At 42.1% G+C, this 144,179-nt stretch overlaps 5 protein-coding genes and 1 long non-coding RNA gene across 9 annotated transcripts; 3 read left to right on the plus strand and 3 right to left on the minus strand.

Moving 5' to 3' along the window:
* Positions 1–15,211: 15,211 nt before the first annotated feature.
* On the plus strand, positions 15,212–34,111 carry SAMTOR (S-adenosylmethionine sensor upstream of mTORC1). The gene is made up of 5 exons (XM_028745494.2): positions 15,212–15,474; positions 28,466–28,607; positions 29,493–29,657; positions 30,442–30,556; positions 32,219–34,111. The coding sequence occupies exons 1-5, from the start codon at positions 15,318–15,320 to the stop codon at positions 32,846–32,848; spliced, it is 1,209 nt and encodes a 402-aa protein (XP_028601327.2). The 5' UTR covers positions 15,212–15,317; the 3' UTR covers positions 32,849–34,111.
* Positions 34,112–36,179: 2,068 nt separating this feature from the next.
* On the plus strand, positions 36,180–49,048 carry TMEM168 (transmembrane protein 168). Of its 2 annotated transcripts, XM_028745493.2 has the most exons (6): positions 36,180–37,226; positions 37,815–37,931; positions 39,021–40,287; positions 41,058–41,200; positions 42,536–42,810; positions 45,429–49,048. In XM_028745493.2, the coding sequence occupies exons 3-6, from the start codon at positions 39,151–39,153 to the stop codon at positions 45,974–45,976; spliced, it is 2,103 nt and encodes a 700-aa protein (XP_028601326.1). In that variant the 5' UTR covers positions 36,180–37,226; positions 37,815–37,931; positions 39,021–39,150; the 3' UTR covers positions 45,977–49,048. The 2 variants fall into 2 exon arrangements, with proteins under 2 accessions (XP_028601326.1, XP_028601325.1); XM_028745492.2 differs by lacking the exon at positions 37,815–37,931.
* A 10,643-nt stretch (positions 49,049–59,691) lies between these two features.
* LOC114605530 (uncharacterized) lies at positions 59,692–90,487 on the minus strand. Of its 2 annotated transcripts, none has more exons than XM_028746896.2 (11): positions 82,148–82,400; positions 80,507–80,596; positions 79,768–79,875; positions 77,025–77,109; positions 74,606–74,667; positions 72,282–72,464; positions 70,781–70,863; positions 68,741–68,817; positions 65,336–65,473; positions 63,603–63,635; positions 59,692–61,108 (listed from the first exon to the last, which is right to left on the minus strand). In XM_028746896.2, exons 1-11 carry the CDS (start codon positions 82,382–82,384, stop codon positions 61,044–61,046), a joined length of 1,161 nt encoding a protein of 386 aa, XP_028602729.2. In that variant the 5' UTR covers positions 82,385–82,400; the 3' UTR covers positions 59,692–61,043. The 2 variants fall into 2 exon arrangements, with proteins under 2 accessions (XP_028602729.2, XP_077790763.1); XM_077934637.1 differs by lacking the exon at positions 82,148–82,400 and adding an exon at positions 88,405–90,487 and having other exon boundaries at positions 59,697–61,108.
* A 136-nt stretch (positions 90,488–90,623) lies between these two features.
* Positions 90,624–102,257, minus strand: LSMEM1 (leucine rich single-pass membrane protein 1). Of its 2 annotated transcripts, none has more exons than XM_028747274.2 (4): positions 102,129–102,257; positions 97,349–97,477; positions 92,338–92,475; positions 90,624–90,875 (listed from the first exon to the last, which is right to left on the minus strand). In XM_028747274.2, the coding sequence occupies exons 2-4, from the start codon at positions 97,470–97,472 to the stop codon at positions 90,697–90,699; spliced, it is 441 nt and encodes a 146-aa protein (XP_028603107.2). In that variant the 5' UTR covers positions 97,473–97,477; positions 102,129–102,257; the 3' UTR covers positions 90,624–90,696. The 2 variants fall into 2 exon arrangements, with proteins under 2 accessions (XP_028603107.2, XP_028603106.2); XM_028747273.2 differs by having other exon boundaries at positions 92,338–92,478.
* Positions 102,258–107,325: 5,068 nt separating this feature from the next.
* Positions 107,326–119,171, minus strand: IFRD1 (interferon related developmental regulator 1). Its single transcript, XM_028746443.2, has 12 exons — positions 118,984–119,171; positions 117,009–117,113; positions 116,013–116,094; positions 114,929–115,053; positions 114,668–114,825; positions 113,778–113,828; positions 113,501–113,679; positions 113,286–113,394; positions 111,508–111,642; positions 110,681–110,809; positions 110,314–110,409; positions 107,326–107,993 (listed from the first exon to the last, which is right to left on the minus strand). Exons 1-12 carry the CDS (start codon positions 119,030–119,032, stop codon positions 107,904–107,906), a joined length of 1,308 nt encoding a protein of 435 aa, XP_028602276.2. The 5' UTR covers positions 119,033–119,171; the 3' UTR covers positions 107,326–107,903.
* A 6,752-nt stretch (positions 119,172–125,923) lies between these two features.
* Positions 125,924–129,749, plus strand: LOC114605915 (uncharacterized). The gene is made up of 3 exons (XR_003708697.2): positions 125,924–126,275; positions 128,257–128,412; positions 128,668–129,749. It is a non-coding gene; the product is annotated as an uncharacterized LOC114605915 (long non-coding RNA).
* Positions 129,750–144,179: the final 14,430 nt, after the last annotated feature.

Raw genomic sequence — 144,179 nt, forward strand, 5'->3', positions numbered from 1 at the left:
TGGGAAGTTAAATTGTTCTCCCATTGTTTTATGAATATTTGCATTGACTTTTTTATTTTATTTTTTGCATAAAGAAAACCAGCTAAATTCATACTGCTGGACTCTCCAACAGTAGATACAGGGACCGTTTACAAAGGTCTCCCATCAGAAGCCGTGTAGGACACGGAACTCTAATGAGCTTTTATTTTTTGCATTCCTTTTTGTGCGAGTAACCTCAAAGATACTGGAAATAGAGCTGATATTTAAGTATGCAGAAGAACTGCTCTTTTTTCTTCAGTGCTTTAAGAAGCCCTGAGGAGAGAAGCAAATTAATCAGAAATAGAGGATGATGAGAATAGGTAACAAGGGACTGCCTCTTCATTTCTGTGTGCAGAAGCAATTAATGTGCACAGAATGCCTATTAATTGGAGCAGATTTTTATTGCTACTGGAGCACAGCTATATACACCAACCTAACTTCCCTGCCAAGTTGCTATTCTTATTGTACGGCGCAATAAAAATGGCATAATAGTATATAGGATACAAATTTAACAGCATGGGAAAAGAAGAGTGCCAGTCATCTATCGCACTAATAAATACTGCATCTTAGAAGAAAGAAATGTGACTGCAGCAACTCTGCAGTCAGATGTGGGAAAAGACACATTTTAAAAGATTTATATCCCACTTTAAAAAAACAATGGGAGAATGTGATGTTAACATTTGTCCTGACTGTCTAGTGTTCCTATTGCTGTCTTTTAAGAGGCCTATGAGGCTGCAATCTTGTGTACACTTACTTGGGAACAATTCTCCCCCCCCCCCATTGAACTCTATGGACTTACTTCTGAGTAAACATGCATAAGAACGGGTGGCATCGCTAAACTGCAGAAAAGACAAATCGTCCACATCTTTGACAATGCTGCTGTTGATATAACAAGCTGTAATCCAAATTGGATTGTGTAGTTTATGTTACACCAGTTAGAAATCCTGTTGACTTGCTAAATGTTTTTGTATATTTCTTACATTACTAACCTTCTGAACCAGTTTTAAGAGTGCATTTTAACTGGCTAACAGTGCAGTCAGACTACTCAAACTTACACCTGTCTGCTCAGAAGAAAGTCTCACTGAGTTCAATGGTACTTACTTCCAGGTAAGTGCAATAGGATTACAGCTTCAATCTACTTCTTCTTTGAAGCAATCCCAGCATTCATTGGTGTGATACGTGAAATGCACGGGGTGTGGAGTTTGAGAGCAGAATTATGACTAAACAGCAAATGATTGAAATTCATTGGTTCATTAACTTTCACAAGACTGCCAGCAATTAGTCAGACTGCGTTTTCGTGAATATGTCAATTATACAACATTGCTGCAGAATGTTACTATGATTAATAACCAGCAGAAATGTTCAAAAGGCTGTACAAATTAAAATAAATGTATACCACAGCTATGAGTATCATGTCAATTTTCAGTCCCTGCTCATTGAGGGCAGGAGGGGCGAGATGTCGTGAGAATGATCAGAGTCTATGTAAGGGTTTGTATACAAAGGGTAAACCAGGAATCCCTTGATGTGGCCGCCATATGCAAAATGACAGATATGGGCTGCAATGTTTAGTTCAACGATCACTTCGATTAAAAACATTGTGCTTGCTTAAAGGGTACCCCCTGATGAAACTGGCAGCAGATATTTCACACCAGAGAGAGTGGCTTCTTTTAAGATGAGTCACCCACATGCATCACCTAATAACAAAGGAAGAGTGCTTTGGGCTTAACAATTCTTGTTATCCATATGCAATTGTATGCAGATTATACGGTTAAATTAACCAATAAAACTCATAAATTGGCCGACGTGTTTAATTCAATGCCCAGCCGAAATGATCCAACCAAACTTTCAGCACAATCCTATGCCTGTCTAAGTGAGTAAGTCCCATGGAATTCAACAGAAGTTACTCTTGTGGAAACATGTACAGAATTGCAGCCTTAAACATGGCTAAAGGGCCTCTTAGCTGTGACACTGAGACTGCGAAACTCCCGCCCCATCAAGGTTTGATCCTTTTCATCTTTATTGGCCTTTTGGTTCCAGGCAAAGGCAGTTTTATTCTAGAGACCATTTGAGATTATTTGTATTTTCTGCCATTTAATTACCTATGCTTGCTACAACTGTTTGTCCTGTTTAATTGTCTGATGGGTGCTTTCATGTACAGTGGTGCCCCGCAAGACGAATGCCTCGCAAGACGGAAAACCCACTAGACGAAAGGGTTTTCCGTTTTTGAGTTGCTTCACAAGACGAATTTCCCTATGGGCTTGCTTCGCAAGACGAAACGTCTTGCTAGTCTTGCGATTTTTTCCCCGCTCCCCCCCTTTTTCTAAGCCGCTAAGCCGCTAAGCCTTTAATAGCCCCTAAGCCGCTAAACCGCTAATAGCGCTAATCCGCTAAGCCGCTAATAGGGTTGCTTCGCAAGACAAAAAAAACGCTAGACGAAGAGAATCGCAGAACGGATTCTTTTCGTCTTGCGAGGCACCACTGTATATTGTGGCTTGTCCATATATATATATATATACACACACACACACACACAGAGAGAGAGAGAGAGAGAGAGAGAGAGAGAGAGAGAGAGAATATATATATATGCATGCCACCTTAGGAATTTCTTTATCAAAAGACTGTAATAGAGACATTCTATTATATAAATTTGTCTGTTTCTTCCATTGAGAGAATTAACCATGTGCTTAATTTTCTCCCATTGAAATCAATGGCCACTTCCTCCTGTGTAAGTACATTTAGGAATGCATCATACATATCTGCTCAAAAGTACACACTCTCTAATTCAAGGAGACTTACTCCCAGGTAAGCATATATAAAACTGCATCTTACATCTGGCACTGAGCCCTAATTTCTAATCCGATGCACATTGTCTCATGCCTTCTTTTCCCTCAAGCGCCAAAAATGGTCCACACATTGCCAATGCTTCTTTTACTTTATCCTCTGTGCTGTAATTCATCTTCCCCCTCAGCTATTACAGTTTATTTGGGAAGGTTTTTTATACTGTACAGTACATTGCACATAAGTCAAAACAATTTTCAATTTAATTTGCAGTCCCCATAGGACACTACAAGCATTTGCTTATTGCAGTCTATATAAACGAAGAGATAAAGTATACACTGAGGCTATACAGTTAGGCTGCTCAGTTGGTTTTATAAGATTGTTTATAGAGCATTTTTCACTGTACACAGTGCAATATATAAAAAGTGGCTTGGATAATGTATTGTCTAATACAGATTGAATCACTGTTTCACAGCAATGAAGTTTTGGACATGCTGCCTCAAAAGAGATAAGCAATTCACAGGGTAGTATATAAAGGCAGATTGAAACTGCTTTGCTTCTTAAAGAAAGAAATCTTGGAATATTTCCCCCTAGTCCAGGAACCACAAGTGCATTTGGAATTTTGAGGTGGTGCTGTGGGTGCCGGCCACAAAATGGGTGCAGGGTATTTGTGACATACCACAAAATGGCTGTGACAGGGGCAGCTGCATATCACAAAATGCCGGTTGGAAAAGAGAAAGGGATGCACAATGGTGCAGACGTGCCGGCCCATCCATAGGGGGAAAACACACCTATGTCAATCACTGCTACACTTGCTCCCAGAGAGAAGCTCTTTGCACCTCTCCTCTGTTCAGAATGAAACAGTTGTTCTCCAATCCTGGTGTCCAGTGAAATGTGGGTACGGTATATTTAAGGGGATATGTTCAATGTAGGAGAAGCCAAGCCAGTGCAAACAGGAACTGAGCATGAACCAGAGACTAATTTCTTGTGCTTTATTTTTGAGGGAGTATTTCTGAGGGAATACTTTTGAGGGAATATTTACTGAGACCCACAGACTCTGCACTGGTGTTGACTGCCCTAGTCTTCCTATTTTAGTCAACCATGCGTATATTATTTCAATGAGAATATAATCCAATGGCATATTTTTCCATTGAACAAATGGGAGCTCTTCAAAGAAATGATAAGTTTGTCGGCAGCTCCACAAGTTCCTATAGGTGATGAGGCCACCATATGTTTGACCGCCATCTTCAGCTGCTGATTCCAGAACTGTTCCGCAGCAGACAACAGAACCAAATTCAGGCAGCTCTTTCCGTGTAGAAGCTGCCCTAAAATAAACTTTGCCACATAGCATCTGTCACCCCACAATAAACTCCTTATCACATGGAATGGGTTACCTTTGCCCCTGCTACTGGAACTTTTGTTTTACAATGTTTGCAGCACTGTACTAAAAAGCACGCAACTCACACAATAAACACAGACTCACCCACACTATTTACAAAGCAACACCACCTGTTACACAGAGCAATCTAAAAGAGCCTCCACGTACAGGCCCACAATAATAATAAAGAATAATAAATTTTTATTTATACACCGCCCTTCCTGGTTCAAAAACCGGGCTCAGGGCAGCTAACAACAAATTTAAAACACTTAATTGTAAAAGCAGCATAAAATACAGTATAAAAACATGAATAACAATAAAAATCAAAGTTCAGAAATCAATTTAGGGGAAATCCATCTAGTAAGCATTAGATAATCACCAGGGCTAGCTGGCTGAATTAGTCCTACTTGGGCCAGTGAGGAGACCAGGGGAGAATTAGCTCTGGGGTCTCAGAGCGGGTAACTTTCATAAAAGTTAACAAGTTGGGAACAGGTACCAGAATCAGTTATGTATAAACTATAACCAGAATAAAGAACTGCCCTTGCAGACAGAACTGACTGGAAATAAAGATCTATACAGTAATGGGCACAAGTTCAATAAAAATGTATAGATCAGGGATCAGCAATCTTTTTCAGCAGGGGGCTGGTCCACTGTCTCTCAGACCTTGTGGGGGGCCGGACTATAGGGGGGGATGAATGAATTCCTATTCCCCACAAATAACCCAGAGATGCATTTTAAATAAAAGCACACATTCTACTCATGTAAAAAGACCAGGCAAGCCCTTATAATTTTGTGGGGAGAGTCAGTACACAGGCTCCCTCCCAAACACATACTATAATTTCATCCATTCAGTCTCATCAGTCATGAAAGAGAAGTTTCTACTTCAAATCTGAAAATGTATCATGGCCCACAGTGAGGACTTTCTATTACAGATAAAACTGAGGGTGGGTTTAATTTTATAACTAAACAGAGTGGGGGGGGGGGGAGAACAAAATCCATCCTTTCCCCCATCTTACTTTCCCAGGTTCTACTGCTTCACTTACTCTGCTTTCCTGTATCACATAACCTCCTCTAGAATGCAGCATTGCACACCTAAATACTAAACGGACAAGCATCTTAAGAACATATTTGCACCTATCACAAAATGTAGACCAGCTACGGTGGTGTTTACTTTTTGAGGGAGAAGTTAAGCTGCTCAAGTCCTTCTACAATAATGCATAAAAACATTTTTCTGTGGCTAGGGGTGTGTAGCACAGAGCCACCTCGAGACATTTTGCTGCCTGAGGCAAAGGACAAGATGGTGTCCCTCACTCAATGCCAGGTAAAGAGGCCAACTGGACTGAGAATTGAATCTTACCTCAGTACTGATGACAGGGCATCCTCCACCATACCTGAGGGCAACTGGCTAGCCCAGAGGGTGTATATGAAGGTGCTCCTTCATGTGTACTTTGAGATGTGCATCTAATTTATACCCCACAGTTCCTAAACCAATACGTGATACAGATGCAGAAGACCAGTTTACACAATAGAGATCACCTGCACTAATTTGGGCTGAGCACCTTTACACCTTCTCCGTCTATCCATTTTTCTATTATATATACAAGCAGGAATTGTAATCATACACTTTCAATTGGGAAATTCAGGCTTGCAAGAGAAACTGTTCCCTGAAAGTTTCATTTGAGCGCTGCAGATGGTGCATACTTACTATATTGCATTTTGCTTATAGAGGATAATTTGGAATATTTTTTTAAAAAGTAAGAACGACAATTAACACGACCTGCAGGCATGGATAAAAAGCACAGGAATGGTTCAAGTAACATAATTTGGTACTCCCGCTTCCTCACTTAAATGACTCCTTTCTTTTCAAATGCTCTTATACCTGAAGGGAATGAGTATCAAAAAATGACATCAGCTACAAAACCAGCTGCGAGACCAACTGGATTTCCTTCCCCAGGGTAAGTATTGCGACAAAATAGCTAGGCTTAGCTCTAAAGATATATTTTTATTTCCTTATAGGCATATGCAGTTTGCATTTGCAAAAGCACTTACTCCGAAAATTGCTTTTATTTCTAACAAAGCAAAATGCAAAATGCATTGCTAAAAGTGTGGCTTGCAAATGGTAATGCCTCACAACAAGAGCCTTTTAGTCCCTTCCAATTTTAGGGGTCTTACACTGTGATGTTGTCATTTCTTTCTTTTGATACAATGCAAATAACACAACTATTGGGTGCTGTCTGTACACAGGAATGGCAGGACTTTATGACTATTTTGGCCCCAGGATCTATATCATTCAAAACCACACAAGGAATCAGTTTCATCAAGGGTGACAGAATGGAAGTCCTATCTATACTACAGATATATATCATTTTATACCAGTTTCGCTGCTTAAGAAATAACCCTCTAGTTTTACCTGTTGCCATACTTTTACATTGTGACTTTAATTTTTAATTTTTTTTGAATTGTGGACTGTTTTTTGCTGCTAGCCACCTTGATTACTTTAAAGGGTGAAATAGAAAAGGGTTTTTTAAAGTCATTTTAAAGGAACAGAGGTAAAATAGCTCCTCTGCGAGAAAACAATGATTCGGAGACCATTTCCAAGGTAAATGTTGCCAGATTTTAAAAGACAGGATTTATCTCCAGAGCCTTTCTTCTCTGATTTATCTGCAGACAATTTAAGTCTTCAATTAGCTCCAGACTTTACTGGAGCAACACCCTAGCTCTTGGAATCCTGGAGCCACTGAATTCTGTCCCGGTGCGATTTGGAGCTGTCCGTGGTCCTGAACTTCTGTTTTGCCCTCTCAGCATGGTTCCAGAAGACCTGTTTACTGAACATTCATCCTGATTTGTTTGTAGGAAGATTAGATGACACGGGCTATTTAAGGAGCATTCACTCTGGTTTGTTTGTGGAAAGGGTAGATAATACCCAGACCCACACCATATATTTACAGCTCCTATACCACCTTAAGACTTCTGGCTTCCCCCAAAGAGCCCTGGGAATGGAAGCTTGTTAAATGTGCTGATAGTTCTTAGGAGACCCCTGTTCTCCTCACTGAATTACAATTAGGTCCTTATGGCACAAAGAGCTGAACTAGCCTTATTTTCAGCACAGCCACGTGAAATGGAGCATGACATATGAATCTATAAACTGGAAGAACATTTGCAAATAGCCTTCCCTGCCCAAAATATTCCTTATATTGATTGTATTTTTGGTTTCAGAACTGTACCAGAATTAAGTCAAAAGTTGTGTGCATATAGCAATAGCACGCAATTAACTTTGTAATAGATCTTAAACTGCTGAGCTGTGAAAACTGCTCATATTTCGCATGGATCAGCAGTCACTGTCATAGATTGTGGACACTTGTGGACACTCATCTCTGGGACTTAGTACATGTATGTGGATTCAGCAACAGCAAGCCTCTTAAGAGCCAAGATTACGTACATCTTAAAACATCTGCAAATGGCCTATTGGCTTGACTCACCAGAAGAGCCAGCAAGGCTGGAGCCCTGAGCAATCTTAGAACCACACAAGTACATAAATGGCCAATAAGGTAACTTGCAAGGATTTCAGAACAGAATGCAAGATTACTACAGATTTCTAGGCACCAAACTGAAATGAATAGAGTAGTTCAATGAATGAATCAATAATGCAAGACTGCTTCCTCCAGACAGTTCCAGTGACATCACTGGAGTAAGTATAGAGTACAGTGGTACCTCGGGTTACATATGCTTCAGGTTACAGACTCCGCTTCAGGTTACAGTACCTCGGGTTAAGAACTTTGCTTCAGGATGAGAACAGAAACCGTGCAGCAGCAGCAGCGCAGCAGGCCCCATTAGCTAAAGTAGTGCTTCAGGTTAAGAACAGTTTCAGGTTAAGAACGGACCTCCGGAACGAATTAAGTACTTAACCCAAGGTACCACTGTACACAGTTTGAACCAGTGAGGTGACAACAGAATAAAGGATTGCACAGACAACCAATCTGGGGAACAAAGGGAGCACCTTCAGCTCAGCAGCCGTGAAACCGTGATGCTAGTTCAACTCTGACGATAGCTTGACCACTCTTCCAGCTTAACATAAAGAATGAATCTTACTGCAATGAAAGTAGTCTTGCAAACCAAGTGGAAAGCTGCTTGCTTTTTTAAAAAGACAGTAGCTGTGTTCACTAGTGCTACAGGGAGAAAAGTGCAAGCCCTTTGGGAGAAAACACATTAAAAATATAATGGCAGAATGATTGTAATGACTATAATCATTATCAACACCGTCATTATCCGGCAGGTTAAAGCAGGCACAATATTTTAAGAGCAGTCATGAGGTTCTTCACCCATAGCAATAACTTGTTTTTGCCTTGCATTGCAGATGGACATTCCAGCAAGTCAAGTGCTGAATCGGCCCTCAATTCTACACCTCAATGCATCTTCAGAGCTGACAGATAGCTCTCAGCAATCTCCATGTGTTTCACTCTGCCTTGCTTTTCCAAACCGCAGGTTTCTCTACACATACCTATCGTAACCTCTTCCCTTTCACTGGGATGGCCTGTGGAGGAGAAAATGAATTCTTTCGTATCACATGGCATCCCCAAAATGGCACTTGTAGGTGCTTTGATACCTTCAGACACCTGCCCCTTGGTGCCCCACAAAGCCCTTGCCCTTCCCTGTTGGTTCTGAGTAACACCAGTTTTTCCTTCTTTAAAGTGGGTATTTTGTGATGTGCACAACAGTTTTTTAGAGTTACCAATAGTGCCCCCCTGGGGTCCAAAAATGTTGGGGGTCCTGCCGTAGCCTCTGCTTACATCCCAAGGATTCCAGATATGATCTCTGTACATCTGCCAGCTATTAAAGGTAAAGGTAAAGGGACCCCTGACCATTAGGTCCAGTCGTGACCGACTCTGGGGTTGCGGTGCTCATCTTGCTTTATTGGCCGAGGGAGCTGGCAGACAGCTTCCGGGTCATGTGGCCAGCATGACTAAGCTGCTTCTGGTGAACCAGAACAGCGCACGGAAACGCCGTTTACCTTCCCGCCAGAGCAGTACCTATTGATCTACTTGCACTTTGATGTGCTTTTGAACTGCTAGGTTGCCATTAGCTCCCATTAAAAAAATACCTAATAGCTATTCTGGGCCATTGGCTAGCAACCTGCTTAACAAAAGAGACAAACAGTCCAATGGTCAGAACAATACCTAAGTGTTATGTTATGTTACTAAATTTCTCTCTCTGTCTGTCTCCTACTCCACCCTAACATTTTTTTATATATTCTCTTAACATCTGCTACTTCATACTAAGACTGCAGTCCTAATCATACTTACCTGGGAGTAAGCCCCACAAAATATAATGGGACTTAATTCTGAGTAGATATGGTTAGGGTTGTGCTGAAAAGAATGTCTTAAAGGTACACAGTTGGGAAAAATATATATACAAGCTTAATTTAGTACTAATTAGTATTACACGGGTTCTTTGGATGCTGTTTCGGTAGCCTCTGTTTTCTTGGGTTTTGCCCTGGCTTCAGTAGACACAAATATTCCAATTTTTAAATATTTATGATATCGTCAGCCTCTTTAGATTAGCCCAACTAACATCTCCTCCTCTGTCCTGTCATTTCCTGACATCAGTGTACTGTCCTCAGCACACTGCACATGAACTGACTAGTAAGCAAGATTATACATAGCAAGTGCTGACAAAATCATGAATCCGTGCAAAAGACACAGGCCATTCTGAGTGACATCAAGACAGGAGAGCCTGTTGGACTGGCTGGCTGTTTTGACAACATTTGCTAAAGAAGAAAAGAAAGAAAGAACCTCGTATGCCAACAAAAAAGGTTGACACAAAAGAAGCAGCTTGAAAATCAGTAATAGCTCATGGCAGACAGGAACTGTAAGAAGAAAGGGAAGGGGGGAAATAGTCCACAGGACACAGGGGTCATTGCTGAGGGCTGGATAAGTCCTGCTAAACACTTAGCAAATGCTTAGATTATTATCCCATGGAAGCAATTCAGAAGCCTACTACACAGGTGTATTCATACTGACTGCAATAGGGGGTGTAAACATATACAGTCAGAGAATCTAGCTATTGCTGTGAATGACTCAGCAAAAGATTTCAACAGGGAGGCTTGCTAAAATAAATGAAGACATGATATGAGCAGGGACACTGTACATAAAATCCTTCAGATCCATTTGTGAGCATGAAGTGTGGGGAATTAAATATATGAATCCATGTGTGGGTAAACAACAAAAAGAAACGGCTGGGTGCCTGAATTCAAAACATGGGGCTAGCACACAGAGATCTCCAGCTGCAGGGTATTAAATTCACAAAATAAACAGCACAGTGAAGCATCAGGAATATAGGCTGTTAAACCTTTTTAGCCAGCTTCAGCTACACACAGCAGCTAACCTCTTTCTATCCTCTCTTGCAACGAGCAGACTACACACTGTTAAGTAAGTTTAAAATGCTATACTTACAGATTCAAGGACTAAGTCTGGCATTGTACCATGCAACAGCAAGGATAAAACAAGCAAAATGCTCTTCAGTAGAAAATACAGCAAGATAGCTTCAGAGGTCTGAGGTCTGAACTAGCTTAGACACATCTGTCTTTGTTGGCTACATAATGCAGAGAGGGAGAGAGAGGAAGGAAGAGGAAAGAAACTTCACTTCCTCTCTGGAGGAGAGAGGGTGTGACTTAACTATCTAGCAATATGGGAAGCTTTTAGCATTATTTAATGATCAGCATACCAGAAAAGGTCCCACATTTCTGTACAGCAGAATGCTGTGGAAGGAACAGAATAGAGACAAGGTGCAGAGAGCATGGGATGGATGGGGGATAATCTAATAGTAATGGCGTTATTCTTTCCTTGAGCCACCTATTCTACCAACTTTTGTGATATATGAATGAATATAACAAAGATTAAAGTAAAAAGAAAAGTGCACATTTAGATTCTGCAGTATTCTTAGCAGATCATTTTCAGGTCCACCCCACCATCTAATTATCTGGCTATCAGATATCTGGCCAGCCCACCAATTGGGTAAAGGGGTTATTTGGCACAGGTGTCATGTTTGAGAGGATTGCTGTAAGTGTATAGGGTACCTAGGGGCTTGAGTACAGCGGCTGTGCTACACACACCAAGAAAGCACACTTCAAGCCCTTCTAGCCTTACCTTGTTTAACATAATGATAAGGGGAAACAATACATCAGGCGAGCGCAGCAGGAGTAAGTATGAATGCATTTTCTTTTTACTCACTTTTGGGCCTGCTTTGAGTTTTCCTGTGTGGCTTACAGTAATCAGTCACACAAATTGACAGAAATCAGGATTAAAATGTGGAACCTGAATCACAAATGAAAATTGTACTTAAAAGCCTGGGTGCATAAAATGGGTTTCGCCCCATGCTGAAAAAGCAGAACAACAGATTGTGGGTGTGTAGACAGGTGCCGGGGGGGGGGGGACCCTAGTCCTTGTCCACTTGCCTGTTGGTAGGTGAGTCACAAAGGGCCTCTGAAGAAGATGTACCTCATTGTTTAGGGAGGTTTATGTGGGTAGGGGTACTTTAAATAAGAGGAAAGGATGAGAACCAAAACACATAGGCCTTATATTTGGTTCCTTAGTGCTGAACACAGTAGTAAGGAAAAAGCTCGCTTACTGTGCGTGTCTTCTCTGTTAGAATTCCTGCTCTGTGATTGCAGTCATGGGATTGTTGTCTATCACATGATGGTGTATGTTTTGACTCCACAGAGTGGGAAGTGATGGAGACAGGATATTTGTGTTACTGTGTTCCGTGAAGTGGGACTATTGTCCTTTGTTCTTTCTCTTTGCTGTCTGATGCTAGAGAGAGAGGGAGCCATCTTGCAGTGTTCCGTGTGTGTTTATATGTAAATAAAGTAGATTAGCCAAAATGCTGAGTTGCTGAGGTCTGTTATGCAAGCTACGAAGACTCTGTGGATCCCAAAGTGTGCTGGTGTCTGTTGGCATCGGTCAATGTGATGTTCAGGCTGAGGAAAGCTTTTGAAGCTCCCGAAGGAACGACCAGGAGGGAGAGAACATTCCAGTCAGGCATGTGTCTCTACCAGGGTCTTACTCAACTAGCAGGGGTTTCTTACCTTCTTAATCTATGCATTGTGTTTCACAGGACTGTTTCTCTTGCCTTTTGTCTTGTTTGTTGTTAGCTGCTTTGGCACCATTGTGTGGAAAGGTCGCTTATTGTTCTTGATAGCACAGAGTTGTTGATAATCCTGAACAGGCATCTATCTAGGTGTGCAAGTGCCTAGATGTGATTTTGTTAGCGTCCTTCCTTATCCAGTACAATATACCCTCAAGATAGGCCTGGTTTTGAAAGAGTAACCTGAAGTTTGTCTCCTGGAAATCATCCAAGCGTCTTGTATATTATATTTTAACATGTCCCCATGTTCCTGTTGTGCTTAGTATATCATTTTAGCATGATGGAGAATATTAAGAAGTACTTACAGCTCCCTACAGCTTTAAGAACAGATGTTTGAAACATAATTTCTGTGGTGCACCCAGCCTTTGGATTGAATCAAGACAAAGGCTGCAATCCTAGGCATGTTCACCTGTAAGTAGCTCCATTTAACTGAGTTGGATTTGTCTCCGAGTAAATGTGCAGAGCTTTGCACTGTTACACAGGGCCCAATTTTAAAAAACTTGAAAAAGTTAGTGATGACTTGGGTCTCATTTATTTCACTGGGAACTAAATGCAACTTACAGTGCAATTCTTTGTCTGTTCAGGAGTAACTTGTTGAGTTTAATTGAAATTACTTCCTCATAAGCATACCTAGGATGGCAGACTTAGTCTGGCTCCCACCTGTTTGCTTAAAATTAATAATGCTAGTGTTGCGTTAGACATGCCAAAAGAACATAGGTGAAATCATAGAATTGTGCAGTTGGAAGGCACCTAATCTAGTCCAACCCCCTTGGAATAAGGAATAAAAACAAGAAGTTACCTTTGATAACTTCAAAATATGCAATTGAAAGTGGCTCTGAATGCAGATCCTTATATATGCACATATACACATACTGTACGTGTGTGTGTGTGTGTGTGTGTGTGTGTGCTTCTGTATATTGCTTATGTTAACCAAAACTATCACCAAGAAATAATGACCTTTTTAACTTTTGTCAGCTCTCTTGACAGAAAAGGGATAATAACCCTAGATAAGTAGAAGGTTGGGGTGGTTGGCACCTAGGGTTAAGTAATTTTCAAATAACCACTGCAGCTGTTCCTTTAAGAATACCCTGATGTGCAGACATTAGCAGGCTATAATGTTTATCAAAATGGCCTGGCTTCATCTGCTGATGTCTGTACATCAAGCTGCTCTTAAAGTCATAGGAGCAGGCCAGCCCGGTTATCTTTCTGATTATCTAACAACTCTTCAAGTTCAGAATAAAATATGAGACTTCTTTTATATTTGAACTGTAGTTTCAATTTTTCACTGTGACCCTATATCACAATTCTGTTTATGACATTTTAGTATTGGTTTCCCATCCTATGAACAACATGGCCTTTGTTTTGCAACTTTTCAAAAAATATATCTATCTAGTTTCTCTCATTAAAAAAAGCTACATGCTTGAAGTTAAATATGAAATAGTATGGTACCGGTTAAAGATAGACAGGTAGAAGGAATTTGGCACGAGAGGTTGATTTGATGCATGCACTGCAAGATATGAATAGGAGTTGAACACTTAGTAACGCAGGGCTCAGCAAACTTTTTCAGAAGGGTCCACTGTCCCTCAGACCTTGTGGGGAGCCGGACTATATTTTGAAGGGAAAAAATGAACAAATTCCTATGCCCAACAAATAACCGAGATGCATTTTAAATAAAAGCACACATTCTACTCATGTAAAAACACCAGGCAGGCCCCCCAAAAATCCAGAGATGCATTTTAAATAAAAGGGCACATTCTACTCATGTAAAAACATGCTGATTCCTGGACCGTCCTCGGACCGGATTGAGAAGGCGATTGGGCCAGATCTGGCCCCTGGGCCTTAGTTTGCCTACCCATGCTCTGGACGAATGTCCACATTGAGAGGTTGGCAGGGGTTGAAATGGGCATTTAGGAAATGTGGACAGGTTGAATTACACTATAAACGAGTGCGGAAAAATTCAGGCTCCTTCAAATGATAAAAAAATTGACTAATCTGTACAAAATCAAGAGCAAACGAATGACTGGCAAAGGAGAAAGAGGAAAGGATAAAGATGAAGCCAATGGATTCGCCCTGGAGGTGAATTGGGGGACACAGCAGGAAAATCCCAAACCTTTCCAATCTCCCTGGTCCCTGGATTGAGTGGTTTTGTTAGGGTTTTTTTATAAGTTTGTTTTTAATGTATTTTTAAACAAACGTATTGCATTACTAGTGTTGACCAAACCAAGCCCTACAAGCATCTCATCTTACAAAGAAGGGGGGAGGGGGCAGGGGTAGCAACGTGAATAAAATATTGGGTTGGAGGGCAAGTAAGCCCCGCTTTGCATAATTGATCACATGGTGCAGTGCAGAGACACTATTTGAATGACAATGTCCATCAACTTGGGGTTTGTGTGGTCCCCTTAAATATTTTATGAGTGGGCGGGGTATAAAGAATAAATTGTTGCTGTTCTAGGCAAAGCCCCATGGCCCCTAGGAGTTGGCTCCTATGAGTGGGGTGGGGGATTTAAAAACTGGATAATTTGTCTTCCTTGCATCATGTTACGAGCAGGAGGTGGATCTTCATGTCACTTGGACCGTATGGGTGGTTTATAATGCACGGTTCTGAGAACCGGCCTCCTCTTTACACTTAGGCGTCGCCGCTGCTGCATATGCTTGCTTCCTAGAGCTGCCCATGGCAGCAGAAGCGCTAGCAACATTCCAAAGGCCTAAGGACTACATTTCCCATCAAGCCACGGGGAGCGGGGTGGTGGTGGGAAAAACAACAACGAAGCATCCGGAAACGGGCAGCGCTTCCGGTGGCTGAGCCTCAGAGAAAAGTAAGGCACGAGACTACATTTCCCAACAAGCCACGGGAGACGAGCCGGGCCACGTGACCTTCGCCAGACTTTTAATTCTGCCTGCCTGGCTTGCCGTGAGGCGCAGAAGCGTCCGGCGACGGCCGCCGCCCCCTTTCCGCGGAGGGAGCGAGGCGGAGCGCAGGCGACCTGCTGCCGCTACCACAGCTATGGAGCCGGAGCTGGGGCCCCCCTCGGGCGCCTCCGCCTCCTTCCCGTGCCCCCCGCCGCCGCCGCCCCGGGAGCAGGAGCGGAAGCTGCAGCAGGAGAAGCTCTCCGGGGTAGTGAAGAGCGTCCACCGGCGGCTGCGCAAGAAGTACCGCGAAGGTAAGGCGGGAGAAGCCCCGCCGCGCCTCTGCCCCTCTTCCCGCGGAGCCAAGGGACCGGGCGGAGGAAGCGGGGGGTCCCATCCGCACGGGGGTCCCTCTGTCGCCCGGGGGAAGCGAGGCCGAGGCCTGGCAGGGAAGCTGAGCCCGGGCCCCACCCCCTTTCCCCGCCTGCCCTGTAGGCCTCTGGACCCGCCGGGCGAGGAGCAAGGCAGGAGGGCGGCTGTGGGCGACTGGGGTCTCGGGCCTCTGAGGGGAGAGGGCGGCCGCCTTGGGGCTTCCTTTCATTCAAGAAACGGTTGTTGTTCCATCTTCATCGTTGTGCCAAAATGGGATCCGATGGCTTCTTTCTTTCTTTCTTTCTTTCTTTCTTTCTTTCTTTCTTTCTTTCTTTCTTTCTCTTTCTCCCCCCCCCCCACGCCCCCCAAAATATCAAGAGCCAGAAAAGTGGCCACAGGAAGGATGTTAAGCGGTGGCTCGCAAAGGTTTAAGAGGGCGTGACATTAACCCCCAAAACACAATATCCTTTATAATTCAGAATATTATTGGCCATGAATCCAGAGTTTCAAGCCTCTTTATTTCAGCTACTTGCTGGGAAGCACCGTGGCAGAGATGGGTTGGGAGGCCACGAAGCGATGTGTTCTTCTGTGATCATGGTCTCAGGGCTTCGCAGTGTTTCCACAGCCCCTGTTTTGAATGCTGCCATTTTGTTCCAGAATGTTATGAAGCTGTACAGCATAATGGGTGTTGCTTTTACTTGGGGGTGTTCCAGCCTTGCTGCTCCAGATTATTTTCCTGATTTCGCCTGGCAAGTCCAGGAAGCCAATGATGTGAAAGAGTTGCTGAAGGCAGATGGGGAAAATGCTACCATATTCTTTTCCTGGCTTTGTGGGCAGTGAAAAGGATGAGGGCCTTTCCTGGACTCTCAGGGCTGTTTTCCACATTTATGTTTCTTAAAAACAAGTGTACACACCCATATTTTAAGGCCTATGAGGTATGAAGTTACTTGGATGCAATTGGAGAGGGACGAATCTGGAAAGTTGACTACTGGGAATTCTGAAGCTATCCATTTCGGTATTCCGCTTGTTAAACGGACTCTTGCATACGTCTGTATTTCTTAGGCATCTCACCTTGCAAGGCTTCTCTATCTCCAGCCTTCATCCTGTTGATACATTGCATCCTTTAGAAAGACATTCAGTTTGGAATGTATGTTGAGATTGGCAAATATGGCAACAGCTAGTTTAACTTTTTGTGGATTTGCATGAAATCATGTCAATGGAGTAATTAATCCTAGTAACCAGTCCCCCACCACTCTTCTTGGCAATATAAAAATTCCAGGCAAGAAACAAATTCAGACGTCTCCTTCCAGCTCTTGTCATCACTTTGCATGTCACATATCCAATATCTAATATATGAGTTTACTGAGAGAGAATTGAGGCCTAGTGTAAGCTGTTTGCTGAAGTGCACAGAGTGCAGTAGAAGTGACATACTCAGGCCCTAGATACTTAAGGTCTGGGCCAGGGAGGCAAGGTTTACTGGCCATGGGCCAGATCACTCCCACGGAGATTGTCCGTGGGCCGGACTGGCGCAGCACGATGCTGGAAATCGCATCTGCACATGTCCGCAGTGCTGGAAATCGCTTCTGCGCATGCCCAGACACCGGAAATCATGCCTGTGCAGAAACAATTTTGGGCGTCTGGTCATGCGCAGATGCGATTTGCGGTATCTGCGCATGCGCAGACATGATTTCTGGCGCCGCTCGGCGAGTCGATGCACTGGTTTAGCACAGCGCGGCGGGGGACTCACCGAGTGGGCAGCTTGGTTCAGGGGTGGCTCATGGACCGGTAAAATTATCTTCGTGGGCCGCATCCAGCCCATGGGCCACACGTTGCCAACCCCTGGTCTTGGGGCTCTTATCCAAGGGCAACTGAATAAATCTCATCAAGGGGTCAGCTAAAACAATCTTGCATGTTATCGAATAGGTTTAACAAACTTGCAAAACAAGCTGTCTGATAAGGATATTGGATAACATGCAAGATTGTTTTAGCTCATCCTCTTGATGAGATTTATTCAGCTGCCCTTTGAAAGTCTTTGCAACTCAAACCTTTGTGTTGTTTCTAGCATACCTTGAGTTATCTTCTTTCATTGTCTTGTATTCTAATTTGTCTGGCATGTTTTGGGTGACTAGGGATAATATGTGTGGGGGTTTTTTTGTTTGTTTTGTTTGCATTTTGGTGGAATCTGTAACATAATCTGTAAGCCATGGGTAGGCAAACTAAGACCCGGGGGCCAGATCCCGCCCAATCGCCTTTTAAATCCGGCCCGCAGACAGTCTGGGAATCAGCGTGTTTTTACATGAATAGAATGTGTCCTTTTATTTGTGGGGCATAGGAATTTGTTAAACCCCCCCCCCCCCACCACAAGGTCTGAGGGACAGTGGACTGGCCCCCTGTTGTAAGTAAACAGGAGCCCTTAATATATTTAGTGTGATTAATATGTCTTAAGCACAAGTGCAACCTAACTTGTCAGCCAAAATTCATACATCTGTTATATGCTTTGTACTATAGCTATGTTTATAGCATAGGTTTTCTTATCCTAGTAAGACACATTTTAGTAAGATGTATCTGTACCACATCTGTAGAAAAGACATGTATTTGTACTATGAGAAACCCTGCTGATAGAAAAAGGATTATAAGGCAGCCTTGGTCTTGAAATGGCCTTAACCACTCCGCTAGTATCATTGTTTGTTTGTTTGTTTAGATTTATATACCACCCTTCATCAAAAGATTTCGGATGGGTTCACAAGATCCCATTGTGTATGGGATCTAATATAATAATAAAATGGCATCCTGGTGCATTTCATTGCCTCTTTGGTAGATTTAGTCCTGGAATTTTACTGCTGACCCTTAAATAAAAGTATTGTTTGAATGTGGTACAGATATCCCAAGTCCTCTTTGCATGTCAAAGAGGTGGAAATGTAAATTTCATACTGAGTAGCTAGTTTGACTAAAATGTTCATAACCATTTTCTGTGATACAGAACAACTCTGGTAATTGAGCTTTTTGTGTCTCCTCATTTACAACTGAAGGAAGCAAATGTACGTGTAACTGCACTTTCTTGTAACCATGCACTGTGACCCTTGCCCCTCTGGGTTGTCTCTTCCTACTGCCCATCTAAAAATTTAGGCAGGGACCTATCTCAATTGCCATGTATAACACGATGGTACCATGTATATTGATGCTACACAACAATAATTTTACTTGTATATTATCATCAGCTATTTAAATAAGGTATGAGCCATTTCCTTAATGGCAATTACTTCCTCCCAGAGGTTGCAAGATTATCCTGTGGACTTGGCTTGATTACCTTAACAAATGCTGTGGATGAAGGAAATGCCATTCCTGATATGGTAGTTTCTACATATGTTGTGGCATGTTCCTGTCATCCTTGCTTCTAGATTGTCTATGACCTCTTCTAGCTGAAATCTTGGCACACAAGGAGCAAAGTGGGTGTACGGTAGCATTTCCAGTTAAACCATTTCACCTATTTTGAATGAAATAAATGTAATCTTGTGGTATTTCAGGGTTTTCTTGCAGAAGATCAAAGAAAGCAAGTACTTGAAATCAGTCCATCGCTGCTAGTATATCTCTTAAGTATATCCACTCTTGTTTAGAGCTCCAGGATCAGCAGTTGCTAATGGTCTCCCATATGCTTCATCATAGAAAACTGGTGGGAGAACCTATATCTAAGAGATTCCATGGTTGCATATGCTGACCGGGCTTGACTCTGCTAGCCTGAGGCAGAACCAAAAAATGGAAATTTTCAGCCCATAGTTGCTGAAGGTAGGACCTTCTTGTAATGGAAAAATTTAAGGAATAAAACTACAGATCTGCCTTTAATTTACTTGTTTGCGTAATAGGTGCAAAAAAGCAATAGACAAAGTACATTCACTGTTACCTCCTTGGAGTAAAAATGCACGCATCAGAAGAAAACAAGCGCTTTATATACACATAAAACCCATCAGTTGTCTCCCATTTGTTAAATGGGATGAGTATATAGTTTTCACAGAGGCTTAAGTTTCAATTTTCCATCATGTCAGCTGAGTCTTAAAGTTAATAAGCTGATGTAGGTTTTCCAAAGAATGTACTGTGAAGAAGCCATTTTAATGGATGTGCTCCTTCTGTCACTTTGAAAGACAGTAGTGAAAGGAAATGTTGGTGATCCAACTTTGAACCCTAATCCTTAGTATATGTGGCATACTTTCTGGAATTATCGCAATTACATTAGTGTTGTGGTAGTGTTACATGTTGTGGTATTTTCCAGGCATACTGTTGGAAAGTTCCCCCCACCCTCATAAAAGCATTACCACTGTTGAATCTTGAATGAACAAACTTTGATTCTTGTAGAAGACTTTGTTTTCTTGAAATGTGCAGTGCTTGTAGCCCTGATTTGTGGATAAGATATAGTTTTCAAACACAGGCACAAATGAGAGCCAATATAGTTGTGCTGGGGTATGCACATTTTAGCATGATTTCGTCACCAACTAGTTTCACTTGCCATGCCAGCACTATTCCTCCCCAAGTGCTCTGTTATGAGGGCTTAGGGGGTGAGAAGGATCTTTGTATCTTAGTTTAGCCATTGGAACTTATAAATATTCTCACAGCTTTGTCCTTTCTCCAAACGCTGAGAGGTGAAGGGCTCCTCCCAATATTTCTGCATCAGAATTTAGGGAACTAGGATCTCAGTATTAACTTGTAAGGGGAGATGTGATTACTAGACGAGGGGGTGGTTGCCCTTTGTAGTCACTCCTAATGATTGGCTTTATGGACCTTTTAGGTTGACAACTTACTTAAAATGCAAGTTACAAGTTCAACACTTAACAAAGCTGAGTTCTGCACAAGTCTTTCTCCATAGTTTTGTCTTATTTTATCAGTTCACATCTACATTGAATTGGATGTGCTTCAGCTGTGTAGTAAGGTTGTTATGGACTGTTAATATGTGACCCACACCTAAAACATATTCAACCAAATATTGAAGTAAAAATAGTTGAACAGTTTATCTAGTAGTCAAAATTAGTTGAACTGAAATATTTGTTTTGGAGGTTAAATATGTAATAAGGTGCACAGTTTAATTGGAATGTGAGATGCAAAGCTTTCTAGTTGGAATCTTTTATGTATCTTTAGATGTGACAATTCAATGACGTATGGTTCCTTAAGTTATTTATATTGTAAGGGGGGGAAATGAATGTACTGTATGCAGGTGGGGGGAGGGAAAGGAGTATGAATGTCCAGTCACTGCTTTTGAACTGTGCCACTGTTCTCTACCAAAATACAAATGTGATTCAAGTAATATACATCTGTATATTGGTAGAGAACACCTTGCTGTATTTTTATGAAATGCAATCTATACCTATTCCAATAAACAAAAATACATGAATATGGTTCCAAGCTAACTAATGTATTTGCCTGATACCCATTGAACACATGTTTGGGACACGAGATCTGAGCCTAACCTGGTCCCTAGGCTTGCTATGAGGCTTTCCTGTGGAGGTGGGGGACAGGACTTGATTGGACAATCTTTCACTTATTCACACAGTATCAGATTCCTCTCCACAGAATATCCCAACACTCAAGGGTGTCTGCATGCACAGAAGTCTTTGACCCTTTGCATCCTTTCGTTATGTTGAAGCTTTTTCCTGACATATTCATTATACTTATGAAAACATGAATAACTTTATAATTCAAAGCAATCTAAGCTACCTGTCAAATCAGCTCTCCTTTAACCATTATGTCATCCTGATACCCAGTATGTGTACAGTACATGATTTATTAACTATATTAAGGTGGGGGCGCAGATATAAAGCATGAATCGCTGCACAGATTATGAGAGATTTAATCTTACATCACAGAGGTGATGGTGCGGCCTTGCAGTTGGTTACAGCTACTGAGGCATTTGTGTATAACTAGATACATGTGTATTATTTATTTCTATTATTTACTAAATTTGTATAGCACCCCTTCATCCATAGATCTCAGGGTGATCCACAACATAAAAATATGAGATAAAAACACACAAAAGACATAATAAAAACAAGAACAAAAACAAACCAATAGCCAACCCACCCCGGTTCACAGTAATACCATGATGAGATTGCAGCTGCATGCCAATCCCTTCATGTTTACATGAAGGAAGGTATAATTTGAAGCATCCAAGTGGTGAATAACAGCTGTTTAAAATAATTATTAGGAAGTTGTATGCAACGTTGCTTCCTAGTCTTTTCTTAAGTGTTTCGTAAAATATTTTGGAATTCAAATTTTGCTTTTGAAAGAGCATAGTGAGCGAGAGGGTAAAATCTATTAGCACCCATTTTATTTTGATTTATGGCATGCTGCTAATTTTCAGTTATCTACAAACGCGCTTTTGGAGTGTGTACAAGGAAGTGCAAGAATCAAGCATGTCAATGCCTTTCATTCCAAGTTCTAACAACAACAACCACCTGATAGTAGCTTTTTGAGCATTCAGTCTAATTACCTCTTGACCACTTGGCTTACAGAGGATAACATTTTACTTGAGTACAGTGATACCTTGGGTTAAGAAATTAGTTCGTTCTGGAGGTCTGTTCTTAACCTGAAGCACCACTTTCGCTAATGGGGCCTCCCGCTGCCGCCGTGCTGCCGGAGCACGATTTCTATTCTCATCCTGAAGCAAAGTTCTTAACCCGAGGTACTATTTCTGGGTTAGCGGAGCCTCTAACCTGAAGCGTATGTAACCTGAGGTACCACTGTATTTTGGCATTGTCTGGGTCAACTTTTCAAGTAACCTACCCTGGTGTCCCTGAAGGGTGAACAAAATGATGCTGTACCTACTGTGAGGAACAGGTTAAGGGAGCACAAGCAAAAAAAAATGGGTAATAGCTGAGAGTTGGGAATATATTTAAAATGGTGACTTTAATAAAAGCTGAAAGTCTCCTAGAATCTAATGTCTTTTTGTAACATAAAGATGTTGGTTTCTGCTTTCCTTCACTGTGCAGCGAAAGGGCTTGTCACGAGACAGGTGTTTACATTCCACAGTCTGTACTGTTGGAGTTTCTCACGGGAAAGGGAGACTGGATGTGACGTACACTGGTTCCCTGTTTTTCACTGTGTGATTCTCTCCAAGCTGTCGAGGAGAGAGGATGCATTCTCTGCGTCTGCAGAGGCAAGATGTTTTTCTGTAATATACCAGCTTTGAACTGTAAATAAAGCAATATAGAGTATGTAGTACGTACCCCTCATCCCTCAGCTGGGCACGGAACTCTGCTTTTCACCAACACGTGGTTATGGGCCCAGAAGTCGAATCGGAGTGCCGGCAAAGGATCGGAATGCAGAGGGACAGATCGGATTGGAATCTGCTCTGCGCGTAAAAGTGATTGATGAGGTATGTACTACTGCTCCGGGCAGCCTGCCAGCTTCCAGTTAATGGCTTTATGGCTGGACTTTGAACTTTTAAAGCCGTTTTGCCAGGAATACGCAAAAGGCTCCCAGGCACAAGTTACTATGCTGGGGAAATCGAAAGTAACTTTTAAGTGTGCTTTTGGAACAAAGCAGCTGCAGCAGTGACGCAGCAAGATTTAAAGCAGCATATATGACGCTGAAGGCTAATGCCAGAGTCATGATGGCCCTTCAGGATGCTTGTGGGATTCCTAAGCTCAACAAGAAAAACTATGCGGACTGGGTTCTGTATGCAGAGGCAATTCTGCGGAAAGAGGGTTTGTTTGAGGTGATTACAGAAACCCCCCCAGCTCCAGTTACAGATGCATGGAAAGCTAAGGATTCCAAAGCACGGGGAACACTTACATTGATAGTATCCCCAGAAGAGCTCTGTCTATTGCGTGATAAGACCTCAGCCAGAGAAATTTGGGATTCTTTGAGAGAGGCTCACTTAAGGACAGAAGCTGGATCTACTATGTTTTACTTTAACAAGCTGCATAATATGGCTCTTGCTGAAGGTGGAGATGTGCGTTTACATCTGATGGAGATGCAAAATCTGAGACATGAGCTGCAACAGAGAGGACTCAACTTTCCAGAGGCTGTGTATTCTTTCATGATACTACAATCTTTGGGTTCAGGTTGGGAGTCTGTTGCAACCCAGATTGCTGTACAGCCAACCGCTCAGCTGACAGTGGACGTTGTTACTGCCGTGATTCAGAATGAAGCAGATCGCCGGGGTGCTAGCTGCATGGGCAAGGGGGAGTCTTCACAGACGTCATCCCATAGTGCAGTGGAACCACCAGATGGCGCCAAAGCTTTGAAGGCAGTGAAATGCTACTCGTGTGGACGTCTAGGCCATATGAAGAGGGAATGCAGATATCCCAAGGCCAAGACAGAGCAGCGCAGCGAAAGCTCATTGCGTGGAAAAGGCCGAGGCAAAGGCAAAGGTCCGGTGTCTAGGACAACGCAGCACAAGGCTATGGTTTCACGCTTCACTCCAAAGGTTGCAGAGGTCCAGAAGACGTCTAGATCTTTCTTCGTTGTTGATTCGGCGGCGACCCACCACATGTGCAACGACAAGAGACTGTTTGTGTCTTTTACACCGCAGGAAGGTGCGATTCACCAGGCGGATGACCACACTATTCCCAGTAAAGGCTACGGAACTGTTGTTCTTCACAGTTTGGACTTATCGATACAGAATGTCCTTTACGTGCCAGACGCCAAACATAATCTGCTCAGCGTTGGACAGCTGATTGAGCGGAACATTGACGTGTCCTTCAGGAACAAGAAGTGCATCATCACAAAGAAAAATGACTATGTATTGTATGCTGAATATGTTGATCGTTTGTTTGTTTTGTATTATGATGATGTTGTGCAGGATGACACTTGTTGCATTGCAGGTTCTAACAAAAGTTTGCATGCAGAATGTATTCATGATTTTCATCGAAAATTTGGACATTTGCATTTTGAGGCAGTATCTAAAATGCCTGCCTTAGTTGAAGGTATGACTATTAAACCCTGCAAGTACCACATGAAGTGCAAAGCATGCGCAGCAAACAAGGTGAAAATGGCTGCGAAAGGTAAGGTGTCTAGTAGGCAAGCTACGGAACCATACCAGGTTGTTCATGCTGATTTGGTTGGACCACTATCGCCCTCTTTGGGTGGGAATAGGTACTTCATGGTTCTCATTGACGCATTTTCTAGATATATTTTTGTGTACAATCTCAAGCAGAAATCAGAGGCTTTTCCTAGGTTCAAGGAATTCTGTGCTTGGTTGGAAAATGTGCATGGTAAGAAGATAAAGACTCTTTTCACTGATCGCGGGGGAGAATTCACTTCTCAGCAGTTTGAAGCTTTTCTGACTGAGAAAGGAATTCAACACGATTTGTCTAGTCCTCGCTCGCCATGGCAGAATGGACTTGCGGAACGGGCAAATCAGACATTGCTTCAAGGGTTAAAAACCTTGCTGCATGATGCCAATCTTCCAGAGAGTTATTGGGCCGAATCTCTCTCGTGTTTTGTTTACAGTTACAATCGCAGGTTATCTTCAGCGATTGGTTGTACCCCCTATGAGAAGATGTTTGGCAAGAAGCCATACATCAAACACATGAAAATTTTTGGTTCTGATATGTGGGTTCACTCACCACAAAACTCCAAGTTAGACAAGCGTGGATTGCATGGTATCTTTCTAGGTTATCAGAAAGGGTCTTACAGAATAATGATGACTGACTCTAAGACAATTAAGCTCACGAGAAGTGTTGAGTACAATGCAAAGTGGGGGGAGAATGTGGGAATTTTCCAATGTTATCCTGATGACGGTGATGAGACTGAGGATAGTCAAAAGCAACCACAACAACCCACTGATGAAGGTTCTGAGTCTGAATCTGAAACTGAATCGGGTGATTCAGAGGATTTCAAGAGTGCGAAAGCCTCTATGCAACCCTCTGAAAGCTCTGATCGAGAATTGGAGGAACCATTGTTCACAATAGGTCGTTTTTCTCCTAAGAAGGAAGAGGAGAGTGTTGAAGACTTAAGGCTAATTCGTAGGTCACAGAGAGCCACAAAAGGCAAACCTCCAAAGAGATTTGCTGATGAGTTTGCTACTATAGCAGTAACAACTGTTAAAAGCTCCAAGAAGGTATTTGAACCTTCAAGTTTCCAAGAAATCCAAGGTTTGGATTCAAAGGAAGCTGAGCCATGGTTAAATGCCATGAAGGCTGAGCTTGATTCCTTAGAAAGGAACAAAACATGGGAGCTAGTTCCAGTAGTTCCAGGAATGAAACTGCTTGGAAGCAAATGGGTCTTCAAAGCGAAGACAGATCAAAATGGCAAGATAGTCAGACACAAAGCCAGATTGGTAGCCAGAGGTTTTGCACAGGTACCAGGTGAAGACTATCACGAGACCTACTCACCAACAGTGAGGTATGAAAGCATTAGGCTTATGCTCAAGCTAGCTGCAGAGGAAAATCTACACATTAGTCACCATGATATTAATACAGCTTTTCTGTACGGATCTCTAGATGAATCACTTTATATGCTTCCACCTGATGGCGTACAGGTAAAACAGGGATTTGTTTGTGCTCTGAAGAAATCCCTTTATGGTCTCAAACAAAGTGCACGGTGTTGGCACACAAAACTCACTGAAGTATTGTTTTCTCTAGGTTTTCAGCAAGGGAAAGCTGATCCATGTGTGTTTGTCAAAGAGGAGGGGCAAAAGAAACTGTACTGTTTGTTTTATGTTGATGATTTATTATTCTTTTGGAAAGATGTCGCAATGTACAATAACGCCCTAGCTCAACTGAAAGAGCACTTTGACATGAAAGATCTTGGTGAGGTAAACAACTACCTATCTCTGGAAATAGAGAGAGATCAAGATGGTAACATTCTAGTACACCAGTCACGGAAAATTGCTGATGTGTTAAGCAAACTAAATCTGATGGATGCTAACCCTGTAGACACACCGATGACAACAGGTTATCAGGTAGATGACACTGAAGAAGCATTTTCTGACACTACACTATACAGAAGTGTGCTAGGCAAGCTAAACTTCATTGCCAGATGTTCAAGACCAGACATTGCTGTTAGCTGTAATTTGCTAAGCAGACAAGTCAACAATCCTAGTATCAAGGATTGGAAAGCTCTGAAACGCATAGCGAGGTATTTGAAAGGCACTATGCATTACAGACTGAGATTTAACAATCAGAAGTCTGGTGGTCTTGAAATATTTGCAGATGCAAGTTTTGGAAGTGACACTACAGACAGGAAAAGTACGTCTGGAGTTTGCTACATGTACAATCAGGGTCTGTTTGATTGGTCATGCAAGAAGCAAACAACAGTTAGCTTAAGTACTTGTGAAGCTGAACTGAATGCACTGTCTTATTCACTTAAGGATTGTGAATGGTTGTTACAATTGTGCAAAGATATGAAAATTCCTGTCAAATGTCCAATCCAGGTTTACCAGGACAACAAAGCATGTTTAGCTTTGCTGAAGTCTGAAGGTTGTAAGCAAAGCACGAAGCACTTGCAATTAAAGTTGCAGCATGCTAGGGAATGTATTCAGAAGGGACTCGTAACGGTGTCCTATATGCCAGGTAATGAAATTCCTGCTGATGTATTGTCCAAGATTGTATCAAGGGATCAACACTGTACCTATGTGCAGAAGTTGGGTTTGTACTGATATTGTACGAACACGCTGCCCAGTGATGTTCACAGAAAGGGGGAGGATGTTGGTTTCTGCTTTCCTTCACTGTGCAGCGAAAGGGCTTGTCACGAGACAGGTGTTTACATTCCACAGTCTGTACTGTTGGAGTTTCTCACGGGAAAGGGAGACTGGATGTGACGTACACTGGTTTCCTGTTTTTCACTGTGTGATTCTCTCCAAGCTGTCGAGGAGAGAGGATGCATTCTCTGCTTCTGCAGAGGCAAGATGTTTTTCTGTAATATACCAGCTTTGAACTGTAAATAAAGCAATATAGAGTATGTAGTACGTACTCCTCATCCTTCTGCTGGGCACGGAACTCTGCTTTTCACCAACAAAAAATAGGCTTTCCCTGCCAATATACTACAGAGTGGTAGCTTTCCATTTGGTGCAACACTGAATTGGTTACTAGTTGTGAACTGAACAGAGAACATCAGTCAGTTATTTAGAAGAGATTATACAGCTTTCCAGTGTCGGTTACATCAGCATAGTTTAGAAGGTTCAGGAAGTGGTGGTTAGAGTAAATTCAATCTTGGATGGTAAACAGTTTGTCTTATTAGTAATCTGATATTGTAGTTTGTCTGCTGAGCCAGAAAAACAAGCAAAATTTTCCATTAGGGTAGTGAAGGCCCTTCATGGGACCTGGAAGAGAGGGGAGGGGAAGGAGGAATGACTTTTCTCCCTAGATCTCTTCGCTGCAGCACAATCAATGTTTGTGTGGCTTCTCCAATATGAGCTTGAAAGGGAAGTAGGATAGCAAAGGATAGGTTACTGTGCAGAGTAAAAAAGGGAGAAAACCTGAAGTGTTGTAATCTAGTCATATGAGTAACTTCCTTAACGAAGTCAAACTAAATATGCCAGGTATATATTTTCAACAAAACAGCTTCAAAAACATTGTAGGCAAGGCTCTTGAGCTACTTTTGAAAATATCTTTTGCATTGGCGTGGTAATTGTAATCCAATTTTCTGTTCTGAATAATGAGTAATCCTTTCTGTGGGTAGTTGGGAGATGGGGCAATAGAATATCTCTTTTGCTCCATAGGGCTGTTTCCTTTCCAATTCAACAAACTTGATGCAATCCTCAAATGGGTTTGAGGGAAATATTTCATACCTTTTTTTGCTATATGACTGAAGAGCCAAACTGTATTTTTATACCCAAACAGAAAACGAAGTTGCTAGTTGGTTTCTGCTATTTCTGTTTATTAAGTTTGCACAATTAGGTTTCTCTCTTCCCCTCATTGCAATGCTTCCACAATAAGCCGGACTCTGGGTTTGGTGAACACTCGTCCATTATTCTCACCCGTCTCTTTTTTTGTGTGTTTTTAGTGGGGGACTTTGAAAAAATCTGGCGTGAACATTGTGAAGATGAAGAAACACTCTGTGAATACGCTGAGGCAATGAAAAATCTGGCAGATAACCATTGGACTAAAACCTGTGAAGGAGAGGGCCGCATTGAATGGTGTTGTAGGTAAGTGGTCTAATGCAAACTATTGAGAAAGTTGTTTTTGGTCATAAGCTTGCAGGATTTCTACAGGAGAACAGATTGCAAAAATACATTTCCACAGAATATATGTTTCTGTATATAATTGCTTTCAGGGTTCTGTTTTTGTTTTCTTTATATTTGTAGCAGTCTTTGTATTTAACAAATAATGAATGGAAAACGTCTTTCTATCAAATGTATACAAATGGAGACCTTATTTCCCAAACCCAAGGTTTCATGATGTTTTCTGCTGCCAAGCTTTGTTTTCAAACCACATGCCTAGTACTAAATTGATAGATTAACACTGCATCACTAGACAGGTGGAGATTAAAAGGGATTTTAGTTGTTCGTTCCAGTTTCTAGAATAGATTTACCCAGTATTACTGGAATGTGAAGACCCACCTGTAGTGTAGAAATGGCAGTTCCTTGGACTCTACCCATGTAGTCAAATGAAAGCACTTAGTTTTCAGATTAACAGTTTTAGTTGCTTGTTCTGGTTGAAATGGGGTGTGGGATACAGCTGAAGGGAAACCCTGTAGATATATAAACACCAGCTTGGTGTGGAAAACACTTCTAATAAGACAAAAGATTCAGAAGAAGAAAGAAGGAAAGAAACTTTAATTGCTTGTGATCCTGAATAAACTGCATGGTCTTGAACAGATAGTTTGGGATACTATATCACATTACTTTAATTAACATTTGGTGCAAACCCATTTGTTTAATTTTATGTGTACAATCACTTCAAATCATTCTATCTAGATAAGGAATAATTATATTCTGTTCTTTGAAATATATAGATAAGAAAGTGCCTTTAGAAAATGATAGTGAAAACTATTTTGAATTGCCTTTCCCCCTCTTTTTTTTCTCCCCAAGTGTGTCACGGGAATATTTTCAAAATGGTGGAAAACGAAAAGCACTGGAAAAAGATGAGAAAAGAGCAGTTCTTGCTACTCAAAGTATTCAAACCATGAGTATTCATCCAGCTTCCAAAATAGAGGATTCTTCTGAAAATTCAAATCACAGTTCTATAATGGATGAGTAAGTGTTATCAGAGGGCAAATGTGGTGGTGGTGGAAGTTTATTTGTGTGTGTTTTGTGAATTTAGCATGCTAGACTAAGTAGGCATTTTAGAGTCCTATTTATTTTACTGAAGGTGGTTATGTATGTGATCTAATGTTTCTGTTAAGATCAGTGGGACATAACAGAAGCTTACATTTGGCCTAATCATGCCAAACAAGAACTGTATTGCCGAAGAACACCAGAGGAAACCTGAAGTGTATTGTCTAAACAATAGAAACTTAATTTCTTTACCAAAAAAACTGTAAGAGATGTGCAATTACTAAACTTATTGTGTGTTATAAGCAAAGTTCAGCAGAAGCAGGAAACCTCTATTTCCCCAAGAGACAACAGGACCTATTTATCTTTCACTAAATAAATTTATTATTATGTTGCTTTTTGGACGCATATGAAGTCTCCTTCCCTCCCTCCAAAAGAAAAAAACCCTTCAGAAATGGGTTCAGAACAAGGACCTCCTTTCCTCTCTCAGTAGCTGAAGTACATTGAAGTACAGTTTGGAGGGGACTAGGAAGAGGGTTAGGAATTGCATATGTGGGGAGTTGTGGGCTTATGGAGACACACAAGGTTTCTTGGAAAATGCCTTGGCTTATTTCCAACCAGGTATGACCAGGACATGTCACCATTCGCCAGTTATATAACTGCAGCTGTATGTTTCCTGTTCTAAAAGATTGCAATGCGATTTCTAAAAGATTCAGATTTTATTTCTTTAAAGGTTATTTCACAATTTGAATCCCTTTCTATTTAGATTGCTACATCCTTCAGGAAAGATCAGATTACTTGATGTTGGCAGCTGTTTTAATCCATTTTTGAAGTTTGAAGAATTTTTGACGGTTGGCATTGACATTGTCCCAGCTGTTGAGGTATGAAACATTTGTCAGTACAGATAATCAAGAGAAGATTATTAAATCCTTAACATGCAAAAAATTGTTCAGTTGGATACTAGCAGCATGCACTTGGCTTGTATCCAGCTAAGCCACACTCAAAGCAGACCCATTGACTAAAGTCCATTGATTTCAGTGGCTCTAATCGTGACTTTCGTCAGATACAGTCATATATGTTTGGGTTTGTTTAAGCATTCTATCCATAAATGAATGTGTCATAAAAAGTAAAACTTTTAATGGAACAGTGCAATCCATTAAAGGTAGCAGTTTGGTCGTTGGATTTTTCACTAAGAACATGATCTATCCAAAGTTGAGCACTGCTGAACCCCTTGATTACATGCTGTAAAATTCAGGTAAAAATCAGTGGGGGAAATGTCAAAACATATTTTACTTCCTGAATTGTTTTAAAACCAATGTTTTGTATGAAAGACAGCTGCCAGGGTGTTCTTTATTTTTATGTGTATTTATTCATGCATTGAATAAACACTATGAATTTTGCAATATTCCCTTAAATTCCATAGTTCAGTGTTACATCAAAAGTATAATTCCATTCCTTTGTGCTTCAGAATCAGGACTGCAGTGGTTAGACTACTTAATTGGGGGGGGGGGGGGAGCGCCTCCGATCATCCAACAGATTTCTTGTTAAAAATAATTAGTAATATTTAGTATTGGTGCAAATGCCTAGAAAAACAGCAGATGGCAAGCGCCATCTTATGTCATTTCCACTTTCTCTCTTCCATAGAATGGAATGTCTCTTATAAAATGATACCCTCTATGGAACAAGTACATTGTCTAAGAACAAATAATGCCATTTGCTTAATTATTTTTTTAAAAAATGCTTTACACATATGCCTGTTTAATTTATCAGTTAATTGACTTCTGTAATGCCCTATACAGGGGGGTTGCCCTTGCGCGATACAGAAATTGTGATTAGGGCAGAATACTACTGCTAGAGTGCTATCACTTTTGGCATGTGGTCTCATAAGACTTCTGTCTTGGAGGATGGGCAGTGGCTGCCTATATGTTACTGGGCCCAATTTAAGGTGCTCTTGTTGACATAGAAAGCCATGAACAACTTGGTAGCTAGGTATTTGAGAGAACACTTCTGTTGATACCAACCTACCTCTGCCTTGATATCAGTGGAGGAAGTTCTGCTTGTTGTGTCTCCCCTCTGGTGAGTGTTGCTTAACTGTGGGGTATGTGAGATAGAGCCAGAGCCTTCTTGGTAATGATAAAACTATCTTTCTCTAGTAGGGCAGACAGTTACACCTTTGAAACTTCATCACCAGCTACAATACCTTTTTATTCACCCAAGATGATGGTGGAGGTGGCTAACTGCTGTGATCTGCGGGATTGTGTGTGTATATATACATGCCTTCCAACTTAGTGGGCTTTGTGATGTTTGGCTGCTACAGAATTGTTTATTATATCTATTTCAATTTCTTACGTTCTGTTTTTGTTTTGGAAAATGCTTTGCAATTCTTTTTCTTGATGGAAAATGCTGTGCAAATGTTTAGATTAAAATACTGAAGCTCAAAAGATTTATCTGTTCATGGTGTAGCCATGCTTCAAATGCATAGTTTTAATGTACCTGGTTTGCGCCATCCAAGTATATTGCTGCATCTGTGTTTCTTTCCGCAGAGCGTCTATAAATGCGACTTCTTGAACCTTCAGATTCAGCAACCTCTTCAGCTTGCACAAGATGCCATAGATGCTTTTTTGAAACAGCTAAAAAATCCTATTGATTCCCTGCCTGGAGAATTGTTCCACATTGTGGTCTTCTCCCTCCTCCTATCTTACTTCCCTTCCCCTTATCAACGATGGATATGTTGCAAAAAGGCCCACGAACTTCTTGTATTGAACGGATTGCTGCTTATTATCACTCCTGACTCTTCCCATCAGAATCGACATGCTATGATGATGAAAAGCTGGAAAATTGCTATAGAATCCTTGGGCTTTAAACGTTTCAAGTACTCAAAATTTTCTCATATGCACCTGATGGCATTTAGGAAGATCTCACTTAAAACAACAAGTGACTTGGTGAGTAGGAACTACCCAGGGATGTTGTACATCCCCCAGGATTTCAATAGTATAGAAGAAGAAGAATTTTCTAATAACTCCTGCTACATCCGATCTGATGCAGAAGATGAACAACTGGCATACAGCTTCATGGAGCTTCCAGATGCTCCTTATGACTCTGACTCTGGGGAAAGCCAGACCAGCTCTATTCCTTTTTATGAGCTAGAAGATCCTATATTGCTTCTAAGTTAATGTAACAATTAAAATATGCTATGAAGTTCAAACTCCCTTGACTTTAAAACTAATTTTGCTATACTGACATCTGCTCTGCACATGAAAGCATTTACAAAAAGGAAATTCGAAAGGTTTTTGGGAGCCATCACTTTTTTCTACTTACGAATTTTAGAATTTATTCTTGTATTGAAAAGTTGAAGTGCATGTTTTATGCAGAATGGCTCATGTCCATAGCATAAACAGGGTTTACTTTAATATTTGTATCGGTAAAATACTCCAGAAAGGTACAATTTCCCCTCCGCCCTCCAGTGCTGTGAACTGCGATTTTGCAAATATGCTAATGTTTCTTGGTGTGATATTTTTAAATCTCAAGATAGGATTTTTGAGGTTCATGCTAGCATTTCTTAAGAGGTTTGGCGCAGAACGTTTATAGTATGCACTGTTAGTGTTTGACTTGAACAAAAACCGGACCTAGAACAAAGTTTGGGTTGAGTCAATCTTGATAGGGTAAAATGAAAATCTCTGCAGATTGGTTTTACTTGTCTTTAATACTGCAATTAGAACATTTCAGCAAGAGATTAGATTCTCTTGCCTCTGATGCTGTTGGAATGATATATAACACACACATATATAATGGTAGATTTAAAATATGGGATTATTGTTTTTGGTTTTTTTTGTTAACTTCCAAGGTACAATATCCTTGCCATTTTTTAATTACACTAACATCATTGCCCACACTACAGTTTTTCATTGTATTTTGTGTTACAAAGTATTTTGCATTGAAGTAGTTCAGTACAAAGCTGCATAACAGTCCCTTCCAGAAGTCTCTGATGCATGAAATCAGCAAAGTATTGAATTGAGCCTCATTATAATCCTACATATTTTTATTAATGTAATTTGTAAGTTTTTCCCCACAGCTATGAATGAAAACAAATAAAGGCACTCTAGTGTTTTGGAGGGCTGGATAACTAATCTGCATAATAAATCTTTTTTAAAAATTCTGAAGTTTACAAGCTAAGAAACTGGTTTCTTTGGTGTCAGATAGAAAAATGAAGTCTAACTTGTTTTCACAAATCTAATCCTGGGTGGAACTGTTTCCTTTTAAACAAAATCTGTTTTATTAACTGCACCAACATTTTTTAAACTGCACCAGAATTTTTGGACTCCTATATCTAGCTTCCATATCAGATTAAAGGCATTTGTATTCACATGTCTGAATGCGGGTTCAAGCTGATACAAGTTGAAATATATAAACCAACAGCCAAAAGACCCAGTAGTTTCTGTAGTTTCATAAAATTAAAATCAATAAAATATATTTAAAAATAAATAAAATGGCAGTTTTAATAAATGTTGGCCTGGTGTTAAGCAATCAGCTGCCATTTTAGGAGTGCCACTACACAGCTTGAAAGGGATTTCTGTGTGTTTAAAAATGTGTACAAGTTTTACACTCCCACCAAAATGTCACACTAATGTTTCACAAAACTGACATCTCAACTTGCTTTTTGCATACTGTTATGTAGTTTTTATACACAACTTTCATACAGTGTGGTGTTGCTTTGTAAACATGTTTTTGTTTTTTTTACCTCTTGCATGTAAAATTTAAAAAAACCTATGAATGTTCAGATTTGACTGCAAGTAACCATAGCGAATTTATGCTTAAAAGAAAACCTGATGCCTTCTGAAAAGGGCATTGTGATCCCTCTGAAGGCTTTGTGGCACAGCCTCAGGCCCAGATTTGGCCGGCCACTCACTTAATCCCACAGGCAAAAGTAGGGTATGGATGGGCTGCATCTGTGACAACAGGGTGATTGCCTGTCATCTTGCTTGTCATAACTGCTATCTTGTAGAGTGGCAGTTGGCACTCAGAAGCATCATGCCCCAGTTAGTTTGATTATCCATTGAACCAAGAATAGTTGCTGCATAGGCAGGTAGAGGTTTCCTACATCTAATGCTAAATGTTCCTTTTCATTTATTTAAAAGCTTTCTAGGGTGTTTTTGTGTGTGTTGGGAGTAGGTAAAGCTGCCATGCTGGTGCTACCTTCTCTCTCATTCCAAATATATACTTCTCAAATGTGCAAGTTGTGCAGTTTAATATTAGCAGAAGGTCCTTAGGACTTCCTAATCATAGGTGCATTTCTTTTATATAGTGCATGTTAATGTTTTCTCATTCATTCAGATCCTGAAATTCAAGTCATGATGTATGTAAGTGAAATGGTTTAAAACTTTTAATGGTAGAAGTTGGCCAGTAATATCTGATGGCTTGGTGAACGTGTTGTGGATCCTTCAGTAGAGGAATCACTTTATTATTTTCCCAATTGCCCTAATGTGAACAAATCTTTTGGAGCAATTAACCACCCCCAAGTAATATTTGCAGGCACATTTTATTTTAAATGGACTTGTTACTGGAATCTCACTAGAAAGATTCACAGAGAAAGCTGTGTAAATCTGGGGAGTTTTAGGGTTAACAATAATAAAGGAATCCAGGTCAACGCAAGGAAGAATGTGTAGCACAAAAAAATTGCATTTGTGTTTTCATTTCATTTAAGTTTTTTTGTGAACACATTAAAAGAAGGTACGCAAACAGCTTTTGAGTATTGCTTGGTGTGTGCTATATTGCCCAGTTTGCTCTTGGCTTATGTATGAGGACACTACTGCAATGAGTAACTTGTTGCAAAGTATACAGTGTGAGTGCAGCATTTTATCACAAACCATAATAATCCGTATATTTATACCAGATTTTATACATAATCTTCAGAAATGTTTTAGAGGTATTCAGAACTGAGAAAAAGGGCCTACTTCATCAACCCAATAATGCCTTGCTCTGGTCCCACCAATTTATTTTTAATATACCTGATTTAAATAATGTTTAAACATCAACTGTAGGAAACTTTATAATTTTTAGTTTAGAATGTAAAATAACATGTATATTACCCATATCAATCATTACACACTCACTTAGAAATTAAGTCTTATCCACTTGTAATATATTTTGGTTCATATATAGCAGATAAAAATATTTAGCACTCTTTGTGCATTCATTTATTTCCAAAAAAAGTCGTAGAACATATTAATTCATCACTGACGCTTACCACTGAGTTTGCGTTCCTATTTACAATGAATTGTTTAGAATGAAATATTTTGAGAATTGTTTTAACTTGCCACTTTCACAATCTTAATCATTCCCCCTTTTTAAAGCTTGCAATTACTGGCCTGTAACTTGTGCAACTTAAATAGCAACAACAGATATCAAACAACAAAGCAACTTCCGGCACCAATTTTACTAAAGCCCTTTGTTTGGTCTTTGATGCACCAAATTAAGGCCGCTACCACTTATAGGTATAGAATTATAGGTATAGAATTAAACAGAGGTGTTCTTCAGATATCTCACCTATAAATACTGTTCGCACCCAATGTAAACAAATCATCTTTTCCAAAATTAGTTGAATTTTTAAGCATTTATACTGCCTATGCCCAGCATTGGCCATTGTTATGACAGCAACATACTTGTTAAGATCGAATGTGTGTACATGTGATAATACCGTTTTGGTTGGCTGGAACATGCCATAGATTATTTCGTTTGGCTTGTGTGAGAGGTGGCCTCTTTTCCACCAGGGTGTGCAGACCAAGTAGCCCAAGGCTCTTGGTGCTCAGTTAAGTTACATTCAAGCAATATCCACCCTTGGCTTCCAAATGTCTTGGGCCAGCCTGCCCACCTATATAGCCTCTAGATCACGGTTTCCCAGACTCGGGTCTCCAGCTGCTTCCGGACTACAATTCTCACCATCCCTATCCAGCAGGACCAGTGGTCATGGATGATGGGAACTGTATTACGAAATCAGCTGGAGATCCCAGTTTGGGAAACTTCTCCAGATGAACTGGAGAAGCCCTTCTCTTCCTTTGACGGCAACCTTCTGAGCTTTGCAGCACCTCAGCAAGTTGGAAGCCACTCTGCCCATGCCCAGAGGCCAACGACGTCTTACCGAAAGCCCCTTTTTGACCAGGCTGGGGACCGTGCTGGGGGAGCCACTCCGCCCGCTGCCAGCCCAGGACAACGACGCCTCCCTTTGCAGCGGGAGACGCCTGTGAAAAAGCAAACACGGCCAGGGCGTGTCTCCCCCCATGCAATCTTCTCGAGGGCTTGTAAGCGACGTCTGGAAAAGGGGGCCCACAGAGGCGAACTCCTCCGTTGGCTGCGGGTGGGAAAGCGACGCCGCTCAGCTCAGAAGCTACTCCGGCGCCCGGGATTCCTTCTCTGTCAGCAGCCTTGCCCGCCCGAACGCCCTCCGGACGCGTCGCCTTTTTGAGCCCTCGCGCTCCCCGTACCCGCGGCAGGCAGGGGAGGAAGCGTCAAAATGGCGGCGGGAGGAGAACTTTTCGGAGTGAGCGGCGGCGGCTGGTGAGTTAAGCTGTGAAGGGGCAGCCGGGGAGGGGTGGGGGGCACCCGGTTGTAAATGGGGCCCGAGGAGGCGAGGCGGAGTAGGGTGTCAGGGGCAAAGACTAGAGGTTTCGGCCTCCCCTCCCTCACACTTTGGTGGGGGGGGGGCGTCCCCTCAGAAGTGAGCGGCGCCTTTGCCCAGCCTCGGCTACAAGTGGCGGTTGGGCAGGTGGGGGGGCGGTTCTTCTCTCCCCCCCCCCCCCGGCCGTTTGCTGAAAGGAAGGCGCTTCTCTTGTCTGTCTGTCTGTCTGTCTGTCTATCTATCCAGTCCGGGCCTTGTGATAGGTTTCTCCCCCCAAGGTCCGCCCCCCGCCCCACAAGCGGTTCCTGAACTAGCGCAGACTTTTGGAAAGAGGCCTGCAAGACAGGGAAGGGAAAGAAAGTTGGGTGAATACAGAGGAACTCGCCTTGCTCCTCCGGGGCAGCCAGGGAGCCAATCAGACGCCGCGTAGACGCGCCCAGCTTGCCCTGCATCCCAGCGCACCTGGCGCGACGTCACTTAAAAAAAAAAAAAACCTCAGGAAGGAAGTATTCCCCTCTTCTTTTCAGGTTTGAAACGGGGGCTCTTCTCCAGGTCTTTTAGAACTCAGGAAGCAACAATAGCGAAGCTCCCTCTAGAAAATTTCCAAAAATGGAGCTGTCGAAGTCTTCGGAATTCTTTCTCAGGTTCGGTGTTCAACGAAGAAAGAGGAATGCGGGGGGGGGGGGGAGCGTGTTTGGCATGATATCACAACTCCAAGGCAGGCATAGGCAAACTTCGGCCCGCCAGATGTTTTGGACTACAGTTCCCATCATCCCTGACCACTGGTCCTGTTAGCGAGGGGTGATGGGAGTTGTAGGCGAAAACATCTTGAGAACCGAAGTTTGCCCCATGCCTGCCAAGGTGTGCACTTTTAACAGTAAAGGGGGAGTTACGCAGATTTACATTATTTACCTTAAAAAAAAAAAAAAATCTGCCGCCCAGTTGAGCTCTTGAGTGATCCATGCATTTAAAAATTCAAAGGCAAACAAAAGGAGGGGAAATCAATATAAATCTCACCACAAAGGTGAGTCTAGCATCTTCATGATACTGCTTTCACTGCATGCTGGAGATGCACCTCTTTGAAGTTAAGATATATTGTATGGTGGAACCACCTCTTTTGCTGAAAGCATATGCTTTCAGCAAAAGAGGTGATTCCACCATACTGTATATCTTAACTTCAAAGAGTGTTCATTTGGAATGGTTTTACTTATTTTTATTGTGATGGTTTTGTTCATTTTTATAATAAATGTATATTGTTGTAACTTGCCCTAGGATCTTATGGTGAAATCTGATAAATAAAACAAATATAAAACAATACATAAACCTAATAGCAGGAAGGGTTGTGTGTGTGTGTGTGTGTGTGTGTGTTGCACTCAACATTAAAATTAGGTGTAAAACATTAAAAGCCCATCGGACTGAAAGAGGCTTCAGTTTCTGGCAAAAGACATGTTGGTTCATTCAGACCAACTTGGCTGTTCAACTTTATATTCCTGTAATGTTTAAAACATGGAATTTTGTATATTCAGAATCTAAAGCAGGTGCCACTTGTGAGCACATATTTTTAAACAAGATTTACATATGATCTGCACTACTGTTAATGTATCATACCGAAATTAGAATATTAAGTATTTGAATGCTGATAATAACTATATAAACATGCCTATTTGCTTTATCTGTAAACTTGTTTAAAATGTGTAACTTGAAGTTAATGTGGTTTTTTCTTTTTCTTTCAGTATGTCAGTAATCCCTGGCAGTTATTGATGAAGCAACGCTACAGGAGGCTGCTTTTGCTTCACGTTTATTGGAGGAAATTCAAACAGTTATTTCCTGTGAACTGGATGCAATCACTACGAGTCAGCTTACATGTGTAGATCATTGCGTTACTGTGTTAGCCACTGTCTCTATGCAGCAATGACAAGACTAGATGAGGCGAACCGAGAAGTGAACATGCACTCATCTGTCCGGTATCTGGGCTATTTAGCCAGAATTAATTTATTGGTTGCAATATGTATGGGCCTTTATGTCAGGTGGGAGCAGACAGCAGATGCATTAATACTTGTAATTTTTATCCTGGGACTTTTTGTTCTTGGAATTGCCAGTATACTTTATTACTATTTTTCAATGGAAGCAGCAAGTTTAAGTCTCTCTAATCTTTGGTTTGGATTTTTACTTGGCCTTCTCTGTTTTCTTGATAATGATTCTTTTAAAAATGATGTGAAAGAAGCGGCAACCAAATATTTGCTGCTGTCTTCCATAATCATAAGAATATTGTTTGCTTTCGTGCAGAGGATATGTGGCTGTATTCATCATCGACCAACTTTGCTGACAACAGTTGAATTTCTTGAGCTGGTTGGATTTGCAATTGCCAGCACAACCATGCTGGTCAAAAAATCCATGAGTATTATCTTGTTGGTGGTGGCTTTGGCAATGCTGATTATCGACTTACGGATGAAGTCTTTCCTGGCAATTCCAAATTTGGTAATCTTTGGAGTCCTTTCCTCTTGGTTATTTTTTCCATCCCTACTCATACCAACGAACCCATTTGCCTTGGGATGCTTTTTCAGCTGTCTAATAACGGATCCTCTTCTTGACATTTACTTCAGTGGACTTTCAGTTACAGAACGTTGGAAACCCTATTTGTATCGTGGTAGAGTATGCCGGAGATTTTCAGTCATTTTTGTTGGCCTTATCGAACTTATTTATTTCATTCTTTCAGCCCTGAAACTAGGCGATTTGGATGTCTGGTATTTTGTGATACCTGGCTTTTCCATTTTTGGAATTTTCTGGATGGTCTGCCACATCATATTTCTTATAACTCTCTGGGGATTTCATACAAAATTAAATGACTGTCACAAAATATATTATACACACAGGACAGAGAACAACAGCCTTGACAGAGTTATGGCATCAAAAGGAATGCGTCATTTTTGTTTAATTTCAGAGCAACTTGTATTTTTTAGCCTTCTTTCAACAGCAGTTTTGGGTACTGTATGTTGGCAGGTATGTTATAATGGTTTTACATCCTCTTCTGTTGCTCTTAGAATGGGGGGATTTTGTATCAAAATTCATGGCATGTAGCAAGTTACTGCATCTGATGTGTAGTAGAGTCCCTGAACATACCAAACAAGCAACTCAATCAGATGGGTGGCATATAAATAACACAATTACTATTATTATTATTATTATTATTATTATTATTATTATTATTATTATTATCATCATCATCATTATTTTGTTCCACAGTGGCTTAGATGAACTGCAAAATGTGGCCAGTTTACAGCAATGGAATGAAGACACCAGATGATGTTACTTTATGCTCAACATAAAATAAATGACAATTTGTATGATAGTTTGGAAGCTAGTTTTATTTTAGAGTGCACACACAAGAGCCCTTCATTTCTCCATATAGAAATTAATTGCAGCCTTGGTGGGGGAAGTTAAATATGTTCATTCTTAACTATCCCACAATACGTTTGCAATGCTACCTTTTTTGCTACCATGAATATTTCATTTTAGAACTGGAAAGGTAGCATGTAAGCTTTCCAATAAGCAACAATAAATCAATATATTTTGCTATTTTCAAGGCTGTTTTCATGTTGCCTCATGCAATCCATTATATACTTCCACACAGTAATCTTGTTAGCACTACAGTTTATATACTGAACTATTTACAGTAGGGTTGCTAAGGAAAATTTGTGAATTACAGATTTTTCATTTATATGTGCTAATTGCTATAATATAGCTAATGATTGCATTTGTTTTTATTTTAGAAATTCAATGGAATCTTCATGAGTGTGTTTCTGATTGTCTTGCCACTAGAATCCATGGCTCATGGACTATTTCATGAACTGGGCAACTGTTTGGGAGGAACATGTGTTGGCTATGCAGTTGTGATTCCTACCAATTTCTGCAGGTATTATGCCTTACAAGTCAACAGTTAATGCAGGCATCTTATTAGGTGAAGTTATTAGACCAACTTCAGTCTCTCCCTCACCAACTAAATACAGTGGTACCTCGGGTTACATACACTTCAGGTTACATATGCTTCAGGTTACAGACTCCGCCAACCCAGAAATAGTACCTCGGGTTAAGAACTTTGCTTCAGGATAAGAACAGAAATCGCACGACGGTGGCGCAGCGGGAGGCCCCATTAGCTAAAGTGGTGCTTCAGGTTAAGAACAGTTTCAGGTTAAGAACGGACCTCCAGAACGAATTAAGTACGTAACCAGAGGTACCACTGTACTAAATACTAATTTGTTGACTTAAATTTGGATTAACTTCACACACACACACATACACACACACACACCCGTCTTTTGTCCTAATGGTACTCTGAAAAGTTAAATATATTGACTTAGCTCCTCAGGTGCCCTCTGTGAAAAGAAGGGATTTAAATCCACTGGAGGGTCCACTGGCGGAAGGAATTTTTTGCAAGTACCCCCATCATGTTCTGGAAGTTCACCCAACCCTCTGGAGCAAATTTTCAGAGTGCATAGGAGCAGATTTCCAGAGGGCATGGGGAAACATAGGGTTCCTCATGCTTGCTGGCAGGAGTATAGTTAGGAGCCAAGCCACTATATGTGTGGATGTAATGATTTGTCTGCCTTTCCTCCTTAACATTTGTTAATAAGAAAATACACTAAACTTTATGAGAACAAAGAGAGAGGGGTTTTTGTAGGGCAGGGAGAAGAATAAATGGTGTAACGCCCCCGGGCAAATGACGAGGCCATGCTCTGTCCTGGAGACCCTGCTGAGGGACTTCAGTTCTGCATTTGTAGGGGAGACAGAAGGATAAAGCTGCATCCATCTGTGTGCGCTGTGCTGTGCAACCTCATCTTTGTGGAATGGGGGTTGCTGTTGGAGTGAACATGTGGAAGAAGAGGATGGGTAAAGATCATGGTTGTGGAGCACAGGGTGGGTGATCACCTCCCAAACTCTGTTTATAAGACCAGTTAAGCTAATTAAGAATGTATCAGACAGCTAATTAAATTGATAGGTGGTAATAGAGGATTATTTACCACCTAAACGAGAACTGTTTAAGTAGTACAGATCTTCTCAGTGATTTAGAGACTTGTTTTAAGACACTTGTAACTGAACATTCTAAATTAAACTAAGTAAGTCCGCACAGTGGTGAAGTGGTTCAAAGCTCAGCTGTGGGTAGTGAACAACGTAACACAGGAGTAACTTCCATTAATGACAAAAGCTAATTTCTCCCTTTTTCTTCTTCTCTCCCCTTTGTTTTTTCTAGTCCTGATGGCCAAGCAACACTGCTTCCACCTGAGCATGTACAAGAGCTAAATTTGAGATCCACTGGCATGCTTAATGCCATCCAAAGGTTTTTTGCATATCATATGATAGAGACTTACGGCTGCGATTATTCAACAAGTGGAATTTCTTTTGACACCCTTCATTCTAAGTTAAAATCTTTTCTTGAACTTCGGACCCCTGATGGACCCAGACATGATACCTATGTGTTATATTACAGTGGCCATTCTCACAGCACTGGAGAATGGGCACTTGCAGGTATTCTACGTTTGAAGCTTTTCATAATTCTGATTTCTTTGTCTTTAAGAATATTTAAGTCTTAAGATTAGATAACCTGATATTTATGAAATTAATAATCCATTTGAATCATAAATACTATGAGTAGGTCAAAGGGAGAGGGAGTAGAAAAGGGTTTTAAAATCTCATTTGTGCATTTGATTTATAAAGTGTTAGAAATTTTCATATGCAATCTTAACTAATTATTACACCTTTTCAAAAGTTGCCGTGGAAGGTGCATATTCATTCAAAACACCACAATATTTTGAATTTTGCCCTTATTAGTTTCTTAGAAGAGTTTCCAGACTACAAAACCAGCACAAACAGCTTGGAGTGAGATGTTATTTGCTCTTCTTTCATGTTGTATTATTTCTGGGTTTTCCCCAATTTTATACTATTCCACCTTTGCAGATGCATTAATGGAAATGGGACTGCAGTAGTATAACTGAAGAATCTAAGCTAGTGTCTGTTATACAATAGTCAAAACTGGAAATTGCAAAGGAGTGCAAGATTATTGCCTCAATTTCAGTTAGTTGTAGCTGACTAAAAGCACTCCATGCTGCTGCTGTTATCTGAAGAGGCTTAACACAAAGTTGGGAGCAGTTATAAACAAAATGTCAAGAGAAAGTGGTAACGGAGGAACAGGAAGAAGTTCCTTGACAGTCATATGCGAAGCTTGTATTTAGGCACTTCACAAAATTTGCATTAAAGAAAATATGGCATAATCAGAAGGAGGAAAGGGGCACTAGTGACAGATTGATTGTGATCAGTTTACTTAGCTCTCACAGTGAAAACCATAGCATACAGCCTATCCCTGCTTTTTGAATACAACCAGAATTCAGAACTGAAGTGTGGCTGATATTGTGTGCCACTTTTATCAGTCCTTGATATCCTGTGCTAGGTAGAACATGCAGTCATTAATGGCATGTATCCTGCAGGAGAGGGGAGGTAAGAGAATTTCAGCTCATGCCCAGTTCTTTGGATTCAAGACAGTGTATCGAGTCTCCTACCTCTGGAGAAGATTAAAAAAAATTGGTGAGAATGAAAATCTAAACATCCAGTTAGTATTCAAATATGAACAGGATCCTCTGAGGAATAACTCTGTGTAGCAGAGCAGCATAGACTTAGGACTCTAATGACATCTTTAAGGAAGGTTTACTGTATGGGACTTGTCTAATGATGTTATTTCATTGTTGGAGACTTGGTAGTTTAACAGTGGTGTGTAAAATAAACTACTAAGTAGTCATAAATAAACCATGAGCAGCAAAACAGCTTGGAAAGTTGAGTTCACTGACTGAACGCAGTGTCAAGGCTTGGGCAGTAAAGCTTTGTCTGTATTACTGGAACTGCCTGCTTAACTGCCACCTCTTCAAATGTGCATGTATTCTGCTTAGAATTATAGCATTTGTATGGAGCAAATAGAGAAAGCAGGAAGTAGCTATATTGTGTTAAGAGAAGTATGTGGACAGTTTATTTAAAGATTCTGATCACAGCACGTGATTTTATGGGGGGGGGGGACATGTGTGCTTTTCAAGTAGTGTTTCCTTACTTAGGCCCAGAAACTCTACTGAATATAATCAGCAGTGTTCTTTCTGGATTTTGAAACTATTATTGGAGAGACCCCAGAACATCTCTATTTTAGCAATATTACTCGATAGCATTCAGTCAGTTCCCGAAATGCACAAACAAAGGGAGATTTGCCATTTATTTTGTTCATTACAAATGAATTACTGGAATCCTTTTAAAAAAATAATAATTTTTATTACATATTTTCTTGGTTTACAAAAGTACATGCATTGTTTCTTAAACAATGTGGTAGCACTTTGTGAATTAATGAAATAAGAAAATTATACTGGAAGCTGACCATTTTTCTAGACTAGTGCAACCGAGGAGTTCAGAGTTTTGTTTTGTTTTGTTTTTCTTCTTTTATCACCGTTCCTAAAAGAACTGATGAAAGCCCTAGGGCAACATCTCTCCTAATTAAAAGTCAGCTGCTCCCACAAGTGGCACTTCTGCTACTTAAGAGTTAGGGTGGCTGCTCCAGTTACTTCTGGTTATATATCATGCTGCTGCTTTGCGGATCAAAATGAAAATTCCTAGCAAGAGCATGGAAACCTGGTCATGCCGAAGGCATCTTGCTCATTTTAGATGCATGGACTTTTAGTGAAGGGTCACAGTTTTTAGACATTTGCAAGGGATTAAAAAGCTAAGCAGAAGTGAGTTTTTAAGTGGTTCCTGAATGCATTTATGAAGTTAGTGCCAAAAGCATGAATTTCTCAGCTATGATCAGAATTAACCATAGGTGCAAGGATTGGAGGGATATTTTCAGTTTCTGGGCCCAAACAGGTAATTATTCTTTTAATTATTATTTTTGTCACAGTTGATAGCTTGGGTCCTCTATTCACTAGCATTCACAGCTTCAATCCAGTGTGCACAGCACCCTTTTCATATGCAATCAGTCTAGAAATTGATCTGAATAGGAGAACATTGTGGAAATGTGTTCCGCAAGTATTTTACATCCTAACCTGCTGTGTTAGAAGCTAAGCTCCCATGTGAATGTTTCATTTTCAGTAACAATTATATTTCTGGTTTCCCCGCAGGTGGTGATGCATTACGGCTCGACACACTCATAGAATGGTGGCGAGAAAAGAATGGCTCTTTTTGTTCACGGCTTATTATACTGTTGGACTGTGAGAACTCTCAGCCGTGGGTTAAAGAAGTAAGAAAAGTCAGCGACCAGTATGTTGCAGTTCAAGGAGCAGAACTGGCCAAAGTGGTAGACACAGAAGAGTCAGACCTCCCGCACCTTGGTGATTTTACTAGAGAATGGGTTGAATACAACTGTAATCCTGACAACGACATCAGCTGGTTTGAAAAAGGGCGTACTGTGAAAGCCATGTATGGCGTGTCAAAGCGGTGGAGTGACTACACATTGCACTTGCCAAGTGAAAGTGATGTTGCCAAACACTGGATGATATATTTCCCACGCATCACTTACCCACTGATTCATCTGGCAAACTGGTTCTGTGGTCTTAATATCTTTTGGGTTTGCAAAGCTTGCTTTAGGTGTTTGAAAAGATTTAAGATGAATTGGTTTCTTCCCACAGTTTTGGACACAGGACAAGGCTTCAAACTCGTCAGATCTTAATTTAAGAACCAAAGATGATAAGAACTGGGAACTCATAGAAAATATGACTGATTTTTATTTTTAACAGTTTACTGTTTGAAGAAACTTTGCTACTTTTGTAGCTGTATTCCCTTTGCTCATTGTCCCGAGCAACTAAAGTATTTGCAAAGGGTTTAGAAACCTCATTAGAAAACAAAAAGCAGCAAAAGTGTTAATTGTTACTGAGCTGAATCTGAATTCCATGAAAGTTATGAAACATGACCATGTCCTTGAGAGACTGGTTTGTCTGCACACTTGCACAAATTGATTTAAATTGGCACAGTTTCCATGCTTTTTACTGTTAAATTCCTGATGTGTTCTCAGCACACCACTTGGCACTCATATATAAAAGGAAGTAATTAGGATCATACGTTGCTTTGATAAATTTCAGGCTTCCAGAAATAACAATGAACTGAAATTAAAACAAAGCAAAGAACTATGTCAGGAAGCTAGTAGCAGTCCAGGAATGCTTAAGTGAATGTAAGTTTGATAGCCTTTTTTATTGGAATTCCATGTACTTAGAACAGCAACCTTACAAGATGCATATATGGAAACAACTTTCATTGATGTCAGCAGTATTCTTCGATGGCAAGGCATGAGGTTGAACCCAAATCTTAGCCATCCATAAGCAGAAAGACTCCTTCCATCAGTGGAAGGCTTTTGATCCAGTTCAGAAGCTGTTCTCTCCAATAGATCATGGTATTACAGATTTAGAATTCCTTCCAATGCTCTGGCACAGGTTTTTTGAGGATGCAAAGGGCTACAGGAAAAGGAAGCTCAGCAAAAATATTCCCCACTTTCTACCAGTGGAACACCCCCTGTAGAACTCCACTTCTGCAGTAACAAAATCTGGATCCAAGCCATCATGTTTCATCTTGGATATCATAGTTAATATCTTCATCAGAGTTTGTAATGGCCTCACTTAAAAAGGATACAAAGATAGGCAGGGCCTTGAATTCACTATTGTTGAATTCAACAAAGTTCGCTTGGTATCAGACCAGCTTTGTTGTCTTCACTTATATTAATCAGGTGGTAACGATCTCCTGAAATCTATTTCTCTCCTCAGACTGAAGCACATTTTCTTTCTTTATGTAAGGGAACACAAAAGGCTGTTTGTGGAAAAGAATATATGTTCTTGCCTCTTTGAGGCTTCAAAATCTGGCCTTAATCATTTTAAATTGCAAAACTGGAAGGGGTTGAAAAAGGTGCTCATAGGAGAGAGATGATATGAGTACTGTAACTGCCTTTTGAATATTTCCAGCTGTTGGATTTTGGCTCATTCTATTCATTTAAATAAAAGCTATCATCCACAAATAATTTTATCACTTCGCTAGAACTGCCAGATCTTAAAACTAAAATCCCTGTAAACTAGTATCACACCCCCACACGTTTACTTTCCATGTGGAAGTTCAAGTGTCAAGTTTCTCTGTCATCTATCAAATTATATCAAAACTCTGCTTCATGAAAGAACACATACTGAGACACACAGTGCCTTGAAAGCACATTTGAAACACATGTTCCACTTCAAAGAATTATAGGCTGCCATAGTTTAGTCCTCACAGTTACAATTTCAAGCAACCATTAACAAACTACAGTGCCTAGAATCTTTGAGGGGGGAAATGTGCTTCAAATGTGCTTTAAAGGTATAGCATATATGCAGCCCAAGGCAAGGATGGTAGTGGGTATGTATAAACGTGACTACACATCCAAATTCTTACATTAACTTTTTTAAGGGAAAGTTATATTATTTTTAGCTACCTGTCAAGCACTGCAAAACAAGTATGCACTATTTAATGCATTAAGAGCAATTCACATATCCAGGCAATTTGCCATAGAACATTTGCTGAAAACAGCCATTTAATAATATTTCTGCACTAAACAAACCTTTCTCTCACATAGATCATGGTATTACAGATTCCTGAACTTATTGGTAGCAATTTCTTCTCTTGCATAGCCTATCCCAATGGCAGTAATAACCTGCAGATACCTATGTTCCTAAACTAGATGTTTGCACAGAGAGATAATGAAGAGATGCTGGTGAGATCAACTGTAGGTTTGTCCGGCACAAATAGTAACAAATATCAGGGGCCCCTTCTCCCACGACTATTATTCTGGGATGGAAGTATGATCAAAAGTGAGGGAGTGCTGTTTATTCCAAAATGAAATGAAACGTGTGCACAGTTAACTGAGGGATGTCAGAATTTGAGGCAAAGGAAGACATTGAACAAGTTGAATGACTTGTGACCAATATATGACATTTATTAGACATGTAAGCAGGCCCAGATGAATTCAAGGAGAATATTCCTACCCTGACAAAGTGTTACTGGGTTTCTATTTTCAAGTGCAGCTTCAGCTGAAATGTCCTATTTGATTCCAGATTAATAGTTTCCAACAACCTACATCACATTATGCTGAATGGAGTGAACAAACTAGAAAGTAAATGATTTACTGACACCCAACATTTTGTGTGATTCTTTTGATATTGTTTGAGAATGACATGGTTCTGTGCAGAGACTAGCTTGGCTCTTTACATTTCATTTTATACTTCACATTTCCTAGAACATGTAAATGTTCATGTCTCCAAATAGTTTTCATCTAATTGAAAAGCAGATAAATGATCTCGGCAAAAGGAGGAAGCCATTTCCTTTCTCATACAATTGCACTTTCATCTTTTCTAATTTCTTTAGCAGTGCTTTGAAACTTTCTCAACATTGAAAATGAAACATTTCTGTTGGATACATTGTGCTTCCTTTGGATTAATCTCACTAACATTGAGCTAAACCAGAGTGTTAAAGGAGTTTATTGGCAGCAAATGGATAACATTACTCTTATTTTTTTTCCCATTGGTACCACTCAGGTTTTTTTAAATTGAATTTGTTCTACAAAGGGATCGTTTAAATATATGTGGCTTTTTTGTATGCTTCTTTTTAAATTTTGATTTCTCAAGTTCTACATTCAGTTACCTTTTCAGGTATTCAGTTTCATGGTCTTTTTGTTTGTTTTATTATTTGTTATATTCAAAATAAAAACCACAATAAGATTGACTGAAAGTAACATTCATGAATGACCTGACCTTTATTTTCTACCTGGGAATGAGACAGCTAGAGAAAAGGCTGGTTTGCACTTACTGCTAAAACCGTGGTTTTGCATTATGTGCACGACTGATCTGCTAGCTAGGGATGATGGGATTTGTAGTCCAAAAACAGCTGGAGACCCAAGTTTAGGAAACCCTGCCTAGCTCATGGACTTTGCTAGCATTTAGTTTCACTTTCAATGAATCCTTGTTTGTAGACTGGTTTAAAATAAGCACCGGCTAATTAAACAAGCTAGCTTTGTTTGAAGTTGGTTTGCTTAGAAACTGACCAGAGTTAAGTTTTAAATCACACAATCCCTGGTTTGTATATGACAAACCAGGATCCTTTGAAAATGAAACTAAATCCTAGTACACAGGAGGGGGACCTCATGTGAATCTCATTTCAGCGGGTGCAGGTGAAAATGTTGATATACCACCCTTCATGATTAAATTCCACGGCAGCTTACAAAAATGTCAAAATACTATATTCAAATCATAAATGTGGAAATCCACAATAGAAAAAGTATCAAATCAGTGTATCACTAAAACCAAGGTATTAAGATCAGCAGAAACATACTTAAATCATTAACAGATGCCAAAACGGGTTGCTGCCTCTCATACCTGATCTTTAGTGCATTAGGCGCTCAGCTCTTCAGATGTCACACCTTAAGATCTACTGTTCTTTCATATTATTAGCATGTTTTCATAAAAAAGGAAACCCATGTGACCAGTTAGGAGTGCTTAAAAGATTGCTTCCTTTTATTTCAAGCAGCATCTTTCAGCCGAGATAAAGCTATGCATTCAGTCCATAATGTAGCTTTGCATCATACACTGCAATTCTGTGGCAGCCATGCATGCAACACTCTTGCACCAAACCTTAAAGGAGTAGCTGCCGTTCTGTGTGGTTCTGCAACACGGTGTTATACTAGCTGCACCTTGCAGCAAGGACATTTTGTAAGCTGGGGGCAATTGACCATCGTCTATGAAAATAATACTCTGCTTAAGATCATGGGTAGGCAAACTAAGTCCCGGGGGTCAAATCTGGCCCAATCACCTTCTAAATCCAGCCTGCGGATGGTCCGGAAATCAGTGTTTTTACATGAGTAGAATGTGTCCTTTTATTTAAAATGCATCTCTGGGTTATTTGTGGGGCCTGCCTGGTCTTTTTACATGAGTAGAATGTGTGCTTTTATTTAAAATCCATCTCTGGGTTATTTGTGGGCCATAGGAATTTGTTCATTTTCTTTTCCAAAATATAGTCTGGCCCCCCACAAGGTCTGAGGGACAGTGGACCAGCCCCCTGCTGAAAAAGTTTGCTGACCCCTGCTTAAGATCCATCAGCTTAGTTTACTCAAGTTTAGTGAAATAAGCTGCATTTGCTTCCAGTACCATTGTCTTTCCTCTGCAAATGTTTGATAGCCTAATAATAAATACGGATTCTGTATGATTTGTCTTAAGTGGATATTAAGACAGAGCAGCATTTAAGAAATGCTGCACTACTTGGACTACTCAAGTTTTTTTTGTTCTGTGTGGGAATAGCAACCTGCTTGCATTATAGCCACCAGATGCAAAGGCTGCTTGAAAGCTTCTGTACAGTATTCCGGTCAAGCTACTGTATATTGACTGCACAGGGTAAAGGGATCTTTGCCTAGAAGTCTGTGACTATCATTTGATAGTTAATACTAGTTTTCCAAGACATCTAAAACCTCTGCACCATCAGTATTCATTTATTAGGGGACCAAAGCACATGTTACGTTAAAGGTACTGTATATTTACATATTTTAAGGGGCAGGGGCTTGCCAGAATTAGGGCAGCACCATGTTTGCAGGGGTATTTAACCTTTTTCTCCACTTGGCAGTCCTGATAAAAATTGCCCCATACCCACACTATTGACTTTAGTATGTATGTATGTATGTATGTATGTATGTATGTATGTATGTATTCATAGATAGATAGATAGATAGATAGATAGATAGATAGATAGATACATACATACATACATACATACATACATACATACTCTGCCCATCTGGCTGGGTTTCCCTAGCCACTCTGGGTGGTTCCCAATAAAATATTAAAAACACAATAAAAGATCAAACATTAAAAACTTCCCTAAACAGGGCTGCTTTCAGGTGTCTTCTAAAAATCAGATCGTCGTTTTTCCTTGACATCTGATGGAAGGGCATTCCACAAGAAGGCCCTCTGCCTGGTTCCCTGTAACCTCACTTCTCGCAGGGAGGGAACCGCCAGAAGGCCCATGGAGCTGGACCACAGTGTCCAGGGCGAACGATGTGGGTGCAGACGCTCCTTCAGGTATACTGGGCCAGGGGCCCAGTAATGCCCCTAAGGCAAGGGTGGGGGAACCTTTTCTTTTTTCCCTTTGTTAAGACCCTTTTCCCCTTGGGGGTTGCATGCCAGGAGTGGGCAGGCCAGAGCAGAAAGTGGACAATGCATCCTTTTCTTTCAGCCACCCCTCGCCCTCCCACATTATATTAGGCCAAGGGCTACATCAGACATAGGCAAACCTGGCCCTCCAGATGTTTTGGGACTACCACTCCCATCATCCCTGACCACTGGTCCTGTTAGCTAGGGATGATGGGAGTTGTAGTACCAAAACATCTGGAGGACCGAGTTTGCCTATGCCTGGGCTACATGTTGCCCTCCCCTGCCTTAGTGAAGGGAAGCCTGCTTGCGGCATGTGATTAACTTGTTCTAGTGTTCAACACTGTGCATTTTATGGTGCTCCTCTTAGCAGGCCTTCATCAGATTGCATTGTTAGCCACTTTTCTTAAATGGGATGCCTCATTCATATTTAAGGTGTTGGGAGACTCTGATCTAAACAGGAAAAAGCAGGTCTGTGCTGTTGCAGGTGCCTCCTTCCATTTGGATATTATGTGGACATAAATATTGCTCTGTGTTAATACATATATGCAGTTAGCACATTTCTATTTAAACATTTGAGGTGAAGAAGAATGGGTTTATGGTAGGAAATAGTTAATGTAAGCCATTTCTTGTGGCATAGTCCTAAAGCAGCCTGTCATCTCTCAGTGTTTCATATGCACATCTTTTGCATAATGCCTTGTGAAAAGTACCACAGCATAAACAGCATGCTAATGTGCCAAGAAATGTCTTCTGAAAGAATTTAATTGGAAAAATGTTTCTACTAGAAGCAATAAGCCAGCTGTTGATTAGGAACCAAATTCTCTTGGCAACATTAGTGGGATTTTGCAACACAAACTTTATTCAGCCATGATCATATTCACTAAGTGCACAATGAACAGAATTAAACCTGCATATTTGGCATATTATGTTCCCATGAATAGTCCAACATAAACAACTTGGGAAGTTAAATAATTTCAATGAACACATCTTTGTTCAACACATTCAATCATCTTCGACAACCCCCCTCCCCAAAACTGAAAATAAAACACTAGAATGCAGTGTGTTGAACAGTAACAACAAAAAAAACAACAGTGTGAAGGCTCAAGAGAGCGCCAACTGAAAATGCAATAAATTATTTGTAATGTGGAGAGTTTCTGAATTTCTGATGCAAATATTCAGACAAGTGAAACTTGTGGCTACTACGGTTTGCACTCTTAGGACCTATTGTGGGCCACTCCTTTATTTAAAAATTCTAAAGAGATTTAGGCGGGGTTGACTGCCAAATCTTCTTAGGTCTGAACAGGGAATATTGGTAGTAAAAGAAGAAAAAACACTGAGTTTTCTTTTGAGTATACAAGAACAGGAATTTAGGTACTGCAGCGTGTGGCAGCTGTGGAGGAGGGGACAAAGAAACCCACTGTGGTGCACAAAAACATGCATTTCCCAGGTTTTTAAGACAAGGATAGAGAAAATGTTTCCCTGAATTTACTTGCAGATTGGCTAAAAATGAATATGATGAAATGGCTGGGAATGATGAGTAAAAGGCCATTGTTAAAATTCTACTAAGTTACTAGTGTTGACTCATTCAAATCTCCCCTTAGTGTGTGTTTTTTATTCAGCAAACTTTTATTCAGTCGCGCCGGGCTCCCAAGGCTTGCGGATAGCTTCCTGAAGCCTGCATTCGCCCCATAGGACGCACACACATTTCCCCTTCATTTTTGGAGGGGGGAAAGTGCATCCTATAGGGCGAAAAATACGGTAACTCCCTTTCAGTGATGAGCCTAACCCTGATCAGTGTCCCCAAATACTGTCACTAGGTGATCATTTATCAGACACAAAATAGAGCATTCCTAGATTGTGCCTACCATGGTTATACAGTTTTTAAAAAATAAAGTTGCATAGTGTCATGAAGTGTCTTTTCTTTTAGAAGAATACCCTTATGCTGGAATTGCTATGTGGATAATAAATGGCAGCTCTTTTGATCAGAATAGCTTCTGCAGAGGCTTCTGTTTTCTGCACCCCTTAAATTTGATGCTGGTAATTTCAAGTGACTGGCTCTCACCCCTTGCACCATCTACCGCCTATGCATTTAAACTGCACACATTACTGTTTTGTGTCTGACAACTCATAGAGCATCTTGGCTGTGCACTGAAATGAGAGGAAACGTCTTTTAGATCAAGGATTCTGGGGCAGCCATGTGGCTTGTCATTTGATACTCAAAATATAATATAATATATAAATATAATGTGGCTGAGTGAAGCCCCATAGTTTTATTGGGGTGCTTAACTCTTTTGCTGCAATCAGTGGAACTGCCAACTTTAGTTTTGGCTACCTCATGCCCAATAACTTTACTTTAAAATATCGCCATGGGGCTAAGCAGGCGATAAATGAATGGATAAGCTACAGGTTGGTTTGGCTGACCTAGAGTGATTTGGGGCTTTCAAGCCATCCAGCAGGAAGAAAAGGCAGGCATCACGAAAGGAAAACCCATGAATAGGCCAAGACCTACTGGAATGCTGGCTGCAGCTTCCCAGGAGATGACTGGTGATCCAGACACCATCTGACTCTTCTTTGTGCCTGAAGCCTCACACCCAGCATTGCTGCCTCCACTCCACAGCTGTTGCATGAAGTAATTGACACTGCAGATGCTGCTTCGTTAGTGGCTTTCCTGTAGTTACAATATAAGTATTTTCAAAATGCAGAGGTTTCATTTAGAAAGTCTGGTAAGTACGTATGCACCGGATGAATCTGTAATGCGGGATTAAACCAGTGCATAGGGGGTTATTTAACTACATTTTTACATCTACCTGCACATTATGATTACCTGGAACCTGGATTACCTGAAGGAGCATATCCACGCCCATCGTTCTACCCAGACACTGAGGTCCAGTGCCGAGGGCCTTCTGGCGGTTCCCTCGCTGTGAGAAGCCAAGTTACAGGGAAACAGGCAGAGGGCCTTCTTGGTAGTGGCGCCCTCCCTGTGGAACGCCCTCCCACCAGATGTCAAAGAGAACAACAACTACCAGACTTTTAGAAGACATCTGAAGGCAGCCCTGTTTAGGGAAGCTTTTAAAGTTTGATGCATTACTGTATTTTAATATTTTATTGGAAGCCGCCCAGAGTGGCTGGGGAAGCCCAGACAGATGGGCGGGGTATAAATAATAAATTATTATTATATTATTACTGGAACCTGGTGTCACCAGCACTTCTTTATTCGCCCCAGAATGCCTCTGGCTCCCGTGTGAAGCAGAGAGGCATTTTTACGAAATGAACACAGTGGCTGGCTGGAGCATCACCTGGTAAATTGGAGGGTTGATGGAGGACATCAGGGAGTAATGGGGTGCTGGGGGGGTGGGAGAGTGGGTGGAGAAGGGCAGGAGGAGGGCAGGGAAGTGAAAGGGGATGTATGCGTGATGGTCTTTTGAGAGAAAAGGCATGCATAGGTGTGTGGCTGGTGACTCACTGCTGAATTACTTCCGCTCTTTAGAATTTCAGGACTTCAACAATTTCAGGAACATCTGCCTTCGAAGAAATCAAGGCAAGGGACGTGGCACAGATACACTGATGGAAGCACCCCCTTCCCGGAAATATTCATGCCAACAATCTTAAAAATGGGTCACAGATTCCCTTGACATGATGCAAAGTAAATGCAGCTAACCGTAATAAAATGTTGCATCAGCAAGGCTGCTTAATTTTAAGGGAATGGAAGCGTCCCAGCTTCTGCATCCATAATTTAATGTAGCTTCTTCCTATTCTGCTACTAGAAGCATGCATGACTCCATGGCACCTCTAAATCGGTACGACTGGTCTTTTTCAGAATGCCAACCCCAAAGCCCCCTCTTTCCCCGCTGCTATTAAAATGCAGCACAACATACGGTACCTTTACAGGGCAGTCCTACATACAATCACCTTGAATTCCACAAGGCTTGCTTCTGGTAAATAGGTAAAAATAGGACTGTGCTGCTGGTGGGACTGCCTTGTTGGTGCTATACTGTGACAGGACCTTTTCAGTGGTTGTCCCCCATCTGTCGAATGCCTTCCCTAATGAGGTGCATGTGTCTCCATCCTTCTTAACTTTCAGGAGGAATTCAAGAATGCACCTGTTTGCCCAGGCATTTGGTGGATGAAGAATAAATTTCCTGGCAACTCTGACATCACGGGCTGAAATATATTGGTCCCATAGTAATTGCTTTCAGAATGTTTTTAACTGTAACTTTTTAATGTGGCTATGTTTGTGCGTGCGCACACACCCACACGCCCTGGGGCTATGCAGGATGGAGATTCAACCAATCAACGACATTCCTTAAGTTGTTGCACGTATTTTGCTAAGACCAACTGTGAAGGCCTAATGTCATGAACTGCTGCATTTGGCTTGCATTGAAATACCTATCTTTCTAGGCTTTGTTTAGATGGGCTGTTTGCATGGACTTGTGCATGTTATATGGGATCATAGCTGTAAACGTTTTCCTTTTTTTAAGAGAAATTCCCTTATTCCGAATAGGATTCCTCGCAAGAAAAGCGAAAAGTTGACAGTTATGTATGGGATGCATAGTTTCACCTGTTTATCCATCGGGGGTTATGGGTTTAACCCACTATACCCTGAGGCTCAGATATCATGATAGTAAAATTCCTTTGCATAGGTGTAGAATGACACATTCCTTATCTGAGGGCGGAGAAGTTAAAAGTTCCCAGTTACCTTGAACCTGTAACATGAGGAGAGGAGCCTATGATTAACAGCGGAGACCACATCAAGAAGTAGCCATTCTCCCAAGATTCTTTGGGGAAAGTCACACTGTTTAAGGTGCCATGCCACTGCTTCGAACGTATAGTGCAGATGGAGCCTGAGATTGTAAGACCACTAGCCCAACCTTTCTATTATATAAATTAGCCCCAGGAAATAGCTTCAGGGGTGGCGCTGTGGGTAAAAGCCTCAGCGCCTAGGGCTTGCCGATCGAAAGGTCGGCGGTTCGAATCCCCGCGGCGGGGTGCGCTCCCGCTGCTCGGTCCCAGCACCTGCCAACCTAGCAGTTCGAAAGCACCCCCGGGTGCAAGTAGATAAATAGGGACCGCTTACCAGCGGGAAGGTAAACGGTGTTCCGTGTGCTGCGCTGGCTCGCCAGATGCAGCTTTGTCACGCTGGCCACGTGACCCGGAAGTGTCTCCGGACAGCGCTGGCCCCCGGCCTCTTGAGTGAGATGGGCGCACAACCCCAGAGTCTGTCAAGACTGGCCCGTACGGGCAGGGGTACCTTTACCTTACACCTGAACTAGGGATGCGGGTGGCACTGTGGGTTAAACCACAGAGCCTAGGGCTTGCTGATCAGAAGGTCGGTGGTTTGAATCCCCATGACAGGGTGAGCTCCCGTTGCTCGGTCCCAGCTCCTGCCAACCTAGCAATTCGAAAGCACATCAAAGTGCAAGTAGATAAGTAGGACCACTCTGGAGGGAAGGTAAACGGCGTTTCTGTGTGCTGCTCTGTTTTCGCCAGAAGCGGCTTAGTCATGCTGGCCACATGACCTGGAAGCTGTACGCCAGCTCCCTCAGCCAATAAAGCGAGATGAGCACTGCAACCCCCGAGTCGGCCACGACTGGACCTAATGGTCAGGGGTCCCTTTACCTTTACCTTTTACACCTGAATTAGCCCTTATCAGTGCATGGAAAGGGGATTCATGTATTTAAGCAGCACTGGAAATATTACCTTTACACATCAGCTCAGTGACAGCTACAAAACAAAACGTGTTACAATGTATTCATATTCTTAAAATACACATTGGTGGCTTGGCTTTGACTCTAACCTCCTTATGAAAGTAGTATTTGTCAGTGCCACACAAAAAGACAAAGGAACACTGTATTTTAAGGACATGAAGCAGTACATTTCTGCCAGCAGATGGCAAGGAACATACAGTACACACCATATAGTAGCATTTCAGATTCTCAGCTGAAACGTATAAGGGCAGATAAAATTCACATTTCAATCCTTTTAATAAATCCAAGTATTCATACTTCTGCTTTGCTTCACACCTGACTTCTTGAAACATGTTTTTCCCCATTTTATTTGAATTAATCTTCCAAAATGTTTTCTAAAATTCACATTATGATACATCTGTTCTGCCTCCTAAAAGATAATTTAGTTTTTCCTGAGTGCGGTAGGGAAAGGAAAATAATGAAATATCGGTCATTATTAACTTTGCCTTTTGCTTATGAGTCCTTCAGATCACTGATCAAGATGAACTTGCTATATTAAGATTGGAGCATGACTACATAAGAGTTCAGCACCAGGAAACAAACTGAATCATAAAGGCACACACTGGCATATATTAGCAGTAAAGCTGAAAGCTACTTATCTTGCACATCACTTTCTTTTTCTTTGATAAAATGTTTCAAAAATGTTTTCAGTAAACTCTGAGCTGATACTCAAAAGCAACTGCAGAAGGAAGGGGCAAATTGAGGGATCAATTACAAATTAAACTTGAAACTATTGTTTATTAATGTTCTAGCTCAAAATGAGCATGTACAAATGGAAGTTGCACACAGACCCACATAAATTATGAGCCAGACAGCAGTATTTGGGCTAAAGATGAGCAACAATTATTTTAAATAACAATTAGGATCTGGGAAGGGTAAAAGCATTCATTAATTAATGTGCAGAGTCCTATGAATCTGAAACATATGATAATCAAACCCCACCCATAGGTGCTAACTCCCTGGGTGCCTGAGCACCCACAAATTTCAGTGCCAGGGCCATGCACTCTGCGTGGCACCCATGGCCCCAGCCACCCACAGTCGCAGGGCCAAGTTGGCAGTCCTGACCACATCTCTATTTTTTGAGTCAGCTCACAGCCCCAGAGTAGTTAACTTTTCATTCCTAGTCCTTCTGGCTTGCACAATAAGTGTGCTAAATGTGTAGTGCTGACAGGGTCCTATATTCTTTGCTCTGCATTACTGGTATATTTTCCTTTTACTAGGAGGATCCTAAGCTTGGTCTCATATTTGTTCCTGTGTAAGTGTATATAAGGGATGCAGGTGGTGCTGTGGGTTAAACCACAGAGCCTAGGACTTGCTGATCAGAAGGTCGGTGGTTGGAATCCCCGCGATGGGGTGAGCTCCCGTTGCTCGGTCCCTGCTCCTGCCAACCTAGCAGTTTGAAAACACGTCAAAGTGCAAGTAAATAAATAGGTACCGCTCCGGTGGGAAGGTAAACGGCCTTTCTGTGTGCTACTCTGGTTTGCCAGAAGCGGCTTAGTCATGCTGGCCACATGACCCGGAGGCTGTACACCGGCTCCTTCAGCCAATAAAGCGAGATGAGCGCCACAACCCCAGAGTTGGTCACGACTGGACCTAATGGTCAGGAGTCCCTTTACCTTTACGTGTATATAAATATTGGTGTGTGTCCAAATATTCAGGAACGAACCCTATATTGTCTGAGTGACAGCTTAGAAATCATTAAGTGTCATGCAAACTGCACAGCACAGGTCTCTCTAGATATAGGGGCATGTTTTAGGGGCACGTTTCACAAAGAAGACACTAGTGGACGGATTTAATCCCTTTCACAGTCAGTGAAGCTTTGTAATACACACAGGCATGCCCAATGCCTGAAAAAGCACTGCTGCACTTGCACTGGGACACCTGAGTAGTTTACATGGGCATTAACTACTAAATTATCCCCATTCACGTTCAAATGACCTTTTACAGCCCAATCTTATGTACGTTCACATATAAGTAAGTCCTATTGTTGAGGGTTACTCCCAAACCAAATGTCTGTATGACTGCAGCCTTGTTCATGTCTGAACAGGTCACAGTGGGGCACAATAGTTAGAGAAAAAACATGAACATGGTGAGCTGCCTTAGACTGAGTCAGACCACTGGTTCATGAACAGTTTTGTACTGTCCACACGGACAGGCAGGGCTCTCTCCTGGTCCTACCTGAAGACGCCAAGGATTGAACCTGGGACCTTCTGCAAGCAAATCAGAAGCTCTTCTACTGAGCAGGCCTGTTATTGCTTTGGAAGCCTCACGGATTGTCGCCAATCCAAACGGCTATTGCTTAAAGCAGCTCGTTGGCTGAGCGGATCTGCCAGGAGCATGTCTTCCCTGAGATGTCATCGTGAGATGTCAAAAGCATTGGTGCTGATCTGCGCTAACGAGGAGACCGTATGAAAGGGATGTCATCCATTCAAGGAACAAGATGTAGTTAAACAGCAAAACAACAATAATTGCCCCTAATTTCCCAAGCAAGAAAGAAACAAGCCTGCAAATATCAGAAGAGTCTCAGCCCTGCGTTTCCATGCGATGCTTTATTTCAGTTCATGAATAATGGATACCATTCTTTCTGTGTCTCGTTGCTTCGCACAACGTAAAAAGGTGTGCATTATGCAAATATAATGTCTTAAAATGGTCTCCTGTCAAATACATATTGTTTTCTGTTTCTGTTTTTAATGTAATTGACAAAACACTTGATAGTACTGATTATGCCTCCCCCTGTAAACAAGTTGTTTTATGGGTATCAGCAGCTGTGTTTATGCCTCTATGAATTTCTGACTTCAATATGAAGTTGTCATTGCACTGTGAAAGAGCACTGCACAAAATCCTAAGCGTGCTACACACCAGCTGGCAAATAAATAAACAAATAAATCCTTTCAGTAATAAAGAGAGGTAAAACAGTATTGGTATACTCCAAAGCAGCATCAAAAAGTTTTATTGGATTTGCTCTTTTAGATTTTATGTACATGTTTGTACTTTAACTAGGAATACCAAGGAATGTAGGAAAAAAACCTAGATGTTCATGCGAAATTTATGGCATGATTCAATCACCTTGGCTAAAGCAGAGCAAGGCATACTCACATTAGCAAAATCCCAGAGGTGTATTCAAGACTAGAACTACACTACTATTCTTGGTAATAAACAGAAAGACCGAGAAACAGTTATTATGCTCATAGGCATAATAACCCAGCCCAGAAAGTTTCCAAGCCTGAGAAAACTTTGCTCCACTTGCTTTCATGTTATGCTATTTAGACAGAATATTGTTTTGAAACTTTTGTTAGATGCCTTTTGGGCACGGCAAGGGGACAAAAAGTGAGGTGTGCGTGGTAACACTAAGAGTACAGGTATTTCCCTTCCTGTTCAGAAACAATTTTATGCACGGTGCTCTGAATTGATATAAATGAGTAATGTTCTAGCACTGCATAATGTGGTCAATGGGCAAGTTCAAGTCACTCACGTTTATTTTGAAAAATCTTATGGGCCCTCTCCAGTTATAAATACCAAGCTGTGTTTTATCTTTATGACTTGAAGATGAATCATACCTCATTCCTCATAACAGTGTAAATGCACAATGCAAATAGATTTGGGGCCGGTGTAGGTTTTGGCAGGCCACCCACAAACAACTGAGGATCCTGAGAGCGTCACCAAGGAGGTACAATACAAACACACTCAATATATGCATATATTAATAAAGCCCTTTACTAAGGAACGGAATACATTTTAAAGAATGCCAGTTTTAAAATATAGCATATTTTAAGCTCCAGTGTCAAAAACATCACTCAACACCTTGCCATGTACCAGGCTACCATGATCCTGCTGAAAGCTGATTTCTTCTTCATGCATTCCAGCCTGTAAATGAACTTGATCTTTTTGCCACAGTTTTCTTTACATTTTCACTGCCTACGGAAAAGGGATTGGAGGGGTTACTGTAGTCAGCATTCTCTCGTCTGTATTTTTGCATTCGTCTAACCATCACCAATTTTCAAGTGGACTCCAGCCTAATTCATATAATATCTCTTACAAACAAAAAGCCATCGTTTAGGGAAAGTTAGACTACAGCAGCGTCATTAACTAAGAAACTGCCACAGTAAATTGTGCAGCGGAAACATGCAAACCACTCTCAATGATCTGGTTGTTCCCCTATTGTGTGTGTGAGCTAGTCTGATTCACTCCTTGCTTACTAGAAGAGTACTTCACAGTAACCATGGTGAATCTGTCAAGTTTATCTGTTTCTCATTTTTCAATCTCAAGTTCAGTTCTCCACAACAATTTTGGGTTGTTGTTGTTGTTGTTTTTACAAATCCTCATGAAAATTCATCAACAGTGTGAATTTCTCTTTATACAAACTTCTGTATGCAATTTTGCCTAATACACATGCTTTTTCTAAAACAATTTCCTTACTATAATGTGTTTTTGTAGGTTATTTGCACTTACAGATGTGTTTCAATGCAAACTTGACCCTAGTATATGCATTTTCATACACAGTATCAAATTTTATTTCTGTCACAAACCAGCATAAGATAAAACATACAGATAAACTGAATGCATAAGACTTAAAACAGATAGGGGATACACCTTATTTGGCCCTGCAAAATTCAGAAAGGGTTTTTAAGGAAATGTTTCAGTTTGCATATTGCTTGGGAAAGTGCAAACTATGCAGGTTCACCTTTAAATGCAAACTAAATTGAATTTCTCCCCCATACCTAAATCATGGTAAGTCCGACTTTAAGTTGTCAGTCAATAGGGTTGCAGAATAGAGAACAAAGGCATTGAAAGGAGTATCTCTAGAACATGGTGGGAGGAAAAAGCTTTGTAATACTCATTGCATGATCCATTGCAGGATTCTTAAGAAGCAAACTTAATGATCTTTGAATGTCACATGAAGGTGGAGGGTGGACCTCCTGACTATCCTATGGAAGGTTACTGGTGAAGGTTACTGGCCCAAGGAAGCTGCTCAATGCAGAGAAAGGGCTCCTATTCCATTGCTGGGGAGCCAGTGAGCCTGGGCATAATAATCTAGGCAAGACACTCCGTAGCCGCTCTACTGTTCATGCTTCTAGGAAGTCATACTTGTGCACTATGAGAAATACTCCCAGGCAGATTAGGATTCTGGGGCCAAGAGTGCATCTAATCTTGACCCAAGGGTGCTCAGCAAACATCAGCCTTGTGTCATTCCTTATCGCTAGGTGAAGGTGGAGTTTATCTAGTTCTGTAGGATTTATTTTTCTGCGCTACCAATGCAGGGTGCGACTGCAGCCTCTGTATGGTGGTGGACTTGAGAGTTACCTGTCTCTAGGTATTCCTTCTGAGGAAAAATCCAAGCCCAGTAAACCATAGAAAACTAAGCTGCCTTATTCATTGAAATGGCCAGGGCCTAGAGAAGCTCAGAAGACAGGAGGGGGTTTCAAGTTTCCAAGAATTGCTGACCATATGGCACTGCATCTCACAGGTAGTATTCTGGCTAATGGCAGGCATGCCGCATTGGGGAGTGGGAAGAGATGGTTCAGTTGCTTGGCAAAAGGATTCCTGCCACGTGCTGAGGTTGCACTGCGTTCCCCGCAATGTACAAAGTGCATCATATTCTCAGGTTTCCTTTCTGCAGCTTCTGTTGAACATTTTAAGGCCTTCAAATGCAACCTTTTTGAGATGGAAAACAATAATCGCGGTAAGAAAAACTAATTGCCAGATTCCTGTGTAGCTGGCAAATGTGAGTCTTTCTTCACTGAGAACACCAATTCAGTAGTCAGGCACAGTTTAAAAAAAAAGGGGGGGGAATGATAAAATTTATTAGGAGAGCAATAGTAAATATAACAAGAAGTATTTTCCCCCTGAAAAGGCATTGTATAAATCCAGTGTAGTCTTCGGGACTCTGCAGACATCCTTTTTATTGTGCATTCCTGATGATTTGTGCTTGTGCTGCTATCGGGGAAGTCACATGCGATTCTACTTTAAATACTGTTTGCACCTGCAAAGGCTGTGGGCTTTTACACAGCTTCATTTCTAATCAACTTCCTGCCTGATATCCTGCAATATTTTATACCACCAGTCTGCAGAAGCCGGTTGATTTATTTTGTGGCAGGTTGATTATATAACTACAGACTGATCTAAGAGAAAGGTAGAGTATGGCAGCAGGGGAAACCACACAACTCACAAGCCAATATGGCTTTAAATGTATGTGGCTCCAGCTGCTTGGAACATAGATTCCTGCCAGGGGATAAGATGGATTACATTGCCTGTATTATAATATACAAAGTAGATCATGTTTTCAAGTTTTCTTTCTGAAGCTTCTGTTGAAGCTTCCAGGGCTTGGTGAGCACTTTAATATTTCGAAAGTGTTTATATAAAAACAATTCTGGTACAAATTCTAACAATATGAAAAAAATAAAATGATTACCAGATGCTGATGATAAACTGGAGCGATTCTTCCCTGAGAGCACCAATCCAGTATTCAAGCATAATAATAATATAGAAAAACAAATGTTAGGATGTATTTAAAAAGCAACTGCACACACCTAACAGCAAATATAATATTATCAATGTGTTTTATAAATCTGCAGTGTAGTATTTGGTTGATTTTGTGACTATTTAAGGAAATTACTGCGGACTTCTCTTTTCACAGGTTTTAATATACGGAGCCTAGGGCTTGACAATCAGAAGGTCGGCAGTTCGAATCCCTGCGACAGGGTGAGCTCCCGTTGCTCGGTCCCTGCTCCTGCCAAGCTAGCAGTTCGAAAGCACGTCAAAGTGCAAGTAGATAAATAGGTACCGCTCTGGCGGGAAGGTTAACGGCGTTTCCGTGCACTGCTCTGGTTCGCCAGAAGCGGCTTAGTCATGCTGGCCACATGACCTAGAAGCTGTACGCCGGCTCCCTTGGCCTGTAAAGCGAGATGAGCGCCGCAACCCCAGAGTCATCTGTGACTGGACCTTATGGTCAGGGGGTACCTTTACCTTTACCTATATTGTTTTAAGGACTTTATTCCTATTCTTCAACTTCCTCGAATCACCCTCACATAGCAGAAGGGCTGTTTATAAGGGTGGAAGGGGGAATATGAACACTGTTTCTTGAGCACAGAATCATATGAGTTGGAAGGGAGTATGCAGCTGCCCTTACAGGGATCGAACCTGCAGCCTTGGCGTTATGAATGCCACACTCTAAACCAGGCTTCCTCAACCTTGGCCCTCCAGATGTTTTAAGACTACAATTCCCATCATCCTTGACCACTGGTCCTGCTAGCTAGGGATCATGAGAGTTGTAGGCCAAAAACATCTGGAGGGGCGAGGTTGAGGAAGCCTGCTCTAAACCAACTGAGCTATTCTGTTCTGCCCCAGTTTATCCTCCACCCAAAACACTGTCTTGCTGCCTGCTGTGATAAAATTATATAATTTACACCGTTTACAAAATCAATAATGTGAATTATGTGGCCATTGCCTTATTCCACCCCATTCATTTTGATGCAAATGAGGGGGGGGGGACCTAATCAATTACATATCAATCCTGGACTCAAAGCAATAACAGTGAATAGCAATTATATTCACTGGATTGATAAGCAAACACCAGCAATTTCTACTCCTGTTTTCATCAAAATACTCAGACATCCCTAGGTCCATGCATATGTTTGTGTGTGCAAGATTCAGTCTGTGCAAATGCAAGCACCTTAACAATCATAACTACATTTCCAAGCTTGAAGCAAGAAAGCGTCCTATTATTTTTTATGTTTAAGTATCTTTTAAGTAAGGGACGCGGGTGGCGCTGTGGGTAAAAGCCTCAGCGCCTAGGACTTGCCGATCGAAAGGTCAGCGGTTCGAATCCCCGCGGCGGGGTGCGCTCCTGTTGTTCGGTCCCAGCGCCTGCCAACCTAGCAGTTCGAAAGCACCCCCGGGTGCAAGTAGATAAATAGGGACCGCTTACTGGCGGGAAGGTAAACGGCGTTTCCATGTGCGGCTTTGGCTCGCCAGAGCAGCGATGTCACACTGGCCACGTGACCCGGAAGTGTCTCCGGACAGCGCTGGCCCCCGGCCTCTTGAGTGAGATGGGCGCACAACCCCAGAGTCTGTCAAGACTGGCCCGTACGGGCAGGGGTACCTTTACCTTTACCTTTATCTTTTAAGTATCTATTTAATTATTACCATTAATTCCTGTGACTGATGCCATGCTTTGCCGTGAGTACATCTTTCGCCTTAATAAGGAAATGTTGTCGGAATACGTTGTCAGAGAGCCACATTTAAATGGTCTCTGCAGGTTTTGTTCTTTGTTTTTGCTAATGGCTAATTCAAAAACATGAGAAATTATGTTATGCAACATATATATATATTTATAAGAAAAAGTTTTTCTGAATTAAAGGATTAAAACAAACTCTAAAACAAAAACAGCCATGAAATATTTAGCCAAGGCAGAACAGAAATCAGAATGTAAGTAAACAAGTATCATATGTACAGCCTTCACTGCTAGAATAGCAGTCGCTTTAAGAATTCTGCTGACTTGAGGAGGCATATTTTTCTACGTAATAAAACCCAATTTAAGGCACACGTAGCAAAGTCGTGTGTTGTATCCAACACTTCTGTTCCACTTGTCCAACAGATTTCTTCTTATGCAGTGGAACTTCTCCTTCCTTTTGCCTGCAGTCCCACACCCTCCAAATCTGCTGATGAAGGCTGGAGGACCCTCGAGAGCAATTTCAGGGGCATGAAGGAAGAAGAAGTCCTGTTGCTCAAGTGGAATGCTGCTTGCACAGCACCGAAAACAACCTTTCCAGTAAAACATGGGGAGCACTCAGGAACAACAAAATGAAAAACTGGCATTAGGGTTCATCTTTCCCATAAAACCTGCTTTAAAATTTTCTTCCCCTAGGATCTGCTTGAGATGGGTTGAAAATTACTGAGGCTCACTGGTCACAAAATGGTGGTGCAGTGGCAGAGCCTGCCACAAAATGGTGGCAGATAAAGGCAGCAGACATCATGTTCTGTTGCTATCACTGCATTCTTTGCCATGGTGTTTTCCTTGTGGCGGGGACTTGCACTGCTCAGCTTTCCGGAAGCTAAAATTTACTGATCTAGAGACTCTAGATATGCTTTTAAATATTTTCCTTCCAACCCAAGCATGACTCTCAAAGTATTTTTACTCATCTCCTGTAATTTCTTCTCCAATCCTATTTTCACAATCAGCTTGTATTTATTTATATTTATCACATTTTTATCTATCTATCTATCTATCTATCTATCTATCTATCTATCTATCTATCACATTTATATGCCAACTTTATCTTCCAGGGAGCTCAAGGTGGTGTACATGGTTCTCCTCCTCCCCATTTCATCCTCACAACATCCCTGTGAGGTGAAGAAATGTCGACTGGCCCAAGGTCACCCAGTGAGCTTCACAGCTGTGTGGGGATTTGAACCCTGCTCTCCCAAGTCCTAGTCCAACACTCTAACCATTACGCCACACTGGCTTGTACCTTTTTCTCCCCTCCAAACTCCCAGTTTCTTTCATCCCTGTTTCCTGGTCATTCTACATTCACTTTTCCTGCAACCTCTTTTCCCTCTCACCCCCTTCTTTTCTACTCCCAGTTTAATTATTATTAATAATAAAATTTCAACCCTTCATTTTGCTTTCCAATTCCCTTCAACATCTCTTTTGGCCCTTTCCCCTCAGAAGAGGGTGACCTTCCTTCCTCCCTCCCTCCCTCCACCCACCAAACATCTGTCTCCCAGCCACTCCTGCTCAGAATGCAAGGACCTTCTGCTGACAGCACAATCGAAAGGCTACAGCAAGGCCAGATGACAGTGCAGGCAAATGATGAGAGACAGGACAGGTTGTGGCACTGAGGCCCACCTCCACTGTTCGAGAATCAGTGCCATGAAAACACTGTGTTGAATAACAGACACACTACGCAAGACTCTTAACTGAGTAGCTTGGCCCTTGAGTGCATTTTCTTGAACGGGACCTTTGTGCAAGATTTTCTGAAAGCTTGGTAGGCAAAGGAGGCAGGTATTTGACAGGCTTCTTAAATACCACACAGAGAAATACAAAAATAGACCCACAACTCTTTGCAGGTGAAAGCCAGATGTGAGAGGATTCTGTAGGTTTATAGCCCAAGGGCAGGAAGTGTTCTGGGGAGGGGGAGCATGGGGGAAAGTGCCGTTTTACTTGGAATTTTCTGCAGAATGACAACTGGAGAGGAAAGAAGCATTCCTTAGAACAATGCAAAGCAGACAGGCTCTCCAGCCATGCTAATAAGCACCGAATGGATTCTCCACTCGTCTCTGCTCAAGGAATAAGTTAACAATGAAATTCCCATAAAGTATTGTTTAGTTAATGTATCTTAGTCTACAGTTGTTGTTGGTGCTGCTGCTGCTGCTGCTGCTGAATTTATGGTCACATAGAATCATAGAATTGTAGAGTGTAAGGGGTGACAATGATCACCGTCCTAGTCCAATTCCCTACAATGCAGAAATCTTTCACCCAACGTAGAGCTTGAACCCACAACATGGAGATTAAGAATCTCATGCTCTACCGACTGATCTAAGGGTGAAGACACTTTACAAATCAGCAGCCTGTCACCATCTGCCTTTTTTTTTGGGGGGGGAGAACCAAAACTTTAAAAAGTTTAAGTTACTGTAATCTAGAGTTCTGATGTATGGGGTAAACAAAAAAAGATTAAGTATCCTGAGCAATCTACTTGCAACGATTCCAGACAACCAGATTCCTGCCACGCAGCAGGACAGAGCAGCTTTCAGGCAGCACCAGAGAAGATGAAGGCAGGAACTGGGAGCCTGAATGGTGCTGCAAGGCTTTTAACCTATTGGCCCTAGCAGGGTGACATTGGGGTTCTGCTTCAGGCATCTTGCACCAGCACTTCAGAGAGCATTCCATCATGCAGGAAAAATGGTGGCAGCTGAACAAGAGGCTGTGTTTTGTGCTGGACAATATAGTGCAGGCACAGGCAAACTCCGGCCCTCCAGATGTTTGGGACTACAATTCCCATCATCCCTGACCACTGGTCCTGTTAGCTAGGGATGATGGGAATTGTAGTCCCAAACATCTGGAGGGCCGCAGTTTGCCTATGCCTGATATGGTGAAATGGGCTCGTATGCAACTAAGTCCATGGAAATTAATGAACCTAAATGAGCTGTGTCCATTAACGTCAATGGATCTGCGTCTGCGGGTTGTTAGATGAGTTTCCTAATATATCTAAGCCTACAGGCAACAACAGCCTCCCGGCAGAAGCATCACTGCTACGTACATGGAAGGGGAGGGGAAAGGTGGCAGGTGAGGTTGGGGATCCTTGACGCACCAGTGGAGCTACTCTGGCGTCTCCACCAGAGCAGCCATGCAGCCATGGCCTTGCCCTCTCCCTCTTAGTAAAGTAGCAGTGACACTGCTGCCAGGAGGACATAGCTGAGGGTCACCCCACTGAGGGAGGTGCTCCTGTAGGTTTCTATAACCAAAGGACATTTTCAAGGAATCCAACTGAAAGGCAAGGCAAAGCAGGCATTTGTAGCATAATCATTTCAAGTACATTTACTGGCTCTTACAGTTGGAGAGGAATCTAGCTCCATCAAACAGGTCTATTTCAGTCACGGTATGAAAAACATTTAGAGACCAGAGGTATCTATAAATAAAAAAATCATCAGAAGATAAGGAACTTGGTTTTATTAACATTTATGCATTGTAATATATTTATGCACTATTACCTTCATTTCATGGTTTATTCAACATCACAAAATGTAAGAACAAAGGAAACTGCTTTATACTGAGACAGGCCATTGGCTGGCCGGGATTAATACAGTCTACAATGGCTGAATGAAGCTCTCTGAGGTTTCATGCATGAGTATACTTCCCTCATGCTGTAATCCTGTGCCTGATTTACCTGGGAGTAAAGTCCCATTGAGCTCCTTCAGACTTACTTCTGAATAGACATGTCTAAGATCGCTCTGCTAATATATAATTTTAGAAGCCTTTCTGCCCAGATGCAGATTTTTTTTTAGAAAAAAATCAAGGTATGTCTAGGATGGATTGATTTAAATCATCAAGAAAGGAATCTGAAATCATTAATCAAATTATTTAAAGATCTAGTTACTTATTTAAATATTTCCTAAAATGAAGTGCACGCTAATTGCTTAAGGTAACCACATTGTTTGATAACTGGAGTACTAACTGAGCAAATTGCAGCGATCAGTTAATTTCCGGGCATCAAATAGGATTCAAATGTCAATAAGATAGATTGGAGGATAACACCTGTGGTGATGTGCCCCACAATTCTTTCTTGAAAACAGCATTTCAAAAGACGGCTATTCATTCATTTTTATGAAGGTTATATATAAAAGGTCAGATTTAATTTTCAAACATGCTTTTTTTAAAAAAGAAAAAAGAATATTATAGCAGGAATTTTAAAAATCCAAATTACATGTTAATAAATGATGATGATGATGATGTGTCTGTGTATTATTTATTCCCTAAGAACACAGGTGGCACTGTGGTCTAACCAGTGTTTCCCAACCTTGTGCCTCCAGCTGTTTTTGAACTACAACTCCCATCATCCCTGACTAGCAAGACCAGTGGCAAGGGATGATGGGAATTGTAGTCCAAAAACAGCTGGAGGCACAAGGTTGGGAAACACTGGTCTAAACCACTGAGCCTAGGGCTTGTTGATCGGAAGGTCGCGGTTTGAATCCCCGCAACGGAGTGAGCTCCCATCACTCACTCCCAGCTCCTGCCCACCTAGCAGTTCGAAAGCACGTCAAAGTGCAAGTAGATAAATAGGTACCACTCTGGCGGGAAGGTAAACGGCGTTTCCGTGCGCTGCTCTGGTTTCGCCAGAAGCAGCTTAGTCATGCTGGCCACATGACCCGGAAAATCTGTTTGCGGACAAATGTCAGCTCCCTTGGCCAGTAAAGCAAGATGCGCACTGAAACCTCAGAGCTGTTCACGACTGGACTTAATTGTCCCTTTACCTTTACCTTTAATCAATTGTATATGTTATTTAAGAGTACATTCATTCTGTGCATTTCTGGTAGTGAAGGAATGATTCTGCAGTTGATTCATTCTGACCCTATATCACTGTGGATGCACACACTTAATGCACTTCACATGAGTATGTTGTGAAATCCGGGAACTGTTCTTAATACCCAAACACACACCAATCATCCTTTGTGTATAGCAAGAAAAGCCACTTCAGGAGAGGGCAATTGGGAACCTGTTGTTATTTCCTCACTCCAAATTATCTCCCAAGTTATTTGAAAATGCCATGTCAGTGGAGATGAAAGCTGCCCGGAAAGGGATTTGGAATGGAGAATGGTTAAATATATCCCAGCAACACTTCAAGTCACCCATTCCCCAAATGGCTTTTCCTGGTGGTTGTTGTTGTTTTTAATTGCCCTGAAGGAGAAATCCAGCTTCTCTGTGAAGTATAGTGCTGCTGCAACTACAGTGGAAGATACAAACTGAAATGGAATAAGTGCAAAGAGATTACTAGTTCAAGCCCTTTTCAAAAGCACAGCGTCCCCTCCAATAGTTTGCATTTGCTATCATGCAATTTTATACTGCATGCAGCAGCTGCTTGCATTCCTACTCACTTATCATAGAATGAAGGAATTTTTGGACTATAAAAATCTTCCACATCAAAGAAATTCCTGCTTTCCCAGGAAATATCAGATGCCTATTGGGAAACAAAAACAATTAAATAATCTTCAGAGACAGGTACCGGTGTGTTCTGAAAAATCAGTACTACTAGACATTGGAATATAAGGGTTGATTAAGAGCACGTATAGGATTTCTAAAAGGTGCAGTGCTATAAATTGACTTATTTATTTGGAATCTGGATAACTCAGAATTTGACACTGGAGTAGAGGATCTTGGTTTTTGTTTTCATTGTCAGGGATGGAAATAAGTGGAAAGACTATTTTAGGCTGTGCCTATAGCAGTTGATTTGGTCCTTTCTTAGTATTGCAATGCCAGCGCTACTAGCCATTCTACAGATGGGCAGTTGGGCAAACACAATGGAGGCTTTCCTTCAAGGATGTAACATATATACGTATAGAGTCATTTAAAAGTGGGGATGTATCTATTGTAGCGCTAGATATAGAGGACAATGCTTTTGTAAAGAATATAAAATGCTGTTCAAATCATGTCATCGTGGGGAAAAGTCTGCATTCGACTTTCCTATGTCAGAGGATAACAACAGACCTAATTAAAAAGCATGCAAGTGGGTGGGTGTTGTCACACTTCCTTAAGAATTTCAGAGTTAATCAGAACAGAAACACTAGAAATGTAATCATATGTGTAGAAGTCAAGAGATGGCTTCTTTAATGATTGCGTGAACCACTGAAATCCTGAAAAGAAACATGAGTGGGTTCCAGTAATGCACAGATTTCACAGCCACTGTCTTATTAATATTACACACAGAGAGAAAAGATTTTCAATATCTGACAAGGAAACAGAACCAGGCTACATAACATTCTATCCACAATAAATACAGTTATCACATGAAAACCTGAATGTATTAAATTGCTACTGCTGGCTATAGCCTTACTAGTCACATAGGTGATTAGCCTGCCATATCACGGTCATCATACATAATCACAAACAGTGCTTGTTTCTTCACCCTCAATGCGGAGCTGTGTGGTGAAGAACATGAAATTGATAGGGATGGAAACAAGAGGTGTGCGCCGAGCATGAGATTTGGTTCCAACTCCCACTCAACATTCTGGAAAAAAAACAGCCTGAGACAGTAGAAACCAATTTTTGAGTCTCCAATTTGGCTCAGGGTCACAAAACAAATCCCAGTTCAGAAAAACAAAGCTTTGTGGCCCTCCAATTCACTAATATAAATATTATCATTATTATTTTAATATGACTATAACTTCCTCAGCTTTGACTGTAATGAGTGAGATCTATAGCTGAATAGCCCCTAGCAAGTAGCTAAAGTCTGTCAAATTACATACGAATAGGTCCAGTGGTGTGGTTTTTTTTTGTGCTAGACCTTTTTTCAGAATTGGATAAAATCTGGTAGCCCCTTCGGAGGCAATTATGAGGCAAACCAATGAAAACCATAAGTTCCAGGACAATGCCATTTACCTTTTCGTGATCTTTATTTTTCTTTGGAGGAGGCAGTTTCCCAAGGGAGTTTAAAATAGCTCCCCTTAAGATCATAGTGCAAATATGAGATGAATTCAGCTTGAAACTAAAGTTCAAATCAGTAAGGGCTCTCATTTTTTCTTTTGCTGAGCTCCATGCAAGAGCTCTGATACAGTACACATCCTAGGAAATAAAAAGTATAGCAGTCAGCAAAAACTGGAAAAAAGGTATTTTGTCTAAATCACAGCTTAAATCCACAGGAAGCTTAAACTACCAGGTTCAAATCCCCACTCAGGGATGGAGCTCACCTTAGGAAAGTCAACACAGGAAACTGTCTTATAATCAGTCAGATCATTGGTCTGTCTAGCTGTCTAGCTCAGTATTGAGTGGCAGCAGCTATCTAGGTTTTCAGGGGAATGCCCAGCTCTACCTGGGATTCAACCTGGGATCTTCAGCATATTACTACTGCCCCTCACCAGAAGTCACTACTTTTCAGCTCCTAACTTACTTCACAGGCCTCCCACAAAGATGAAATGGCTAAGAGAACTGCGTAGATCACAGACAGGCTACAAGGGCAGCATTACTCCAAACTGTACAGTTCGAAACAGCTTACAATAAAGCAATTATTTATATATAAGTTCTACAAACACAAATCACACAATGATTAAGATAAGAAATAAACAGAGAAAACAGCTGAACTGGTCTTTAAAGGAACACTTCAATGAAAGGCACAAGAGAACAGCAGCCTTCCTTCTACCAGCACCCATCACAGTAGGAAGACATACCTAGAGAAGATGTTCTCCAGGCATCCCATGGCCACAGAAATGGTCCTCTATGCTTCTCTACATTCCTCACCTCCAAATAGAGGAGGAAACAGAGAAGAGCCTCTGCCACTGATTTAAGGTGATGAGCAGGTCCAATAATTTTGATAGCTAAGACCCAGCCAACTGAAGAGTGTTAGAGGTTAAAACTAGCACTTTGGAATGTACCCAGAAACTAACTGAAAGCCAGTGTGGATGCAAACTGTGGTGAGATTATGACTGAAGCCATTGCATTTTAAACCTTTCTCAAACTGTGGTCTGTGAGCTCCAGATGATCCACGTTAAGGCTGCATAACTACCAAGAATATCGAGACTTCATCCTGGCATGGACCAATTGCAATGATAGTGGTAGAGAGTGCTTTGACAAGGGGCAAATCATCACATAGGGCAAAGACGCCCCAGTCTTTATTGATTTCTGTAATATGGTGCTGGTACAGACTGCTACTTTTTCCTTTAAAAAATCACCAGTTGAAAGGGCACTTCTCAGCAGCTTGGCCTCAGGTCTATGGCGATGCCAGCATGGATTATTCATCCATTGCACTAAAAAGGCAAGCGGTTATTAAAATATGAATTATGTATGTGCTTTGATAAGTAGAACCCCCAAAAAATTATTAAGAGGTTCACCAAGAGCCTCAGGAATTTCCAAGTGGTCTGCAGGGGGGCGAGGAGTTTGGGAACCACAGATTTAGGAAGTATTATTAATCCAGTGTAAGCCCTGCATATGGTTTTACATTGTTATACATCTTGCTGTTAGATTTCTGAGAACAGCGCAATCCGTGTGGATTAAGGCAACTCCGCGCCAGAATCCTGAAGGTAATAAAGGAGTGTTAACAGTCAAGAATGATGTATTGTAGGCCTCTGTGTGAAAAGAAACAAAAGAAGCTTCAGATTTGACTAAGACAGACAGAGAAACATACACAGAGAAAGAGGAGTTTGTAATTCCTTTATAAGCTAACAGCATCAGGAGATTCAGAGCTGCTTCTCTCTGGAGATCAGATGAAGAGTGGTAGATTTGGTTGGCTGATATGAATGTTAAAGATGTACCTCCTCCTATACCCAACCTGTATATCTGTAAATAAACTAAAACATTACAAAACACTGTAAGCATCCAGTGTCCTTCTTCCAAAGGAAACCAAATTCAGCTACGTGCTGAGCCCTGGAATTTTTCATCACTCAAGATAAACAGGGAGAGTGCAACTATATGTTTGTGCTCAAGTAACAGCAAGTTCTACTAGATTCAGCTTGTGTTTATATACTCAGTTTTATGGTGCAGCAGTCTAATTTTTATCAAATCGTGAAATGGCTTTGTGCAACTGAGCCCTTGGACATGGATGCTTGCTTCAACTCTTCATGAGTCTGCAAAGAAATTCGTGTATTTATTTGGGCTTACCTCTTAAAAATATGGCACAATTTCCCCGACCAAAAATCTTAAAATTCTACAAGAGTATAAAGTGTACATACAGTGAATCCTATAGTTACACGAACCACAGCATTACTACTTACAGGATTCATGGGGTCTAAATCCACAGCTCTTGTAGCATCACATATTGCTTTTTTGATTTTGCCTAGGAACAGAGCAGAGAGAGTTTCTTCTATGACTAGCAACCACCACAAAATATTATATCAAGCTTCCTCAACCTCTGCCCTCCAGATGTTTTTGGTCTACAACTCCCATGATCCCTAGCTAGCAGGACCAGTGGTCAGGGATGATGAGAATTGTAGTCTCAAAACATCTGGAGGGCCAAGGTTGAGGAAGCCTGTATCAACTCGCTGCTTTTCATTAGCGCACATACAGCCTGGTTTCTACATCACATTTAATTATAATTAAAAACAAGCTATAATTTAGTATGAATGAACTATGTACTTGGGCATGCTGGTGAAAAGCTCTTGCTTTTTTCTTCCTCTGCTCCTGCTAAGCTGCCACATCTGAACCTGGTTCAAGGTTTGTTTCTTTCCAAACAAACCATAAGCAATAAGCCAAGAACCAACCTGAGTTACCACTAGTAGTTTGTTTGGAAAGAAACAAACCATGAACGAGGAGCAGAGTGCAAACTTCTCGGCAGCATGCACAAGAATCCTGTACATTTGCATTAAATTATGGTTTGTTTTTAACTACTGTTTAATGTGGCGTGTGAAACGGGCCACAGCCTTACTAATATAACTCAGCATGAAGGCCAACTGATAACTTTAGCAAGCAACCAATCTCTATCATTGCAAACTACATTTTGTTACTAAACCCAAAGACAAGGCTACCTGTAGGGCCAGAAAATGTTGAGTTGCCATCCAACTGGTTGGCATGTACTGTAATGCTAAAATCAATGGTTTAGTGCTATGTAAACAAGCTGGAACAAGCCCAACAAAACCTTTGTCTCACCTACCTATCTTCCTCCTGCAAAGAGAATGACTTCATTATTATTAATTATTATTATTATTATTATTATTATTATTATTATTATTATTATTATTATATTTGTATACCACTTTTCTGAGCCATAATTCAGCATCTTTTGCAAAACACAAAAAAGGCTTCCCACTTACTTGTAAATGTACCTGCGTAAATCTATCAAAATGTTGATAATGCAGTTACTTGATCCATTTAAGAATGCGCATGTGTAAATCTGCCTCAGTTGTCTGTCTCCATGTAAACCATTTCAATGCAAATTCTATCAACGCTGCTAGATGTTTTGGTTCTTTCAGCTCATTCTGTTGTTTGAAGCAAGCAAAAAATGCAGGAAACCTGCCATCTTGCTTTGTTGCTGCTCAGGTAAACTATCAATTACATGCCTAAATGGGCACATAGTTGGATTTCCGTGCACAGTAATCTATTCAACAGGTGGTGCTGAAGGAAAGATTTTCGACTTATTTTCCTAAATAAATACAAACATGTCTTAGTTTTGGATTTGATATCCCACTTTATCACTACCCGAAGGAGTCTCAAAGCGGCTAACATTCTCCTTTCCCTTCCTCCCCCACAACAAACACTCTGTGAGGTGAGTGGGGCTGAGGGACTTCAGAGAAGTGTGACTAGCAACAAGGTCACCCAGCAGCTGCATGTGGAGGAACGGGGAATCGAACCCAGTTCACCAGATTACAAGTCCACTGCTCTTAACTGCTACACCACACTGGTCTGCAGGCATTTGTTTTTACTTAAACAGGCAAGAATGTTTTTCTCTATGACTAGGTTGAACTGGGCACAGTTTAACTTAAGCTTGGCATAAGGTTGAAAGCGAAGCCTCATTTTTAAGGGAATCCAAGATCTGTAAAATATGGCATCTTAACAGAGCTGGATTGGTTTCGGACTAATTGCAAAACAGGCTTCAACTCTGAAGTAAGTGATTGAAATAGACAGGTAGAGGGTTTTTTAGAGAGAGAGGGATCCTACCTCCTTAACGATTCTGAACTTACATTACAAAAATATCAGCTGGTTGAGGTAAGTTGGCAATTGAAAAAAAAAGGATTGATTTAAATTGATTGATTTCAGATTGATTGATTGATTGATTGATTGATTTCAGAAACAAAACCCAAAGTTTCTGCCCAGGATTCAGTGCACAGATGTCAAATCCCAGACACACTAGGAACACTGACGATTCACAACAGAACACAGGATGCATCATAGCAAGATACAGAACATGTATGCAACTCTGTGAAGACCTTTAAGATGAATGTATACAGCCTAGGGGAGGTAGGGTCACAGTTGGTGTGATCCCAATCCACACACTACCTGTTGATTTTCACTGAATTTAGAAGAACATCTGCCTTTGGCACGTAAGACAGACTCATAACACTGTAGAATCCAAACTCAGATATTATCACGCTGTTCCATAGTGATGCCAAGGCGGGTAGAATATATTTCAATTTGACTTATTACTTTTCCTACACAAGCATGTTTATTGAGCTTGGCTACAGAAGCAATATGTCTTACCACATTTTACATATGCATAAGCTCTCCTCGCAAACGCAGGTGTCTGGTAGTAAGATCCAGAAACACAGCCAACATGACAGACACTCTGGAGAAAAGAGGATACTCTTGTGAGCTGCAATATTATTATATTTAATACAGCCCTGCAATGTGATCTACACAGCTATGCCACATAAACACTGTCATTGTGAATCTAATGGAATTCTTGAGCCATTCACATTAGCTCCATTGCTCTTTTATTTATTTCAAATTACTGGTCTTATTTACCTCAGCAGGGTTCTATGAGATTACTCCCCAGACTGTTCAGACTCCTATGGGGATGATTTATGTCATCATTCCAGTGCAGTGTTTCCCATAATTGTACTGAGTTTAAAAAACATTAGAACCCAAGGGGCTAGACAAGGAACTATAACATTAGCAGCATGCTCATATAAATCAATTTATTCCCTTGCAGAGAAAAAGGAACGGAGACAGAATTTAATGAGATTGTATGGGAACTACAAAGGCACCAACAACACTTATAATAACTTATGTTTAATCTGAAGTATAAATAGATCACAGAAATAAAATTTGAAGGCAAAACAAAGCACACTCTCATTTTTCCATAACTAAGAGTGCAATGCTAGATGCAGAAGCATGTCTGAGAGTATATTAAGTTCAACAGTAGTTACCTGGGTGTTCTGCTTAATGCAATGGGACTTACCTCCAGATAAGTATGAACAGGACTACAGTGGTACCTCGGGTTACAAACACCACGGGTTACAAACACCTCAGGTTACAAACACTTCGGGTTACAAATTCCGCGAACCCGGAAGTAGTACCTTGGGTTAAGAACTTTATCTCAGGATGAGAACAGAAATCGCGTGGCAGTGGGAGGCCCCATTAGCTAAAGTGGTACCTCAGGTTAAGAACGGTTTCAGGTTAAGAACGGACCTCCGGAACAAATAAAGTTTGTAACCCGCGGTACCACTGTACAGCCTTTGGACAACAAGAGAATTAAAGGGGTGCTAAAGGAGGAAAATGAGATTCAGCAGCGAAGCTGAATTAATTATTTGCATTTGTCTTGACTAAAGAAGACGTACGGAAGATCCCTGAGCAAGTCTGAAGAACTGAAGCAAATAGTGGTGAAAAAATGAAGTTTTAGGTATCACTGACAAATTCAATATAAACAAATGATCACATTCAGCTGTTATCCATCCAAGAGTTCTTAAAGAACTCACATGTGAAACTGCTGATCTTCTAACAAAATCTGTAATTCATTCCGATTACTTCCCTTTGTACCTGAGAACTGGAGAGTGGCCAATGTAGCACAATTTTTTTTAAAAAGGATCTTGTGGGGGAACAGCTGCCATTTGTGGTGAAGCTTCCCCTATCACTGCATATCTAGAAAAAGATTACCTTGTTGAGTTTCCACCATACAGCTGTTAAAGGCACAATAAAAAAAATTCCCACAATGCCATCTCTAAACCAAAGCCTAGGCTGCCATCATGCATCCGATTATTTGGGAGCGAAGCCCCATTAAACACAAAGAGACTTACTTCTAAGTGGGCATGTATATACCATTGTACTGTGAGTTAATTATGAAATGATTTCTTAACGAAAGCCTGGTCTTTGGCACAGCAGGAAACATGCCTAAGCTCTTTGCAAAGTTTGCACATTTTCCTTTTTGAAGGAAGAGGATTTCTAAACATCCACCCACACTTTCTGTGTAATATCTGCAGAAGATAACTTCTATGGACCACCTGATCTCAGATTAAGATGCATTTTGGTTGCTAGAGGGACAGGGAAGGCAAACTATCATGGCCTGGAAAATAAGACAGAAGTAGGAGAAGGGCACTAAAGGGGAGGAGAAAACAATAAGGATTTCTATTGCCTGGTGTTCACTTATCAATCACAGCTCTCACATCACTCATTGGCTAGAAACACTGACAGGTGGGAGTAGCCAGGATGGCTCATTTCACAGAAATTGCTTAGAAGGGTATCTGCACATTTTGCTGCATAACTTTCTTTCTCGGACAGCTAGACATTTACTTTAAAAAAACCAAAAAAACTAAAGCCCCAATGCCTACATAATGTCTAATCAACATACTAAATAACATTATCAACACTACTTAAGTGACTCTACAGCAGTGGTTCTCAAACTTTTTTTCTCTGTACCATGCTTTCAAAATAAAAATGTGCTCACACAATGGTGTTATATTGTGTTTTGTTGCACTACAATTTGTATTCTAACGAATTCAAATTGAAATATGATAAAATATATACTAAATAAAAGAAGCAATAAAGATACAATTACAATTCATATAGTTTCTAGCATAGCACATTACAATTGGTACAACAAGCAGATAAAATTAAGCAATTTGCCAAGACTCTGAGCAATTTTCGATTTGTCAGTGGAGGGGGGGGAGTTTGGCATAAAATATCCAAATATTTTGAGAAATTAGTTCTTGCTAAGAGTCGCCAATGCCAAAATACTCATTTAGGTGTTAGTTCTCATGTGATGTACAGTAATTGTTAAATGTTACCACAACAGTAGCTTGTTAACCTAATTCCTCCTAATCATGAGGTGAATAGTATGCTATTTAAAAATTAAGTACGTGAACAATACATCTAAAAATGCATTCCTTTGATTCATTAAACTTCTCAAAAGGTAACAATTAAATGAAAACAATATGTTTCTCTCCCTACAATACAGAACCGCTGTACAAATTGTACACATAATCCAAATGTTACGGAAGTTCCATACCTTGGGGACATTTGCAGCTTCTATTGCATTAGTAAACGCTTCCACAGCATCGCGGTGCAAATCTAATTTTTGGAGAGCAACACCTAGATGATAATAGGTTTCAAACACCTAAAATAAAAGAACCAGGATAGCACATTATTTATAATATTTTAGTACTGGTATGATTAGAACAGTCCCAGAAGTTCAAAATAACGAGTAATACGCACTATAAGAAGATTTTGTGCTATGAAATAAGAATGCAAGCAGGACTATTGGGACTAATAATCAAGAATGACTATTCCCCCAATGTTTAAAAGACAATTTAAATAGATTACAGGCGCACACACCCATTTACACGGGGGTTACATTTCAAGGTGGTGAACGTTTCATGTTGGTGAAATCACGTATAATTGAAACCCATTGAAAAAGCCTACAAACACTGTTGTGCTTCACCCTGTTCCATACTTGTAGTGATGTTTCAGTGACATCCTTATGACGTTTCTGGGTCACTTCCAGGTTCATTGCAATGCACATATACATGGTCGCTCACATATTGAACACATGTAAGCTGGGAGCTGCCTGGATACCGTAAAAACAAAACAACCGCCAGAACAGTCATAGGAAGCTTTGGTACCATACTAATTATAAAAAATATCAGTCAATCAAAAACCAACCCATGCTTTACAGCCAAACCCACAAGTGTGTGCTTAACAGTGTGTGCTTTGGTCCTATTTTCTTTTAAATGCTAAACTGAAATTACCAGCCGTATACAGCTATGACCAGGAACATATTCTGCAGGAAACTTCATTTTGTTCAAGGAAGATAGCAGCTTTCTATAGTTTTCAATTGCCTGAAAACAAAATAAAAATAGCATAAGGGCCTCAAGATGGGGTGGAAACATCCAAGCTTCTGCAAGTAACAAAATTTCTGTTTCAAAAACAAAAAGCAGGTCAGAGCAGTTGCTCCTTTTTGTTGTTGCAATATTCATATGAATGAAATATAATTCTGTGTATATTTGTGTATATGTATACACACAACAGTGTATTTGTATCCAATATGACTCATGTATAAAGCACTCATTTAAAAACAGTACTATTAGAAAAGGAAAGGAAAATCACAATAGGCATCCCATTTCTCTCAAGCTCTGCCACACCCACTGGTGGAGGAACAGGGGTGCGGAGGGAGCCATCACAGCGGCCCCCCCAGACACGTGTCGTGCACTCCCCCCCCAGGCGCTGGGCACCACGCCCCCCAGAACTTGCGCCACGCCCATGGGTGGTGCGCCACGCCCCCATGGGCTGCATGGCCCCCCCCGGATGCATGCCACACCCCCGGGGGGGCGCCAGCTGCACCCCCGCCTGCTCTCTGCCCCCGGTAGCGGAGCATGCAGCTTCACCACTGGCCACACCATTGTGTCAAAGGAAGAAAACAAATGACTGTAATTCTAAAAGGAATGCAAAAGTTTAGTGTCTCAGAATGGTGTGATGGTTAGTGTTGAACTAGGACCTGGGAGACCAGGGTTCAAATCCCTGCTCAGCCATGAAGCTCACTGGTATTGACCTTGGGCCAGTCACAATCTCTCAGCCTAACCAACCTCATAGGGTTGTTGTTGTCCATTTTCATCAGATTTAGGAGTTGTGTGACCCCAGAGCTATCTGAAGACTGCCATCTATAGGGAATTTTTTTTAATGTTTAACATTTTATTGTGTTTTTTATATATGTTGGAAGCTGCCCAGAGTGGCCAGGCAATCCAGTCAGATGTGTGAGGTAATAATAATAATAATAATAATAATAATAATAATAATAGATTAAAAGCAGTTCACAACAGAAAAAGGTAAAAACATGCAGTAAAAACGTACTAAAAAGTTCAAAATAGGCATCAGTTAACCAGTGTGGAAAGATGTATTCTTACTTAGGCCCTCTTAAAATGTGGGGTGTGGTGTTTATTTTGGGAGGGGGAGAGGGGGTCTTCGTGTTGTTGTTTTTATTTTGGTTATGTATGTTGTGGTTTTATATTTTGATTTTATTCTGCAAGCCGCCCTGAGACCTCCGGGTATAGGGCAGTATATAAATTCCATAAATGATAAAGATTAGGACGTCACTATTTAAAATGGAGAAATGACGTATGGAACCCTACGTCACACACAAACGAACGTGCAGCCCATCCAGCATGGAAACTAGGGTGAAACTTCTTCGAGGGGTTCAAGCCAGATGATTATTTCCGGAAAATAAATCCCCTCGAAGGTTTCCACAGCCACATTCGAGCGGTGGAGCCCGAAGGCTTCACCACGCGCAGCTTTGAGATGCGCGCCATTACGCGCAGCTTTGAGAGCCACGCGCGCTCTCGCGCCCCCCGGGCAACCGCCCTAGCGAGCGGGGAGGAGGCAGAGGCGCCCGTTACCTCCCGCCAGCGCTTGGCCCGCTCGCAGCCTATGGCCGAGTGCAGATACGTGCGCGCCTCCGTCTGGACGCGCCCCACTCTGCAGACGAGCTTGGAGACGGCGGCTTCGAGGTCGGCCTCGGCCACGTCCTCCGCCCCGGCGCTCTTGGCGAAGGCGGCGGGCTTCGTGCCGGCCGAGGGAGGCGCCGGGCTCCCGCTTTGCCGCCGGCTTTGCCGAGAGAGGCGCCCTTGCTCCATTGCGGTGGGCGAGGCGCGCGAAACAGGCGAGCCCGGCGCGGCGCGGTCGCCATGGCAGCCTCCCCCCACGCGCTTCGGAGCCGCAGCCATGGAAACGGGCGGGAAAGGGGCCGGAGTAACGCACGGCACCGCAGCCCCCTTTCTGGGGTTCCTGTTTGATTGGGGGGGGGGGGGGCTCTTCGTTTTGCACCGTCAGAAATTGAAAGAACCCTATAAGTATCCTCATGACGTCTCCACCAGACGTCTGCATTCAATAAGGAGAGTTTGGGCCGCTTAGCAGGCAATGCAATTTTTTAAAAATTAAAACAATGGGAATATTTTTGCCTTTGCTGCAACGCAGATGGACGTGTTTTGCACGTGGGGGATTGTCTTGCAACTGCCTGTGTTATGTACTGAGTTGAATAGGATCCAAAAGGCAGCAGTCTGATTGGTCTTAGAACAATAGGATTCAGAATGCAGCAGTCTGATTTGTCCTAGAACAATAGGATTCAGAATGCAGCAGTATCATTTGTCCTAGAACAATAGGAACCAGAATGCAGCAGTCTGATTGGTCCTAGAACAATAGGACCCAGAATGCAGCAGTCTGATTGGTCCTAGAACAATAGGAACCAGAATGCAGCAGTCTGATTGGTCCTAGAACAATAGGACCCAGAATGCAGCAGTCTGATTGGCCCACAGGAGCCACCCAATCCAGCTCCAGGTGGAAGTGAATCCACAACCTGATTGGCCTACAGGAGAATCCCAGAATTAGCCAATCACGTGGGGCCCATTGTGTAAAGAATGTATATAAAGCAGACTTAATGGGGGAACTTCCATTCCTCACTACTATGAGCTGAATAGAGAGCATGAAATCCACTCGACTCCGAGAATGTTTCAACCTGCTTCTGACTTCCCTGTTGCCACCGTTGGGGCAGGCGACTTGGGCGCAGCTACGCCTCTATGGGAGGGGGAAACACGCAGATGTAACGCATTAATATTCTTTTAATTTCTGCCGCCCGTCTGACTGCGTGTCTCCCAACTTTTGCGTGCCTTACTTCTGAGTAAATGCGCCCAAGGCCACGCTGCTCCTCGGTGGATGATCATTCCATGTATGGCTAAGTTGTCTCTCGAGGACCGCGACCACAGAGTTACCAATGAAGAGGCCAGGGGAATTCATTTAATTCAAATTATCCTTTTCTGAAACAATGAGAAACCTTTTAAGTGACGTTTTTGCCTTTGCAGGCTTAGGAATAATTCACTCTGACGTTCTCTCTTGCAATAAAGTAACTGATTTTAATTGATACATACTAAGTTGTTATTCCAACTACTGTATATTTATTCAGACTGCCCTTTGTAATAAAAGTGATCCCCCCCCCCGCCCCATTTCTCTGCTGATGGCAGATTTCTGCCACCTAGTGGGTGAACTGTATGCTCTCCACTGGAATTCCGTGCAAACACTGGGTTTTCTGCAGACTTGTTTGTTCAGCATTCATTCTGATTTATGCAGTGGTTGACTGTTTACATATCACTCTGCAGCCATTGAGCTTTCGCCACTGGGTTTTGAAGCTGTGCATGCACAATATTAGCCACAAGCCACAGCTAGCCTGTGATTTCTGGAGAAATACTGCTGCTAGATAAGTTTCCCCAATAATCAGCCTCTTAATAAATAACTTAAGTCACATTCACTTCACAGTCAAGTTGAGGTTCATACATTTGAAACAGGTGTTGTGCATTATATGCAGAAGACAGCTTCAGGAATAGGAGGTTCAGGCGGAGGGGGTTGCACGGTTAAGAAAACCAAATCCCACCCCTTCTCTGATGTGTACAAAACATGCAGGTGTGACTTGAAACACATCAAAAGGATGAGATCTGCATTTTAAGGTGCTAATGTGTACATAGCAGTAGTCTGAACGTTGGTTCTCATTTGTTTACCACAGGCATAGGCAAACTTGGACCCTCCAGATGTTTGGGACTACAATTCCCATCATCCCTAGCTAACAGGACCAGTGGTCAGGGATGATGGGAACTGTAGTCCCAAACATCTGGAGGGCCAGAGTTTGCCTATGCCTGGTTTACCAGGTGGTATGACAATGAGCATTCATCCTGATTTACTTACAAGGAGTTTACACATCTTCTCAATTCTCATCTGTTTCAATTAATTTTTCCATCACTTTCCAAACTGCAAAGAGTCCTGTTTGTGTTTCTTTGCTTTTGTTTTTAATTTGTTGCACATAGGTCCCTCCCCCAAACCTTGACAGTTCAGGCACCCATTCAGTTTTCTGGAGACCAGCTGGTAAATGTCCTCATGTGACTCTGCTCATGCAAATTTTCCAGTATGAGAATAGGAAGAGCCACTTCCATACAGTGAGTGACTGCAAGGAAAGCCATTAACTTGAATGGCTTGTAAAGGCAACACTAAAAGTAGAAGCATTTGTGTTGAGCTCAGGTTAATATCAGAGCATTAGGAGAGAGTTGAAGGGCACCTTTTCATGCTACTTTGGTACTCAAGTGCAGAATGCAAACAATGTCTACTGGGCATAAAGGTAAAGGTAAAGGTACCCCTGCCCGTACGGGCCAGTCGTGTCCGACTCTGGGGTTGCGTGCTCATCTCGCTCTAGAGGCCGTGAGCTGGCGCCGTCCGAAGACACTTCCGGGTCACGTGGCCAGCGTGACGAAGCTGCAGCTGGCTAGCCAGCACCAGTGCCGCACACGGAAACGCCGTTTACCTTCCCGCTATAAAGTGGTCCCTATTTATCTACTTGCACTTAGGGGTGCTTTCGAACTGCTAGGTGGGCAGGAGCTGGGACCGAACGACGGGAGCTCACCTCGCCGCGGGGATTCAAACTGCCGACCATACGATCGGCAAGTCCTAGGGGCTGAGGTTTTACCCACAGCGCCACCCATGTCCCCCTACTGGGCATACATGTGCATAAATTGCTACTTTTACCCTTCAAAATATATGGCACTGGGAGGCATTTATTTCCTGTTTATTTTTTTCATAGATTCCATGCAGCGCGCCTTCCCGCTGTTCCCCGACCTGGTTTGGAGGCTGCCAGCCCCACAGGCTCAGGGGACAGATATCCGCAAGCCTGGGGAGACCGGCAGGACTTCCCGCCGGGCTCCCTAGGCTTGCGGATAGCAGCCTGTTCTGGGGGCTGGGGTCAGGGGAAGCTCGGGCACCCCCCGCCCCAGCCCCGCGCCTGGGGGGGGAATAAATTTTCCCCCTTTATTTCCCCCCCAAAAAACTAGGTGCATCCTATGGGCCGGTGCGTCCTATAGGGCGAAAAATACGGTAGTTTCAGACACTTAAGGGGCACCAGGTCTTCTTCCTGAAAAGCAACCAGCAACAAACACAACATAACAATTTGGTTTTGAAACAGGATATAGTCCAAAGCTGCTGCTTATATGGCAAAGCAGCCTGCTGTTCAATTTTTTTTTTACACAAGCAAAATAGGAAAAAAATACAGTTCCATTGGGCATTGCCAAGCTTCTTTATATGCCTGAAGTCGCTCCTTGGATTCCACCCAATGTTAACATTTATAAACTATGCATCTCAATTAAATAAAAAAAAAATCACATGTGAAAACTCCCTAAATGTTTGTGTCCTTGCTTTTAAATAACTCATGACCACCAGGGGTCCTTCTTCCCTTAAAGTGCACAATACAATATATTCAGCAATATTGCCTCACATTACAGGACAGTTTGCCACCAGGGGAAAAAAACTTTGCATAGTGGTTTTGCTTTGGTTTTGCTTTTAACAGAAACTAGATACAGGACATTAACAACCTTCAAACACCATGTTGACAGCAAAACACTTACTGTACAATGTTAGGCATTTTAAAATGGATGGCCTGTCCCATTTTGTCACTAGAGGCAAAACAAGGTACTTTCCCTTCCCCGCCTCCATCTCTTGCCGCCCCCTCAGTGAGGTCTTGCTTACGGGGTCACAGGTGTGTGGCTTCCAGGTTCCCGCAAAAGGTCTGCAAGGTCTTGCCAGAAGCCACAACAGCTTTTCCTTACTTCTTTGGTGGTGGCAGTAAAAGGGGGTGGGTGGCATCCATGGCGGCGCCAGATAAGTATGGAGAAGCGGTGGCGAGCTCTCATGAGAACTGTGATATTTCATGATATCTTACCAGAAGCCACCACCGCTTTTCACTTCTCTGGCGGTGGCAGAGGTGGACTGAGCGCTCTTGTGGCGCCACCCCTTGGAATTTTGCCACCTGAGGCAGCTGCCTCAATCTGCCTGATTGGTGGGACGGTATGTTCAGCATATTTTTCTGAGTATACTTGGAACAAAGGCCCAAATCAAAACGTCAGTGCTCAGAGTTTCCTGGGGCGAGGGAAAGCAAATGAAGTACAGTGGTACCTCAGGTTACATACGCTTCAGGTTACATATGCTTCAGGTTACAGACTCCGCTAACCCAGAAATAGTGCTTCAGGTTAAGAACTTTGCTTATGGATGAGAACAGAAATCGTGCTCTGGCAGTGGAGCGGCAGCAGCGGGAGGCCCCATAAGCTAAAGTGGTGCTTCAGGTTAAGAACAGTTTCAGGTTAAGTACGGACCTCTGGAACAAATTAAGTACTTAACCTGAGGTACCACTGTACATCATAATTCCCAACAGCACTCCATGATGCAAAATCAGCATTATTTAGGCATTTACAGGCATAATTATGCCACACACTTAAACTGCCAATAAGTAATCCTGTCTTTGTTTCGGCGGCAGGATTAACTTGTGGCATAACTTCTTTGCTTGAACTATTAAGATTGCTTTTACATAACCTATCAGTGGCCCTGTATTTGCTAAGTCCTGCACCTCAACTTGGCAAGGTATTCATTAACTTATATTTACAAATTGCTTTTCTGGATCGGATTCTGCCCATGTAAAAGCATGCTGTAGGGAGAAAAGAGAAACATCCAGCTCTCTGGTGAATGTGTTTGGTGTCCTTTGCAACAGTTATACAGTACCTGAATATACCTGAAGGAGCGTCTCCACCCCCATCGTTCTGCCCGGACACTGAGGTCCAGCGCCAAGGGCCTTCTGGCGGCTCCCTTGCTGTGAGAAGCCAAGTTACAGGGAACCAGGCAGAGGGCCTTCTTGGTGGTGGCACCCGCCCTGTAGAACACGCTCCCACCAGATGTCAAAGAGAGGAACAACTACCAGACTTTTAAAAGACATCTGAAGGCAGCCCTGTTTAGGGAAGCTTTTAATGTTTAACAGACTATTGTATTTTAATCTTTTGTTGGAAGCCGCCCAGAGTGGCTGGGGAAGCTCAGCCAGATGGGTGGGGTATAAATAATAAATTCTTATTCTTATTCTTGTTCTTGTTCTTATTCTTATATTACTATCTGAACTGACAGCCCTGGAAGCATTGACAATCTGTTCAGCAGCAGATATTCTTGCCCACACCCATCAATGCACATAAATATTTTTAGGCTGGGCTCCTGTTCTTTCTTTTATGGCACACTATACTCCAGATTGTATGTGCTGTTCTCTAGATGACTATTTTTTACAGCTGATAGTCGGCTGCTCTTTGCAGAGTTGATTGTTACGTACAGGATGTACCGGTTGGTTTTTCAACAGTGGGCACTAAAGATCAAAGAAAATCTCCTGATAGCTGGGTATTGCTCTCCAGCTTTTGAAATGACACCCCCATCGGAACTGAGGAAAGGGAGCAAAGAGGCTGGGTGGGAGGGAGAAATTTGCAGTTTCAATTGTCATAGAGAAGTGCAAGGAAAAGGGATGAGAGTTTCTAGCTCACCTTAGCCAGATCTGGGGATACAGCCTACAGGCAAGTTGCACAACATGTTTTGCTTCCTGGGGACAATCTGATTGCATATCGGTGGCGCTGCTACTTGCTGAAAGAGCACTTATTTGCTGCCAGAATGCTCTGTTCACATGAAGCAAATATTGAAAAGATACCATAAATCTCCAGAGTATTCTTTCATCCCAAGAAAATGAACTCCTGTAGTTCTGCCACAGAAACCATTTATCCCCCCTTGGACAAGGATAGAGAGCTTATAACAATATGAAAATTCTTACTGTAGGAAATTGGACAAGATGACCTTCGGATCCAATTTGGTCCTTCAGTGTGCAGTGGTTATGTGATGTAATTTGCTCTCTTTTTGGCATAATCCCAAACTTCAGCTGATTCAGTGTTTTGTGCTTTAAGCTTATTAATGGTGCCTTGTCACTTTGCGGGTAAGCTATACTGTATTCCTCAGCCTGGATAAAAGTGGAGTGAAGGGTTGCTAAGGAGAGGATACAACTGGGAAACAAAAGAAAGCATAATTATTGATAAATGTTGAATGTGCCTTTCCACTCATCTGCAACATTGTACATTCTTCGGAATTATAAATGGGCTGCATGGATGCGAGTCTCATTCCTTTGGAACAAGCTCATTGCTATTCAGGACTTTAAACCAGTGCATCGTGAAGTGCATTGCAAACAGGGGCAAACCAGTCTAGAAGACAGCAAATAGTCAGGAAATGCAGTTTTATAAATCCATTCCTGAACTGAAAGTGCTGGAGCTGGTTCTGATAAGCAAATGTAGTTGTTTACGATTCATCTCTGTATGTGAATCCTTTGTTATAAAGCTCAAACTGGCTGCAGACTGTAAACTGCTTGGATGTTTTTCCTCCCCTTTTGGCAGGAAGCACTAACTGTAATGATGCCAGAGCTGGACTCTTAGCTAAGCACCTGATTTTTACAACGTTGAGTTGTCACGATTTCAGAAATACAGTATTTGATTCTGTACCTTCTGACAATGACTTTTGCTTTCTTTGGGATTGCATTTTCCTGGTGCTTTAGTTAAATCCTAGTTATACAAGATGTGAGCATGGCAGGTAAACCTCTACTCCATGGAGATATTCCCCATATACATGTCTGGTTGTCACTCATTTTGTGTAGTGTTAGTATACCTGTGGTGCAGCCAGGGGAGTCCCTGATTGCTGGCATAAAAAGCAAACACACACAAGAACACTTCTGCGTTTCTGGAAAATTACCACAGCAAGAGCTATGCACAAAAAGAGTCAATAGTGTCAATGAGGGCCAAGCTACATGTTACAATAAACATGATTTTTATAAAATAAAAGAGTGCTTAAAGTGTCCACTTTCATTCTGAAGAAAAAGCAGGCACAGGACTTCATCTGGAACGTGTTCTGAACCCAGAATGGGGACTGTTATGTATTCTGTGGTCTGTGTTTGCCTGAGCTTGAGTCTGGATTAAGGAGTCTGAGCTCCTGTGTTCTGATTCGATACATGATGTCCAATCACAGAACATTTCAGGATTTGGGCCTCTGCCATTGGCCCTTGAACTCTGAGTCAGGATTCGCAGCTTGGGAGTTTAGACACCCAATCAAGGGGGGAGTGGGAGTGGCCCAGGCTTTCAGAAATGTATATAAGCAGTTGCTTTGCCTCTGTTTCCCAGTTATGTGGTTCAATAAAGGTTCTTGCTGTTATCACTGGGTCTTGCCTCGTGGGAACTCACCTACACTTCGTTGGGATTTGCAATTGGTTCCTGCCATTTTTTTTTACTCCCAAATGCTGTTTACTGCAAGTAGCGCATTTAGCGGGCAATAACATCTGGGAGGGGCTTTCAAAAGGATCTACCCAGTGCTATGTCTGGGATCAAGCAGCCTTCATTGAACAGATTAATCACTATAGATAGAACTTTCATATCACCAGATGTCATCTCAAACAATGCTTTTCAACAGAGATAATTCACACATTTGGCTGAGAGTCTTAAAGTGTTGAGAAAGCATGTGATGTATACACATGTGTGAAACCAGCCAAACATTTGCACTGATGCAAATCAAGGCTTGCCTTAATTGTATAATAATAAAAAAACCTAAAAGTGTGCTTTGCAAAGGAGTAAATCCCATCTACCTTCACTTGCAAATTTTATAACACAAGACAAAGCAGACACTTTATGATGTGCCACTATAAACATATGCAACTTTAGAGAAAGCAGATGCTAATTTCTATGTGTATACTGAACAAGAAATGGGAACCACAATACAGGATGTTGCGCCATCTGCAAGTGTCTGTAGGTGTGGGATCTAGATGCATCACCTCAAAATCAGACGTATTTTAAGTAAGTTCATCCATATAAATAACCAAAGGAATGAGCAGGAACCTATGCACCATAGTTCTAGAAACAAATGCTTAGCAGGCTTTTTAAAGTTCACTATTAAGAGTTATGGAGCCTACAGAATGATTGATAAAAAGCTTTGTTGCACAGATGTCAGGAATTAGGTAAGTATAATGAGAGTGGATTTTATTGCAAAAATGACACACTCTCCTGATCCTTCCAGCTGCTCATTATTCCCTTAGTCAATAGCCTGGATGTGGTTCCCTTGCTTGCTTTCTGCTGAAGTTTCCTATACTCCCCATCCATTCTGTCTGATTAAGGTATTGCAAAATCATGTCGTTTAATTCCTTAAGGTCATCAATGCTCTTCTTTTCTAGCACTATTTTTCTTGACACTTCATCCATCTTGTCTCCAGTGTGAACTATGGAAGAAAAGGCAATGTTTAAACCAGCACTCAGATTGTCAGGTTGAATATGGTTCATAATAGAGGGAATTGCATAATCAGGAAATTGCACCCTTCTCCTCAGCAGGGTGAGGCAACCTGCTTCCAGGCACAATGAGTCGAGGCATAGGTGAAGGCTGAAATTAATGTATGAATGGTGAAGCAAGGTTTTAAGAACATTTACGTTTACAAGACTGCTGCATTTATGACTTTGCCATGTCCCAAGCAAAGTTAACTGTGCTTAAGAGTGGGGGACAGCAGAAAACATACATTTTTATCATAAAATCATGACTAATAGTTTTTTTGGCATCCACACGAACCCTGATCCACTGAGCCAAAGACTGTGTTCTTCTGCATTTATTTGGTGTTCATCTCTGCCTTCCTGGAGTAACATTTCAGCAGTTCTCCGTATTAGGTAAAGGTAAAGGTAAAGGGTCGTGGCCGACTCTGGGGTTGCGGCACTCATCTCGCTTTATTGGCCGAGGGAGCCGGCGTACAGCTTCCGGGTCATGTGGCCAGCATGACTAAGCCGCTTCTGGCAAACCAGAGCAGTGCACGGAAACGCTGTTTGCCTTCCTGCTGGAGCGGTACCTATTTATCTACTTGCACTTTGATGTGCTTTTGAATTGCTAGGTTGGCAGGAGCAGGCACCGAGGAACGGGAGCTCACCATGTCGCGGGGATTCAAACCACCAACCTTCTGATCAGCAAGCCCTAGGCTCTGTGGTTTAACCCACAGCGCCACCTGCGTCCCTTATTAAATGACTTAAAACCCCCCCCATATTAAATGACTTTTTAAAAAACCCCACAATATTATACATTTTATTATATCATGTGATTTATAATTTCAAAACATTGCCTTTGTATTACCGTTTGTGACAATCATAATCCCCAAATTCCTCTGAGTTCCTCCCTTTTCATGTACAGAATTTAGCCCACCTCAAACAAACTTCCAGCCAAAATCGCACCAACTGTACAATTTACACGCCCACATACTCCCATTCTCATTCTTTCCCATGCCTATCCTAGGAAAGTACAAAGGAGAGAGAGAAGGGGGTTGGAGAGGAACAGGAGAATCACATAGCATTTCTAAAACACCATATGAAGGGAGATCAAATTGCATTACCCAAGTCTCTTTTAATATAAACCACCTGTTCCCTCCCTGCCAGTTGCAAAACAAGGCAATGTTGACTGGATGGTGGGTTTTAGATTTCCATTCACATAAGATCAGCTTCTTAGCTATTCACACAGCTTTATACTAAAATACTTTTTTCTTGCCACTGTGAGCATTGTTCGTTCATTCATTCATCTATTCATTTATCCATTGTGCCACATATCAAAGATGAGAGCATGCTACAAAACATATAGAGTCTAGGCCATTAAATTCCATCCTATCCTCCCCTTGCAATTGATATCGTAAGAACGAAGGCATGCTTACTTACCTATTAAGATTATTACAAAAGAAACTAGTGCCAAGCTGACAATTAAAGTAATGATCAATGTGACAAAGAACCAGCTTTGGCATCTCATGCTGTTTTGAATGGTCAAACACCTCCGACTGTGTAAGTTCTCTTCCCAGACTGCTGTAAAACAAAGACAAAATTCTAAGAGGAAAACATGCAATGGCCTTTGTGAATAAACATAGCAAGTTGGCTCTGGTTTTAAGAAGACAATAATGGGAAATGCTAATAATTTCTGAACTGGAGCCATGTATTCCCCCTGCTAAGTAATGCACCACCATCATGTCATTCAAGAAACTCTTAATTTCAGCGTGATAAGCAATTATTCACTTAAAAGGTGACTTAAAATGCATCACATGCTTACTCAATAGACTGTTACTTCAGATGTGTCCGTGTGTGTGATTGGCCCATGTGGGGAGCCAACCAATCCAAATAACTTTATTGCACTAGCCATTGACCATGACAAATCTGAATCAAAAATAAATACAAGCAAAAGGGGTGCCGTGCCACAAATAATAGTCTCTATTTAGGTCTCTGTGTCTCCCTTACAGTTCACTGCTAAATTGTCCAGAGCAGGCTTCCTCAAACTTGGCCCTCCAGTTGTTTTTGGCCTACAACTCCCATGATCCCTAGCTAGCAGGACCAGTGGTCAGGGGTGATGGGAATTGTAGTCTCAAAACATTTGGAGGGCCAAGTTTGAGAGAGCCTGGTGCAGAGTCTTCTTTCTGATCTTTTTGGCTGCCAAAGCAAAAAGGGTGTCTTTATGAGTCACTGAAGCGTTTACATTGCTAAGAAGCTGTAGGACCTTCTCCGCTGGGTAGAGACATCTTTCCTGTACGGACGGTCGGGTGAGAAATCGCCTCCTGGGTCCAGTGTATAGTGAGCAATATAGTAAAAAGTGCAAGATGTCTTCCACTTGTGTTTGCCCATGTGAAGAGCAATTCTGGCCCTGGATTGATTCCAGGTTGGTCACTGGACAGGAAAGGCTATAAGAGGCTGCTTGTTTGGGGTCCTTGGCTGAATGATAACATATTTCTGACTTTGCTGTGTTTTCTTCTGCCTTCCTTTGAATCTGACTTCTTGGCTCACTCTTGACTGGACGTGAGGCACAGAGAAAATTGTGACGGCATAATAAGTAGCTGACTTTTAACAACCTCCTAGGACAGGTGTGGGGAACCTTTGACCTTCCAGTTGTTATTGAACTACAATTCCCATCAGCCCCAGCAAACATGGCTAGGCATGGAAGCTAAACCGGCGGGTCAAAGTTTCCCCACAACTGTCCTGGTTCTTCTCTGCCAGGCATGAACAGAACCATTTTTAAAGTATCTGTCACAGAAAGCCCTCAGAGAATCAACAGAGTGGACTAGCATAAATCCCTACTTGAAGAGTTGGCTATACTGGACAAATTTTGAGAGCAAGTCTAATTTTTCTAACACAAATCTTCCTGCCTGAGGAGAAACCAAAGTTTTAACAGTTGTCCCCCTCTTTCCCCCATTTCCTCCATTTCATAACAAACCTATTATGTGTTAAGTTTATTGAGTTCCATCACAATGGAGGCAGCTTCCCAGTCACAGGAATGAAATGTGGAATACCCTTAGGGTGGGCTTTCAAACACAGTAAGCTATCTTTAACAAATGTCTCTTGTCCGCTCTGCTTAATGGGCAGTCCTTAAAAAGTGAGCTGGCCAAGAGAATTTAGATTAAAGTATTGAAAACCATCCGTGAGCAAGAAACCCTGCCAAGCTGCTAACAGTGTGGCGCTGCTGTGTTCTTGGCCAAAATAGACATGCAGCCTTGCGTCTCTACCCAGGCTAAACTGAAGGGACCTATTTCAGAAGCTCATTTAAAATGGTTCCAGGCTCGCTGTGTTATATATTGCCCATGTTGAGATCCAATATAAATAAATGAGCACCTGATAATGCATTTCAGCACATAAATATGGTGGGGAGCCAATGTGGTATAGTGGTTAGCATGCTGGACTAAGACCTGGGAGATCAGGGTTCAAATCCCTGCCCAGCCATGAAGCTCACTGGGTGACGTGGGGCCAGTCACAGTCTCTTAGCCTCATAGGGTTGTTGTGAGGATAAAAATGAAGAGGAAGAAAGCAGTGTATGCCACCTTGGACTTCTTGGAGGAAAAGTGGGATATAAATGTAATAAACAAAACAAAATAATGTAGAAATTTCAGTTTTCATATTTATCTTACCATACACAAAGGCATTGCATTAATTGGGGCATTTAAAAAACCTCATAAAACCAAAACAAAAAAAATTCCTTCCAGTAGCACCTTAAAGACCAACTAAGTTAGTTCTTGGTATGAGCTTTCATGTGCATGCACACTTCTTCAGATACACACTTCTTTTCGTGCATGCACACGAAAGCTCATACCAAGAACTAACTTAGTTGGTCTTTAAGGTGCTACTGGAAGGAATTTTGTTTTGTTTTGACTATGGCAGACCAACACGGCTACCTATCTGTAACTCATAAAACCATTACTTGAAAACATAATAATAAAATTCCCAAGGATGTTTCCAATTTAGAAAGCTGATCACAGATTCCTGCGTAAAAACAGCTGACAGCCATAAAGAGGGCATCTGTCTGAATGTTAGAGGGCAAGAGCACACATCTCCAAGGCTGCATTCCCAAACCGCATACTGGAGAGCAGCCCACTGAAGTCAAAAGAAGGGAAAACAAATGGCTCTGAGAAGCAGTCCTTTAAAAACTCAAAGCCTGCATTGACCTGCAAACTAGTGCTAAGATGAATTCACCATACTGGAAGCCCATAGTAACCCTTAACAGTGCTGAGGGGCACCACATAATACGGGTTATCAGGACACACACACCCCTACCCCTCTCATGTTTTATAATATTGTTATGAGTTTCTGGGTGTGATACCTGTATAATCCTAGCAAGCCTTAAAAGCTGATCAAGCCAGGCTAGCTTCCTGGTGAGATAACAGCCGGGAACAAAAGAAAGGCAATGGGCCATTAAGACAACAAAGGAAAGGGGGCTCCGTGCCAGATGAAAAATGGGTGGGGCCCCTCCAGCTCTTAGTTAGATTGAGAAGGACAAAGCCTGTGTTTGGAGGGCAGAGTTGGTTGCCATGTGACCTAGAGGAAAAAGCTGCAGGCTGGCAAAGGGCACCACGCTGAGGGACCCAGGACACTTAGGGATATCTCCTGACATGCCTGTCCATTTGATCAGAAACAAACCATTCTACAGCACACATTTTACCGAGAACTTTCAGACAAATTGTATATAGGCACGCTTTCTAAGTTAAGGACAAGCCACAGGATTCTGTATCTGTTCCAGCATCAAAATGTGGAATGCTGCCAAGAGACAATAACTTCCAAAGAACTTTCAGAACACTGCAAGGGAGTTGAGCACAGAGAGCTAAAAATAATATTTGTTACCATGTGTACAGTAGAGACAAATACACACGAGAATAAAATTAGGGTGGAGCAACTGAAAAACGATTATCGGATGTGGCTATATGGAGCGGGGAAACTTATCTGTCTTGTCAAGGGAATATCATGGTCAGCTGAACCTCTGCTGAAGAAACGATGATCCCAGAAAGGGTTGCATTTCCTCCTCTTCAAAACAAGGAGAGGGAAGCACTGGCTCTTCAGATGCAGTTGGACTTCAACTCTCATCAGTTCCACCCAGCGAGGCCAATGGTAAGAGATGATGGGAGCTGGAGTCTAACAATATCTGGAGGGCCACACAAAACCCTAAAATGTATTTTAAATAATTGACTTTTTTATTTCTATTCTTTGTATAACGCATTGTTGTTTTATTGTTACGGCCGATGGCTGATGCAAATAGAGATTCATTCATTCACTCTGAAGGGCCACAGGCTCCCCATCTCTGAAATAGTGAAGTTTAGAGTCCAATGATTCAGATCGAAATAGAACAATCAGAGAAAATGAAAATCTCATATCCTTCTGACAAGCTGGTTAAGGGCACAGTCTGAAGACAAAGGACATAGCCAACTCGATGAAGCTAAGCAGATCTGGGTCTGGTCAGTGCCTGGACGGAGGACAATCTGGGAAGAATGGTGAAATATAAGATCTATCAAATAAATAAATACGGCGTATTAAGGCAGTCCTAAATGTATTGATTTGGCAGCAAGCACAGTGGGACTGACTTCTCTAGGAACATGCGTGGGATTGTGCTGCGCATGCAGCTAATTAATTCAGCAGGGAAATATACGGCAGCTAAAAAGTTCTAGAGAAAGAAAGAGGTACACATTGAAAGCAGCTAATGGACGAAGCACATTGTTCATAGCCTGAAAAGCAGTGAACAAGTAGGCAATTAACAATTTTTTAACAGCCTCAGCATATTGTTCTATTTATAAAAAAACAACAACACCCTGTTTTATTTTCAGAGCGACTCAAAGCAGCTTAGTAGAATGCAATCACTACCAGTTCAGTGTTTATTCATAAATCAGTGATATTATCATATAACATAAAAATCAAAGGAAACAGAAGACAGAGTCTCTGTACCGTTCTTTATCTGTTGTGCAGAACGGATTTTTTTGGCCACTGCAGTTTTTATTACCCCTGGAGCACTTTAGCACGACAAATGGCAGCTGCCAAAATTCACTCTTTGGAAGAAAATATATATCACCACTAAGCCCCATCTTCAAAGAAAATCATATTTTTGCACAGTTGTGTAAATAAACCTATAGTCATATATTTTGAACTATTATCTTTAAAATGTATACAGAAGACAGATAGATTTAAGCTATGTCTCTCACACAAACCACGCTGTCCACCTATTGTGAATGCCAACTTGTTAATTTAACCTTGCAAGGTGCTGACTCAAGTTGGAGTCTACATTGACTACCCATGGTTTAGATGCACAGTTAACACCTGGTCCCTTCTTACTAAACCACCCTGAGAACACATTTATGTAGACAAATAAGCCACAAAACGAGTAGCGTTAATCTGATATCCCGAAAGGTGGTTGACAAATGGTCTGCAGCATACATACCGGCGTGCCGATATCGATCTGCACAAAGATTTTGTTCATTTAAGTTGTTCAAAGAATCAACTGCATAAAGTTTCCTTTCTTTATGAAAGTTTTGTAAGTCACTTTCCACGGAAGAACTCTCCATCACACCTATGAAGAAGAAGAAGAAGAAGAAGAAGAAGAAGAAGAAGAAGAAGAAGAAGGAGAGTTTGGACTTGATATCCCGCTTTATCACTACCCTAAAGAGTCTCAGAGCGGCTAACAATCTCTTTTCCCTTCCTCCCCCACAACAAACACTCTGTGAGGTGAGTGAGGCTGAGAGACTTCAGAGGAGTGTGACTAGCCCAAGGTCACCCAGCAGCTGCATATGGAGGAGCAGGGAAGCGAACCCGGTTCACCAGATTACGAGTCCACCGCTCTTAACCACTACACCATGCTGGCTTCTTCTTTTTTTAATGAAACTTGGCAACATGTCTCTAATCAATATATTTGCTCTTCTAGGCAGCAAACACCTATGATGGCAACCTCCAAAAAGAAAGCTGTTGTTGATGCTGATTATGTTTAAATCTAACTTTTCACCAAGGTTTTCCGTATGACCTTGATGGATGCTGGTATGGAGTTCAGTACCTCCTATGTCACCTGCTCAGTAAATATGCCCTCAAAAATCCAGAATGCACAAGGCACTGTTTGCTTTTCCTGCTCAGCTCCTGTTTGTGGTGACTCAGCTTCTCCTACTTGGAACACACATGCTTACACTTTTGCTAGGATCTTCCCCGCCACTCTGAACAAAGGAGAGGTGCCAAGAACTTCTCTCTGTGAGCGATCATGGTAATGGTGGCTGACACAGGCGCCTTCCTGCCCCCCATTCATGGGGCAGCTAATGGGGAGACATGAGAAGTCTCACAGGCCTCATCTGAAGAATGTGGAACGAAGGAGAAAACATGTAAACTAACAGGAGAAATGGAGGAAAATACTGAAGGGTGCAGAGTAGCCCTGTAATAGTGCTTCAAGTTAAGAACTTTGCTTCAGGATGAGAACAGAAATTGTGCTCCGGCGGTGTGGCAGCAGCAGGAGGCCCCATTAGCTAAAGTGGTGCTTCAGGTTAAGAACAGTTTCAGGTTAAGTACGGACCTCCGGAATGAATTAAGTACTTAACACGAGGTACCACTGTAATCACAATCAGAGTGGCTATTTTTTCTTCTTTTTCTTGTGTACCTGATGGCAAAGAATGAAACAGCCCTAGAGGAATAAAAACATGGCTGTGTACACTTTACAGTTAACTGACTGGTTGCTCAGGCCTTATTTCTGATTTTCCCCAATGTGTGAAGCTCAGTATGAGACTTTTTCTGGGTTTCTGGGCAGAAAAATGAATGCAGCAACCAGTTTTTTAAAAATCCATTTGCATTCCACAATTAGTTTCAAGTTGTTTTAGTTAGCACTTTATATAACATCCAGTTAACAGGAAGGAAAATCTGAAGGTCAGGAACAAGATTAGATTGAATTTTTGAAAAAACAAACTCCACACAAATCTTTAACTTTGCAAAGATTATTTTGTTTGTTTTATACCTTTCAGTGTCACCTTGTTCACTGTATCATTAACATCCCTTTTTCTTATAAAGCAAAAAAATATGCCAGTCATTTAATGCCTGGTGCTCAAACTAAACTTTCTGTTAACCTACATAATGGGCTATGTAAATATGAATTTTACTCTGCATGGAAGAGAAGGAGTAAGGGGAAAGATCACTACCTTTCCCTCCTCCTGGCTTTCCCACATCCTCTCCCACAAGTGAATAGAGCGGGAAATTGGCTGAGGCCAAAAAACACTGCACTCAGAAATGTGGTCATCCCACCCAATAAGGAAATCTGGCTACAGGACTGCTGCAAAGGAAGTTCTGAAACATTGTGAGAAGTTTCTTGTTTCCAACTTGTTCTGATGCAGTGCACAAATGTCTGCTCTGCTTCACCTTTTACCCTTTTGGCAGTTCACCAAGGACAAGCTGAATGGCATTAAAAATATCTGTCCAACTTTCTTCCATGTGCCTTGGTTTCTGTGCCACAAGTCTCCTGAGTCATCTTTTCTTCAGTATTGACTGTAAGGGGCCCTTATGCTTTTATATCAAACTGAAAAATTAGACTGCTTCTTAGCAACGTGGAAGTATTACAGTGGTACCTCAGGTTACAGACTCCTCTAACCCGGAAATCATGATACAAACCTCCCTCTGAATCATTAGCTTAATAAAATATGATTATACAGTGGTACCTCAGGTTACAGATGCTTCAGGTTACAGACTCTGCTAACCCAGAAAAAGTACCTCAGGTTAAGAACTTTGCTTCAGGATGAGAACAGAAATCACGCAGCAGCGGCACGGCGGCAGCGGGAGGCCCCACTAGCTAAAGTGGTACCTTATGTTAAGAACAGTTTCAGGTTAAGAACAGACCTCCAGAAGTAATTAAGTTCTTAACCCAAGGTACCACTGTATTCACTTATACTGCTGAAATCTATCACTGTACCTCAGTCTACCTAAGTGAGGTGTTGGAGCAGGAGTGAGCAGCCCCACGACTTATTTTCCTGCAGGATTGGCGACGGCATTTCCCGGGTCTCTATTTGCCCGTCTTCCATATGCCAAATAAATAGTAAGCCTTTCTCAGTGGAAACAGAGGAAGAAATAGGTTCCATTGGCAGGGCTAAGGGTAAAATTAAATTAAATTTGGAAAAGTCCAAAATCCATTAATTAAGACCAACCAAAATGTCATACACTAAGCTACTGAGTCCGCCAGAACTCTCCATCAGGCGAGATGTCCTATTTACACTGTTGGAGGCAGCAAGCCTCTGAATGCCAGTTGCTGTGAACAAGGCCGGCCCAAGACATTTGGACCTTTGAGGCAAACCACAAAATGGCAGCCTCCTCCCTGCTAGGGAAGAAGAGGAGCGTGAAGCTCTACATTGGGAACAAGGGGAGAATAAAGATCAACATTGGGATCTGCTGCCCCTGTGGATTCTGCTGCCCAAGGCCTTGTCTCATGTGTGGGCCAGCCTTGGCTGTGAATCACAACTGGGGAAAGTGCTTTTGAATTCACCTCCAGCTTGCTGCCTTCCTATAGGCATCTAGTTGGTCACTGTCAGAAGAAAATACTGGACTAGATGGGCCATTGGACTGCTTCTGCAGGTTCGTCTTATGAATTTCAAGCAAAGTGGGGGAAAGCTGGCTTGGTATTACAGCCATAATAGGTTGGTTAATTCCCCCTCCCCCTTTGTATAATAGTTTTAGAATGGACGTGGCTATGGAGATGTGGCCGTAGGGGCTGTCATGAAGAATGTCTGCACATCAGAAAGCTCCACTGTACCACTGGTGTACATTTGAACTGCCATATATAAGCTCAGTGGTGGGTAGAACGTCTGTAGGATTACATAACTTTTTCATGCAGCGTATTGGTACTTGCTCCCACAGGAAGCAGTGATGACCTATTTAAAGATGGCTTTAAATAGAGGATTAGGCAAATTTGTGGAAGACAAAGCTATCAAGGGCTACTCGCCATGACCTCCCCTGTCAGAGACCTCATGCATCTGAGTACAGTATCAGTTTCTGGGAAACTGGGCGGGTGAGCAGAATACTATTGCACTCATGTCCAGGTATCCGGTTGGCCACTGTGAGAACAGGATGCTGGGATAGATGCTGAGCCATTGGTCTGATCTAGCAGGCTCATCTTATGTTATCTCTTACTCATACTTCATCTCTTATGCACAGCACTGCAGTGTTGAAATGAGCTGGTTGGCTGTGTACTAACAGCCAATCCTGAGGCACAAATATGAAAGATGAAATCCCTGACAGCTGCATCAGCTTTCATCACATGTGCCTGCACCATTCTGCATGCTTATTTGCTGTCAATCTCTCTCAGAACCGAGCGTCAGGGTACTATATATTCAAATACAAGGAAGCTAAGCAAAAGGTTCCCATTAGTAAAGAGATGGAGGAAAAAATACTGATAAGTGATAAAAAAAATAAGGTTTGCAGAACCTTTCTTTCTGAACTAGTGAGGATTGCAAGGAGAGCTCTGGTTACAATGAACATGCCCATTCTGATCGAAAATGTTATATATGCAACACTGAGTTCAGGACGGAGGGATTATTGCTCCCATGGGAAACTGTCACCAGGGAAGGGAGCCATATCAAACACAGCCATATAATGATTCATTATTTCTATTTTTGGTTTCCCTCAACAAAGGACCAGACACAGTGCTTTAACCCAAGTTGCACAGAATTCTAAAGGTTCACCTCCAGTATTCACAGCGTTTTTTGAAATCCCTGAGGGAGATGTTTTCCTCAACGTTTCCGGTTAAGGGAATCAACAAGCAAGAACTATGGAAGAATCTTCTAATTAACTCTGCTCTAGTCAATGTAATTTGCTTTGACTGACTGGTTTTAAGTATAGTTTGAAAAAGCCAGCTGTCCTGCTATGCACTTAAGTCTAATGAAAAATTAAAACCAAGAAGTTGCATGTGATTTGTGTTTTCTTTCCCTTGAGTGTGGCTGGAAGCAGAAGCTAACAGCATGAGCACTCAAAACTCAGCCGCTCTTAACACGGTAACTATAACCTTTCGTGCATTTGAGTGAGTTGGTGTCAGTATTGATTTGGTCTTTGACTCCTCACTTGTCCCCCCCCCCCCGTTTAATTTATTCAGGATGAAGAGAGAAGTTAGCAGAAAAAGTAACTGCAGTTAACCAAAGACCTGAAACTAAATCCAACTAACCAAAGAATAAATATTAGCAGATTTAAAACCATAAAAACTGAAGGTTACTTACATCTTTAACCATGTCCAGAATTCAGAACAATTCTCCAGAGTCTAATTCTAAATCATTTCAGAAGAATTCTGGTATTTTGTTCAAGTAGAAAACATACTGTATGCTATTCCTCTTGTCCTTTGGAACGCCATTGGAGTGTCTCAACTAAACCCACAAGCTTAGCTCTGAAACACAGTGTGCTTTCCATCTATATTTAGTATTCATTTGAGCCAAGTTGTCAGGTTTCAAATACTTCGTTAGAAGACACTATAATTTTTAAACACACTTATAGAGAGAAAAATATACAGACAGGGTAAAGTTTATAACATTCGTGAATAGATATGAACCCACCACGTCAATAAAATATGCTGATGATGTGCAATGTTGTTCTCCGGTATATAAAAGTTGCAAACATGTATGTATTCACTATCCATTGGAGAGAACTGAATGCCTCAAGAGTTGAAGCTGATACAGCTGGTTTTCTCATCTAGTGGCACCATAACCTCCTGGGTAAACTGAGGCAGGAGACTCATTGTTATGGTAGACAAAACCCATTCAACATAGCCAAGGCTTTTAACTGAATTATGGTCCTGCACCTCTCCACTGGTTTCCTTGTCTGCTGTCGCATTGATCTTAAGTCTTCTTTATTTATTTAGTATTCTAAAATATTTATAGGATGCTTTTCTGAACAAAAAACCCCCAGCTTACATAGAGGGGTTGCTAACCTTTTTGGGCCAGTGGGCAAATTTGCAGACTGCAGAAACTGTGCCTGGTGCCAAAACACACACAACTACAAGTGCATGTCACAACCTATACTGTTGACTACAATAGAATGCTTCCTTTAAGTCGAATTTCAGTGGAGGGAGGGGACTGTGCAGATGCCCTCTGGCTTACAACAATTAAAAACATTAAGTATTTTTTAAAATAAAAAAATCAGTATTATTAAAACATAAAACAAATTCACCAAAACAGATTCAAAACTTGAGTAACAATGCTATTCCAGCTTTCATCCAGTTAGCAGGACAAAAATTACGTCTACTACGTTTGCTCTTTTTTTTTACCATTAAAAAAATAAGATTTAGCATTACAAAGTTCTGGTTCTTTAATTGACACTTTGGGCACTTTTAATAGGAAAGTGACTCAACTATTTAAAATAAATGGCGTACCGGCCAGTGGCCAGTAGTCAATTTTCTCAGTGCATATGCAAATTCGTTTATTGTCCTTTCGTTTTCATATTTACATAGAAATACGGTAATTAATATTTCCACATACTGGTAAATAAAATCGTATTGGTTTGTTTTACTTCCAGCAAGGAGGCTCAGGCGCAAGATACCTGAAGTTTCACACATTTTGAGGGCTTGCTCTTAGATGCAGCTGGTGAGGAAAGAAGCCTTGTATATATATATATATGCTGCATTGAGAGAAGTTACCACAGAACATACAGCTGACATTAGGGCAGTTTGTGAGATAAAGGGAGGAAAACCCACCAAATCAATGAGATAGGGTCTGAAAGGTGAAGCTGCTGGGAAATGATTTATAATGAGTTGAAAAAAAATGTTTAAAATAACTTTTTCTAAAAACCCCAAAGCTTTTCTTTTAGGAATTCTAGGTGCCAAAATCCCAAGGGAGCAGAAAAGGCTATTTATGTATGCGACCACAGATGTTATTGGCCCAGAGATGGAAAGAATATAGAGTCCCCACCAGAGAAGAATGGCAGATCAAATTGATGGATTATGCCGAAATGGCTAAAATGACCGGAAGAGTCAGAAGTCAGCAAGAGCAGAATTTTAATAATGGGGGAACATTCATAATTTATCTTAAAAACCATTGTAAATAACACTTGTAGTTTAATGGTGACTTTTGGACATAATGGAGATGTAAAAGATTTGGATCAGGCATAGGCAAACTCGGCCCTCCAGATGTTTTGGGACTACAACTCCCATCATCCCTAGCTAACAGGACCAGTGGTCAGGGATGATGGGAGTTGTAGTCCCAAAACATCTGGAGGGCCGAGTTTGCCCATGCCTGATTTGGATTATCATAAAAGATGCAGGAGGAAATGATTAATAACAACAGGACCCACAAAAGGGAGGAGGGAAGTCCAGGCGATTCTTTGGAATCTTGTTTTTATGTTGTGTATTGGATATGTGATTGTAAAACTTTGATCAGAAAACCAAATAAACAAATCTTTTAAAAAAAGAAAGGTGAAACTGCTGTGATCTATTTTAAAAGCAATACTTAAAAAGGTAAAGGGACCCCTGAGCATTAGGTACAGTCGTGACCGACTGGGGTTGCGGCGGACAACTTCCAAGTCATGTGGCCAGCATGACTAAGCCGGTTCTGGCGAACCAGAGCAGCACACGGAAACACTGTTTACCTTCCTGCCGGAGCGGTACCTATTTATCTACTTACACTTTGACATGCTTTCGAACTGCTAGGTTGGCAGGAGCAGGGACCGAGCAACGGGAGCTTACCCTGTCGTGGGGATTCGAACCGCCGACCTTCTGATCGGCAAGTCCTAGGCTCTGTGGTTTAAACCACAGCACCACCCGCGTCGCTAAAAAGCAATCCTTAGGAACTGCTAAACCCTAGTAAGATTGTACCCAGCATGTGTACCAATGTCCTAAGACCGTAAGAAGGGTTGTGGGCATCAACAGGTCACTTGTCCCTGACCATTTGCCATCCTGGCTGGTGCTGTTGGGAATCCAACACCTAGAGGCCCACCCCTGGTGTAGAGTAGTTGGACGAATGGTCTGACTCCCTGTATTTCAGGGGGTTGGACTATATGACCCTCAGGTCCCCTTCCAACTCCACAATTCAATGTTTCTACGGCAGCTTCCTGTACAAGGTTCCAACCCTTGTAAGACTTTTTTAATTAAATGAAAGCATATTTAAACCTAATTTTGATACAGCAAAAGCTTTTACAGATTACATCTTACTTCTTCTGCTGGATGGTACTGTGAAGATGTGTGTGTTTTCTGGTTCAAGGGTATCTAGGTCACATTGCACCATATTGCATATTAGAACATAATGATGCAGTTGCCTTCCATATAAGAAAAAATAACTCATCAGCTATCAGGTCCTATTAGATCCCAAAGTCTCAAGTCTCATTTTTAAACTGAGAAGAGTAAGCACCAGGTAATATCTACATCTAGAAGCAAAACTAGGTCCCCCATGGTACGGAATGGAAGATGTCCAGAAATGTTTAGCTGGTAATTGAAAATTGGGCACTCAAGCCACCTGTTGTTGCATAACCCCAAGTAGTGAGAATTTCTGGAAGCAGTGTTACCTGGGTGTGGCATCCTTTGGAGGAGAAAGAACAGGACACTTTCATATTTGATTTAACAAATATAGAAGAGATGTAGAGATGAACAGCGGTGCACTTGTACCATGTCAACTGCCCCAGATGCCTCTATCCCACCAAGATGCTTTCAACCTTCATCTCTCCCTCCCTCTTGGCTTCTGCATCTATTTCAAACAGGTCCTATTTTCCCTCTCACCAATGTTTCTGCCAGTGGCGTAGCGTGGGGGGTGCAGGGGGGGCCGGCCGCAACATCTGGGGTTAGGGCAAATCCACAGGTTAGGGGGCGCAAATCCACGGGTTAGGGGGCGCAAATTACTTGCCGTGCCCCGGGTGCTGACAACCCCCGCTACGCCACTGGTTTCTGCACCCATCCATTATTCTGGGAACTTGGTGGATGTGTCACCTTTGCCAAAGATGTACGGCTCTTTCCTTCTGTTTCCCAGCCATCTCTTGGCTTCCATGGAGACAATTCACCCAACCATTGTATCATTACAATATTAGTAGCCAGCTGGAAGTTGTAGCATTTAAAGCTGAGAGGAAGGCAGACATGGAATGGATCTCTCCTGAGGTACTGGTATAGAAACATCAAAATTTTAGCCCAGCTGGACAACTGTCTAGCACTGAAGTATTGGGCTGAACTCAGATTACTGTGGAAAGAGAATCTGGAATGGAAGATTTGGGGTGCTATCACTACTTGCCTGATAAGATGGTATCACCAAGGCAAATATTTGGGAAAGAAATTACTTTTGCCATTTTTATGGATGTTTATTGTTTGTTTACAGACAGTTGCCTTGGTGATATTATCTTGTGTTAATTGCAGCCGTCATTGTATCACCCCCACCCCCACCCTGTTCATTGTTTTATTGATAAGACAGTCTGGCAGCCTGAAAATCCGATTTAGCCAGTGGAACCAAAGATACAATTGCCTTCTAGTCCACTTCACTGGTTATGCCCAAAGGCATTCAAGGTGATCTCCTTTACTTGGCAGTTCTTGATCCTTTGGAATAAAGCAATACCGGCTTGTCCATTTCATCCAGTGACCATCCTGGTACATACTAAGCAATATATTACATTATCAGTGCATTTGTCCCCACTTGTTGAGATTGACTTGAACTATGATTGGATAGGGATTGTCACGGCTTCTGAATCCTGTGCATTCAAGTAGTCCATTTGACCAAGTTGCACCTCATCCAGGAAGGAGGAATACTGATGAAACTGACCTACGGAAGGCACAAGCCAGGGTGGTGGAAATCATGAGTAGAGCCAGGGTGATGAGAGTTCAAAAAAAATTGAGAGCAACATATTGGCAACCGCTATTCTAGAGGACCATGTGGCATTTCATGAATTTTGGAGTATCACATTGAATTCTCTCCTGGGTAAGGACAGTCTTTCCAGCATTCAATGTTTAGCTAAGGGAATTACTGCAATATACTTTGCACAGAACTACCTTGTTAACTTATAAGGTAGGTGGCAACTGAGAAGAGGGCCTTTTCTGGGTAGCAACTGAATATGAATCTCTACCCAGAACAGTTTGGTTTTCTCTCCCTTTTCCTTTCCAGCAACAAGCAATAATTATTTTTGGCTGAACTTCTGGAGGCGAAAGATTAATAACATGTAGTTTTCATTTTGTCTGCTGTTTTACTCCTGACATTTACCTGATTTGGGGATTTATGAGCTAATAAAAAGTCTAGATATCATCTACATATAAGAAGCTGTGGATCACCGAAGACAGCAGTGCCAGCACCGTTATTAATATTTACAGAGCAGTCCTACTGATAGCTCACTCAATTTTACAATTAGTGTCAAAAGTGCTACTTCGCTTTAAACAGTTGTAACCCTTTTATTGCCGGTGTATAATTTCCATGCAACACTCACACAATTTCATTTCAGACAGACGCTTTGAGGAAAAGCAGCTTTCAGATATAAATAGCTTTTATTATCCAAGTTTCAGCATATGATGCGTAACATTTCTTGAAAGATTTCATGTGCTACTTCACTGTAAAGTCTGTGAGCCAAGCTAGAAGGGTCCGTGGCAAGTACACAAAGGTCACTGCCACAGCCAGGATGTTTCATTTTAAAACACGGGTCTATAAAACAGCTTGTTCAGAGGCATGCTTAACCCTACAGATATTCTTATTAGAATTCCCCCCATCTTATTAGATTGCTAAAAACAATGAACCTTGAAACAAAGCAACCCTCAGCACCATTTAACCAAGTGTTAAGAATTATGCCAGATTCACGAGCTATCTTACTCACCAATAAAGTGCTACAAAAGCCGCCTCTCTCCCCCTCATCAGATTACATTCTAATCTACAATACAGATCCATCTAGGGAGCTAATATACAACATTGTTCTATAGATTGGCAAGAAGATATCTAAGAGATACATAGAGTTTTTAAAAGTCTCATTTCACTTTGAACACCACAATTAATCACACTAAACAGGAATTCAATTTAACCGAACGAAGTTGAAGGTCTTCAGAAGAGCTTGCTCTAGAACACTTCGCCCACATCGGCCCTTTTATCACGGCACTTGTTTCGAGCCTTCGTCCGGGCTTTGAATGCTGCAGAGTTGTACAAATGCTATAAAAACAGCAGAGAAATGCAATCAGTGTTAACATTCCTTCTGACAAGGTTTTGGGGCTATGCATTCATTTTGCACAGACACGCCCCAGTGTATTTGACAACAGTCAATGCGCAAAAATGAGAAAGATTTGTTAAATCTTGTACGCTGCCAGCTGACCTTTACATAGTTCTGCATCACTGAGTTCTAAATAATTCAAGTGGTGGTCTTAGCATTAAAAATTAAAATTACAACCACAATACTTTGTTGATGCAATTGTTGCCCAAGATATCGCACGGCTGGAAGAAAATTCTGCAATCCTTATGATTGCTAAGCAACCATGCCAACACAGTTGGGCTTCTCAGATTTATTATCTGTTTCCGTTCTGATTTTCCACCATACAAATGTATCACTAAGAACCTGGTAAGAGAGCTGATCCTAACACTGATATCCTGGTCACTGTGAAAGCAGATATGCATAGTAACTGTTGCCAGCAGCTGCCACCACTCCCCAACAGCACATTGTGAAGGCTGTGCACACAAGTTGTGTATCGAGATAAATGGAATTCTAAGGGAAGGTTTACATACTCAGTAAACGTCTCTGCAAAATGTTCCTCAAGGACACCCCTGCAGAGAAATGGAGTTGCCAAAAGATCGCAGTTCAGAGATGATCTGCTTGCAAAGGGACACTTATGTGGAGTCAAAGCTGACCACATAAATGAAGTCCCCATGTGAATGTCTATAAATTATATCACAACAACTGAAGCAATCCCCCCCCCCCACCTTGTGAGACCCTTCTCGAGGGAGGGTTAAGCTTTCTCATTCCAGCTTCAACATGGCATTTAGGCTTTTTAAAAGCTTCCATTGGCGCTAAGGCTTTTTAAAACCCTAAATGCTACACCAGGGTAGGAACAAAGTGGGAGGAAGACCTGTTGAGCAGAGGTCCCACAACGCAAGACAGCATTTATTTTTGCGGGTCCCTCCGCCATGTGCTACTTTTATGATTCTGGGGACGGACTGCTGTTTATTTTTACACTAACCACTTTTTTAAAAGAACTATTTAAACTTATGAACTTCATAAATTTGGTAACCTGCAATATAGTGCTTTCCTTAGCCATAAGGTTAACTAGAAATGAACGCTTTAATACACAACTGGAAGGTGTATGTTTCAGGTGCGTGGGTGGCTGAAATGCACTAGCAGAGAGCCCTCAATAATATGGTCTATGTATACTTAGGATCCTCTCTTCTCCGGCCTGTTGAATTTATCTCAGTCATCACCCCGGTTCTCTGTTATGCCACCTGTACATCCAAATACAGAAAGCCATTCACAGTTGCTATCTACAACTGTGAAACCACCAGCTTCTCTTACAGACTAGAGGGCAGCAACACCTTCTGAAAGAGTAGGCTGTTGGCCCAAACAATCAAGATGGAACAGATCAAGTTCTTTAAAGTTACAGTGGTACCTCGCAAGACGAATGCCTCGCAAGACAAAAAACTCGCTAGACGAAAGGGTTTTTTGTTTTTTGAGCTGCTTCGCAAGACGATTTTCCCTATGGGCTTGCTTCACAAGACGGAAACGTCTTGCAAGTTTCCTTTTTCTTAACACCGTTAATACAGTTGCGACTTGACTTCGAGGAGCAACTCATAGAACGTGGTGTGGTAGCCTTTTTTTGAGGTTTTTAAAGACTTTGGTGATTTTTGAAGCTTCTCCAAAACTTTCCTGACACCGTGTTTCACAAGACGAAAAAAATCGCAAGATGACAAAACTCGCAGAACGAATTAATTTCGTCTCGCGAGGCACCACTGTATTTCTATCAACATAAAGTCAAAAAGCAAAGGCTTTTTAGTAGTACAGCTCTGCATATTTGGGGAATTTATCTGGCGGTGGTGGACACCTACTCCAACTCTATTTATCTGTACTGCTTTCCCCTCTTCTTTTCACCAAATTACACTGTCTGCCATGACGGAGAAACCCCAAGCCCAGGATTAGGCAGTGCTGAGCCACACGCTCAGGTTGTGCTACAGAAAGCTCTCTGAAGGTAGAAAAAGACCAAGCAAGACTCAGTTTCAGTAAGATCAGTGTTTCCCAAACTTGGGTCTCCAGTTGGACTACAGTTCCCACCATCCCTCACCACTGGGGACCTGCTAGCTAGGGATGATGGGAGTTGTAGTCCAAAAACAGCTGGAGATTCAAGTCTGGGAAACCCCAAGTTAGATGCTTTTGTCAGGAGACTAATTACCGTGCGCCCCAGGGGCAAGTGACAAAATCACAAAGCAGAAACTGCACCAAATTTAAAAACCAAACCAAGTTAATCAGTTTAATAGAATGTGAGTAACATACCCTTTCAAAACGGGGTATCTTCATGGATTTAAGTGTTGCCTCATCAAGCATCAGTGGCGGCCCGAGTTCAAAGACATTCCGGAGAAGCTCATTGGACTGGATAAAACATTAAGTCATTAGAGTTGAGCAAATGTTGCACCTTCAAGTGTTCAACCATTGCTTGTGACATATCAAGAGCTGTTAAATGTGATTGTAATACCATTTTTGTTTTCTTTCCATGGCTAAAAATCTAGGAGGGTACTACTCAAGTAGAGATGAGGTAGCACCATAAAGCAATTTCCTGTTCTCTTACCCCCGTTTGTGTTTTCAAAGTAGTTTAAAAAGCACTAAGTACCACTGCCATTCTACTGAAAGTTTTTAAGTTTACCTGCAAATGGTATTGCATCCCCGATCCTAAGATTTCCTTGAAAGTATCGTATGTTTGTTTTTTAACCCAGCAGTCAATGTACATGCGCTCAGGTCCAAATTTGACTGTCTCTGTAGGGAAGTCATGCTCCTGTCAAAATAAACAAGCAGTCATCTCAGGAAAGTGTGGTTTTAGAAATGCAACTTACAGCTGAATGCACCCTAGCTGCCGCTGCAAACTAAGACAGTACATTGCTTGACTCTATTTGTAAAAATCATGCGAAGTTCATGTCTTATTCTCAAGTGGAGGTAGCTGAGCCAGACTCCAATGTATGCCTCCCAAATACTGCTGCAGGCCTTGGATTCTCCATAATTTGCTCTCATTATAAACATCAGATTAAAATATAAGAACTAAAAACAAATCCTGTGAAACACAATTTTTGGACCTAGTTGCTATCTCAATGTACTGTCATCCCCCCCCCCCCCCTTAATGAAAGCAATTCAGGAATTATTCATGACTCAAGATTCACCTTTGACTACAGGTTAGTCCTCTGACAGCAGTTTGCTCTTTAGACAAAGCCAGTATCTCTACTGAAAGACCTGAAGTTTCAAAAGCACCCCTCCCCAAAATGCTATTCCCTAAGCAAAAGTGGCCTCCATGGATGCCGTCATTAGTATTAAAAATAAAACAAATGAGATCAGGTACAATATATTCAATAGGTGTATCGTAGCACTGAGCAACGTCCCTTATACTAAAAAGAACAAGCTTTTCAAAGCACTTGCTTTTCAAAGATGAAGTCTTAACCAGTAACATTTTATACATTTTTACATTTGCTCATTCGTCTTTACCTCTACAGCTCGCAAGACATCTCTGAAGACAGACCGCTGTTTCCTTTTGTCCACTTTGGCACGGTGCTTGTTCCCATCTGTAGCTAGAGCCTTCAGTTTCTGTGTTAGAAGCTCCATATCTTCATAAAAGAAATCCTAGTCAGATGGGGAGGGGGGAATAACATGTTATTTGTGGGAGTTGAACTTCTTGAATATTTTGCAAACTGTATTTCACATTTCACTGAGAATGGCTCAACTGTCAAACAAATCTTCATTAAATGGAGAGATCAAGTTATAACAATACTAAAAGCTAGGTGTTCTGAGAGGTTGTAGGATAAAATAGCCCTCCCTTTAAGGGCAAAATGTCTTCTGAAGTCTACATTTGCTTCTTCTATCCATCACCCTAAAATTTAGAAGGGGCAGATTATTCTTTGTCCTAACTGGAAACTGTAAATTAACCTGATGATTATTGTGCATGCTTGGTTTCGTTGTTTTAAATTGTTTTGTTGCTGCGACCTGCCTTGGGACCTTTTGGTGAAGTGTGAGAAATCAATATATTATTATTATTAAGGTTATAAAGTGTCTTTTAGTAGGGGTTTGTTTGGGAATGTAGCCAGCATTTCACTGCTCTGATGTGAGTAGCTTCAAGTGAGTAGATGCTGAAATGGTTCTGCATTTCATAACTCTGGTTTAATAGGTCTCCTCTCTCCATTCATGACTACTAAAACTGAGTCAGCTATTGATTCCACCTTTTACCTCCCACATTGTTTATATGTGTGTTTCAGTAGCAACACTGAATATCTTATGTTTCCTTCTCATCTGACTACACCTGTCTGCCCAAGTTGTTCATCACATGATCCTATGTAATGTCTTTATTGGCTGTTCCTATGAGGGGAAAAATTTACTAGTGACAACCTCTGAAACAATGAGTAGGCTGAAGGACTGTTAGTTTTTTGGCAGTGTGTAGGAGCCAATGTTAATGAGGTCAAACAGATGCCATTAACCAAAGTCAAATGCTGTGATCAGAGCTTAAAGTTTTGAACGCTCATTTAGATATTGTGCAATGGACTGGCTGTCTTGACGAATCTACAGTTATTCTTTTTTCTACCATCCTGGGTCACCTAGAGGTTTTTATAGGTATCTTACCAGGACAGGTACATAGTTAACTTGAGACTTTTTTCTTCAGTACTGTTAAAGAAAACAGTAAAGATATTAATAAAGCCACTTTAAAATATGATAAAGCAAATTACGGAAGTCTGAAACAATAATGAACTAGGATGATCTTATTGTATCAGCTGCCTATATGCTACCAGGTTCAATTCAAGATTTTGGTATTTAAAGAAACTTGCAGTCATTGCAGGTTGTCCTGCCTTATGCTGTTGCTCTGTTTTTATTAACTGGATTTTTAAAAAATCTCAATTTTTTATGTATTGGTGGAAACCACCCTAGAATGATAATCATGTAAGTTTATGATTATGGGAGTGATGTGTCCCCTCCCCAAACACTGTAGGGTCACACGATCTATCGCACTCAAGGGACATGGTAAGACATAACAGAGCATGACTTCAACTCCTCAGAAATATGATCCTGATTTTTGCAGGTGTTTGATTAGTTGCTACTAAAATATTACATTTGAGCCAGATTCTAATAAGACCTATGTATGATCAAATGTTATTCATATGCAGAAAGCCATTATTTCTCCATCAGATACATGAAACGCCCAAGATATAACATAAAAGCTATTTACAAAAATATGCTCCCCCCATCTTTTTCCCTGCAGAATCATTCTCTGAACTTACCCCATCTGTTTCTCTTGCTAGTTCAAACAGAAGAGCCAAGGTTTCCCCAGCAGCAATCCTCATGTTGACATCGTCACAGGATAACAGGATGGGAAATTTATGCAAATGCCTAGGAAATTTGGGAGCATGTTATTGATCTGCGTTACTGCACACAAAGCCATATTTGATTTAAACTGCACTTCTGGGTATGGTTTCTAAGGGAACAGAATACGCACATTTCAAGTTTCTTCTTCACTTCATTCATTGGGCAGATGGTTAACAGAAGCGTCCATGCCAAGAGAGCGCTGATGTGAAGAACTGTATTCTGGGGACTGGAAATGCTAGTTGAATTCCTCTCCTTCTGATAGGATTTCGTGAAGATATTTTCCAGGCATTCCATGGTTGTATACAATTCCTGGTTTAAAAAACAGACCGAGACAGTTTAATTCACTGTTTGATCTGGACCGGTTAATTCATTGCTAAATAATAACATTCATAAAAACGTTTGCTTACTGTGATATCATCAGTGGCAATAAAGCAACAGACTCCTAAGCAGGTGGCACACTAGAAAAAAAGAAACAGAAGTTAATGCTTTTAACTTTACTGCTACATTTTGTCCTCACAGAACAACAGACCAAAAATGAGTGAGTCTGTTCCAATTAAAAGTGGTTTAAATCATGTAACATGCTTCTGTCCTTGTCTTCAGACAAGACAACAAAGCATCCTTTAACAGATCAGTCAACCACATACTTTGCAAGTAGTTTCATACAAAAACAAGGAATGTTTACGGTTTTGTCACTGTCTTGGCTAGATCTCAATGTTTAAGGAAGCACGTTACAGGAAAACACCACTCCCAGCTCCCTAGTGGTCTCTCCCTACTTCCTTCCTGGCTAGCTCTAATATTAATACTTCCAAGGGACATTACCCACCAAACCTGCAAGAAACATTCTGAGTTACAATTGCTGTTTTTATCGCCGTGCACCAGGGGTCACCAATGTGGTGCTTGCAAGCAAATCTACACCCACAGAGGCCTCCTACTCCCTGGCAATATCAAGCTTGAAAGAAACATTTTAGAATAGGTTGTAGTGTATGCTTGGTTGCAGGGTGTGTGTGTGGTGTCCACAACTGCCTCTCCATCCTGTTGAAGTTTCCATGGACCCAAAAGGGTTGCCATGCGCTGTTGCCAGCAACCCTACCACGGAGAGTAAGCGTGACACACAGGCATTGCCTGACGGTTCAAGACTAAGTTATAAGCCTTGATGCCAAGTCTGCAAAAGAATAAGACACCAATTGACCAGGGAAACATTTTAAGGCCCTCAGATTCCAACACACACGTCACTGCAATATGGGATACAAGGCATCCACTTGCACTTCTTCATCCCAAGTACCAACTTTTTACTTACAGCTTGCCTTGCTTGTACACTTGCTGACGCATCACAGAGAATCTTCTTCAGAATCGGCGCAAGGGTCTTATATATTTCCTCACTTTCAATTCCTGACCCCAGCTGCACACAAAGCAGACAAGCCAATCCTGCTGCTGCACGCTGCTCATCGCTCTTGCCTAAACACAGAAAGCCAGTCATGACTTGGTAGAACTAAATGTGACAGCAATTAAACCCGACAACAGAATAATGCCATTTTATAGGAAGAGAGATGCACATTACCTTTCTTTATACAGCGTTCGATGCTATCTGTTAGCGTCATTCTCCTTTCCAGGATGAACTCGTACAGTATTTTTGAAGACAGGGCATTTTTAAGACCTTCAAGAGCTGACTGCCTTGTCTTCGCACTATTGGGGAGTTCATGGTAAAATGTCAGTTGAAAGCTCTGTGCTGCAAATTTCAATCTGGTTGTGTTATGCATGCTTTAGATTCCACCTCTACCTCCTTCCCAAAAGGCAGAACAACATTTAAGGCTAAGATTTGCAAAGTCAAGATTTGAAAAACTGCTTAGCAGAGCCTTCCCCTACTGGCACTCAACCTCAGCTGTGGTAGACATCACATTCCCCCCAATTTCTCATTCTGCAATCCTTAATGTCTCAATGCCAAGGATACACTGCTCATAAAATGTTTTCTCTTCGCAGCTCTTTTCATTTTCTAGGCATAGGGACAGACTCTTAATCCAACATCTTTAGAAAGAGAGCATTTGAGGGAATGGTAACTGGAGGAAAGTAGATATGGCAGGGAATGAGACTCAAGTTTAAATTGAATAAATTCCCAATGCCTTTAGAAAATGACAGAGTGCTTTCTTGAAGTAGTGGTGAGCTGAGAAATCATGGCAGGCAAGAACATTGAAAAATGATGTGGGTGGAACAAGCTGAAAAAAGTCATTTCCCCTATTATCATCTATTCCCAAATTAAGACATGATGAAGGTGGACTTACACAGTAGCTATCCTAAATGTATCCTAATCCATAGGATTTGCTGCCAAGCTAAGATACAACTTCCTGAACAAATCTGTCCTTGGGTACACTAAATTATTATTTATTGAATTTCTATATCTGAGGATCACAGGCCTGGGTTACTATATTATAAAGCTCCTATGACCTCATGGGAAAGCTCTAGCCCACAATTTGCAAAATCTTTTAAGCCAGCCTCCTAAACCAGGTATCTTCCAGATGGTGCTAGACTCTTAATTTGCCCACCAACCCCAGACAGTGCTCAAGGATGATGGGACAGGAGCCCCAAACATCCGGAGAACAAACATCCAGATGGCCAATTTAAGCTTTTACTTCTCAGACCTCCCATACCTCTTGTCCATCGTAAGGTCAATTAATCCCTTCAGCTTGTACTCCAAGTCTTCTTGCGTTGCTTCCTCATCAACTTCAGGCCCTACGCATATGTGACAAGACAGTACGATTACAATTAATAAACCTAGCCTCACAGAATGAGTTGTCAGTCTTGTGGAAATTATACATATCTGATTTAATCAATGTAAGGTCTCCTCCACTTCTGCCTGGCCAACCAAGCCTTCAGCGGAAGATCTGCTCTGTGTATTTCTGGTCTGACCATGTAATAAATCAATTCATTCATTCATTCATACTTGATCTGCTCTGTGTTCCACTGCTGGGCAATAGTGGAGTTGGCAGATAGATGGGGCTGGACCTCCACTATGGCAGCCAGGTTTAGGAACTGGCCCCATTACTAAAGGTGTTTTGATGCCATGTAAAAACATTCATTCATTTGTGGAGGGGGAGAATAATTTGGACAAATAACCCCCCTAGAGTTTCTACTTGTACAGTGTACCCTCCAGATACGAATTCAATTCGTTCCAGGAGTCCATCCGTAACCCGAAAAGTCTGTAGGCAGAGGCGCCGCTTCTGCACACGCCGCAATTGAGTGCTTCTGCGCATGCGGCGAAACCCAAAAGTTACGTATCCAGAGCGGTGCGTAACTAGAGGGTCCACTGTATACTATTTCAGGAAGGGGGCTTTGTGAGTACCCAACTCAACTATTACCATGTAGTAAGCAAAACTTGCTTCACTCAATGACTAGTCTACTCCAGATAATAATGTGAACGTGTAACAAAAATACATGAAACATAAATTCTTTGACTTGTCTTAGTTTCATAAAGGAGCTACAAATTAGACCCCCCCCCCAAGTTATCTTGAGGGTTAGGTGCTTTTAAATAAAGTAGCATTTCGAAATAAAATATACCACATTCAATCCAAACCAAACTCTTTCCAAATGTAATAAGCATTTCATGTCTGCAGTAGTTTCCTAATAAGACACAAAGGTTAACGTACCATCCTCAGTGATGCTGGAAGGATCACTGAAGCCACTGCAGTGACTCATAGTTTCAATTGATGCATCTTCATCACTAAAAGACTGCATATTTCTGTGCTGGGCACCTAGGAAAAGCATTTGGAGCAGTCAACATTAACACAGGGTAATGGAATGTCTACCCTATCAAGACTAATATACTGTCAATTTTCTATTTCTAAACCCTAGAGGTAGGGGTCCACTGTGGACAGAATTATGTGTTGGGAAGGAAGACCAACTGACAGCTATATCTCAAAGACAAATTATTTCAACAAGCTACAGTTCTGTCTTGCTGTATATGCGTGGCAGCCTGTTTTCAAACTATTCTGCTATCATCTACTCTTAACTGCCTAAGTTCTTCTAACCTCCGAGTATCTGCACAATAAACGAAGTTTAACATTCCTCTGCTGTCAACCATTTGCAACATGCTACCAGGCAGAATTTCTCTGGCCAAAGAACAGCCTTGTTGGCATAGAAGTAAGCTTTTACTAAAACAAAATGGGAGGCATGCAGTCCAACACACAGCAAGTGTACAAATGTGGCAGGAGCAGTTTAAAAGACTACCCTATTATGCAAGCTGCATTTCTAAACTTCATCCAACTTCATTTGCAGGCCCAATCACAACTATTACTATGGGGCACCACTAAAAAACCACTAAATATAGATATGTTTATAAAGTTTTTAAGTCACAGTATCAAACTCAGGTAGAATAAACAGAAAGCACCAGACTTCTCAACTCTTGGGGTGGGATATCAAGCAATATCTAGCCAATGTCACTGGGTTAGAATTGCTGTATACTTACCACACTGGCCTCACATGTTAATTTTATCAACAGCAACAACACATAATTACATCACTGAGGTTGCATAAATGTCTAGTGACTAATCGTCTTCCAAGATGCTTAGTTCTCATCTTTTTATTTTGAGCAATGAGCAACACCTTGCTGCTTTTAGACTTATTAGATGATACCTGTCACAGCCTTGCAGGTATTTTCAGATTACTAGGAGAACCGGAGAGTTTATTTCTGTGTATAATTTAAATGGTACCTAAGACTGAAATATATCACTGCATATCAAAGAAAGCTAAACAGATTCAATTTGAGCAGCAAGTTGTATTATTAATCTGTGCCTTTACAATTTATATTGCATTTTGAATCTTTTCCCATCAAGCACACAATATGGGTCCGATTGCTCAATCTTTGTGAGCATTTGTTTAGGATAGAGGCCTGAAGGAACATAACCACATAGTTTTATTTATTGCTTCACCACAAAATCTAAAGCTGTCCATAGCAAATACCAAAATGATTGGAGACTTGTCCTCTCATTTAAAGCCTTTCAGTGTCAACAAATACATTTACAGAAGTTGTTCTCTGTCTCGATTTCATCTTGGCCAGATATACCTGAAGGAGCATCTCCACCCCCATCATTCAGCCTTCTGAGTCTTCTGGCGGTTCCCTCACTGCGAAAAGTGAGGTTACAGGGAACCAGGCAGAATTTCTTCTCGATAGTGGCACCCTCCCTTGTGGACCACGCTCTCATCAGATGACAAGGAAACAAGCATCTATCTGACTTTTAAATGGCATCTGAAGGTAGCCCTGTATCGGGAAGTTCTTAATGTTTGATATTTTATTATATGTGCTGGAAACCGCCCAGAGAGGCTGGGGAAACGGGCAGGGTATAAATAATAAATTAATTTTTTATTATTATTAGTAGCAGTAGTAGAAATAGTAGTAAATCTGTCTGTGCTTGGCTACCCAGACCATAAACACATGACCTTTCAAACACATGTATTTGGAGAGGATCCCTAACCTGGCAAAGAGGACCTGAAATACAGGACAGGCGGTAACCTTAACAGAGAACAAGAAGCTCGCTTCCCGCCACCCGTGGGGGGAAGCCGAGCAGAGAACTACAGCCCCCAGCACGCCCCGCGGCGGGGGCGCATGCGCGCCGGCTGCCTCACCTGACGTTCCGCGCGGGTTACCCCCTCCCCGCCGCTTGGACTTGGGCATGGCAGCGGCCTTGTAGCGGCGACGGCTTCGCGCGCGGCTCCTTCCCGGTGCTCCCTCGCTGGGGTTCTCGTCGGCCTGGCCTTTGTTTCTCCCCCTCGCCCGGGCGGCGCTGACAATCAGCCGATGGAAGAGCAGGAGCGCTTTTTATTATAGAAACGTCTCTGTGAGGCCGGCTTCCCGGACCGAGGCAGCGGATGCGATTGAGGAAAGCAGGCGATAGGCAAAGCTGTAGCAGCGGCAGAAATCCCCGTGGATGCCCGTGAACGGAATCGATACATGTTTCTCCTCTCAGACGCCAAGGAACTAAAGGCGGGGGACTGACGCTGACGTGGCTTTTATAGGGAACCCGGCGGAGGCGGAGGCATGTAGTGACGTAACAGGGGCGTGGCTTGGAAACGACCAATGGCAGCCGCAGGTTTCCGTGACGTACAAGAGGGTAGCCGCGCATTGACCTCTTGGGCGTGTGGTTTCCCGCCCCTAAGCGTCCCTTTCTCTCGAAGTTCCGCGGTCGTTTACAAGGGCGGTGCCTCTCGCAGCTGCCGCTTCATTTCTTCCCCTTCCAGACATAAGGGATTGTTCCAGGCCCCCGTGGCATGCTGGGAACTGTAGTCTGTACCCTTTCCGGGGCCATTGCGGTACACGGCGGTCTCACGTCGGCCGCCTTGCCTCCGTCGTTGTCCTCAGATAACCTCCTGGTAGTTCACTGTTCCAGACAGAAACTGAGGCGAAGGTTATTCGCTTGCACAGCCCTCGAGCGGAGGGTCGGGATGCATGAAATGATATCAGCTCCTCCTTAGCCCTGGAAACTTTGAAAGCCCAAATAGCACTTTAAATGTATTTTAACATAGGGACAGTGATTTATTATTTTTATTCTTTTATTATTAAGTTTATATACTGCCCCATGCACGCAGATCACAGGATAAAATCACAATATAAAACCACAAAATACATAATCAAAATAAAAACAAGAACAAGCCAATAACTCCCCGCAAATAATCAGAGAGGGAAAACAGAATTTAAAACACATGTACACAATATTTGTAATAAAAAAATAAGACTTGAAGAAATCACACCCTAAGTAGACTGGTAGTAAGTACATAGTTAGTAGCATACATACACTCCAACATTTCTCCATTTGAAATAAGGATATCTTCTTCAATAATAATAGTACTAATACTAATACAGTCACTATGGGCAGCTTCCAACACATATAAAAATATAATGAAACAATAAACCTTTTTTTAAATACCACCTTTCTTATACACTACTTACTTCAGATGTCTTCTAAAGGTTGTATAATTATTTATCTCCCATGAAAATAAGGATGTCCTAAGGAAGAACGGGACATTCCAGGATCAAATCAGAAACTGGGACAGCTTCTGTAAATCCGGGACTGTCCCTGGAAAAGAGGGACACTTGGAGGGTCTGCAGACGACACATACTTTAAACATATATTTGATTTTTCTGATCATTAGGATTTGGACATTGATACCCCTACACATGTTTATTCAGAAATAACTGTAATCCTATCCCCACTTACCTAGGAGTAAACCCCACTGAATTACTTATGGTGGACATTACGATTGCACAGTACATCCCACTGAGTTTAATAGAGTTTACTTTCTTTTCTGTTTACCAGATTGGAGTGCAAATTTAAATGAAAATGCCTACAACAAGAAGAGTACAGTAGGGGACATTTTTAGTACAGATTATTTTATTATGGCACAGCTTTTCGTAGGCACCTGTCTACCAAAGTACATAAGAGTCCTGCTGAATCAGAGCAAGGGTCTATTTAGTCCAGCCTACATAGATCTGGGGGATGCGGGTGGTGCTGTGGTCTAAACCACAGAGCCTGGGGCTTGCCGATCAGAAGGTCAGCGGTTCGAATCCCCGCGATGGGGTGAGCTCCCGTTGCTCGGTCCCTGCTCCTACCAACCTAGCAGTTTGAAAGCACATCAAAGTGCAAGTAGATAAATAGGTATTGCTGCGGCAGGAAGGTAAACGGCATTTCCGTGTGCTGCTCTGGTTCTCCAGAAGCGGCTTAGTCATGCTGGCCACATGACCCGGAAGCTGTACGCCAGCTCTCTCAGCCAGTAAAGTGAGATGAGCGCTGCAACCCCAGAGTCGTTCGCAACTGGACCTAACAGTCAGGGGTCCCTTTACCTTTACATAGATCTGGGAATCTGGACAGCCTCCCTCCTTGTCCCTCAGACAACTAGTATTAAGGGTAACCTGCCTCTGAATACTCAGTCAATTCCTTTGAAGAACCTCAAATTCTAGTGTTGTGAGACTGGGAGAGAATTTTCTGTCCAATTTATCCAAACCACATACAATACTATTATCTCTACCAAATCCTGCCCCCTGCCTGGTTGCCTTCATTGTGGCTGGTTGATATTAAATGAAAACAAATCAACCAAGTCTATTATTTCTGTCCCTTGTAGCTCTTGTAGACTGTAGCTTACAAAAGCGTATGCCAGCATATATTCATTTGTTTCTAACAACTTTTAAAGCAATTTAAATTGTGGAATCTGATGCACAATTACATAGGATAGGAGAAATCCCATAGAACAGAGTGGGGCTTAGTTCTGAGTAAAAATGCATGGAATGTATTGTCAAGTACTAAATAAAATAATATTACATCACATTTGCCCAGACACTATATAGCACTGAAGGCTTCAGCTGATGGTCAGCAGAAAGCAGGTTTGCCACATGCTTTCACTTTCCATTTGTATCAGTTGTATCCATGGAAGCTGCTAAAAATAGAATATATTTCTTATTTCTAAGTCATAAACAATCTCTCTAGTTACATAGGTTTAGGCTGATTAATAGATACACGTGGTAAGAAGCTGAGATCATTATGACTAATCTATTGTGTATAATTACTTAGGTCATACATTTCACAACATGATGACAAGAGCTTAGAAACAATTACATGTACAAACTCTCTTTGTGTGTCACTCCCTTCGAAGTCAACTCTGAACATTCCTTACATTAGGTTTTCTCCTATATAATTATTGATCTGAGCTTGATCCAAACTATGACAACCACCTATGAAATCTGGATACTACGGATATTCAGTTCCAAAAACCAACATCCTGTTGAAATCCATGTTTCCCGGGGAAATTGTCTATCAAAATTGTAAACGGGAGCTTGGCTTTCAGATGGAGACAGAACAGTTTTCTTGTTTGATATTAATATTTCAGCATATATGGATGTCCTGTCTATAACCAAGGTACAGTTCAGCCCCTTGCTGAACCGCATTACCTTAATCTGCATATGTATGGCAGTATACTAAATATTGAAACCTTTGGAAGGAATTTCACATCGTCTCTGTTCTATGGCAGCTGGGAACCAGGACATTGTCCTTACATTATTTACTTTAGGCATCAGCTTAATATATATGTCTTCTCAGGCCTATGGTATTGGAGCTAACCTTTTAGAAAACATACAGATTCAGGGCTAGTCTGAATTGTAATTGAATTTGCTTCTGTTTTGTTCAGTGCTGAGGCCACAAGTATTTGCCTTCTGCTCCTCGGTTTGGATTGCATACAGTGACCAAAACCAACTAGCTTTCTCTGAAGCAACAGCTGGGATGTCTCAGATGATGCCTTGCTGTGGTTTCTGCTTCACGTTGCCCTTTCAGTTCAGATTTTCACAGCTGCACGAAATGTGAAGGTATTAAAAAAAAGAATTAAAAAAAACCAATTGCATGGAAGAACACCTGCTACTTCTACCTTTTTAAAGTTAAAATAACTAGAAGAATGGAATTTGTTCAGTCAAACCAGGGACAATGGCTGGGATGAGTGAAGACAATGAACTATATTGGCGTGGGATGAGACAGAAAACTGCACAGCACAGAAAATCCATGGGTGTGTGTTTGTGCAGTGCTTTATTACACAGCACCAGAGCTTTCTCTTGCTCTAGGTTTTTTAGGGTGTGACATTAGAATACCATTGTAGTGACTAGTAGGGACTGACTCAGAGCTTTAATTATAGCAATGGCAGGAAGTCGGACAGGAAAGGGGTTCTCTAGGCAAGGTGTAGTTCTACTAATCTATGTAATATACTTTCTGGCAGCAGCATTCTACTCCAGAGCTATGGTAAAGATCAAATTCCAAAGCTCTTTTCGTTGGTCACCTGGAAAACTGGCTTTTTGATGTTTGGCTGTGTGCATATTAAGAGACAAGGATTGTAAACTGTTATAAATACGCATGTTATTTATAGGATATCCTATGACAAAAGGTTACCTAGGGAACTTGCAAAATAAAAACAAAGTTTTAAAAATGCAATAAAAATGCAAGATGCAACACAGCATTAAAACAACACCAAATATGATTTAAATATATATATATCAGTAGTGATACAATTAAAAGGTACAACATGAATTAAAAGGCTTGGGAAAATGAAAACGTATTTACCAGGTGCCAAAAAGCCTTTAATATAGGTGTAAAGTGGGCCCTACAGTACATATAGCCAGATCCACAATGATAGTGTTATTTGTGCCTTGGCATAGTCTAGCATTCATATATGTGTACAGACAGCTACATAAAGAAACATAACTTCTGAACAGAACCTAAGGATTTGCATTCTTATGTATCCTTACTTGTTTTTTGAACAATCAAGTAGTACATAAATTGCATAAAAATAAAAATATGAAGCCCCGTTGAACTCAGGGGATTCAATGTAAATTTTCAGACAAGTAGGTTTTTGAACACTAGATTTTTCCTTATAAATTGGAGACTTGATCACAGTACATCATTAAGGATATTCAGTATGTGGGAATAGACACCTTCCTTTTAAAGACAGAGGGCACTTCCTTAGTCTAAGTCATTTAGATTGCTGCATACACATATATTTCTAATAGCTTTTGTATGCAGGTGAAGGCACAATTGACTGAGCAGCATGAGCACAGTGAATCACCCTGAGTTACAGCAGGCAATTAGCAATTTCTGCCGAACTCTAATAGAGGCTCGCACACTGAGCAGCATTGCATTCTGGAAGTTGTTAGCTCTGCAATCAGCATTCCAAAACAGTGAGGCAGATATTTATTTAAAGCATTTTAATCCTGTTCCTCAGCCAAAAAAGTCTTCTGGAGAAGTTTACAAACTGAACCGACTAACCAAACAAACAAAAACTGTTGGGAGTGGGATCTGCTTCCTATTATTGTTCCCTCTGATGCCGTCTGGTAGCCTGGTGAAAGCCAAAGGCAGCTGATCTTTCAGTAGAGCTGATGAGATGGCGATTCTAAAATAGCATCAATCAGCTTGAACCTGTACGCAGAGAGCAGGTTGTGGTGGCCTTTTTGAAGGACCCAACCCACACTTCTCCATGCATGATGTCACACACATGCTGTACCACTGAGTCCCACAAATCTTCAGCCCAAGGCAGCGCCTCTGATTCTGCCTAAACCCTCTGGAGCTTCCTGGGTTCTCATCCCCTGGTTAGGAGGTTTTTCAGTTCATGAGTTAGTTCCTGAAAATCTTTAAGCATTTGATAATGAGTTCAACTGCTGTATGAAGCGCTATTCCCTTCAACATTAATGTGGAGGGCAATTTCCACTCTTACCAGCGATAACGTCTTTGGGTCATGCTACCACTTCTCTGTTAGTAAATAAATTCAGGTAAAACTGGGGAACAGCCAAGCCAACTTCTTAAATGTAACTTCAAAATGCAGTTAAATTGAGAATCCGCTACTGCATGTGGTGCCATTTGTTGCATGGAAATAGAAAACAAACACACACACACATTTTATTATTATTTATTCATTTTCTTACATTTCTATCCCAATTTCCCCCCTCATGGAAGCCAAGATAACGTACTTGTGGTTCCTGCACCCATCAGTGCTTTAACTAGACCCAGACCTGTTTAGTTTTGGCAAGGTAGTGGCAACCTGTGCCATCCTTTAAACAATATCCTGAAACCAGATATTATTTATTTATTAATATCTATACTGTTTTATATTTTTAAGAAAAATCTTTACAGCATATTAAACCAATAAAACATAAATAAAACAATCTGAAGAAAGTCAAATATAGAGCATACAGTCAAAGCAACACAACAGAAAACTAAAATATTATCTTAAAGATTTCAAAATAAAACATTGCGAAGGTCAACTACACAATACTTACATATCATAGTAGGGCTGGTGAGTGTGGGCCCCGCCCCCTAGGCCAGGTGGAAAGGGCCTTGTAGGGAGCGGCCTTCATGCCCCACAGCTGGGCGATGTTCCTCCGGCCTCATGAGAAGCCTCTTCAGTAGGGCTGGTGAGTGTGGGCCTCGCCCCCTAGGCCAGGTGGAAAGGGCCTCACAGCTGGGTGATTGTCACTAGGCCCCTCACTAAGTTCATATTGAAATGTAGCTGATGGTGTGTACCCTCAGCAAGTAGAGTACTTTAGTTTTTACAGGAACACAGGGCCGTAGCTAGGGGGTGGCAAGGGAGGCCCCCGCTGGGGGTGCAGGCAGTTCCCCCCCACAAAATTGGCTTTAAAATTGCCCATAAATATGTCTATAATTAAAAATATTGATTATTGCCTCATAAGAAATGAATGGGGGGGGGGGGTTGGAAAAGAGGCAGAAAGAAGAGCTAATTTGTCTGTGGCTAGGGGGCGCAATCTGGACAGTTCTGCCAGGGGTGCAAGATCACCCAGCTATGGCGGTGCTCGAATGCCTCCTTTCTCTATCTTTTTGTTGGGATAGGTTACAAAGGCAGCAACCATATGGTTTGACTACTTCCTACAACTTCCTCTCAGCTGACCATCTCCAGACTGCAATTCTCTTTCTCCAACACCGTCTCTATGGAAGGTAGCAAGTGGGTTATCTGCATACTCATCCACAATCGAGAGCCTTGGATCTGAAGGGGTTAGGCTACTTAATAATGAAATAATAATAATACATTGGTCTTACATTCAAACAAACCCAAAGGAAAATTCAGGTGACTATGTTTAAAAATGTGTAGGGAGCCTGTGAAGATCAGTGCTCAACCAGGAAGGGTGAACTGATCACCCTTTTCTCACTCCTGGACTGCTTTTCCACCTTTCATGTTGACATCATCTGATTCTGATTCTAATATTCTCCTAGCCCCTTCCTCACATTCTGCAGGGTTACCGTAGAAACAGCAAGAAACAACTTTGCATCATCGCTATTCCGTTGCCCACTTCTTACCGGACGCTTGATCAGTAAGCAGTGTGAGGAGTGCTCTCAGCTTACCCTGTTTGTGTTACTTCAGCATTCCTATCAACATGGCAGGTAGGAAATTCTGCCATCGTGATGTTCACATGTTCTGCTTCATTGTCCCATGAAGCAGACATGGAAGCCAGCTGAGAAGGTAAGGGTTTATAGCTGGGGAATGGATTAAATCATTAGAGATGGTAACATACATACAAGTGGATGCTATGATAGACAGCAAAAGAAAAGGGAGAAAGGGAGAAGTCCTTAAAAAGCTACCCCAGTTAGTCAAGGTCCCAGTACCCCGCATGGGGTTTAGATAAGACATGACTAAGGCCCATTCAATGGCCTTCAATGGGACTTAGTCTTGAATATATCTTTCACTAGATATGCCAATAAAGTCTGAGGCTCCTTCAAAATCACATATTTATTTTCGGTACTACTGTCAATCTACATTGCACTTGTCCAAAGCAGCTTACAAACCAAGAGTTTCCAGGCAGCAACAACACAAAACATCAGTTTGGGAGGAAAAGCAGTAGATAAATAAGTAAATATCCATGAATGATCCATATTGATCCAGAACCAAAAGCACTTTGGTTAGATCAGGCTTCCTCATCCTCGGCCCTCCTGATGTTTTTGGCCTACAACTCCCATGATCCCTAGCTAGCAGGACCAGTGGTCATGGATTATGGGAATTGTAGCCTCAAAACATCTGGAGGGCCGAGGTTGAGGAAGCCTGAGTTAGATTCTGTTCTCATGTGAGAGCCTAAAATAGGAATTGTTCTTTAGATGAATGATGGTCTTTGTTTCTGTTGTAACCCCTATCTCACTGAATTATAGAAACAGGTAAGCATAACAGGTGTAGGATTTAGCCGGTGCCTGTGACTTCACTAGGTATCCAGATTAACCTAGTCAAATTTGGGGGGTATCAACCAAGGGAGGAGTGTATCGTAGGGCTTGTTGTGACTCAAACTTGTCATAACCTCAGTTACTCTTCTCCTAATGGACGTCTTTTCTATCCTGGCATCTTCAGTTAAGGCCAACTGCCCATCACTGCATCATAACATTCTCTGGACAGTTAGAATCTTGGAGGTCACTGTGGTGACAGCAGGAAACGGGTTCACATGACCCCAGCTCCAGGGGCTCCCGCTATGGATGCTGACTATGGAGCAGGGTGCATTTGAGGGCCCCTTGGGGGTATCACCCTCATGTTTTCCCTGAAAAGAAGGGGAATAACAGAGCATCTTGAAAGACAGAATCTGTTATGGCAACAGCAGCAGGGCAGGGCGATTCATCCGCGGAAGAGAGAGGGAGAAGATGGGAGAAAGATTATTTCTCAATGGGATCATAAGCAACTGGCTATCAGGGCGTAACAGAATACAGTGGTACCTCGGGTTAAGTACTTAATTCGTTCCGGAGGTCCGTTCTTAACCTGAAACTGTTCTTAACCTGAAGCACCACTTTAGCTAATGGGGCCTCCTGCTGCTGCCGTGCCACTAGAGCACGCTTTCTGTTCTCATCCTGAAGCAAAGTTCTTAACCTGAAGCACTATTTCTGGGTTAGTGGAGTCTGTAACCTGAAGCGTATGTAACCTGAAGCATATGTAACCTGAGGTACCACTGTAACAGGAAGACGTCAAGGCAGCAAAAGAAGGCCAACCATTAGGATCTTCCACAACCCTTTTCAAAGATCCAGTCGTTTAGAACCTCCAGCAACAGGAGCTGGGGAAAAGACATCTCTCCTTGCCACTGCACAGGGACTTTGCAATGGCCACACCTATGAATCAATTATATAGACCACCTCACCTCCAGCTAGTCCAGGTGCAGCCTCCTGGGCTTGGACCCATCCAGTCCTGGCCTCTCTACCTCAAAACAGGTCTTTGAAACCTGGAAAAGGTGGAAAAAAGTAAAACCTAAATTATCAAGGGGTTGGAGTAACTCCCTTATGTGGAAAGGTTGGGGCCTTTTAGTTTCAAAGGAAGAATGCTCTCTGTCAGCCCTGGTAGTTGTATTAATTCTAGAACCATTAAAAAGCAAACTAATCAATGTTCTCTCTCATACAGGAGTGGTTGCAAACAGAAATGAACAAGATGCAGGCCTCTTTGCAGAGAATAGACATTTATGCACCTCTGACTATCACAGCAGGCAAAATACTGTGTACAGAATTGGAACAGTTCTCCAGGGTCTCAGGATTGCAAGTTACTTTTAAGAAAGCAGAGGTAATGTTTTTCATACACCAACCTATCCAACAGACTTTTATAGCAATGTTGAAGATTCCAATAGCCAGGAAAAGTTTTAGATATCTGGGGATACAAATTACCCAAAATTTGAACAAGTTGTATCAGTTTAATTATAGTGTGGTTTGGAAAGCTCTAAATAGGGATATAATACATTGGAATAAATTAAGACTCTTCATTATGGACAAACCAGTTGCATTTAAAATAACGATTGTACCTCCATTTCTTTTCTTCCAGACTTGGGTGAACGCGTGAGATGGAGGAGGACCCTGGAACCTATCCCTGAGGGTTTCAGAAAAAGCCAGCCTGCCTGTGGGAAGGAAGATAGGGGAGACTTGGCCATAAAAGGGATAGGCATACCTAGCCCCCAAAAAAGAATCTGCCAAAGAGAAAATAATACAAGGCCAAAAATGAAGCCCAAAAGGTGGAGAAAGGGGGCACCCGAGGGAGCAAAATAACCCTTGAGGAAAGGCCTAAAAAACACACTGAAAGCTTCTTTCGGCTGGTGCCCCCTCCCTAGCCCTCCTCCCGGCCGAAGCCATCAGCCCGATTTGGGTGGAGGCTGGCACCCCTTTCCTTTCCCACCCATGTGGATTACCCCAAGCCGTCAGCAGGACCATTTGGCTTGCATCCACATAGGTGGGCAACCATTTATCACCTTTCCCTCCCTACCCACTGGAGACCCCTGCCCAGCATTGCTGGCAGGGGTCCCACCCTACCTGACCTGCCACCCTTGCCCACCCCCAACCCTCCATATTGCCAGACACCCAGCCCTCTGAAGTAACACCTCCAGCCCCATCCCATCCAACCCTAGCCCATCAGGGGATTAAATACATACGAAGCCTCTGGAAAATATGAAACACCAAGTCAGGGGATTCCCTCCATTGACCAAGGTGAATTTGTGCCCGCTCACCACCTTCCCCCCACCTCCAAAACCTTCTGGCAGCGAAACAGGAGAATACTGACAACTAAATAAGAATCCCATCCACTCAGAACTCCTGTTTCCTGTCTTAACTCTCTCTGCCACTGACCTCATGGGCAAAATACACATGGATTGATACTAGTACAATTGCTGACTAGACATAGGAGCCATGCTTTCTACCTTGAGTGAAAGCCATCTAAACCCAAGTAAAACTTGCTAGAGGTAAAGTAGAAGCACCCAGAGATACCTTGGGAACTGGAGGAGGCAGTGCCCCCTTGGTTATGGGGTACCACTCAGTGGCGTAGCTAGAGGGGTGTGGGAGGGATGGATTGCCCCAGGCAGCTCTGGGCCTGCAGGGCGCCCGAGCTGCCGCATCCATCCCAGGCGCCTCCCCAGCTGGTGGGCACTCGGGGGATGTGATGCCTCAAGTGCCCTGCAGGCCCAGCGCTGCCTGATTTGGGGGGCGGGGGGTGAGAAGGTGGTTTTTTTCATTTTTACAGTTCTCTCGATTTTTACTGCATTCTAAAAGATTGCCAAACGGATATGCCCACCCTGAACCCATGTTCGGTGCCATCATCTGGGAAGGAAGGGGCTATGCTGGCCCGTACAAAACTGGAAATGACTCTTCTAAGATCATTTAATCATTTACTGCGATTGTCTGACTTTGTACTAGAAATCATTTAATTTGTATCTGTAACTGAATTCTGTTACGTATGTTTACGATTTCAAGAATTAATGTCTCACTGCAAGGAATGAGTGTGGATCTTTTGATTTATTAGATGGATTGAAATATGGATTTTATCTGCCATGTGACGATGCCCTGAATGTTTCAGTTGAGAATCTGAAATGCTGCTATATGTGATGTGTATATTTCTTGCCATCTACTGGCAGAAATGCACTTCTTCATGCCCTTAAAATATGTGCTGCAATATTTTTTCTGTGGTATGGAAGCATTTCTAAAGATGTTCGAGTCAAAGCAAAACAACCAAACCAATTTATATTTTAAGAAGCAATGCAACAAAGTAAGATGCTGAATTTCTGCACTGTTGGCTCTAGATTTCACCAGGTTGATGTCTAGAGTTGAGCATTCCATTACCTTTTAAATGCATGCACCCTCTTCCCACTGAGAAGGGCTAAATCAAATGTAACTGCAGCTATTTACTGGAGCTAATTTATATGACAAAGAAGCTGGGCTAGTGGTCTTCCCAGTTGATTCTCCAAATTCATTGTAAAGCATTAAAACCATCAAATATTATGCTTAGCCAGCGACTTCAAAGCCATTACAGCTCATAAAAGCAGAGGTGATGGTGTTCCTGTAGTTTTTGTTTCTGTGCTCATTTGGAAATCAGACGCACATCTGATAAAATATACCCCACTCCTCTGTAAACTGCAAGAGCATAGTCCCTACCCAGAGCTCAAAGTAGATTCAACAAGCCTGAAGGCTACCCGCCTTACAAGATCCTGTGGAGGCTAGAGATGTGAAGCTCCACGCCCCCCCCCCAAAAAACCCAGAAAAATTGGGGGAGTTTTTCCTAATTTTTTATTATTCGTTTCCAAAAACAAACAAACAAACAACCTGGGGAAAAGAAACTTAGGAAAAAGTGGAAATCCACCCCCCCACATTTTTTTTCTTATTTCCCCATGGACCTTCACATCTCTAGTGTAGGCAGAATGGTCAACACAGCTCAGTCCTCCATCGTCTTGTTGCTGCCCCCCAAAACCTGCTGGCTGAGAAGGGCACCTCACTCCACCTACTGGTAGGACCCATAACACTCAGTTCTGAAAACTTTGTGGTAGTTAATGCTTTTGACAAAGACAATTTTGCTATATACATGTCCCTCGCTATTCCTACCTTGTTGCCAAAGACTAGTTAAGGGAGATTTCCCCCCCTTTTGCCAAATGGAGTTTGCTAGACTGATGGAACAAGTACCTTTTTGCATGCCTGCACTGCTCAGAATTGCCGCATTCACTCTGTCTTTCTATACGGTATTGCCTACTCAGGAGTAAGATCTGCTGAGTCCAATGGCACTTTCCCCCAGGTTAGTGGCTGCGATCCTATACCCACTTACCTGGCAGTAAGTCCCATTGAACTCAATTCTATTTGAGTTGCTGCAATAATCGAGCACCACCAAGAAGCCACTCTCAGCTAACTATAGAAAGCATAATCACCCAACAGATCTATATCCCAGCATTATCTTCATCATCACCATCAACAGCAACACATGTGTATCTTAGCTTTCCTTCAAGGAGAGGTGGCATAGATGGTTTTCCTGTTTCCCATGTTGTCCTCACAACCCTGTAAGGTATGTTTGGCTGTGAGGTTGTGACTGGCCCAACATCACCCAGTGAGCTTCATGACTGAGTGGGGATTTGAACATTGGCTTCCAGCTACTAGTTCAAGACTCTAATCACTACACCACACCGATGAACAATGGATAGCTCAGTTGGCTAGAGCGTGGTGCTGATAACACCAAGGTTGCAGGTTCAATCCCTGCATGGGGCAACTTCATATTCCTGCATTGCAGGGGGTTGGACTAGACTAGAAAATCCTCAGGGTCCTTTCCAACTCTACAATTCTATGGTTCTATGACTTGGGTGCCTGGAAAGAAATTTTGTCAGATACCCAAGTTATCTAGCTTCTATTTATGCCAGGCTATTTATGCCAGGTTTTGAATTTTGGTCTTGAGAGTCCCATGGACTGCAAGAAGATCAAACCTCTCCATTCTTAAGGAAATCAGCCCTGAGTGCTCACTAGAAGGACAGGTCCTGAAGCTGAGGCTCCAATACTTTGGCCACCTCATGAGAAGAGAAGACTCCCTGGAGAAGACACTGATGTTGGGAAAGATGGAGGGCACAAGGAGAAGGGGGCGACAGAGGACGAGATGGTTGGATAGTGTTCTTGAAGCTACCAGCATGAGTTTGACCAAACTGCGGGAGGCAGTGGAAGACAGGAGTGCCTGGCGTGCTCTGGTCCATGGGGTCACGAAGAGTCGGACACAACAACATTTATACCAGGAATGCTATTCATCCTTTTCATTGGTCTTAACAAAGTATTTGCGACAACTTAGGGAACTTAGCAGCACAACCCTAAGCATATTTACCAGAAGTAAATCTCATTGAACTCAAGGGGACTGATTGTCTTCTGACTAGACATACATAGGTCTGCGCTGTAAATGTATGCAGTGTTGCATTTAAATAGCAACTGAGAAAGGGCTTTGGGGGGTTGGAATTCTGAAAATGGCCATTCATATCGATTTACAGGTGCAGGGGGTTTGTGTCTGGGGTGCTGCATGCTTTTAGTGGTGGAATATGAAGATGCCGGGACGCAGGTGGCGCTGTGGGTAAAAGCCTCAGCACCTAGGGCTTGCCGATCGAAAGGTCAGCGGTTCGAATCCCCGCGGCGGGGTGCGCTCCTGCTGCTCGGTCCCAGCGCCTGCCAACCTAGCAGTTCGAAAGCACCTCCGGGTGCAAGTAGATAAATAGGGACCGCTTACTAGCGGGAAGGTAAACGGCGTTTCCGTGTGCGGCTCTGGCTCGCCAGAGCAGCGATGTCACGCTGGCCACGTGACCCGGAAGTGTCTGCGGACAGCGCTGGCCCCCGGCCTCTTGAGTGAGATGGGCGCACAACCCTAGAGTCTGTCAAGACTGGCCCGTACGGGCAGGGGTACCTTTATGAAGATGCCGCATTAAATTATGAATGTAAAAGTTAGGCTTTTGTTTCCACTTCCTGAAAATCAGGCAGACTTGCTGATACGGCGTTTTTATTATGGTTAGCTGCATTTATTTTGCATCATGTCAACATACATCAAGGGAATCGGTGACCCATTTTTTGAAGGGAAAGAGAGACTCTTCGAGTGCATGTTTTCCCAGGGGTCCTCCCTCTCTGTATCTGTGCCACATTGCTTGCCTTGATTTCTTAGAAGGAAGATGCTCCTGAAGTCTTTGAAGTTCTGAAATTCTAAAGAGCTGAAGGAGTTCAGCAGTTCAGCACAACTGATACATCTATGCATAACTTTTTTCTCAAAAGACCACCAGCCATACACATCCTTTCCCTTCCCTTCCCTCTTCATCACCCACCAACTCCTCTCCTCCAGCACCCAACTGCTGCCTGCTGCACTCCCTAAGCCATACCCTCTAACATTTCTCTGATGATGATGATGATGATGTTGATGATTCCCCACCCATTTGACTAGGTTGCCGCAGACACTCTGGGAGGCTTCCAACATATATAAGAACATAATAAAACATTAAACATTTTTAAAACTCTCCTACATAGGGCTGCCTTCAGATGTCTTCTAAAGGTTGTATAGTTAACAACAACAACAACAACAATTTTATTATTTATAACCCGCCCATCTGGGTGGGTTTCCCCAGCCACTCTGGGCAGCTTACAGCACATAAAAAATTGTAAAACATTAGACATTAAAATTTTCCCAATACGGGGTTGCCTTCAGATGTCTTCTAAAAGTCAGATAGTTGTTTATTTCCTTGACATCTGATGGGAGGGCATTCCACAGGGCAGGCGCCACTACCAAGAAGGCCCTCTGTCTGGTTCGCTGTAGCTTCATTTCTCACAGTGAGGTAACCTCCAGAAGGCCCTTGGAGCTGGACCTGTGTCCGGGCTGAACGATGGGGGTGGAGATGCTCCTTCAGGTATACAGGGCCAAGGCCATTTAGGGCTTTAAAGGTCAGCACCAACACATTGAATTGTGCTTGGAAATGTACTGGGAGCCAGTGCGGGTCTTTCAGGACTGGTGTTATATGGCCTTGGCGGCTGCTCCCAATCACCTGTCTATCTGCTGCATTCTGGATTAGTTGTAGTTTCCGGGTCACCTTCAAAGGTAGCCCCACGTAGAGCGCATTGCAGTAGTCCAAGCGGGAGATAACTAGAGCATGCACCACTCTGGCATGCGCTTATCTCCTTGGCTCAGGGGTTGTATAACAGGGAGGGTTAGCTTCTAGTAAGAGCAGGCCAGCAGACAGCCAAATTTGAGGGGCATTTGGATTTAATGGCTGAATACAAGAGAGAATGAAAGATGCTGTCTCGCATGCAAGAGGAGCAGCACCCCAACGAAGCAGATAATGTCGTTTTTGTGCAGTGGCACCATGCATGACAAATCCTCCCATGTCATTAAAAGATATACAAAGTGATTTGCTAGACAATAAGATCTGAGTTCCTAAAAAGCCACCAGTGTCGTAATAGAACTCTGTGTACATTTCCAAGCTAACCACGGCTAATCCCTTGCTGCCCACCTGCACTGGGGTCATTTAAATACTTACAAAATATTAAAGCAAAGCAAGTTAAGCTATGTTCATTACGCAGTAATCACAGCCTCTGGGTAGAAAGAACCATCAGAGAGTGATTGAAAGGGGAGGGTAATATTCAAAGCTTGGATTATTATTTTTAATGTAGCTACATTTTTGTCTCTTCAATTGAAATAAATGATTCCAGACTGTCAGTATTCTGCAGGAAACATTCAAGTGCACAACCAGAAGTTAAGGCTTGCACACTTAAATCGGATTAAAGCGTTCTGTTTCCCTAGAGCAACAAAGGCGTTTTCAAAATTGACTTTTGTGGTTTGGAAAGTGATGGGGAGGTGCATTGATAAGCATGGGGTGAACAAATGATTGACAGGCAGACGTGTAAACACCCTGCAAGCAAGTGAGGATGAATGCTCATTGTCATATAACTGCCCTGTAAACAAATCAGAATGAATGCTTGAGAAAGAGCAGACATTGTCCAACCACCAGGCAAGCTTTGGGCAAGCAAATCAGTATGACTCCTTGGAGATGCCCCATATGAAATTGAAATATACTAGGAGTCCTGTAGTGATTTCATGCTCTTTACTGCAGCTTGTAAAACAGTGACTGAATTGCCCTCCCAAACCTCAGGCTTTTATATACATTATTTACACAATGAGTCCCGTCTGATTGGCTGATTCTGCTTCCCTCCTGGAGCCTGATTGGTCTTTTCCTGCAGGCCAATCAGTTGTTGCATTCTAGGATCCTACCAGCCTAATAGGCTGATTAACTTCTTCCTGGAGCCTGATTGGTCTTCTCCTGCAAGCCAATCAGTTGTTGCATTCTAGGATCCTACTTGCCTATTGCTCTAGGATCCAAGGTTAGTACATAACAGAAATGATCTGAAACATAGGAAGGTGCCTTATACCAGACGATTGGTCCATCCAGCTCATTGTTATATATACATTGACAGGCAGCAGCTCTTCAATATTCCAGTCAGGCGGCTAGCTGAGATTTACCTGGAGATGCTGGTGGATGAACCTGACACTTTCTCCATTGCAAAGCACATGCTCTCCCACAGACCTATGGCGTTTCCTTTCAAGATATGAGTAGGGACATGAGATTGTAGGAAGTCAGAAGTAAAAGGGAATAAAAAGTGATGGTGTTCTCTTACATTGCAAAGCTAACCATGTCTACTCAGAAGTAAGTCCTAGTCAGTGGGATTCAAATTCTGGATAAGTAGGGTTAGGGAAGGTAAACGGCGTTCCGTGTGCTGCTCTGGTGCCGGTTCGCCAGAGCAGGTTCGTCACGCTGGCCACGTGACCCGGAAGTGTCTGCGGACAGCGCTGACTCCCGGCCTCTAGAGTGAGATGAGCGCACAACCCCAGAGTCTGTCAAGACTGGCCCATACGGGCAGGGGTACCTTTACCTTTACCTTTTTATGAGAGAATAAAGCGTCAACAATGCAGTCAACTAAACATAAGTTTCATTTGCTGCTCTGCGTTCAGCCTTCAAAATGTGGTTTCAAAATGCAAAAACAGCAACAGTGATCAGCATAAGCCCCTGCAGGAAAAGACCGAAGTCATATCCTATATACAAAACCCCACGCAAGAACGAGCAGTGGACTGTTTACAGCAAGCAGTGCATGCATAAGCAAATAAAGTTTGTCTTTAAATTATGGAAGCTGGGGCAGGGGAGAGGACTGTCATGTTTCATTCACATCCAGGGCAGCAAATGATCATCAGTAAAGCCTTTGCCATCTTTGACCCTTGAGTGCAAGACTGAAAAGCAGATGTTTGTCACTGAATCCAATGGAGCTTACTCCTAGGTAACTGTGTAAAGACTGTGCAGTCTTATACCGCAATCCTAAGCATTTTTACTCAAAGTAAGTCCCACTGAGTTCATTAGAACTTGCTTCCTGGTGTGTGCCTGATCATTCCTGAAATATACTCAGAGTCCTGTAGTGATTTCATGCTCTTTATTGCAGCTTGTAAAACAGTGAATGAATTGCCTCCCCAAACCTCAGGCTTTTATATACATTATTTACAAAATGAGTCCCGTCTGATTGGCTAATTCTGCTTCCCTCCTAGAGCCTGATTGGTCTTTTCCTGCAGGCCAATGAGTTGTTGCATTCTACAATCCTACCAGCCTAATAGGCTGATTAACTTCCTCCTGGAGCCTGATTGGTCTTTTCCTGCAAGCCAATCAGTTGTTGTATTTTAGGATCCTACTTGCCTATTGTTCTAGGATCCAAGCTTAGTACATAGCAATTCCCACAGTTACAACCACCACCACCATCTTGGCACTGAGGAGAGCCTTTCCTGTGGGAAATGCTTGATGTGCTGAGCTTGTAGCTATGGGGAGAAGTGGGAACTGCCTTTCCTTAACAATATGCACCCACACATGAAACAGCCACTTGGTCTCTCCAGCCTAATAGTGCTGCAAAAAATGTACTCTGAAATAAAAGTCGCTTCAGAGGAACTTGTCAAGATACTGCGCTGTTTACTGCTTATCTTTGGGGGTGGATGGTTGACTTGGTGTATATTACCATGCCTGCCTTCCTAACATAAGAGCAAGGGGACTGAAAGAAAATGCAAGGAATCAATAAAAATATTACAATAAAAAATAAAATATTGTTTTCAAATAATATATTGCCTACTTTTTATGCCCTTTAAAAACAAATGTGTTGAGCGGCACGTGCGCCCACGCATTTGTATGCAAACGAACACAGTGTGTGTGTGCCAAACTGAGTCTTTGACCTAGGTGAAAGAAAGCCTAGTTTTGCCCTGTGTTTGTGTGCAAATGTGCAAGGACAGTGTGCTTTCCTGCTCTGTCCTTCTCCAGGCTTTTGCAGCACGGAGTTGTCGCTTATGAAGAGGCAAGCGGTCGAGCAACGCAAGTTCTGCTCAGCCCAAACGGAATGTGTTGAAAGATGGCAACAAGAGAGTGAGAGAGTTTGTGGCAACAAGCTCGATACAATAGGATATTCTTTATTGTCATTGTCCCATACTTTATTGTCATTGTCCCAGCCTTTATTGTCATTCGTCCCAACGAAATTGAAAAATCTACATAAAACATTCAAAACCCAACAAGCCTGCTATCCCAGCTATCCCAACCTGGTTAGTCCCCTAAAAACTCTGATGCCCCATTTTTAAATACAATATACTCCCATAGAGACTCCTTACACTGTGTTTAAAACCAAAATCACATTTGGGTAGAAACTGTTTCTCAGGCGGCTAGTCCTAGTCTTTATAACCCTGTACCTTCTTCCAGAAGGCAGAAGCTGAAAGAGATCATTTCTGGGGTGCGCACTATCCTGCACTATCTCTGCAGCTTTCTTATGGCACCTGGAAGCATAGATTTGATCTAAGGTGGGAAGAGTGCACCCAATTATTCTCTCCGCTGTCTTTACAACCCTGGACAGCATTGTTTTTCCCCTGACCGTGCAGCTCCTAAACCACACACACAGACCATAAGTTAATACACTCTCCTCAGTACAATGGTAAAATGCCATCAACAGGTCCTTTGAGAGATTGATGGATAGACACACCCGCTCAAGGCAGATGGAAAGGAGACAGATAGGGCACAGGTGGAGAAAAAGAGACCTTTTGGGGCCAGATTCTCATGAACGGCAATCGGGTGATAACAAGCCAATGGAGTACGTTCATTATGTAAATGGAAAAACCCATCTCGGCAGAAAAAGAGGGCAGCCTTCTGAATAACAGTGATAAAAACACACACACAATCCTGATGCAGGAGTCCTGGGTAGATTATGGGGAAAGGCCAGGGGGTGAGCTGAGGTGGGGGAGATAGGGAAGAAACTCCACAAATGGTTCCTTAACACACAGCTAAGCCTTAATCTGTCTCCTTGATTCCCATTATTATAATTGTCTTAGAGGCCAAGGCGTGATGAGAAAGCCCTGGGGAGGGTTGATGTTTATCAGGAGGAAATGGCAGGCAGAGGCCTTAAATGCATATAGGACGTTTCAGGTCCAGTGGATCGCCATGCATAATTGAATAACTTCAGGAGCACCAACTTGTTATAATGGTGGCTGCCGTCGGGATGCTTCCATCTAGATGCATTATTCCTTGCACTGGCATGCTCTCCTTCTAAACTACAGTGGTACCTCGGTTTACATACGCTTCAGGTTACAGACTCCGCTAACCCAGAAATAGTACCTAGGGTTAAGAACTTTGCTTCAGGATGAGAACAGAAATCGTGCTCTGGCGGGAGGCCCCATTAGCTAAAGTGGTGCTTCAGGTTAAGAACAGTTTCAGGTTAAGAACAGACCTCCGGAACGAATTAAGTACTTAACCTGAGGTACCACTGTACTTCTAGCACTTCTCAAGCAGGCATTTCAAAGCTTTATTCGATGCATAAACGTTCTCCAGTCACGGCATGTTGTGTTGTTTTTAATCTGCACATTAGGCAATTAATATTTAATTGCTATATCCTTCCATTTCAGCACTGAGGAAGTGCAATCGTTTTTCAAGGTAAAGCCTTTTTCCCTCCCTCTAATTTGGTATGTTTTGTCAGAGCGAAGGAAGGAAGGAAGCTGTGTGAGGTATTACATGTGTAGTCTATAATGTAACAGGCCAACAGGGTGCAGTACTAGTCTGCTCTCTGCTTCTCTTGAACACCGCATGAACCATTTTCTACTGTTAACTTTAAAAAAAAAAAGGAGGAAGGGAAATGTTATTTCCATGCTTGTCACATAGAATGAGAGGCAGAAAATAGTTTGAGGGTGTCCGCTGCTAGAAAAATGTCAGATGACAAGGGGCAAAAGCTTTTGATTTCAATGAGCTCTTTGGCACCTGGTAGCTGCTTGAGTTTTTGCTGGGAGAGAAAGGCAGCATACAAATGGACTGACTGAGTGAACAATAGGCAGAAGGGACTGTGGACTTTCTCCAGGCAGCAGATGGAGGAACAACTAACAGAAACTGGCTTTGATTGGTGATGGTGAGGGGACCATGGCGCTGTGGGTTTATCTTTCCTGTGTGCCCCCGGATTTCCCTCGAAGGGTCTACAGTACACGATCTCATCTTTGCATGGTAGGGCAAAAAGTGGATGGAACTGGGCCCATGAACCTGCCCAGTTGTGAGTACTGCTCAGGGCCGGCCCAAGACATGTTGGCACCTGAGGCGAATGACAAAATGGCGTCCGTCCCCCCAAGGAAGAAGGGGTGAGTGAAGCTCTACATTGGAAACAAGGGGGGAATAAAGTTATCCCCACTCAGAGAAGTGAGGTGCACATAAGCATGGCATGCAACCACATGATCTCATGTCCAGCGAGGAAGCAGGAAGCAGCCTGGGCAGTGGAAAATGTTGCGGTTCTTGAGCATCACTCGTTAGTGAAAGGAGATCTGCTAAGCTACCAGCTGGCCTGGGCTGAGCAAAAGTTCCTAGCGGCCTGTAAAAAATATGAAAGAGTGAAAGTTACTATGGCATAGGTTTTAGTGCTAGAAACGTGATGTTATAGTTAGTCTTTAAAGTGCCATCATGACTTGACTTTCTTTTTGCTGCAACAGACTAATATACAGTGCTATTTTTCTAGAAAAAGAGGTGTCGGAAATCACCATGAACACCTCCTTTGTTCTCTTATAATGGCAATGGCACTTACCTGAGAGGTGCCAGAACTGAGTTCCGGCTGGAAAAAAAAGCCCTGCTAATATAGCTTTAGGAATGCCCCAAAATGAAATAATAATTTTTGAGGTTGAGCCTTCTATATTTATTGCCACTGTTGATTTCACTTGATTTTGTATTTTTTTAAATAAAATTCTTATTGCGTGGCTTGTTATATGTTGTTTTATGTCGCTGTTTTTCTCCAGACTGGAAGAACCATGGGATATAAAACTATTAAATGAATGAATGGCTACCCCTTTGCCACATGTCATCTGCATTGTGGCAAACCAATGGTGCATTCACAGGCACAAGGTACTACAGGTGCACAAGCATAGCATGGCAGTGCTGTGCAGTGGGGAATTATTTTTGCTGCACACCTAAATCTCCTCCTGGAAGCAGTGGGTTGTAGAATGCACAAACCTTCTTTCCATTCCACTGAGCCACTATCTGGTGGTGATAAACCACTGAAGAAACCACTATTGGGTGTGAGAGCAATGTACTGTCATCAGAAACGCTCCACTCAAATCAGCAGAGCGACATCTATCTATTTATCTTAGCTAATAATGCAACCAACTGCTATGTATTAAAATGCTGGCAATGATATGGAGCTGAGCAATTTCCCTGGCTATAATTCAAGGAGTAATCACACTGCATTTTCACCCCTGATGATCAAAGCACACACAAGTCAACTGATTTGTCTCTGTGGGTAACTTATAATAGATTGTTTTTCTAAAGCTATCTAATTATTATGAAACGTTCTTATATTTTATACTTGATTGCCTCTGCCAAACCCCTTTGGTTTTGCCTGCCTAGTAGGCATATGTTGAACCAGTGAGAATAGACTGTGTGTAATATTTTTCTTGGAATGGCAAAAGGTGTGTGTAGCGGGGAGTTGTCCACTGTCATGCACAGTGTCACAGAAGATGATGTGAAACTTTGAATACTTAACTGGATGTTTAGGGCCCTCCCTTAGTATCCACAAATGCTTGGACATATGAGACTGAACTAGGATTGATTCCAACATAAGAGGCATTCTGATTGGTCACCTAAGTTCCTAGCAGATATACATGTTGACTCCAAGATTTGCCTCTCAAGATTTGACACCAATCACAGGCCTGGGGTCAATACCAGGCACCCTTGGACAATTGCTCGCACTCTAGATAGATAAAATTTCTATTTGCATCAGCCACTAGCCATAGTGGGGACACGGGTGGCGCTGTGGGTTAAACCACAGAGCCTAGGACTTGCTGATCAGAAGGTTGGCAGTTTGAATCCCCGTGACGGGGTGAGATCCCGTTGCTCTGTCCTAGCTCCTGCCAACCTAGCAGTTTGAAAGCACGTCAAAATGCCAGTAGATAAATAGGTACAGCTCTGGCGGGAAGGTAAACGGTGTTTCCGTGCACTGCTCTGGTTCGCCAGAAGTGGCTTAGTCATGCTGGCCACATGACCTGGAAGCTGTACGCCGGCTCCCTCAGCTAATAAAGCGAGATGAGTGCCGCAACCCCAGAGTCGGTCACGACTGGACCTAATGGTCAGGGGTCCCTTTACCCTTTACCTTTACTAGCCATAGCAATGCTGGCACCCTAGTTCTCCAATGGGGCCCACTGGTGCTGATGCCTGTTCTGAGACCCTGCTTTACCAAGTGGCAGTGGTGGCCAGTTGGCAATGACACACATTTGCCCTAGAGCAACACCAGTCCTTCTAGTTGCCACGCTGCACTGGGATTGGCTGAGCGTGTTGTGTGAATGAGGCCAGAGGCCCATGATCTTGAGCAGGTGCACTCAGAAGTGCTTATTGTTTTGCACATCAGTGCCCAGTGCCAAGCCGTGAATTTCTTTGGCATTAACATGAGACCCACATGAAATACGTTCAAAGCCAAGGTGTCCACACCCTTTTCAAATTATACCCACCCCACCATCGTTTTTGCATTTGATCAGACATCCCAATTCGTTTCTTTAAAACAGATAAATATTGTCTCGCTCCCTAGGCTTCCATTGCAGCCTGCAGAGAATTTAATTCAGTCTCATGTGTATCAGCCACCGGATGGGGGTTTCAGAGACTTCTGCAGCTTCTCCAGCTGTGATCCTATTTTATTAAAAAGAAGTGGGGGAGAAAGAGATTGGGCTCATCTTTACAGGGAAATTAACTTCTAATGGCAGCATGCTTTCCAATTACATCTTGCTTTCCTGTGAGAGCAGGTGATGACATGAGTTATTTCTGATGCTCAGTAAACTGTTAGCATGTTTGTCCTTCCCACCCAGATGCCTCAATCCCGCATGGGTGGAACAATCTTCTGCAATTAATGCATATATTAACGATTGTTCACACTGCAAGTCCCATTGAACTGGCAGGACTGGTCTTGTGATGTGGATGGGATGCACAACCCCACAGGGCGGGGTGGAGACTCTAGTTGTGGGCAACCAGAGCTGGATCAGAGCTACAATCTGTAGTGAATGTGTGTTTGGATGTGACGCCATATTTCCAAACCACAGGTTTTTCAGGGATGGTGCTGCAGCTGTGGGATTCCTTCTGGCAATAGCATTATTTAGTTTCCTAAATCAACCACAACCACCACTGACCTGAGGTTACTAAAAAATGTCAGGGCATTCACCCAACTTAAATCCACATCCAGCATTCAAAAGACTATGGTTGATTCAATATAATAAATTGGACAACACTATAGCCCCATGACTCCTTCTCCTTCTTATGTACACCAAACTGTATGTCCAATGTCCAATGCTTTACTCTTCCCTTTTTAAGAACTGTGTAAGGTGCTTTTATAGGGACGTGGGTGGCTCTGGGGGTTAAACCACATACGACTTGCTGATGAGAAGGTCGGCGGTTCGAATCCCTGTGACTGGGTGAGCTCCCGTTGCTCGGTCCCTGCTCCTGTCAACCTAGCAGTTCGAAAGCACATCAAAGTGCAAGTAGATAAATAGGTACCGCTCCGGCGGGAAGGTAAATGGTGTTTCCGTGCACTGCTCTGGTTCGCGGCTTAGTCATGCTGGCTGCATGACCCAGAAGCTGTATGCCAGCTCCCTCAGCCAGTAAAGCGAGATGAGCGCCGCAGCCCCAGAGTCGGCCACGACAGACTTAATAGTCAGGGGTCCCTTTACCTTTACCTTTAAGGTGCTTTTGCCGGTACCCTTTGGTCTTTTCTGTAATTTTTTTTTTTACTATATTTATTATTTCTGTATTTTATAATTTCAAACAGTTCCTCTTTTATACATTGTTTTCAATTGCTGAATTTTTCTTAATTAATTAAAAAGTTATAGGAAATGCAATGAAACACCAGGGCAGAATAAGGTGGTGGGCAGATTCAGTGTGGTATAGTGGTTAGAGTTTCAGACTCTTGACTAGGGAGACCCAGGTTCAGATCCTAACTCAGCCACGAAGGTCATGGAGTGAATTTTGCCTCTCTCTCTCTCTCTCTCTCTCTCTCTCTCTCTCTCTCTCTCTCTCTCTCTCTGCCTTGCCTTCTTCACAGGGTTGTTATGAATTGGAGGGACAGAGAACTATGTACAGTATGCTGCCATGGGACACTTATGCGGCGTTATGTACTGAGTTGAATAGGATCCAAAATGCAGCAGTCTGTTTGGTCCTAGAACAATGGGATTCAGAATGCAGCAGTCTGATTGGTCCACAGGAGCCACCCAATCCAGCTCCAGGTGGAAGTGAATCCGCAACATGATTGGCCTACAGGAGAATCCCGGAATTAGCCAATCACGTGTAAATAATGTATATAAAGCAGACGTTCTGAGGGAACTTCCATTCCTCTTCACCACTATGAGCTGAATAAAGAGCATGAAATCCACTCTGGACTCCGAGTATATTTCATGCGTGCTTCTTATATACCCATCAAACTATCTTTCTCCTTCTCAGGGTTCTGTTGAATTCAGTTCAGGTAACTGAAAGTAAGCGGGAATAGGATTCATAGCCCCAATCCGTCAATGAATCCGGCTGG

Source organism: Podarcis muralis, chromosome 10, assembly GCF_964188315.1.
Source record: "Podarcis muralis chromosome 10, rPodMur119.hap1.1, whole genome shotgun sequence".
Taxonomy (NCBI): Eukaryota; Metazoa; Chordata; class Lepidosauria; order Squamata; family Lacertidae; genus Podarcis; species Podarcis muralis.

Coding starts and splice junctions, on each gene's coding strand:
- IFRD1 (XM_028746443.2), bottom strand. CDS start 119,032: ATGCCCAAGTCCAAGCGGCGGGGAGGGGGTAACCCGCGCGGAACGTCA. Junction 117,114..118,983: donor TAACCCGCGCGGAACGTCAG/GTGAGGCAGCCG, acceptor TGCTTTTCCTAG/GTGCCCAGCACAGAAATATG. Junction 115,054..116,012: donor GACCTTACGATGGACAAGAG/GTATGGGAGGTC, acceptor ACTCCCCAATAG/TGCGAAGACAAGGCAGTCAG.
- TMEM168 (XM_028745493.2), top strand. CDS start 39,151: ATGTGTAGATCATTGCGTTACTGTGTTAGCCACTGTCTCTATGCAGCA. Junction 41,201..42,535: donor ATTCCTACCAATTTCTGCAG/GTATTATGCCTT, acceptor TGTTTTTTCTAG/TCCTGATGGCCAAGCAACAC. Junction 42,811..45,428: donor TGGAGAATGGGCACTTGCAG/GTATTCTACGTT, acceptor GTTTCCCCGCAG/GTGGTGATGCATTACGGCTC.
- SAMTOR (XM_028745494.2), top strand. CDS start 15,318: ATGGAGCCGGAGCTGGGGCCCCCCTCGGGCGCCTCCGCCTCCTTCCCG. Junction 29,658..30,441: donor CACAGTTCTATAATGGATGA/GTAAGTGTTATC, acceptor CTTTCTATTTAG/ATTGCTACATCCTTCAGGAA. Junction 30,557..32,218: donor ACATTGTCCCAGCTGTTGAG/GTATGAAACATT, acceptor TTCTTTCCGCAG/AGCGTCTATAAATGCGACTT.
- LSMEM1 (XM_028747273.2), bottom strand. CDS start 97,472: ATGGAGAGTTCTTCCGTGGAAAGTGACTTACAAAACTTTCATAAAGAA. Junction 92,479..97,348: donor AGATCGATATCGGCACGCCG/GTATGTATGCTG, acceptor TTTGTTTTACAG/CAGTCTGGGAAGAGAACTTA. Junction 90,876..92,337: donor TTTTGTAATAATCTTAATAG/GTAAGTAAGCAT, acceptor TTTCTTCCATAG/TTCACACTGGAGACAAGATG.
- LOC114605530 (XM_028746896.2), bottom strand. CDS start 82,384: ATGGAGCAAGGGCGCCTCTCTCGGCAAAGCCGGCGGCAAAGCGGGAGC. Junction 79,876..80,506: donor GTCATAGCTGTATACGGCTG/GTAATTTCAGTT, acceptor CTTTTATTTTAG/GTGTTTGAAACCTATTATCA. Junction 72,465..74,605: donor ATTTAGACCCCATGAATCCT/GTAAGTAGTAAT, acceptor TTTATTTCCTAG/GATGTGTACTGTATCAGAGC.